The sequence below is a fragment of the Neomonachus schauinslandi genome, chromosome 14 (genome assembly GCF_002201575.2).
Source record: "Neomonachus schauinslandi chromosome 14, ASM220157v2, whole genome shotgun sequence".
Taxonomy (NCBI): Eukaryota; Metazoa; Chordata; class Mammalia; order Carnivora; family Phocidae; genus Neomonachus; species Neomonachus schauinslandi.
The window spans coordinates 47406909-47534231 of NC_058416.1; the positions used below are offsets into that span (position 1 = coordinate 47406909).

General features: G+C 44.5%; 3 protein-coding genes and 1 non-coding gene across 9 annotated transcripts; 1 reads left to right on the top strand and 3 right to left on the bottom strand.

The window, feature by feature from the left end:
* The first annotated feature begins 10120 nt into the window (after window positions 1–10120).
* NPC1 (NPC intracellular cholesterol transporter 1) lies at window positions 10121–58675 on the top strand. 2 transcript variants are annotated; one of them, XM_021686056.2, is made up of 25 exons: window positions 10121–10261; window positions 23761–23883; window positions 24510–24616; window positions 26640–26815; window positions 29861–30028; window positions 30598–30847; window positions 33054–33127; window positions 33669–34039; window positions 35452–35678; window positions 38783–38883; window positions 41400–41502; window positions 45017–45206; window positions 45814–45996; window positions 47106–47220; window positions 49442–49569; window positions 49663–49803; window positions 50999–51088; window positions 51531–51718; window positions 52056–52171; window positions 52819–52948; window positions 54230–54430; window positions 55419–55650; window positions 56382–56495; window positions 57121–57283; window positions 57881–58675. In XM_021686056.2, the coding sequence occupies exons 1-25, from the start codon at window positions 10205–10207 to the stop codon at window positions 57961–57963; spliced, it is 3831 nt and encodes a 1276-aa protein (XP_021541731.1). In that variant the 5' UTR covers window positions 10121–10204; the 3' UTR covers window positions 57964–58675. The 2 variants fall into 2 exon arrangements, with proteins under 2 accessions (XP_021541731.1, XP_021541732.1); XM_021686057.2 differs by lacking the exons at window positions 10121–10261; window positions 23761–23883; window positions 24510–24616; window positions 26640–26815; window positions 29861–30028 and having other exon boundaries at window positions 30602–30847; window positions 33058–33127; window positions 49442–49803.
* On the bottom strand, window positions 44676–44782 carry LOC123326652. The gene has a single exon (XR_006541227.1). It is a non-coding gene; the product is annotated as a U6 spliceosomal RNA (small nuclear RNA).
* RMC1 (regulator of MON1-CCZ1) lies at window positions 58387–79494 on the bottom strand. 3 transcript variants are annotated; one of them, XM_021686058.1, is made up of 20 exons: window positions 79287–79494; window positions 78482–78558; window positions 76106–76190; window positions 74877–74933; window positions 73730–73816; window positions 70849–70989; window positions 70412–70515; window positions 68911–69000; window positions 68717–68822; window positions 67824–67935; window positions 64652–64696; window positions 64333–64386; window positions 63028–63156; window positions 62153–62259; window positions 60462–60578; window positions 60100–60177; window positions 59745–59849; window positions 59581–59649; window positions 59265–59490; window positions 58387–58549 (listed from the first exon to the last, which is right to left on the bottom strand). In XM_021686058.1, the coding sequence occupies exons 1-20, from the start codon at window positions 79386–79388 to the stop codon at window positions 58470–58472; spliced, it is 1971 nt and encodes a 656-aa protein (XP_021541733.1). In that variant the 5' UTR covers window positions 79389–79494; the 3' UTR covers window positions 58387–58469. The 3 variants fall into 3 exon arrangements, with proteins under 3 accessions (XP_021541733.1, XP_044777116.1, XP_044777115.1); XM_044921181.1 differs by lacking the exons at window positions 73730–73816; window positions 74877–74933 and having other exon boundaries at window positions 58413–58549; window positions 59265–59366; XM_044921180.1 differs by lacking the exons at window positions 73730–73816; window positions 74877–74933 and having other exon boundaries at window positions 58413–58549.
* Window positions 79495–93829: 14335 nt separating this feature from the next.
* On the bottom strand, window positions 93830–118751 carry RIOK3 (RIO kinase 3). Of its 3 annotated transcripts, none has more exons than XM_021686053.1 (13): window positions 118461–118751; window positions 111339–111454; window positions 110586–110731; window positions 110385–110492; window positions 110066–110175; window positions 107932–108075; window positions 107243–107370; window positions 101102–101299; window positions 99732–99891; window positions 97969–98049; window positions 97788–97877; window positions 96702–96809; window positions 93830–95441 (listed from the first exon to the last, which is right to left on the bottom strand). In XM_021686053.1, exons 1-13 carry the CDS (start codon window positions 118521–118523, stop codon window positions 95334–95336), a joined length of 1560 nt encoding a protein of 519 aa, XP_021541728.1. In that variant the 5' UTR covers window positions 118524–118751; the 3' UTR covers window positions 93830–95333. The 3 variants fall into 3 exon arrangements, with proteins under 3 accessions (XP_021541728.1, XP_044777212.1, XP_021541729.1); XM_044921277.1 differs by having other exon boundaries at window positions 110586–110683; window positions 118461–118665; XM_021686054.1 differs by having other exon boundaries at window positions 118377–118665.
* Between the last annotated feature and the right edge of the window lie 8572 nt (window positions 118752–127323).

The following is a 127323-nucleotide window of genomic DNA, read 5'->3' on the forward strand; positions in this document are numbered from 1 at the left end:
AAATGTTAAGCAGCATCTGAGCTTTTGCTGGGGTCTTGCCTCCATGTTTCTGGCTGCTGACTGATCAGGGTGGTGGTTGGTTGCTGAAGGTTGGGGTGTCTGTGGTGATTTCTTAAATAAGACAACAGTGAAGTTTGCTGCACCAATTGACTCTTCCTTTCACGAACGATTTCTCTGTAGCATGTGATGCCGTTTTACAGCATTTTACCAATGGAACTTCTTTCAAAATTGGAGTCAATCTTCTCAAACCCTGCTGGTGCTTGTCATCTTTATTTTAATGTTAAGTTCATGTAATATTCTAAATCCTTTGTTGTCATTTCAACAATCATCCCAGCATCTCCACCAGGATTGTAGATTCCATCTCAAGAAAGGACTTTCCTTGCTCATCCATAAGAAGCAACTCCTCATCCGTTCAGGTTTGATCATGAGCTTGCAGCAGTGCAGTCCCATCCTCAGGCTCCACTCCCAATTCTGGTTCTCTTGCTGTTTCCACCACATCTGCAGGGACTTCCTCCACTGAAGCCTGGAACCCCCCCCCCAAAGTCATGCATGAGGCTGGAATCAACTTCTTACATTAACTCCTGTTAATGTTGATATTTTGACCTCTTCCCATGAATCACAAATGTTCTTAATGCCATCTAAAATGGTGAATCCTTTCCAGAAGATTTTCAATATACTTTGCCCAGATCCATCAGAATCACTATCTTGGCAGCTACGGCCTTATGAAATGTATTTCGTCAACAATAAGACTTAAAAGTCAAAATGACTCCTTGATCCACGGGCTGCAGAATGGATGTTGTGTTAGCAGGCATGAAAACCACATTCATCGTGTTACAGAACCAATGTGCGTCCGCTCTTTGGCGAGTTATAGACAGAAACTGCACCCGGTGGGGTTCCCTCACAAAGTCATCTTTATTTGTACAAATGAGGAGATCATGTGGAATGACTCTCCAAACAGGGGTGAGCAGACTCGTTTTATGAGGGTGGGGAGGGGGGTGGGGTGGAATACTCAGAGGAGATTTTAACATTAAAATAAAGATGACAAAGCTGAGGTAACTTAGTAGGGCAGTTTCTGATTCATCTGAGCAGGCATGGTCCTGAGATCTATTCAAGTGTTTCTCTTCCTGTTCCAGCCATTTGTTGGTTAGTTTCTAAAAGATGAAATTGATAGTTAGAAGCTTCTAGGAGTTTCCTGAGTCCAAGGGGGGTTAGGGGTCACACTGGTGACAACCTCAGTCCATCAGAGCTCTTGGCTGACCAGGTGCATTGCCGATGAACAGTAATATTTTTAAAGGTATCTTTTTTAATTTTTCCCCCTGGAGCAGTAGGTCTCAACATCAGGCTTAAAATATACAGTAAACTATGTTTTAAACAAACAGGCTGTCAGGGCGCCTGGGTGGCTCAGTTGGTTAAGCGGCTGCCTTCGGCTCAGGTCATGATCCCAGAGTCCTGGGATCGAGCCCCGCATCGGGCTCCCTGCTCGGCAGAGAGCCTGCTTCTCCCTCTCCCTCTGTCTGCCGCTCTGCCTACTTATGCTCTCTCTCTCTCTCTCTCTCTGTTAAATAAATAAATAAATAAATCTTTAAAAAAAAACAAAACAAAACAGGCTGTCATCCAGGATTTGCTGTTCCATTTCTAGAGCACAGGCAGAGTAGATTTAGCATAATTCTTAAGAGCCCTAGGATTTTCAGAATGGTCAGTGACATTGGCTTCTACTTAAAGTCACCAGCTGCAATAGCCCCTAACAAGACAGTCAGCCTGTCCTTTGAAGCTTTGAAGCCAGGCACTGACTTCTCTCTAACTGGGAAAGTCCTAAGATGGCATCTTCTTCCATAGAAGGCTGTTTCATCTACATTGAAAATCTGTTCTTCAGTTAGCCACCTTCATCCGTTGTTCTAGTTCGATCTTCTGGATCACTGGCTGCAGCTTCTCCATCAGCACTTGCTGCTTCACCTTGCACTTTGATGTCGTGGAGGCAGCTTCTTTCCTTAAACCTCATGATCCACCCTCTGCTAGCTTCAGACTTTTCTCCTGCAGCTTCCTTACCTCTCTCAGCCTTCCCAGAATTGAAGAGAGTCAGGGCCTGGCTCTGGATTCGGCTTTGGCTTAAGGGAATGTTGTAGCTGGTCTGATCTTCTATCCAGACCACTCAAACTTTCTCTGTATCAGCGATAAGGCTGTTTTGGCTTTCTTATCATTCATGTGTTCACGGAAGTAGTACTTTTCATTTCCTTCAAGAACTTTACCTTTGCATTCACAACTTGGCTAACTGGCGCAAGAAGCCTCGCTTTCAGCCTGCCTCAGTTTTCAACATCCCTTCCTCGCTAAGTTTAATCATTTCTAGCTTTTGATTTAGAGTGAGAGACGTGCAACTCTTTCTTTCACGTGAACACTTAGAGGCCATTGTAGGATTACGAATTGGCCTAGTTTCAATATTGTTGTGTCTCAGGGACTAGGGAGGCCCGAGGAGAGGGACTGGGACAGGGAATGGCCAGTCGGTGGAACAATCAGAGTACACATCTATCAGTTAAGTTCATTGCCTCACAGGAGAGCAATTCGTGGTGCCCCCAAGCAATGACAATAGCAGCACCAAGATCACTGATTGCAAATCACCATAACAGATAAAATAACAATGCAAAAGTTTGAACTATTGCAAGCATTTATTATCAAATTGTGACACAGAGACATGAAGTGAGCAAATGTTGGAAAAACCGTGCCAGTAGACTTGCTTGATGCAGGGTTGCCACAGACCTTCATTTTGTAAAAAAAAAGAAAAAAAATGCAGTATCTGCAAAGCACAATAAAGCAAAGCACAATAAAATGAGGTGTTCCTGCACTTGGTGCCACACTATAGAGATTCAAGATCTGTGTGGCGCAGTGTCGATGAGCCTGTGAGTTAATGTTTTATTACCTTCCTGGAAAATGAGAGAAACTACATTTATCTCTGCTGGTCAATTAGTTTAGTGAGTGTTATTTCACTGTGATAAGATGCTAAAACATCAGTGCATAGAACTATGTGGGGGCCCCGGGGTGCCTAGATGGCTCAGTCAGTTAAGCGTCTGCCTTCGGCTCAGGTCGATCCCAGGACCCTGGGATCGAGTGCCGCATCAGCAGGCTCCCTGCTCGGAGGGAAGCCTGCTTCTCCCTCTCCCACTCCCACTGCTTGTGTTCCCTCTCTCGCTGTGTCTCTCTCTGTCAGATAAATAAATAAAATCTTAAAAAAAAGAACTATGTGGGGCCCCACAGTAACAGAGCCAACCATATTGGGATTTCACATGCCTTTGTCCATGTCAGCTCAGGCTCTTGTACTTACCTGTGCTTCAAAATATGGAGAAAAACAGACAAAAAAAACAAGCGATGTGCTCTCTAGAAAAAATTAGAATACTTTATTTCACATTCCACTGGCTGACAGCCCAGCTTGTGTCTTTAGTCTGCTTAACATACCAAACACAGTGAGATAAATAAAGCAAGGCAAGAGAGGTGTTTCTCCAGGCTCTCCAACTAGACTTAGCCCTCAGTTACGTAACTGATGCATTAGTGGGTCTGGAAAGTCTTAAGAATCTTTTCCTGGTGCCCTCACCCTTATTTTTAGTAAAACCTTAAGATGATTTTAAAATCTGAATGAAGTCATGCTTTTATCAATTGAAGGAAGCTAATTAAAGATCTTCGAGTCTTGGATGCCTTGTCAGCTTTGTCTCTGCTAACAGACAGAGTCGTTGTCCCCCGCCCAGCCCCCGTCGTCTGTCCTCCCTTCACTAGGATTTCACCCTTTGATTTTTAACAAGGGAAAGGCTGCTATTGTGCTATTGCTCTCACTTTCCCAGAGTTGAACTTTTTTTTTTTTTAAGATTTTATTTGTTTATTTGAGACAGAGAGCATGAGAGGGAGGAGGGTCAGAGGGAGAAGCAGACTCCCCGCCGAGCAGGGAGCCCGACGCGGGACTCGATCCCGGGACTCCAGGATCATGACCTGAGCCGAAGGCAGTCGCTTAACCGACTGAGCCACCCAGGCGCCCCATCCCCTTTTTTTTTTTTTTAAAGATTTTATTTATTTATTTGAGAGAGAGAATGAGATAGAGCATGAGAGGGGGGAGGGTCAGAGGGAGAAGCAGGCTCCCCGCCGAGCAGGGAGCCCGATGCGGGACTCGATCCCGGGACTCCAGGATCATGACCTTAGCCGAAGGCAGTCGCTTAACCGACTGAGCCACCCAGGCGCCCCCAGAGTTGAACTTTTAAGAATAGCCGTAGAAAGAAAGTCTTCAGGGCACCTGCGGGCTCAGTTGGTTAAGTGACCGCCTTCAGCTCAGGTCATGATCCCGGAGTCCCTGGATGGTGTCCCGCATCAGGCTGAGCCTGCTTCTCCCTCTGACCCTCCCCTCTCTCATGCTCTCTCTCTCTCAAACAAATAAATAAAATCTTAAAAAGAAAGAAAGTCTTCGGTTTACAGGAGTTGGACTCCCTATTGTAGGGAAGATCAGACCCCAAACACCTCAGGCGAAGGAAATTGTGTCGTGTGACCGAATCCTACAGAGAAGGGCATGCCAGTGTGAGACACTGACCGCCAAGTTTCAAGTTATTCCCGCATTGGGTAGCATCCTCTCTGAGCGGAAGTCACACGCAACCCACAGCTGGATCGATCAGCAACTCAAGTGTCCTTACTAAGGAGAATGTCTTACCCTAAGTCTGACCAACGAACCCCCATTTCTGAGTCAGTCCTAACCACTGGCACCGAAGTCATGAGTGATAGCTGTCAGCTATTTTAAATGAGGATGTCTATAAAATTCGGCTTTAGTATGGAGTTTTAAAAGTCTATTGCAGAATCCAAAAGAACTGAGTGCATATTTCAAACAAAAGACATGTTCATAGTAAGTTTATTTATAAAAGCTTAAACTGGGAACAACCCAAATGTTTGCCATGGTATTTTTATACCATGGAATACTACTCAGCAATAAAAAGGGTGAATTAGTGCTCTGAGCAATGTGGATGAGTCTCACACCCACACATCTGACAAGGCTGAGTGAAAGAAACCAGACACAGAGACTATGATTCCATGTACATGAAGTTCAAGAGCTGGCAAAACCAATTTATAGTGAGAGAAGTCAGAATTGTGGCTACCTCTTGGTTGGAGGGGGGGTGATGATGTTGATTGGGAAAAGGCCTAAAGAAGCCTTTGCAGTGCTAAAAATGTTCTATAGCATTCCTCTGCGTAGTGGCTACATGGATCTGTGGCAACTAGCCTCCAAGAAGGCCTCCTATGCTCTCCTCCTCTGGTGTTCTTGTGCTTATGCACTTCTCCTCCTGCCCTGGATCAGGACTCGTCTGTGTGATCAGGGGACAATGGCAAAGCATAGTCCGACAGAAGAAGAGTGTTGTGAGGGGGTTACCTGCTCCTATTATCTGTGTTCAGCTAGGTAACCTCCTACTATCTACAGGGGCTTCTTTTAGGGCCAGCACTTGCTGGCCCTGGACCTCTTTTTTTTTTTTTTTTAGGCAGTCCATCAGCAAAACTTACAATGCCTGTGAATGCTGCAGGGAGTTCTATGATGTTAGCAACGGGCCAGCTTCTCCATCAGGCACAGGAAACACAGTGCCTCGGGCCCCTGATACTGCTAAATTCACACAAAAATGTTTTAGTTTCTGTTTTAAAATTAGAAGAAAAATAAGAATGTAATAATAATGAATATGCAATAATGAAAGCAGCCTGTATTATATTCATTTTTATACCCATGCAGTTTTAAAATGTACTTTTAAGTGGTTGTTTTGGAAGGAGGAAGGGGCACCCCAAAGCAAAGGTGCCTAGGGCCCCAAAAGTCATAATGCAGCCCTGAGCAAAAGGTGGGGTGCTATGGGCTGAATCGTGCACCCCAGATCCATAAGTGTTTAAGCAACCCAGTCTATGGTATTTTGCTCTGGCGGCCTGAGCTACTACAAAGGGAAAAAGTGAAAAAAGTAAGCAAAGAAGGGCTGGGTCCATCAGCACGGACTCAGATATCACCGGGTGAAGTCAGTTGCCTCCTAGTACCCCAAAGGCCCAGCTCTGTCTTCATTTCCTGTTATTGAACTTCAGCCTTCAAATTAGAAACCAGGCAAGTTCGCAACCTGTGCCGAAGTTAGGCATTCTTTTTTCTTTGCCCACTTGTATCACGGCCTGTGTTGAAGTTTCCAAGTCAGCAGGAAAAAAAAAACTTCTGTATTGGAAGGATTCAAAGGCATTTTGTTGTAATAAAATTTTATTAACATGAATATACTGCTCAATGCGCATCCTGAGTCTAGAAGATGAGGTACAGTCAATGTTTAGTCAATGAGGTAACCCATGAGAGGGCTAAAGAACCTGTTTTATGGAGGACAGTGTGATCATCTGGGTTGAATACACTAAGAGGTCAAGTGAGATGACAGGAAAGGGGTTGTCATTAGATTGGGCAACACAAGAACCGATGATAACTTTAACGAGAACAGGTATCCCTGTGATTATCCAGGCTTTGTTAGGAGGAGGGGAGCTGGACCCTTACATCACTCCTTGCAGCAAAATAATTCCAGATCATGATTTCCATGGAATCATTAAAACTCTAGAGAAAATATGGGATATTTTTTTATTACCCTACAAACTATTGTAAATTAGTAAAAGTATCTGCAACATATATGCTAGACAAATGGGTTAATTTTCTTAGAGAACTTTTACAAGTCAATATGAAAAAGAAAATAATAGAAAATAAAAAACACAGAAAAAGAAATAAATCATTTATAAATGTACGAAGATGCTTAATCTCACTTATAATTAATCTCTCTTATAATTAATAAAATACAAATTAAAGCATCACTATTTTCAAAAAATAAGAAATAAAATAAGTAGGGGCACCTGGGTGGCTCATCAGTTAAGCATCTGCCTTTGGCTCAGGTCATGATCCCAGCGTCCTGGGATTGAGCCCCACATCCGGCCCCCTGCTCAGCAGGGTGTCTGCTTCTCCCTCTGCCCCTCCCCCCAGGTCCTGCGCGTGCTCTCTCTCTCTCTCTCCCTCTCTCCATTTCTTTGTCTCAAATAAAATCTTTTTTTAAAAAAGAGAAATAAAATAAGTAAAATCACAGATGCCATTTTTCACCTATCAGAATGGCAAAGAAAAGTGTTGCCAAGGAGGTGGGAATCAGGCACTTCCACATGTTGTTAGCAAAGGAGTAAACTGCAATCTCTTTGGAGGGCAATTTAGCCAGAATGAAAATTAAAACGAACATTTCCTTTGAGCCAATGATAATTTTTTCCAACAGTTCTACTTGTACACAATCGCAAGGATTTAGGCACAAGGATGTTCATTGCATTATTGTTTCCAGTAACCAAAGTGACAAACCAAATGTCCAAAAGGATATTGATTAGGTAATGGATCAAAACTATTAACATGAGTATTTCTAGACTCCCCCTTCTATCTGCAAGGCAAAGAGAATTTTGTTTTGGGCCAACTTTCCCATGTCCCTCCCTACAGTAAATGTTCAATAGCTTTTAGACTTTTGTGATACAATATCATGAGGAAAGCAGAGGACACAGAAAGATGCAAAGCTTTGTGGAATCCAGACAAGCTCAGGAATGTGAGGAAGCATATGGAAGAAAAAAGGTGAATTTTTGCAGTATTACTGGAACCATACAAACCCTTCATATATACCAGAAATGCAATTTGAGACTTGAGTAATTTGGAAGTATTACCGGATGGTGAACTATATTTTACTGACTTAGGTACTGCCCTGACACTGGCCTCCATCACTCCAGCTTCAGGACTGTTATATACACAGAATGAAATCCCATAGAGCTAGCAGAAGTAGGGAGGTGGAAAAAAACATATGGCTTAATGTAAAAAAAAAAAAAAAATAATAAAAAGCAAGCTTCAAACTGTGCTCAGTATGTCCCGCTTATTTTAAAAGTCCATATATTATATTCACATATATGCTTTCAAATGCAGAGTCTTCCAAGGATGTTTCTGCATATTTATAAAGATGTGCATTTAATAATTTCATTTTCCCTCTTATTTTCTCCTTTATTATTATGCAGTCAATGTTCAATGGTGTTTATAATGATAGTGGTATTAAATATTACCTAAACTAACAAAAAGTCTCTCCTAGGATCTCAACCATGTTAAAACCATTTTTATAGAAAGAAAAAATATACCACAGTGTGACTGATTACCCAGGATGGAATTATAAAAGGTTTTTTATTCTGTCCCTAAACTTTTGTGTATTTTCAAAGTTTCTACTATAAGTATGAATTACTTCATCAGAGAAAAAAAAAACAATACACATTTCTCTTAGAAATATGATAGTTTATTTTAAAAATATTTCCTAGGCATTTGGGTATTATTGAAGTTGTACAAAAGAACTAGAAAAAAAATAGCTAAAGGTCTTTTTGTTATCCTTTTGGTGAATAGTGAACATAATAATGTGTGGGGCATCAAAATTTCTGCCCATCCCAGACATTTCTCATATTTCCTTTACTCAAGTTAATTATTTAGTGAAGGCTTTTTTTTCCTTTTTTCCATTAGGACTTTGCTAAAATTGGAAGGGTAACTAATCCACCACGATCCCAGGAATCCATTAGAACAGTTTAGAATTTGAGTGTGCATTGGAACCACCTGGAGGGCTTATTAAAACTCAAAGAGCTGGCTCATCCTGAGTTTCTGATTCAGTGGGTCTCGGGTGGAACATTGAATTTGCAGTTCAAGCAAGTTCCCAGGTGATTGCCGATACTGCTGGTTCAGTGACAACAGTTTGAGTCCCTGCGGAACTAAGGCACACTACTTGATCTCAAATAAATCACCAGGGCGGGAGAACGCACAGTTGCAAGAGGGCCAGGAAGCCTTCACGTAAGATCTAGGACTGAAGGTCTAGAGGAAATCCCTATAGTTTCAACGCCCAGCCGGCCTGGTGGACATCCCAGGGCTGAGGAGGTGGGGAGGCAAGACAGTAACCAAAGCAGACGCTTTGTAAGCGACGCTGGGAATATCACCTGCATCATGGTCCCACCTAGGACTGGGTTTAATCATTGCTACAGACGTATGTTTAGTCTTTTCATTGTAAATTGGCTTCCACGTTGGGAAAAGAGATCCTTACTTACATTTCCTTAACTTCAAAATAATGACTGATGCTTTTGAGCGGTCCCAATAAATGAAATCTGAGGGAAAATGTTACTAGAAATGCATATAATAAAAATAAGTGCAAGAGCAAAAACGATAGTATGTGCAAGGCTCAAAAATGAAGACGCTTCTTTATCTTACCTGACTTCACCTAGAAATTAAAAATGGACTCTGGCCCCACCTCTGGGTAAACCTTGCGAGGGAGGGAGGTTGGGTTGGGGGGAGGGGGTCTTCTCCCGCGGACCGGTCCAAAGTCACGCTACGCGCAGCTCTACCAGCGGGTGGTGTTCTAGAGCTTTTCCAAACGTGGGCCGAGAGGCCGCCAAGCGGAGATTGGCTGGCTCGAGAGCATCGCCCACCACCGCGCTCCGCCCCTCGCGCTCCCGGATCACAACGCGGTCAGGCCACCGCGCGGCACCGCCCCGGGCGTAGCTGAAGCCCGGGCACCGATTCCTTTTTGGTGGCTGAGTCTGGGGCGGAGAATTTGCTCGGAGTGCTAATCGGGGCCGAAATACCTATTCCGCTGAGGAGTGGGATCGGAATTGGGAAAACAGTCTCCAAGCGCTCCCATTTACTAAAACCTTCTCGCCCATCGTCCCCAGCTCAGGAAAGACAAAAAGGGGGAAAAGAGTTAAAACATCAAAACCACACACTTTCGGCATAACTCCAGAAATATCCTCCCCAGCCGGGTTCCAGAAGTTCGGCTGCCCCAGTCTGGGATCCCTACCCTATGCCGCACCCCCACGGCCGCAGGACCGCGAGAGGTAGAGCTGATAACCGCAGAGGAAGCCCAGCCGAAGCCGCGCTGCCCCGTCAGGCCCCGCCCCCGCCCCGGCTGGGGCCCTCCCCGGCCCCGCCCTCCCAGGGTCGGCCCCGCCCCAGAACGGGTCTCGGGCGACCCGGCCGCGGCACCGCCCAGAAAGGGGAGGAGTCGACAACGCCTTCCTCTTTCCTGACCTGCGCTCACCGCCCGCCGCCGGCGTCTGCACCCTCCCTCGGCTGGCACGGGATCCTGAGCCCGCCCAGCGCGCCGAGCCGGGGCGAGCCGAGCCGAGCCGAGTTCTACCGTTGTGCGCAGCCCGGCACCGCGGCAGCATGACCGCGCGCGGCCCAGCCCTCGGCTTCCTCCTGCTGCTGCTCTGTCCCGCGCAGGTAAGCGGACGTCCGCGACCCGGGAGGGCCCTGGGTGGGGGGACGAGGCGAGGCGGTGAGGGCGCCCGGTTCCCCGAGCCGGCGCGCGTCCAGCCGGTCCTGGGGAAGTTGGTTCAGCGTTGGAGCCCCGGGCGTCCCCCGCCCGCTCCGGTTTCTTTCCCTGGCCACGCATTCTTCTCTGTGGTCTGGAAGAGGTGGCAACTGGAAACAGCTCGCTTGACCTCTTTTGAGCACATTTCAGCTGTGGTCACCTAATTTCTGGGTTTAGGATGTGGAATCAGAGGGAAGGACGAAAGTGGGTAGAGAGGGGGCGGGATCTTATTTATTTAACCTGCCTTTAAAAAAAAAAAAATCCGGCCACATGCGCACGAACTCTTTATGAATTTGTTTAGAATATCCTACCACTTTATTTCCCCTTCTCCCGAAGGTGGAGGTGGGAGGGGAGGTGAAGAAAGGAAATAAATTGCCAAGCGCCAAGTTGAAACCGTCCTAAGTCAGTCAGCTTGGTCTTCTCGAGAGTGCAAGTTACTTGTTGTTAACTCTCTTTTACATCTTTAGAAACTGAGACCCAGCAGGGGATCACTGAGTTTCCCCTTGTCACAATATTAGTTAGCTACAGAGTGGGGCCTGGAACTCAGTGGCCTAACTCCCTGGGTCAGCTTTTCTTTGGTTCAGTAGCCTAGGGCATGAATGCTTCACTGCTATTTATTATTGTTATTACATAAGTTTCAGGTGCACAGCTTTATAATTTAAACATCTGTATACACTACAAAATGATAACCACAAGCCTACTTACTATTCATCACTACACAGTTGACCCTTCACCCATTTTGCCCAATCCCCAACCTCCTTCCCCTCTGGTAACTACTAGTCTGTTATCTGTATCTGTCAGTTTGGTTTGGTTTGTTAGATTCCATATATCAGTGAAATCACCCGTATTTGTCTTTCTTCATCTGACTTATTTTACTTAGTTAGCATAATCCCCTCAAAAGTCCATCTGTGTTGTCACAAATAGCAAGATCTCATTCTTTTTTATAGCTGAGTAATATTCCACTGTATAAATATATCACATCTTTATTCATTCATCTATCATTGGACATTTAGGTTGTTTACATACCTTGATTATTGTGAATAAGGCTGTTGTGAATGTAGGGTGCATATGTCTTTTCAAATTAGTGTTTTCATTTTCTTTGTGTAACTATTCAGAGGTAGAATAGCTGGTTCATACGGTATTTCTATTATCAATTTTTTGAGGAATCACAGAGTGTTTTCCACAATGGTTGTACCAATTTACAATGCCACCATCGGTGTACAAGCGTTTTCCTTTCTCCATACCCTCACCAACACTTGTCATTTCTTGTCTCTTTGATAATATTCACTGTAACAGGTTCAAGGTGATCCCTCATGATTTTGATTTGCATTTCCCTAATAGTGATCTTGAGCATCTTTTCATGTAGCTGTTGTATGTCTTGTGTGATGTCTGTATGTCTTTGAGGAAATGTCTGTTCAGATTTTCTGCCCACGGGCACCTGGGTGGCTTAGTTGGTTAAGCGACTGCCTTCGGCTCAGGTCTTGATCCTGGAGTCCAGGAATCGAGTCCCGCATCGGGCTCCCTGCTCAGCAGGGAGTCTGCTTCTCCCTCTGACCCTGCCCCCTCTCATGTGCTCTCTTGCTCTCTCTCATTCTCTCTCTCAAATAAATAAGTAAAATCTTAAAAAAAAAAAAAAAAAGGAATATTTGTTCCTGTTCTGTGAAGTGTGCCATTGGAATTTTGATAGGTATTTCACTGAATCTGTAGATTGCTTTAGGTGGTATGGACATTTTAACAATATTCTTCCAATTCAAGAGCACAGATGATCTTTCCATTTCTTTGTATCTTCTTCAATTTATTTCATCAGTGTCTTATGGTTTTCACCTCCTTGGTTAAATTTGTTCCTAGATATTTTATTCTTTTTGATGTAATTGTAAATGGAATTGTTTTCTTAATTTCTCTTTATGTTGTTTCATTGTTAGTGTGTAGAAACGCCACAGATTTCTGTGTACTGATTTTGTAAACCTGCAAATAGTGACTGTTTTACTTTTTCCTTTCTGATTTGGATGCCTTTTATTTATTTTGCCTAATTGCCATGGCTAGGACTTCCAGTACTATGTTGAACGAAAGTGACAAGAGTAGGCATCCTGTTCTTAGATGAAGAACTTTCAGCTTTTCCCCACTGAGTATGATATTAGCTGTAGGATTGTCATGATGGCCTTTATTACATTGAGGTATGTTCCTTCTATATCCATTTTGTTGAGAGAGGGTATATCCATCATAAGTGGATGTTGAATTTTGTCAGCTGCTTTTTCTGCATTTATTGAGATGATCATATGATTTTTATCTGTCATCTTGTTGATGTGATGTATCACATTGATTGATCTACAGATGTTGAACCATCCTTGAATCCATAAGTAAATCCTGCTTGATCATGGTGTATGATCCTTTTAATGTATTATTGGATTCGGTGTGCTAATATTTTATTGAGGATTTTTGCATCTGTGTTCATCAAGGATATTGGACTAATTTTTTTTTTAATAGCACCCTGGTCTGGTTTTAGTGCAAGGGTAATGCTGGCCTCATAAAATGTTTGGAAGTTTTTCCTCCTCTTCGATTTTTTGGAAGACTTTGAGTGTAGGTATTAAATCTTCCTTTAATGTTTGGTGGAATTTGCCAGTGAATCCATCTGGTTGGTCCCTGAACTTTGTTTGTTGGGAGATTTTTGATTACTGTTTCAATCTCCTTACTAGTAATCGGTCTATTCACATTTCCTATTTCTTCATCATTCAGTCTTGCAAGATTGTGTGTTTCTAGGAATTTATCCATTTCTTCTAGGTTGTCCAGTTTGTTGGTTTGTAATTTTTCATAGTAGTCTCTTATGATCCTTTGTATTTCTGTGGAATTAGTTATAACTTCTCTTTCATTTCTGATTTTGAGCCCTCTCTCTTTTTTCCTAGTCAAAGACTGAAAGTGAAGAGATGGAAAAAAAATATTCCATACAAATGGAAATGGAAAGAATACTGAAGTAACTATACTCATATCAGACAAAGTAGACCCTAAAACAAAGACTGTAATACAAGACAAAGAAGGGCATTCATTACATAATGATAAAGAGGTCTATCCAGCAAGAAGATAAAACATTTTTAAAGATAATATGCACCCAACATTGGAGCATCAAAATCTATAACACAAATATTAACAGACCTAAAGGGAGAAATTGAAAGCAATACAATAGTAGTAGGAGATTTTATTTATTTTTTAAATTTTTTTTTTTTTGTAGTAGGAGATTTTAATAGCCCACTTTCATCAGTGGATGAAAAATCAATAAGGAAACATCAGCCTTAAATGACACAGTAGACCAGGTGGACTTAATGGATATAGACAGAGCACTCCCTCTAAAAGCAGCAGAATACACATTCTTCTCAAGTGTACATGGAACATTCTGTAGGATAAATCACGTGGGGTCACAAAAGAAGTTTCAGTAACTTCAAGAAGGTTGAAATCATACCAAGCATTTTTTCCGATCACTTTAGTATGAAACTAGAAATTAATTACAAGAGGAAAACCAGAAAAATGAGATTAAACAACATGCTGCTGATCAACCAATGGGTCACTGAAGAAAATCAAAGGAGAAATTAAAAAATACCTAGAGACAAATTAAAACAGAAATATGACCTACTGATATCTATGGGATGCAGCAAAAGCAGTTCTTAGAGCAAAGTTCATAGCAATACAGGCCTACTTCAAGGAAGAAGAAAAATCTCAAACAATGTAACTGTAACTTTATACCTAAAGGACCTAGAAAAAGTAAAAACAAAGCCCCAAGTAAGGAAGGGAATAATAAAGATCAGAGCAGAAATAAATGAATTAGAGAAACTAAAAAGACAAGAGAAAGGATCAATGAAATTAAGAGCTGCCTCTTTGAACAGAGAAAATTGACAAACCCTTAGCTGCATTCACTGCTCTTTCTGCGTCTACGGTTTTCTCTTCTAAAACCAGGGGTTGGGGGAGAAAGTCTAAGGTTATAGTGCTGATTAAACTAGATGAGGATGCAGGAGTGGAGCCCTGGGATCCACTCCCTTGGTGAGCCCTTGTGCCCACTCATGTACATGTCAGTAACGAGGAGGTAGTAAATCAGAGGGGAAAGCAGATTCGGGTGCTTCCCTGGATTAGGAAACCTCTCCTTAAATTTCTGGGTAGTTGTTAGAAGCAGGTCGGTTTTGCTGACCCAGGAAGGGTCCAAGAGCCAGGAGAAGAGCTGTGGCTCCCTCCTCTGTGTATGGAAAGGGGTCCCCAGCCGTGTGGGCTTGTGGGAGACCACACCTCTGGTGCCTGGTTGGGAGAGGAGACAGGAGAGCAGGGAGGTGGTTTGGAATGGGGTCAGTGGGTAGATTACAGCTCTTGGTGTGGGCATGTTACTCTGTCAAGCCTCAGGGGCTTTTTTTTTGAAGACCAACAATACCTTGTAGGATTATTGGGGTTATTAGGTAACATGGTATATGGAGAGACCTTACCACTGTAGTAAAAACTCAAGAAACAGGAGTAATTCTGTGCCTTAAAGAAAATACAGCTATTCAGTTTGCCTCGAGTTTTAGGTCAGGATCTGGTAGACAGGCTTCACACTGGTAAGTAGCTTTAACTTACCTCTGAAATCCTCTCACCTCAAGGTAATATCCAAGATTGATGGCCAACAAGTGCCTCTCTTCCCAAGACTTTTGAGATAGGTCACAGGTTCATCATGAGTCTCTTGCAGAATGCTTGGAAAGGTCTGTAAATCTTAACTGGAAATATGCCTTTGTTATTTTACAAAGTAGCTCCCTTGCGTGGGCAGAGGCTTCCAGTACCCCTGAACACACGGGGGAAAGAGAGAGTCTGCTTTTAGAATTCTTTCCAGTGATAGCACCTTGTCTGGGTTCAGCCTGAGCACTCAGGAAGTTCTGTCACAGAATTAACAGACCTAACTGTCCTTTGTAAGGTCTGATAGACATTGGAGGGGGATTTTTGCCTTTCTTAATTTTTAGTTTTTACAGATGATGAAATATCACTAGCCTGCCTGGCTTGTAAACCTTGTGGTCATCCAAATAATGTGTGCGGTTTTGAGAAATCATACGTCTCTCTCCTGTCTGTAATTTTTACAAGCTTTTTCTTGAGGAACTTGGAATATAGTGAGGTCTGGGTAGGAATTAAGCCATTAAAATGGTTTTTTCCTGAAGAGATCAGCAGTAGTTTAATCTTTCGACCTAAGGGCATTGAAGAAAACCCACATTCGCCCCAATTTCAGATGGTTAATATTTCCCAGTCTCTCCTACTCCTTGATTGATGCTGCGCTCAGATATCTTATTAACATAAGTAATCAAGGGAAAATGAGGATTTTATTTTAGCGAGTGGGCAGAAAGAAAACGACTTGCTGAATAGGTCTTTGTATTGCTTCAGTGTTTGTCATGTTACCCAGAACAAAGAATGCCTCTGGTCTGAAGACAGTATGATCTCTTCTTCCTGGGTAACCCTTCCCCACCCTGCACTACTCCCAAAAGGGAGGCTTTTCAGGGTGTTTTAAGGATGACACATTATCTACTGCGGAAGCCAGGGTTAGACCAATCTCTAATCTGATCATGGTTGCCCCTTTCTGCCCTGTCACCCATAGCTCTATGAAGGGCATCAGCTCTCCAGCCAAATAAACTACTAGCTATCGAAACCCTTCCCGTCTTCCAAGGCCCAGTTCAAATACTGCATTATCCATGATATTTGTTATCCTGTTCCCCAACTAGAATGCCTTCTCTCTGAGGCTCTAAATCCGTGTTTATACTGCAATAGCAGCCTTACCCTGGGTGTGGGTCTGGACTCTCCCTCTCACCAAGAGTGATATCAGGTAAGCCAGTGATCCCCTAGAGCCTCTGTCTCTTCCTCTGTAAAATCGGGTTAACATATATGCCTACTTCTCACCGTTCTCATGAAAAGAGAAGTATTGCTTGAATTGAAGTAGTAGATTGTAGGCTTCTTGAGGGCAAGAATTGTATTTTACCATTTCCAATATGGCCAGGACTCTCTTTTCTGAGTCACCAGATCATTGGGCCTTCATGGGTTTAGGTGTGGGGATAAGATGGAAGGATGCAGAGGCTGGTAGAAACCAGAATTGCATTGCTTTCTGGGTGATAATCAATAACCAACTCTGGCCCAACAAGTTTTTCTTTGCTTGGACTATGCCTCTTATTTTCAAATATTTTCAAATATTTTTGGAATATTTGCTTTGGCAAGAAAACTTAGGGTAAAAAAAGAAAAAAAACTGTTTACCGTTTGTTTTATTTTTTACATTGTACCCAAACCTGTTTCTGATGCAAGTGTACTGTTGGGGGATTTGAAAGGGAAGTTTTAAAATTTGTTCTTTGTCTTGTTATTGTCCCTTAGGCCACAGAGGAACTCAAAGTTCCTGTCATTCACTAGTTTCATAAATATAAAGTGGTTGCTATGGGCACAGTGTAGATACAAAAGTAGACCAAAAGAATTACCTGTACAGGGCGCCTGGGTGGCTCAGTTGGTTAAGCGACTGCCTTCGGCTCAGGTCATGATCCTGGAGTCCCGGGATCGGGGCTCCCTGCTCAGCGGGGAGTCTGCTCCTCCCTCTCCCGCTCCCCTCTCTTGTGCTCTCTCTCTCTCTCACTCTCTCTCTCAAATAAATAAATAAAATCTTTGAAAAAAAAAAAAAAAAGAATTACCTGTACAGAAAGCATTCTTTAAACTGTAAATGTTAGTAGTCTCTGCCCTGGCTGGTTCATAGTGACGGGGAGAAGGGGGAATACATAAAATTACCATACAATGCAAAATGTGCTCTAACAAAGGGAAGAACAAAATGTTATGGGGAGTCAGTTTTTGAACTGACCTTTGGAGGGTGAGTTAATGCTTACCAGGTAGACAAGAGGAAAACCGGAGAAAGTAGGGGGGAGTTACCTATTTGTTACGAAAAACCATTCAACTGTATACTTGAAAAGGGAGAATTGTATGGTATGTAGGTTAACTCAAAAGTTTTTTGAAGTGAAGTTCTAGATTACAGGAAACCAAAAAAAGAGTTACCTAATTTGTGTGTAGTACTCCATTGCTAGGGCACATCTGGTCTCGTTTTAACATCACAGGACCCCTCTAAGATACATGGGATGCTGTGTTTCCTGTTTGGCAGGAAATTAAGCATACTAAGGCTCAGGTGTGTCCCAAAGTCACCTAGCTAGTAAATGGCAGACTGGGGGCTTGAACCACGGTCTTCTGACTTGTGCTCTAATTTATTCAAATTCAAAATCTTGCTACCAGATTCTGCATGTTTAGCAAGCGAAATTGAATGAGTGTTCAGCTGTTCCAGATGGCCAGTAGGGCATCTCCTTCAGGGCTTGCTCCTAGCTCCAGTCCATCCCATCCTGCGTTGTCCTGACTGGCCAGGCCAGCCCCTCTGCTCCCTGCAGAGGCCTCTCCCTACCCCCTACCCGACCCGCCTTGCTGGAGCTTGAGCTGGTGTGGCTCCAGGTTCTGCCATGAGCTCTACGCATCCAGGACAGTGGCAGAGGTGAGAGGACCTGGCCCTGCACTCCACGTGCCGTGGGGTGGCCAGTGCAGGCCTGGAGCTGAGGATGGTCAGTGGTCACTAGTGTGATTTGACAGCTGCCTGGAGACATCCATAAGAAGATGTAAATGGTAGCCATTATTTCCACAGGTGAACATGTTTGTGTAGAAAGAGGGACCCTCTGTATCAGACGCTCTGAGGATACATCTGTACAAATGGAGCTGGAGTTTGAGCAGTCCAGCAGCTAGGGAGTGGGGACTGGGGAGAGGATGGAGAATGTTTAATTCACTTGGCCTTCAAAATCTTCATTCTCCGTACTGGTTTTGTCACGTAGGAGCCACGTGACCTCAGAGAGTCTTCCCTGAGCCTTAGTTTCCTTACCTGTAAAATGCCGCCTACCACCCTAGAGGGTATCTGAGAAGTATGCGAGGCAGGAAGGAAGAAATCACTTAACTTCGTGCCCGGCACACAGTTGATGTCCACGAAGCATTTTATGCTGAGTTAGTTGAGATTTACTGCAGGCAGCCTGGAGTGTAGGACTCTGTTGCTGACTTGCAGGGCCTCTTCTCCATATGACTAGACGTGCTTTTATGGAGTTCCCCATTAGGGTCTCTTCCGCAGTTGCTATCGTTGCCAACATATAGCAGAAGGGGCATTTTTTTTTTTTAACTTGCTGAACTATTATTATTGGAAGAAACTTCCCTGTCCAGTCATATACCCTATCATTAAGCTCTGGAGCATGTTGTGAAATAGCCATATGACCTAACCTTTAAAAGCAGACACACTGTAGCGTTGTAACTCCTAAATTCTGGTGGAAAGCCAAAACAAGCAGTAGTTCTCATTTCTAACTTCTTATATAATCCATTTGAACTCCTTCAACACATGGAGAGATTTGATGGTTTCTGAATTGGTGAACACTGGGTCAGGTACTGCAGAGACTTTCAGAGGAAATAGAACAGCTGGGCTCTGCGCTTGATGATTTTGCGGTCTTCCTAGGGAGTTGAGACAATAGCCAAAAACTACCCCTGGCACCTCTTCCCGCATACCCAACTTTGTGATTCTCATAAATTCTGCTTCATCCTAGGGCAGGAGCCCACAGATCACGGCCTGGCCAGAGCCTGTCATTGTGAATAAAGTTTTCTCCCTCACCCCTACACCCATCACGTACCTGTTGTCTGTGGTTGCTTTTGAGCTACAACAGGCTAGTTGAGTATTTTCCACAAAGACCTTATGGCCCATAAGCCTACAGTATTTCATATGTGGCCCTCTACGGAAAAGACCCGGATGAATATAGTGAAGGGCAGTTCAAGTTGAGCCGAAAGCCAGTCTGTGCAGGGTTGTTGAGACTTATTTGTGAAAAAGCTATTTAAAAGTTACTGCACTTGTCTGTCTCTACAGGTTACCTGTTGGGAGGAATTAAAAGCCTAGAAGACCCAGATCTAATACAGTAGCATTGGTTAAATCTGAGAAGGGGGGTGGTTACTTCACATACACCTGTGATGTTTGCAGATTTGTGATGAGTGGGTATGGAGTCCGTAGTGAGAGGACATAAATTCTACAGTCATTTATTTTTTTAACGTTTTAGGAATCGGTAAAATTTTTAAATGCTCCAATAAGATGGTTCTTGTGGTTATAAATAGCTCTGTATGACTGGTCGGGGGTCCACGAGACTTGCTGTGAAAAATGGTTATCCTTTAGATTCGGATCCGGGGGACTGGAGCGCAGCTTTAACGAGACGTGTCCCGTGGCTCGCACACCTGCAGCTTCTGATTCTGGTCGGTCTGAATGTGATGACTGACAACGTGCTCGCTCTCTGCAGTCCTTGCCACTGGGCTTTTCTCTGACATGAAGGGCGTCTGAGCTCATGTCTCATGGTAAAACACAGAGGGTATAAAACTGACAGCTTTTTGGTGTACAGCTCAGTGACCTGAAGGATGGCTGGTTCTGTGCAGCCACCGTCCGTCTCCAGCCCTGAGCTCAGGTTCGGTCAGACCGCAGACATTGCTAGGTTTTATTTCCGCCTGGGTGTTACTGATGTGAAGTCAGCAGCAGGCCTTCTGGTATCCCAGTAAAGGCAGCATCCGGCCACACCTTACATTTTGGAAAGCAGGTGCTTTGCTTAGAAGGAAGCGAGTGCCCTGTGTGCGGCACACCCTTGATCTTGGTGTCAGCTCGTGCTGCCCTGACATCCCAGGGACCCTAAGGTGCACCTGTCATCTTTGTCCAGAAAGTCCTGACCACCCGCTGTGCTGCAGCGGTTTGGAGACCCGCAGGCCAGTCGTTCCAACGCCAGCTAGGTTCTTGGTGGGATACCGAGATGAGCATGGCCCAGCCAGGAGTGACCCTCGGTGTAGCCTGGGGAGTAAGGAGCTCTGGCTTCCAAACCAGCCAGGAAGCAGCCAGGCCTCGGGTGGGGTCTGGCTCTGGCATTTTTAGGTATGGCCTCAGATGAGCCACTCTACCTGTGTAACCGGCATGAGGAATGGTGTTATTCCGGTACCAGCCTCCCAGATCTGAGGATTGAGGGATCCAGTGCCTGGATGCTGGGGGAGGTGGCCGCATACCCTCAGGGGAGCCCTTGGAATGATGGAGCTCAGGGTGGGAAGGGGCTGTGCTTGCCTGGTCCTGCCCCCGGCAGGCCCACGGGGGAGATGGTGGTTGAAGAGTGGCCTTGGCAGGTAGCGGGAGTGTAGGGGAGGGAGGCACGAACAGCAGGGGGGCAGGCAGGTCCCATTCAGCGTGGGACAGAAGGTAAGCAGGGGTGGGAGATGAGCGTGCACATCGGAACCAGGTGAGGCATCTGGAGCTTGCCTCACCGGCAGCGGGAAGGTGGATTGTAGGGTTCTGAGCACCGGAAAGCTTTGGAGCCCCAGCTCAGGCTGGGCTGTGTAGGAGACTTGCCAGGTCTGCAGGAGAGGTGGCTGGGGCCGTCTCTAGGGGAGTAGTGCCCAGGGGAACAAAGGATGGCAGTGGGCTCTGCAGGAAGGGGATGCAGGGAAGGAAGGGGCACCAGAAAGTGCACCTGCACTGGGAGCTTCCCCAGGAGGAGAGATCGGCCGTGGAGGAAGGATTGGTTTCCTTTGGAGCTCTTGGGATTGTGGGGCAGGTAACCGGAAGTGCAGCTGGAGAGAAATTGGGGTCGTTTGACCAAAGGGAGATGAAATTGGAGAGTGTTTATTGGTAGGAGCAGGTGAAGGGATGCACAAAGAGATGAGGTTAAGAAGGTAGAGGAGAGGGGTCGGGTGGTGGAGGTCCCTGCCCGGCCAGCTCCATGGCGTTTTCAGCTAAGGGTGATCAGAGGGAGGTGAGCCGAAAGAAAGCTGAGGTGGAAAAAGAGTGCACACATGCCCATGCTTTGTGCAAGGTGGGGAGGGGGTGTGGTGCTAGAGTGAGGACCTTAGTTATACAGTTGATTATACTTGATTCAAAGTCTGTTTCTGGAACTGGAATGTTCTGGTTTGAATCCTGGCTCTGCCACTCTTGGATAAATTAGCCTCTCTGTGCCTCCCATTTCCTCATCTGTAAAATGGGTATAATAGCACCTTCTTCATCAACTTGTTGTGAGGATTAATTGGATTAATATATGAAGAGCAGTGAAACAGTGCCTAGCACACAAGTTAAATGGCTCGTAAGTGCCTTTGGGCCCCACTGGGTTGGGGCTGCTTCTAGAGGCAGGATGACCTTGGGAAGCAAACCTACAAGCATTGAGTCAAGCACAGTTTTCCTGGGCCCAAAGAAATTTCAGGTATTTTACTTCAGGTCTTTGGGACCTCTTTGCTAAGGTCCCAACAATTGGAAGACAATAATTCTTTGCATTTGATTGCATAGTGCTCCACATAATAGTCCCCTTTCCGATCTTCACAGCAAACCTGTAAGATTGGTGACGGTTATGAGCCGCCATTCACAGAGAGCAGAACTGCTCAGCACAGTTAAGGAACGTGCTCCACGTGCAGTCAGGCTCAGTGTGCACATTGATTGACAGCCTCGCGAGTTCTGAGGATCAGAACCCGGGACTCCTGACCTCCCTGCCACACCCTGCCCCACCTCTGTTCTACCTGACCGTGGAAACTTGGCATTGAAGTAAGAGATGTGGGTTATAAAGGATGAATGGGAACCACACTGCGTTGGGCCTTTACTTTCTATCATAGTGCTGAGGGCTAAGGAAAGGGAACTGAGACTCCAGACCCCGTCCTGTTAGTCATGCTGGAGTTGTGATTTGTTGACTGGGTTTCTGTTACTCCAGTGGGTGACTTGCCAGAGTACCCCAGGCCTGGACCTGCTTGCTCTTTGGGTCTGTTGAGCATTCTGTGAAGTCTAGGGTGGGGTCACTTAAATTTAAATGACATGTATCAGCAGTTATGCCCCCTTCTTAGCAAAAAAGGCAAAAAAGCCTTTTCAAACATCAGTAGATGAATAATTCCTTTCAGTTGGAAAACTGGAGTTTTGGAAAGAGCAGTACTTTCCCTGGAATCGCTAGGTTCATGGCATAATTGCTGCAATTCTTTGTAAATAAAAATGGTGGTGGAATTTTGCAACTTCTTGCCAAAGGTTTGATATGTGGCATTGTTGACTACTTGTCACTTGCTCCTTTGTATAATTTCCCTTCCTTGTGACCTAAACATATGACTTTTAGTGAGTCCAGATAGGGTTAAGTCATAGTTTCTGTTTTAAAATACCTGAAGAATGAGGGGTGGCTCAGTTGGTTAGGCATCTGACTCTTGGTTTCAGCTCGGGTCGTGATCTCAGGGTTGTGGGATGGGGCCCCATGGCAGGCTCCACAGTCAGTGTGGAGTTTGCTTGGGATTCTCTCCCTCTCCCTCTGACCTTCCTGCGCTCGCGCTCTCTCGCTCTCTCTCTCAAATAAATAAATAAATTTTAAAATATCTAAAGAATGAATTCAAAGTAATCCCGACCCCTTCAGTTCCCCGCACATACACAGCCCAGCCTCCTGCGAGCTGTTTTTTTCTTTCATGTTTTTAGCATTTCAGGGGCCTGTAGTGAGATTTGTATCTTGATGCTGGGGACCAGCAGACAGACTGACCTCCTTGTATACGTGCTGGTCATGTGCCACTATGCTGGAGGGAATTCACTCTGTTGCTTCTATCCAGATTTCTTTTTAATGGCTTTTCCATGGGGTGCCTTGGGAGTCATGATTGCTTCTTGATAGCTTTTGTTTCCCTGTGGGACAGATGATTGCAAGCCCCTGCTGGCCCGTGGCCCTGGCCAACGTGGCCGACCTCGCTGATGTGCTGATTCACACTGCACCCTCCTCCCCTTCCAGCCTTGTGACTCTCACGTGGGAAATATGAGTGACTCTTGAGAAACCTCTACTGAAGAGTTGAACATTTTTCTTTTGAGATTGCTGAGGTGGTTTTCCTTAAAGTTAGCACATGCCTTGCTTTCTACTTAAATCTCAAGGACGAGGTGTTTATTCTTGTTCCTTCTTAGGGTTTGTGGGTGTTTTGGGTTTTGCTTTTCATGTTACTAATGATGTGCTGATATTAATAATCTAAATATATATGGAAATGTTCCTTCGTTATTTGGAGCTTATATAGTTTCTTATGCATATGTACAAAAATAGTGCCTTAATAATTGCAGATTCACATATTATCTTGCTTTCTTTCCTCTACACTGATTCTTAGTGATCCCTACAGGGAGCTTCCCTTCATCAGCAAATTAGCAGGAAGTAGAAATCATGTAAATAATTTCTAGGACCTTCCTTCACTGACTGACTTGACAAGGCCATTTTGGGCATCTGGTCTATTTTAATATTTTTTCGAAACGTTAACTACCCAGGGCCTCTTGCTGCCACTTCATTTTGCGGGTAATGTTGGAAGGTCGTGTACTGGTGCTTTCGCTGTTGAAATTTCCTTTAGCCTTTGAGGCCCTGATGGATGACATTTTGTGTCGTCTCTGTAGGTGTTGGCACGGTCCTGCGTGTGGTATGGAGAGTGTGGAATTGCATCTGGAGACAAGAGGTACAACTGCCAGTACTCGGGGCCACCAAAACCCTTGCCGAAGGACGGGTATGACTTAATGCAGGTAAGTTTGTCGTCCCAGGCACTGGGAACACAAAATGCTAATCCAAGATCCTCTGTAATGATCCCGTAAATATCTCAGTGGGGTGGGGCTGAAACTAACAGGCTTAAGTCTTATCCCAAATGCTTATCTGGGGCACACAATGGCACAGAAGATAATATAACTCTGGGGCTGACTTTTTGCCTTTCTCATAGTTTCCTCATAGCAGGTTACTATTTAGGGACTGATCTTGGTACCTCAAATGTTGCTCTTTGCAACTTCTTATTTTTTTTTTTTTTTTAAGATTTTATTTATTATCTGACAGAGACACAGTGAGAGAGGGAACACAAGCAGGGGGAGTGGGAGAGGGAGAAGCAGACTCCCTGCTGAGCAGGGAGCTCGACCCGGGCTCGATCCCAGGACCCTGAGGTCATGACTTGAGCCCAAGACAGACACTTAACTGACTGAGCCACCCAGGGGCCCCAAATTTGAAAACCTTTTAAAAGAATCCTGCAAGAACTTTGCAAACACGTTTCTTACTCTTGCGTACCTAAAAAAGGACTGTGTGAATAAAATTCCCTTATTTCATTGAGAAATGTGTGTCCTTATTTGACTTTCTGCTGTGATAACCATGCTTTCTCACCCAAAAGGAGCTCTGCCCAGGATTCTTCTTTGACAACGTCAGCGTGTGCTGTGACGTGCAGCAGCTGCAGACCCTGAAGGACAGCCTGCAGCTGCCCCTGCAGTTTCTGTCCAGGTAGGCTGGCCGCCTGGCACGCACACAAAAACGGGTTTGGAGCACTTGTTAACCAGGGACATTCTGATTGCCTCCTAAAAGTTAGTTTTCATGTTATTTCAAGAAAGCAATCTTAGGACTTCTCAGAAATCAAGCATAATTTCTCGATAAAGTAATAGTTGGCTGACATCGTTTTCTTCCCAGTGCCATGCAGAGCTGAGGCATGGGCTTCCTCTAGGTCGCCCCCCCCCCCCGCCCCCAAGGGTGTCTGCACTGTGGAGTGGGTCCTTTCACTCTCGAGCCTCTGGGTGCTCTGCAGAGGAGGAGAGGTTGTTCTGGTGGTCCTGCCATGTCTGTGACCTGAGACCCTCCTCCACAAGGTCCTCTGTGTGGCTGTCCTCCCCTCCCCACCCCTGGATGGCACGTGGTTCTCTCCCCCTGCAGTGACATGAGATGCTAGAGTCCCAGTCCTCCTTAGAGCTGGCCTTTGGTAGCTGTTAACAAGATTGTTCTGGCAGAGTTGGCTGGGTTTGTCAAAATTAGTCCACCGTCCAGGCCATTCTCTATGACCAGGGCCGTGAAAAGGGTTGCATGATAGATGTTCTTCTCGAAGCTTACCCAGCAATTCTCAGATGTGCAGAAGAACAAGCTGGTGGGGGTCTGTAGAATAGCACCTCATGGTATCGTTCTAAATTTTTCACTGAAGCATCCTGATAAAGGTGGGTGGGAGGGACATGGGAAGAGGGGAAGCCCTTCTCTGTGCACATATCATGGCGGGTGACAGGACAGTCGGCATCCACTAAGGAAACCCTGCTTCTTCCCAGAAGTTTAAATTGGCAATACAGGGTGGAAACCACCCCTAAACTGTCCTTTTAGGACAGCATGCCATATAGGAGATCAATAAGTTGAGAACCTAATCAGTCTAGCATACCCCCTAGAGGGCTAGTGGATATTGATGGAACCATCATTCAGTCAGAATACATTTATTTAGCACCCACTCTAGATGAGGCATTATGGACATAAGGATAACCAAGATCAGAGGATAACCAAATTTTCCCCATGTCATCAGCTCTATTTTTAATAGCAAATAATGAGAAGCTAAGGAATATTGTGCATCTGTCGAAATCGATGATTGCGGAGATTAAACGTAGTAACATGGCAAGAGTTTGTGATCCATAGCACGTGGTAGAAATCTGCACCCCAGGAGCAGTTTCCATTAGGATGGTGTAATTGTGGTTCCTGTGCTTGTCACGGTAAAGCACGGGACTCCTGAAAGCGGGTCAGTGTGCATGTCTGCTCCCTCACTAGACCAGGGGCATTGAAGGCTGGGACCACCTTCCCTGTTCTGTGTCCCTGGCACCTGCATGGGCTCAGTCAAGAGTGACTACGATTTGGTTGTGCTGCGGGAATGCAGGTCTAATGAAGCAGCAGCTTTTGCAGATAACAGTGAACCCAACAGGGGAGACAGTTCTGCCACCCAATAAGTCAACATTAGGAGCTTCAGCCATGAACCTGAAGGAGAGCAGACAGCTTGTAGTTCTCATGAAAATCCGTGTGCTTCTGCAGTGCATACAGCCAGAGAACACCACCACTGTCCTTTAGCCTCTCAAGCCCTGGGGAAATCCTCTTGTGTTTAGAGAGGGCCAAGGGATTACCTGGGGCTTGAAGAAAGCCCTTCAGTAGGAAGGTGAACATTCTAACGTGTGAATCTCATTTTTCCCTTGTTTTTCTTCTTCGTAAGAATTGTCAGCGTGACGGTCCCTAGTCCCTTTAGCTTCAACACAAAACATGTCCATAAATTACAAAGCACAGAATTCAGAAAAGCATTTTTCTCTTTCTGAAATTATACCTCGACAACATATGTGTAATAATTAGGGCAGTTTTTTAAAGAGATCTCTGATTTTAGGTTTAGAATGGCTGGGTTAAAGATGTCTGTAGGTAATTTGTCACTTTATAATAGATTTTAAATGTTCTTTATCATAAGTCATGTTTTTGCTGGCCCTGTTTGTGAGATCAGACAAAATACAGTTTACTTTTTCTTTAGATGTGCATCCTGTTTTTATAACCTAATGAACCTGTTTTGCGAGCTGACATGTAGCCCCTGGCAAAGTCAGTTTCTGAATGTTACAGAAACTGAAGATTATGTTGATCCCGTTACACACCAGACGAAAACAAACGTAAAAGAATTACAGTACTATGTCGGAGAGAGTTTTGCCAATGGTGAGTAAACTTCTAATTATTTCTTTTTTTGTAGTTGGTATCAGGACAGTGGATTCAGTTGTTCCTTTCAGTTGTCAGCTGTATGAAAATGATAATTTTTAGTTCTGTTGGCCATGAAACACGAGTTGCTGCTTCATGTGTATCTAGGACTTGAGCTACAGCCCATAAAACAATCTCTTTAAAGTATTTGCTTAGCTCCTTCCTAACTGTAAGTTCCCACATAGAAATTTTTAGTGCATGTGTGTTTATTTCTGTACATTTTGGAAGCCATTAGAACTTTGTTTCTAGTGGACGTGAATTGTGTAACTTCACAAGTTTTTGCAAAACCTGAGAAGAGGGTGTGGGAGGGTAAAGTAGAGGAGGGGAGATTTGACTCTGAAGAAACACATTACCATAAGAGAGAAAGAGAAGAGAAGAAACACATTACCAGCAGGAGAAAGAGATCTGTAACACCTAGAAATCATGGGACAATCTGAGAAAGACCATCTAGCGTTTGTTGAAAATGATTGAAATGAAAGAGTTCTGATGTTAAGGATGTTAAGGGCAGTGAGGCTTGTTTTATACTGTAATGGTGGGTACAAGTCATGATGCATTTGCCAAAACTCATAGAATGTACTACACCTAGTGTGAACCCTAAAATAGACTATGGACTTCAGGTGACAGTGATGTGTTATCATAGGTTCTTCAGGTAACAAATGCACCGCTTGGGTGCTGTTGATAGTGGGGAGGTTGTGCTTGTGTTGAGGCAGGAGTTATATGAGAATTCTGCTCGGTTTTACTGTGAATCTAAAACAACTCTTTTAAGAAGTCCATTAAAAAGTAAAGAAATAGGGGCACCTGGGTGGCTCATCAGTTGAGCGTCTGACTTGGGCTCAGGTCATGATCCCAGGGTCCTGGGATTGAGCCCTGCCTCAGGCTCCGCACTCAGAGGGGAGTCTGCTTCTCCCTCTGCCCCTCCCCCAACTCATGCTCGCTCGCTCTCTCAAATAAATAAAATCTTTAAAAAATAAAAAATAAGTAATTGGAGGCACTAAATGCTAACTAAGAGGAGAATGGATAAATACAACGGAGCATAGTCACAGTCTATAATAGAATACTTAAAACTGTTAGGGGCGCCTGGGTGGCTCAGTTGGTTAAGCGACTGCCTTCGGCTCAGGTCATGATCCTGGAGTCCCGGGATCGAGTCCCGCATCGGGCTCCCTGCTCGGCAGGGAGTCTGCTTCTCCCTCTCCCACTCCCCGTTTGTGTTCCCTCTCTCGCTGTGTCTTTCTCTGTCAAATAAATAAATAAAATCTTTAAAAAAAAAAAACAAAAAAAAAAACAAAACTGTTAAAATGTATGAATTATGTCACTCAACTTGAATGACTTAAAAAATTGAAAATAAGTTACAGGTTATATGTAGCATGTTGTTTACATTAAATAGTACTGAATATCTGTGGATACAACATATCATGAAAGTGTACAAACCTGCATAGGAAAGATAAACATCAAATTCAGGTTGTGGTTTACCTTCAGGAAGGGTGATTATTCGTAGGGAAGGGTATTCAGGGGAACTTCAAATAGGTGAATTGTATGGTAGGTGAATTATATTTCAGTAAAGTTGTTAAAAAAATCCATATGTAAATAAGCATGGAAAAACTATAAAACTCCAAGACAAGTATCTTAAAAAGAAGTAGAAAAAAGATAGAAATCGTTTTAAAAGAATGCCATTTGGAGATTTTCTTACCAGCAGTGACAGAGGCCAGAAGGCAGTGGAATCATCATAGTTCTAAGTCACTCTACCCGAACTGCGTTTCAAGAGTGAGGGTAAAACACGATGAATTTATTAAGTATCTCCTTAAAGTTTAGGGAGGAAGGTCCTGGGAAGTTTCTAATAAGTAGGTGTGGTGTCTAAATGGGGTGTCTCTTGATCGGATGGGGGCCCTCAAATGTGGGACAAGGACCAGCTGGAAGCTGGTGGCAGGGGCAGTGAAAAAAAAAATCACCTGAGGCAGAACAAAGGGGAGGGTGGGGGGGTGGGGGAACAGCAGGCTGGGCGGCCGAGGAGAGGCTGACTGCAAAGAGGCAGTGGGTGGGGGCTGTTTTTAGAGGGGGAATATGAGGAGGTATGGCGAGTATGGAATTCTCCCTTTTTTGGTAACTGTGCCTGGTTGTAAGTAGCCCATTGGTCCGTTAGTGTTTATGGATATTTGGAGGTGGGTCACCTGATGGGCCCTTTCTACTTGCCGCTGCTCAAGCCTGTGTGCCTGAAGGCGGCCTCTGCAGTAGGGACTGGTAAATGAATGTTAATACAGGACCCATTACTACTACTTTTTTTTTTTTTTTTAAAGATTTTATTTATTTATTCATGAGAGAGAGAGGCAGAGGCAGAGGGAGAAGCAGGCTCCCCACCTAGCAGGGAGCCCGATGCAGGACTCCATCCCAGGACCCTGAGATCACGACCTGAGCCGAAGGCAGACGCTTAACCATCTGAGCCACCCAGGCGCCCCCATTACTACTGCTTTTTAATGTGCAAAAGGTCATTGACATTGTCCCATGTTTTGTGTATTGTCTTTATGTGTATTAGAAGGAGCCAAAAGAGAGGGTCCATATTAGGTCATTCACATGTGGTCTGTGCCCTAAAACCAGTTTCCTCCGTAAGTTCCAGACTCTTCAGCCATAGGGCTTCCTGCCTCAGATTTCTGGAACCAGCTTCACTGGCTGAAAAGGCACCAGGGTTCGTTCTTCTCCTTTCTCAGCCTTCGTACATTCGTCTCTGCAGTGGTGATAAGACTCCTCTGAGCTACGTGGGATGACGTCAAGCCTTTCCCGTGTCTTTTCTCTGTTTAAGTCACTTGGAATCTAGCCCAGCATATTATGGGCAGGGTGATAAGTCTGTGTCGGGGGTAATCTGCCCCGAGTGTTTACTGTGTCTCGCCCACCAGCCCATGACTTCTGAGCGCGGTGCAGATGGCCGCGCCCGCATTCAAGGAACCTTTTGTAAGTTCTCCCCCAGTGACTAAAGCAATGTGGTGTTTCAGCCCTTTCCCCTCCTTCCTCTGCCAGCCATGTACAACGCCTGCCGGGACGTGGAGGCCCCCTCCAGTAATGACAAAGCCCTGGGGCTCCTGTGTGGGAAGGACGCCAAAGCCTGCAATGCCACCAACTGGATCGAGTACATGTTCAATAAGGACAACGGCCAGGCGCCTTTCACCATCACACCCATTTTCTCAGGTAGACTGCCAGGTTTGGCGCGTTTATGATGTGGCTTTAGAGCCCAGGAACCTTAGTCTGCAACAGGAAGATAAACAAATTCAGATAACTAGTTCCTGGACTTTCTCTCCAGTGAGAGAGGTAACTAGAACATTCTCTCCCCACCCCCTGGTTAATTTAGGGGCTGGCAGTGAGCACGGAGGAGGAGGAATTGCCTTCAGGTGCTGCTACCCAATTGAAAGAATGAGCCTGGGTTTTTGTTTTGTATTTTTTAAAAGCCAGAGCATTAGGGAGGCCTTTTAAGGAGCCCCGCAATCCGGTTAGACTCACTCCTTGATGGAGGTTTACTGTGGAATGTGGGGTACTCCGATCTCAGGGACTTGTGCTCGAAGTTATTGGAAGGAACTCAGACTTTTACAGGACGAGGCAGCAAAACATCGTGTGATCAGATGGAAGCCTCTGATCCTTTTTGCTCTTACGGTGGTGGTCTGTGTGTCACCAGTGCTCCATCACTGGGTTCCAATATCATCGAACGCACACTTTGTCATTTGTTTTACTGAGCTATTCACTCAAGCCCATGCTCCCTGCAGATCTTCCGGCCCATGGGATGGAGCCCATGAACAATGCCACCAAGGGCTGTGATGAGTCTGTGGACGAAGTCACGGGGCCATGCAGCTGCCAGGACTGCTCGGCCGTGTGTGGCCCCAAGCCCCAGCCGCCGCCCGCTCCAGCTCCCTGGAGACTCTTGGGCCTGGACGCCATGTACGTCATCATGTGGACCACCTACATGGCGTTCTTGCTCGTGTTTTTTGGAGCATTTTTTGCCGTGTGGTGCTACAGGTGAGCAGTTTTGTGTGATCCCCAGGGTGAGGAGCATAGGTGATCCAAGTGGCACTCCCAGCTTTCGCCTGGCAGTCCTTGGTTAATTAAACCAAGAAACAAGGATCACGTGAATACACTCCATGACTGCTTATGTCCTATAGTTAATTAGTAAGCAGTCAAAGACCTGGTTAGACATTTGAACATTTGAAGTTGGTTTCATTGATTTATTCAAAACGATGAGTGAGTTTTATTTTTATTTATTTATTTTTTTAAGATTTTATTTATTTATTTGACAGACAGACACAGTGAGAGAAGGAACACAAGTAGAGGGAGTGGGAGAGGGAGAAGCAGATTTCCCACAGAGCAGGGAGCCCAATGTGGGGCTTGATCCCAGGACGCTGAGATCATGACCTGAGCCGAAGGCAGACGCTTAACCGACTGAGCCACCCAGGCGCCCACGATGAGTGATTTTTAAAGCACTGTGCATTACCCACCCATTCTTTAACAGAAAGTCTTAAGAGCTGAATCTGATTCAAATCTAATTAAATGCAGTACTGTCTGCAGTCCTTTTAGATATTCGCATCTTGATTAGGAAGTACGTTTTCTTTATCTTTTTGTTTTGAAATAATGTTAGACTTACCAGGAAGTTGCAAAAATAGTAGAATTTATATATATCCTTTATGCAGCTTCCCCTAATGTTATGACTTATGTCACTCACAGTATGTAATTACCAGAACCACAAAAATGACGTTGGTGTTAGCTAAACCACACACTTTGTTCAAGTATCACCAGGAAAACCTCTGCTGCCCTTGTTCTGTTTAGGACCCACTCCACATTCACCTTCTGTTCATTACTTTCCCCCAGTCTGTGACAGATTTTCTGGAATTTTTTTATGGCCTGGACACTTTTGATGAGTACTGGACAGTTTTGTAAAATGTCCCTCAGGCTTTATCTGATCAGATCTTTATCTGATCTCGCGATCAGATTGAGGTTATGTGTTTGTGACAGGAGTATCAGAGAAGTGATGCGTCTTTCTCAGCATCTCGTTTCGGTGCTACACGATCTCGATAGGTCTCTTCACTGGTGATATTAACTTTCGTCACTGGGTGAAGAGGGTGTCTGCTGGGTTTCTCTCCTGTAGAATTGCGGCTTCTCCCTTTGGAGTTGATCAATATCCTAAGGGAGATAGGTCAAAACTGGGCTGATACCTTGTTTCTCCTAAAACTGTCCACTGATTGTAGCATCCACTGGTGGCTCTTGTCTGCGGCGGTTACTGCTGTGGTGTTTGCCCGATGGTGATTGGTGGTTTGGTTGTATTTCTTCTACCTTTACTAGTTGGACTTACTCTGTACACACAGTTATCCTTCCTGCTCTACTTCATTATTGATTCAATTATATTTATATCATGGACTTTTTTTTTTTTTAGTTTTGTCGGCTCTATCCAACACTGTCCTTTGTTTTGTTGCTCAGATTTTTCCAGTTTTGACCATTGAGAGCGCCTTCTGGTTTGACTCCTGTGTTTTGTTTTGTTTTTAACATGCCCCACCTTTCTCAAGCGTGTACTTAGTTTCTGGAATCACAGATGTTCCAGACTCATCTTGTATTTTCCCTGCCCCAGCCCTGGAATCCACCTCGTCTACAGGGAGCCCTCGTTCCTTGTGTTGTAGACTGATGTTTAGAATGGTGCTCTAGGCACTAGGTATGCGAATTGCCGTTCGCCGCTTTTAAAGGACCTGAAGTTTTAAACCTAAATGAAGGCTACAAGGTGAAACTATCCTTTATTAATCTGTTTTTTAAATACCTTCTTAGGGGCGCCTGGGTGGCGCAGTCGGTTAACATATGACTCTTGATTTCGGCTCAGGTCGTGATCTCAGGGTGGTGAGATTGAGCCCCACATCGGGCTCCGCCCTCAGTGTGGAGTCTGCTAAAGTTTCTCTCTCCCTCTGCCCTTCCCCCTGTCTCTGTGCTCACGCTCTCTCTTGCACTCTCTCTCTCAAATAAATAAATCCCCCCGCCCCCAAAAAATACCTTCTTAAATTTTCTCCTGAGAGTGGTGAGCAGGACTTAGAGCAAGGGAACCTGTGGGGGGGCGGGGGGGCAGCGGTTCAGGAGGAAGAGGACAGAATGAGGAAGTAAGCTTTTAATGGGGTTACGGGACTGTTAGAAAAACAGCCTCATTATGTCAGAGGTCCACTGATACTACTTATGTGCTTTTATTTTTCAGAAAGCACTATTTTGTCTCCGAGTACACGCCCATTGATAGCAACATCGCTTTCTCTGTAAATGCCAGTGACAAAGGTAGGCGCATCTATACTTACACGGTTAGGAGTGCATGGGCTCCAGTGTTGGTTTCCTCCGCAAGCGTCTATGCACCGGTCTGGGCCAGGCAGTGTGCCCATGTCAAGGACACGGCTGTGATCCAGACAGACGGGTCCTGGCCGGGCTGGCAGACGGGAACAAGTCCTGAGTAACCGTAGTAGGACAGTTAGGCACGGGGGCAAGAGCCGGAGGGGCTGGTGGAACAGGCGGAGAGCAGGTGTAGCCACAAAGCTGGCTGGGACCCGCTGTGGACAGAGCGCTCAGAGCACTGTGCCCCTGAGCGAGCATCGCTCCTCGGGCAGGGGGGGACGGCTGTCACAGTGGGCAGGCAAGCAGGGTGGCTTCCTGAGCAGGTAGGTGCTGAGGGTCGGGGTGGGGGGAGCAGCGCAGGACCCCGTGCCACCCCTGGTGCGGGCACAGTGCCCGCCCATGTGGCAGTAGCTAACGCTTTCCCTGTTCCGGCTTTCAGGAATGGCTTGGCTCTTAACCTCCACCCTCCCTTCCTCTCCCACTCTTCCAGGGGAGGCGTCGTGCTGCGACGCGCTCAGTGCGGCATTCGAGGGCAGTCTGAGGCGGCTCTTCTCCCAGTGGGGCTCTTTCTGCGTCCGAAACCCAGGCTGCATCATCTTCTTCTCCCTGGCCTTCATCGCCACCTGTTCGTCAGGCCTGGTGTTTGTGCGGGTCACGACCAACCCAGTGGACCTGTGGTCCGCCCCCGGCAGCCGGGCGCGCCTGGAGAAAGAGTACTTTGACACGCACTTTGGGCCCTTCTTCCGCACGGAGCAGCTCATCATCCAGGCCCCCCACACCAGCGTGCACACTTACCAGCCGTACCCCTCAGGGTCCGACGTGCCCTTCGGGCCCCCGCTCGACGTAGGGATCTTGCACCAGGTAATGTGCTCTTAGCAGAAATCAGTCCCGGGAGTCCAGGGGTGTGCTAACTGGCTTTTCCATGGGGACCAGTTCTGCCTGGTGTCAGAATGAGGCTGAACGTAGTGGGAAAGCTTGAAAATCTCAACAGTGAAAAAAGGAAAGGTGCTTTTCGTTTACTTTTTCAAGAAAGTAAATGGTGGATGTTGAACTTAATGAGAAATGGACTGTAGACTGCTTGTGTATTTACTTCATATAGCAGGGCTGGCTTCTTTCTTGAAATTGAGACGAACATTTCTCCATTGAAGCAGAATGTATAATTTACCTTAGTAAATTTTTCCCTTGGTAATTGAAAAGTAATGTGCCAGGACCCCAAGGAATGAAGCCTCTTATGCTGTGCTGGGGGTCCAGGAAGGAGCTACTGCTGACCCCCCCTGCAGGAATGAATTTATCATTGCCTGAATGTGGGCCCCAGCCTGCCTTTGGTAAGAGGTGCATTTGGAATGAGATCCATCCCGTTCTCTTACAGAGGCCTTGAAGCCTTCCCATTTTCCCTGGTCACACTTGCCCTGGAGAACTCTGTCTATGAATAAATGGCATCCCACGGATTTTTTTTTGATGAGCAGTTGCACAATCACGTGATTTTTCTTTGAAATATGGCTCTTGCCTACAGAAAGTCTTTTATCTTAAGAAACATCAAAATGGTCTCAAGACTTCAGAATTTTTCCTTTTTTTTTTTTTTTTTAAGATTTTATTTGTTTATTTGACAGAGTGAGAGCGTATAAGCAGGGGGAGTGGCAGGGAGAGGGAGAAGCAGACTCTCCGCTGAGGCTGAGCAGGGAGCCCCATATGGGATCACGACCTGAGCCAAAGGCAGACGCTTAGCCGACTGAGCCACCCAGGCGCCCTGTAGCAGAATCTTTTCTCCACCCAATGACTGTTGCTTTTTCCCAACTTGTTCCAAAAGATGCACAATGTAGTCATTTACCTCCCGAAACGTATTCTGTGTTAGGAAATACGGGCATATATGTAAGTTTGACTGTAGCACAGAGCAAGGAGTAGCGGGCGTTTTGTTGGTAAGAGGGTGTGATCGGGAGGTCCGGGCACATCGGCCCTGTGGTTCACCGCTGTGGGGGGGCAGGGAGGGGGGGATGTTTGTGTGTCCTGCACTGAGTTCTGTCCTGGTGACAGTGTCCCCTGCCACCTCTCGGACGCCTCTCAGCAGGGTCTCTCTCCCAGCTAGCTGTCTCTAAGAGGGGGCTCCTGGTGCCGTCAGATACGTTACCACAGCACGTCTTAGTCCTCTTCCTTGTGTGAGGAAGCATTTTCCCCAAATACTTTTTATCTTCTGACCTGTCAGGGCAATAACGATTAGTCACAATCTGAGAGAAATCTGATGTGTTTCTGGATTTGTTTTTAAAATCTTCTTTCAGGTTCTTGACTTACAAACCGCCATTGAAAATATCACCGCGTTTTATAACAATGAGACCGTGACACTTGAAGACATCTGCGTGGCCCCCCTCTCACCCTATAACAAGAACTGCACCATTATGAGCGTGTTAAATTACTTCCAGAACAGCCATTCCATGCTGGACCACAAAATAGGCGATGACTTCTTTGTGTATGCAGATTACCACACGCACTTGCTATACTGTGTACGGTACGTGGCGGGAGATGGTCATTCATTCATCCCACTGACCTGGGAGCACTTGCTGTCGCTACACACGGTTGTTCGTGCCAGAGACCCAGCAGTGAGCACACAGCATGTCCCTGCCCTGCGAAGCACACGTTTGAAAGCAGGGAGACCGGCACTGAATAAATAGATGTATGCTCGTGCCAGGTAGAGATGAGAGCTTTGGAGAAGTTAAGCCCGGCAAGGAGATGAGTGCAGTGGGGGTGTGCCGCTTTAGATGGAGTGGACACCTGCTCGCACGGAAAGGAGAGGAGGGAGCCTGTGAATATCGGAGGGAAAAGTGTTCCAGGTACACAGGCCACAAGTACAAAGGTCCTGGGGTGGGAGTGTTCATAGTGTATAAACTGAGCCTTTAACTCATGCCTGGAATGAAAACACATAGTTGCATCTGCCATACCACCAGTGGTATCGTAGTACAAAAACAGAAGCCTGTAGTGCTTTTTCCTGTCTTAAAAATAGGAATTTATACCATGATATCAAATTGTTTTTAAAATGTTGGGGCACCTGGGTGGCTCAGTCAGTTAAGCTTCCGGGTCTTGGTTTCAGCTCAGGTCATGATCTTGGGGTTGTGAGAAGAAGCCTCATGTCAGGCTCCACATTCAGTGTGGAGTCTGCTGGAGATTCTCTTCCTTTCCCTCCGCCCCTCTCATGCATTCATGTACACACATACACCCTGTCTCTCTCAAAATAAATGAACGAAAATGTGCAGTGTCCCCTTGAGAAGTGAGGGTAGGATTGGTGCGCAGTTCAGACTGGAGGGCGCTGAAGCGGCTTCCCGTTGGAGGCCCATCTAGCTGGGCAGGCTGCAGTTATCATTTGCATTAGTCACAGTGCTTGGTGACTGTGACGTGACGTTTAGGTCTGTGCCCATGGCAGGGAGAGCAGCCTGCACTTGATAGGCCTGCTGTCCCTGAATGCACTCACGTGGCCTGGAGACAGTCGTTCGGCCAAACAGCCACCATGGCTGTTGGGTCACTTTGGGGACAGAGAAATTATTCCTTGTCATTTTTTAAAAAGATTTTTTGTTTATTTTAGAGAGGACGAGAGTGTACATGCGAGTCGGGGGAGGTGCAGAGAGACTCTTTCGAGCAGACCGGCTCGATCCCACAACCCTGAGATCATGACCTGAGCCAAAGCCAGGAGTCAGATGGCCAGCTGACTAAGCCACCCAGTGCCCCTATTCCTTGTCACTTTTGAGTGTGCTGTCAACTAACCACATCTCTGGAGCCAGCCACTCTGACCTCTGGTCTGGTCTGGTGGCCTTAAGCTCTGTTCTGTTTTTGTTACTGGGATGTGATCTTGAGGTGCTTAGGCTGCATTTGCTTTGTTTCCTAAAACAGTAATGGCATGCCCGTATACGCTAAACCAGCGTTCTCCACAGGATAGATGGTACAGGGCGGCCATGGGCAGTTTGAAAATTGAAAAATTGGGCGCCTGGGTGGCTCAGTTGGTTAAGCGACTGCCTTTGGCTCAGGTCATGATCCTGGAGTCCCTGGATCGCATCCCGCATCGGGCTCCCTGCTCGGCAGGGGGTCTGCTTCTCCCTCTGACCCTCCTCCCTCTCATGTGCTTTCTCTCATTCTCTCTCTCTCTCAAATAAATAAATAAAAATCTTAAAAAAAAAATTGAAAAATTAATATTCTTCAATTTTTATATTTAAAGGGAAAAGCTGTTTACTTTCTGTCTTACAAAATGGAAGTCAACAAGATTTTGGCAGAGAGGATGATGCAGGAGACTAGTGTTTTATCCAAGGGGAGATGGGTTCAGGTCGGTGCAGAAACGCTGCTGTGGGCCGCTTCGCTCCCACCCGCGGATCTCTGCACTTCCGTGTCTCCGGCTCTCACCTCCCTCCCCAGCTTTTCGTGGGCTTTTCCCCCAGAGGTCCTGCGGGCCTGGTAAACCCGGCGCACCCAGAACCAAGCACAGATCTCCTTCTTCCCCCGTATCCCCTGTATCGTGTGATGGCACTAACATCTACCAGTTACTCAAACTCAAGGCTGTATCTCTTCGTCCTTCCTCATCCTTACCTCCCTTATGTAATTCTTACGGATTTTAGCCTCTGGATGAGCTCTCAAATCCATGATGTGGTGGCAGGGTCCCATGTGTGGGCTGATGGGACTTGGCCTCTGGCTACATCCCTGCAGCCTGTTTGCCCCACGCGGGTGGCCTGACCTCCAGTCGGAGCCCATTAGCCACGGGCTCTGAAGGGCCGAGCTTCGGCTCATCTGTGAGAACCTTCCTGAGTGCCCAGCAGAGGTCTGGCTCAGGATGTGTTCTGGAATGCTGGTCCCCCCACTGGCTGTCTTCACAGCACCACCCTTGCCTGGACCCTTGCACGAACCTGACTGGTCTGCGGGCTTTTCCTCCCCTTTCCTTCCCACTTCTAGACCTTCTTCCATTTTACCACCTGAGTTATCTGTGTAAAACAGCTCATGACATCCTTTTCCCCCAGGTCTCTAATTGCTCCCCAGTGCCTGAAGGGTAATAATCCAAACCATGCAGCAGGGCACTTAATCCTTTTTTTCATTGTCTGTCCCTCACCCTTTCCAGCCCTGTCCCTTCCCTCAGAAGTCCTCCTCTTTGTAGGCGCCCCATGCTCTAGACAGGACTTGGTGTGGCTCCTCACATGGCCATCTTGTTGCTCTCTTCTCCCACGTCCCTGTTCTCATTCTTTCTTCTCTTCCCATGTTGCGGTTGTAAGAGCACCTTCAAACCACCCCCCAGGTGAATCCCCCCCCAGCCTTAGAGACCTGCTTCCGTACAGCCTCCTCTTTTTGGCGACAGTCTTCTCTGTGTGTTAGCTGCTCCCTTGTCTGCGCCATGCACCGTGTGAGCTCTGTTCCCGTGTGCGCCGTGCGCTGTGCCGTACTGACCGCATCGTGCTGGGTTGGCGTGAGTCTGGCTCCCAGAGGCACATGCTGGACCGCATTACTCACCTAAGGAACCACAGGGCCCACATGGTACTTAGGATATCATCGGCGTCTTTAAGTGTTCGTTGTGTAAATGTTTAGGTCTTTGTGATGTCTTGAGGCTTGTTCTAACTGGGAGGTGTTTTCTAAACCACTTCACAGGGCTCCTGCCTCTCTGAATGATACCAGTTTGCTCCATGATCCTTGCCTGGGTACGTTTGGTGGGCCAGTGTTCCCGTGGCTTGTGTTAGGAGGCTATGACGGTAAGTAAGAGAAGCTTCTGCTTTTCCTGTTAGATAAAGTAGTCTTGGTTTTGTCACTAAGAGTCAAGTGGTAATTATCCCAAGTGTAGGCTTGCTTTGGGCTTTGGCTTTGGGTTTCCTTCTGGGTTTAAAAGAAGGAGATGATGCACACTTTGGGAAGCCGTCAAAAGCCAAGGATTTTTCACCAGAATATTGCATTTGTGCACCTCCACATAACTCATTGTTCAGTTTCAAGGAGTTCAGGGAGCCCTTAGGGAGTCTGTGGACCTCAGGTTAAGAACATCTGTGGGGCTCCTGGGTGGCTCAGTCGGTTAAGGGTCTGCCTTCGGGATTGAGCCCTGTGTCCGGCTCCCTACTCAGCAGAGAGCCTGCTTCTCCCTCTCCCTCTGCCTGCCACTCACCCTGCTTGTGCTTTCACGCTCGCTCTCTCTCTCTCAAACAAAATCTTAAAAAAAAAGTCTGTAATGGGAGTGATACGATATGTGAGATATGGGAAAAAAGAAAGTTGTTCTGTGTTTTCTTCCTAAACCAGTTGGTTAAGAATTGAGACACTTCTGAGGGGGAGGAGCAGTGCGTTTGCTCTTTGCTGGTTGGTTCCTGTAGCACCTGGAACAGACTGTACCAGGTATGGTGGGGTCATGATTCAGGTGACAACTTTGGCATCAGAAGCCCAATTATAGGCAGCTCAACAGGTTTTTCTCCAGCTCAAGGAAGAGGCCAATTAGATGTTGTTCTCCTCACCCAATGGGAAGGGATAAGTCCTACCTATATTTAAATTTTACTCTGCCTCATAAAATGCCACTTCTGATCCGTGGGGAAAAGCTGGTGTCACCAACTGGCAAGCCACAGCCATCAAAATTAAATTTGATCTCTACCTTATTCCTTCCATCCACATAAACTCCAGATGTGTCAAAAACAGATGTGTAAGAAGTGAAGCTATTAAAGATCTAGAAGAAAATACGGGAGGAATTTTCAGAAATAATTTTAAAATGGAGAAGGCATTTTCTAAGCGAGACACAAAAAACCCAGAAGCCACAAAAGGAAACATTGATGAATTTGACTACATAAGAATTTAAAATTCCTATGTGGAAAAGAAGCATCATAAACTTAAAAAAAAGGGGGGGGGCAACTAAACCAGAGGGGGAAGAAAAATAGTACACATAATGGATAGCGTGTCCTTGATATATAAAGGGCTCTTATGAAAAAAAGAAAACGCCGGCAACCCAGAAGAAAAGTGGGCAAAGCCATATGAAAGTTAACAAAAGAACAAATACACAGGGCTGTTCATTATATGGGGGAAATGCCTAACCTCACTCCTAGATAGTGAAATGCACCTCACTTCAGTCTTTGTACCTAACACAGGGGCAAAGACCTAAGAGTTTGATAAACCCTCTGTGGGCGAACATGATAGGGACCCCATTGTTGGCGGGAGTGTAAATGGTTCCTAGAATGTAAACTCCAGGAAGGCAGGGATTTTCCGCTTTTGTTCACTGATACATATCCAGAGTACCTAACATAATTAATGCCTGGCACGAAGCAGGGTCTCAGTAAATGTCTTGCTGAATAAAGAAATGAAAAAGAGGATAGCCTCTTTGAAGGGCAGTTTGGGGGAATTTATCAAAATTACAATTGCACATACCTTTTGATTCAGGGCTTCTACTTATAAGAATTGATTCTCCAAATTTGTACTTCACACATGAAAAGTATTTCCCAGGTTATTCTTTGTAGTATTTTTGTTTATAATTTTAAAAATTGCAAAAATGTCCATCACCTGGAGATTGGTTAAATTATACTAGAAAATAAGATACAGCAGAAAAAAAGCTCTTTATGTCCTGAAATGGAGCCATCTCCAAGATACAAATTAAAAAATGTAATGTGCAGGACAGCGTGTTGCTAGTCAGTTGGGCGTCTGCCTTTGACTCAGGTCATGGTCCCAGGGTCCTAGGATCGAGCCCCGCATCGGGCCCCCTGCTCGGCTGGAAGCCTGCTTCTCCCTCTGCCTATCGCTCCCCCTGCTTGTGTACTTGCGTGCGTGCTCTCTCTCACAAATGAATAAAATCTTTATATATATATTAAACTATATAAATATTTATATTATATTTTTAAAAGAAGGAAAGGGCAAGAGTATATGTGTTTGCTTGAGCATGCATGGAGTGTCTCTGGAAATAGTTCAGATGGTGGGGAGGAGAACTAAGAGCATGGAACGAGGACTGGGGAAGGAGAGTCTACATGGATCACCTTTCTGCTTGAAATTTTTACCACGCACATGCTACATAGTTAAAAAAAGAAGTTACTCATCCTGAATGAAACTGCCCATGTCAGATTCTAGAGCATCCTTTTTATTCATTAACTGAACTGCACAGACACTATGTCAGTGAACTGGTTTTTGTTCTTAGAGCATAGGCTACAGCCCCCGTGAGAAATCAGTCACCTCGTGGTCTCGGGGTTTTCCCTCGTGTTTATCTAATTTTCTGCCTGCTTCTCATCTTCTGGATGTCCCATTTTTCCCATTCTAGATCAAAACTACAATAATGCCACAGCCCTTGTGATTACCTTTCCTGTCAATAATTACTACAACGATACAGAGAAGCTCCAGAGGGCCCAGGCCTGGGAGAAAGAGTGAGTTGCTGTCTTTGTTCTGTGGGAAGCTGGGCGCTAATAGAATGCACTGAAACTTCATTCAGCTAAATTAACCAACAACAGATCTAAGTCATTTTTTTTCCTGCTTGGTACTAATGATGCTAAGAAAAACGTCTATAAGGCAGTTCATCCGTAAACGTTGTGTGAATAGATAACCCTGCACAGGAATGCGAAAGTCTACATTCCGTGCACCCATCTCTCACAGCAAGCCACCGGGAGCAAGCTGGATGCACATTAGTAAGGGACACGCACGGTAGGAAATCCTGGGGTCACTAAAGATAGGTGAATAGATGATTCCAGATGAAGGACATAAAAGCTGCAATCAGCATGCCTAGGGAAATATATGCTGTACATGCTGTCCATCCCTAGAAAAATCTCAAGCACGGGACCCGGGAAATCGTTAGGGCAGAGGAGGACAGGACACTTTGACCCTTTATACCTTTCAGTGGTTTTTGTTTTAACAGCTTTGTTGGAATATAAATCCCATACCGGACATTTCACCCAATTAAAGCGTGATCCAGTAGCTTTTAGTGTATTCATTGATATGCAACTGTCACCACAGTGAATTTGAGAACTTTTGTGTTTTTTAATCTCAAAAAGAAACCCCATCTCCTTTAGCTATCACCCCCCATCCTCATCCTCCCACCTCCCAGCCCTGCGCACCCATTGATCTACTTTCTGTCTCCATATGATAATTGTATTCTGGACGTTTACTTGAATGGAAGCATATACGCGGACTTCTGTGTCTGGCTTCTTTCACGTAGCGTGTTTCTAAGGTTCATCCAAATTACAGCATGTATCAGTACCTCATTCCTTTCTATGGCTGCATAATGGTTCATCCTGTGGATATGCCTCATTTTTATCCATCATCAGTTGATGCACATTTGGGTGGTTCCTACCTTTTGGTCATTATGAATAATGCCTCTGTAGACATTCATATACAAGTTTTTGTGTGAACTTTAATACGTTTCCATTTCTCTCGGATATATACCTAGGAGTAGAATTGCTGGGTCATATGGTAACTCTTGGAAGAATTGCCAGATTGTTTTCCACGGTGGCTGCACCGTTTTACATTCCCACCAGCCTATATGAGGGGTCCTATTTCTCCACATCCTCATGAACACTTGTTATGTGACCTTTTGGTTCTGGCCATCCTAGTGGGTGTGAGGTAGTATCTCAGTGTGGTTTTGATTTGCATTTCCCTGATGGCTACTGATTTCAAGCATCTTTTCTTGTGCTTGCTGGCCATCCGTATAACTATTCCTATTCTTTGCCCATTTTTAACTGAATTATCTGTATTTTTACTGTTAAATTATAAGAATTCTTACATGTTCTGCAAGTCTACTGTCAGCTATATGATTTCCAGATTTACAGGTATTTGCTCCCAGTTTCTTTGTTTTGTTTGTTCTGTTTTCTCACTGGTGCCCACTGAAGCACGAGTTTTTAGTTTTAAAGTCCAATTTTTTAGTTTTTTCTTTTGTTGCTCAAACTTTTGGTGTCCTATCTGAGAAACTATGGCTTGATCCAAGGACATGGCAATTTATGCCTGTGTCTTCGGAGGATTTTAGAGTTCTAGCTCTCAAACGTGAGTTCATTTTTTCATGTAATGTGCTAATCCAGATGATCCTGGGCCATTTGTTGAGATGACTCTTTCTTTCATTGAATAGTCTTGCCACCTTGTCGAAAATTAGGTGACCACAGATACATGGTTTCTTTTGAGACTCTTGGTTGTGTTCCTTTGATCTTCTTGCCTGTCCTTATGCTTGTACTGCACTGTCTTGATTACTGTCATTTTGTAGAAAGTGTGAGATCGAGAAGTGTGTGTCCTCCTCCTTTGTTCTTCTTGAAAAAGAAGGGTTTAGCTCTTCTGGGCCCCTTTCAATTCCAAATGTGAATTTTAGAATTAGCATATCTTTTGTGGTGTGTGTGTGTGTATATATATATATATATATATATATATATATATATATATATATACAATGGAATATTATGCAGCCATCAAAAGGAGTGAGATCTTGCCATTTGCAACGACGTGGATGGAACTGGAGGGTGTTATGCTGAGCGAAATAAGTCAATCAGAGAAAGACATGTATCATATGACCTCACTGATATGAGGAATTCTTAATCTCAGGAAGCAAACTGAGGGTTGCTGGAGTGGGGGGGGTGGGAGGGATGGGGTGGCCTGGTGATAGACATTGGGGAGGGTATGTGCTATGAATTACGTAAGACTGATGAATCACAGACCTGTACCTCTGAAACAAATAATACATTATATGTTAAAAAAAAAAAAAGAAGAAGATAGCAGGAGGGGAAGAATGAAAGGGGGGAATCGGAGGGGGAGACGGACCATGAGAGACGATGGACTCTGAAAAACAAACTGAGGGTTCTAGAGGGGAGGGGTGGGGGGATGGGTTAGCCCAGTGATGGGTATTAAAGAGGGCACGTTCTGCATGGAGCACTGGGTGTTACGCACAAACAATGAATCATGGAACACTACATCAAAAACTAATGATGTGGGCGCCTGGGTGGCTCAGTTGGTTAAGCGACTGCCTTCGGCTCAGGTCATGATCCTGGAGTCCCTGGATCGAGTCCCGCATCGGGCTCCCTGCTCGGCAGGGAGTCTGCTTCTCCCTCTGACCCTCCCCCCTCTCATGTGCTTGCTCTCTCTCATTCTCTCTCTCAAATAAGTAAATCTTTAAAAAAAAAAAAAAAAAACTAATGATGTAATGTGCGGTGATTAATGTAACAATAAAAAATTTTAAAAAAAAGAATTAGCGTATCTTTCTATGAAGAAGTCAGCTGGGATTCTGATAGGGATTGCATTGAATTTGTAATCAACTTTTAAAAGTTTGTTCTATGAGCATATATCTTTATTATAATATGCTTCATTTAGAAATCCTTTTTATTTATTTTTTTAAAAGATTTTATTTTTATTTATTTGACAGAGAGAGACACAGTGAGAGAGGGAACACAAGCAGGGGGAGTGGGAGAGGGAGAAGCAGGCTTCCCGCAGAGAAGGGAGCCCGATGTAGGGCTCGATCCCAGGATGCTGGGATCATGAGCCAAAGGCAGACACTTCACGACTGAGCCACCCAGACGCCCCTAGAAATCCTTTTTAGTAAAAAAGAAATGAGACCATGAACCAACTTTTTTTTATAATGGAATGCTTCACGAATTTGCTTGTCATCTTTACGCAGGACTCATGCTAATCTTCTCTGTATCATTCCAGTTTTAGTATATGTGCTGCCGAAGCCAGCACCACGAGCCAACTTTTAAACTTGTCCTAAACTTGTTTCAAGTGATAGAAACTTCAGCATGTCTGGAACTTTGTAATCTGGGGTTGTCTCACCTTCTGGTCTCCAGTGTCAAAAATCCTAATATAGGGTACAGGTTAAGTAAGCATGGCTTTTGTGTCCTAGAGGTTGGGAAGGCGTTTCTCACTTAGCTGTCACTAAGTTTTAACTAAGAATATAAAATTTGTTCACACTTTTAGGTTTATTAATTTTGTGAAAAACTACGAGAATCCAAATCTGACCATTTCTTTCACTACTGAGCGAAGTATTGAGGATGAACTGAATCGTGAAAGTAACGGTGATGTCTTCACTGTTCTGATCAGCTATGCTGTCATGTTTCTGTACATTTCCATAGCCTTGGGCCACATCAAAAGCTGTAGCAGGTTTCTAGTAAGTGGTGTGTGTGTGTATGTTGGAGAGAAATGACAGTGCACAGCATGATATCATATTTTTGCCTCTACTTTTTTGGGGGGTGGGGTGGGTAGAAGGGCAGAGGGAGAGAGAAAAAGAAAATCCTGAGCAGGCTCCACGCCCAGCTGGAGCCTGACACTCGATCTCATGACCCTGAGATCATGACCTGAGCCGAAATCAAGAGTCAGATGCTTAACCAACTGAGCCACCCAGGCGCCCCTGCCTCTACTTAGTTAATCCTAAATCATTAGGTTCAAAACTAGCTTACATTCCCCTGTTTTCATTGTATGTAATATTTTCTGTTTCCTGCATGTGTTTTCTTCAGTTCCAAATTTTGGGTTTATTTTAAACTTAGAATTTATTCCCCACAATCCAGTTTTTCCTAATTTGGCTACACCATCACCTAAGAATTGAAGCCCGTAAAACTTGTTGCCAGGGAAGACCTAGAACATTTTTCATATCTTTTCTCAAACTCGGAGAGGACTTTGAACTCCAAATCGGCTGTACCCAAAAAGAGGTAAAATGAGGACCTTTTAGTCATAAGAGAGATGACAGTCTGACGATTTGTCTTTGTTGCATGTCTTAGGTGGATTCTAAAATCTCCCTTGGTATCGCCGGGATCCTCATTGTGTTGAGCTCAGTGGCGTGCTCATTGGGCATCTTCAGTTACGTTGGGATCCCCCTCACCCTCATTGTGATCGAAGTCATCCCATTCCTGGTGCTGGCTGTCGGTGTGGACAACATCTTCATTTTGGTCCAGACCTACCAGGTATGTTTCCATAGTCTCACAGAGCTTGCCGTCGGACCAAGTAGTGGGCTCCATTAATGGCAGTTCCGCTCCATGCAGAGTACTTGTGAGTGTGGACAGTGAGACAGCTTTGTTTCCTATTCTCTGTGTTGCTGATTGGTGTCCATAACTTGTTCGGGACATTTTGACACCAAGAAGTTCATCCTTCTCTTTGGGGAAATAGGAATAAAGTGAGAATTGCGTTTTAAAGATTTTTTTTTTTTTTTCAATGAGAGAGAGAGAGAGAGTGCATGGACAGTCAGGCTCCATGCTGAGCACAAAGCCCGACTCGACTCGATCCCAGGACCCTGAGATCATGACCTGAGCTGAAACCAGGAGTCAGACACTTAACTGAGGCACCCAGGTGCCCTGAGAATTCAGTTTTAAGTATGTGTTTAAGAAGGGCTTGCGTGCTTGTGAAAAATATTTTGGATACAACTGTTATTAAAATGAGTCTCCAATAGTGTAGAAGAATCAAAGATTTGTCAGAGATGCCACTAAAAAGATAGGGCAGCATAGGGCCTGCTGATGTAGAAAATGGTCTCAGTCATGATTTTTTCTCTCCTGGTGGCCTTACTTGGAGACTCAGTGGCACAGAAGAGTGTCACTTAATGGTCCAGCCACCTGCAGCCTGCGTTCTGTGTATTTTCCTGATAAGATGATCCAGTCTTCCCTTGAGCTTCTCACCTGTTACCTAGCTCCGGGGTTTAGTGATTACCCTGGATGGATTATCATGACAAGTTTTGGTCCCGCATCAAAGTTTATCTACAATAAGTAGAAGCTCCTAATCATTTTTCATTACCAATGAGTTAACACAAAGCAACAAAGAAGCAAAGAGATGGCATTGTTGTTTAGAAATGTTAATGGCCCGGGGCGCCTGGGTGACTCAGTCATTAAGCATCTGCCTTCCCGCTCAGGTGATGATCCCAGGGTCCTGGTGCTCGGTGGGAAGCCTGCTTCTCCTCCTTCCTCTCCCCCTGCTTGTGTTCCCTCTCTCACTGTGTCTCTCTCTGTCAAATAAATAAATAAAATCTTAAAAAAAAAAAAAAAGAAATGTTAATGGCCCGTGTTTTGTTTTTTGTTTTTTTAAGCGCAATGAACGTCTTCAAGGAGAAACTCTGGATCAACAGCTGGGCAGGGTCCTAGGAGAAGTGGCTCCTAGTATGTTCCTGTCATCCTTTTCAGAGGCTGTAGCGTTTTTCTTAGGTAATTACTCTGAAGTCTACCAATCCCACCGTTTTCTGAGCCTGGGGGTAGAAGGATCTGGGTATCTGAATATGTCCCTTTGTGTTGCTTCCTTGTTTAAGCTTTGATCTGTAATCAGAAAATATCAGAGTGGACCACAAGAAAAATTAGTGGCAGTATCTTGGGTATCATTTTGGAAGTGTCCTTTTTTTTTTAGAGGGGGTAGGGGCAGAGGGAGAGAGAGACTCTTAAGCAGGCTCCACGCCCAGCGCAGAGCCTGATGCGGCACCCCATCTCACGACCCTGAGATCATGACCTGAGCTGAAATCAGGAGTCGGCTGCCCGACTGACTGAGCCACCCAGCGGCCCTCGTCTTTCTCATGTTGTTCATGACAGTGTGGATGTTGGGGTCCGGGCTGACAGATACCCTAGAACTCCTCTGCTGCTTTCCCTCTTTGGCACCCGTGGCAAATGTGGATCTTTGAAAACGGCATTCCCACATCCCCACAGGAGCCTTGCCAACACCCCACTCTGAGTGAAATCCACAGGCATAGACAGTCTTTCTCGGTCCACACAAATCATCGGGGAAGCAGCCTCATTAACGAGCCAAGGTCATTGGACCTCACCTCACTGCAAGGAGCCAGAATAAGCTGGAACAAAAGCCAGCGCTTCCTGTCTGTCTGTCTTCTGGAGAAGTCACCATGCAGCCCCACTAGCAGGGCTGTCTGCCCCCGTCTGCTGTGTGGGAACAGTAGGACGAGAAAACCGAGCGCGTCTCTGAGCAGGAGGCTGGATGAGAAATGCCGTCATTCCGCCTGGGCCACGGGCGGAAACGCCTCCGTGGGCTGCCGGCTCCTGTCACCCGGGGCTGCTCGTCGGGAGGCGGCGGGCTTTCAGAACAGACGCGTGCCAGGGTGCAGGTCCTCCTTTCCACAAAGCAGCGCACTTTCACCTGTGGTCCTTACACTTCCTTTTGATGGATGCAGGCGCAGAAAAAGTTATTTTCTCTTGTTTTCTCATCAGAAAATGTGGTGATAGTAGCAACCAATACTGTGTCTCAAGACCGGAATGACCCTGAATGGGGACAGGAGGAGCAGAGGGCCCAGGTCTACAAAAGGCAGTTACGTGTTGCTGGCCTGGTGCTGCTAGGTTCAGTTTCTTTCTTTTTTTTTTTTTTTAAATTTTTGTTTGTTTTATTTATTTATTCATGAGAGTCAGAGAGATAGAGAGAGGCAGCGGCAGAGGGAGAAGCAGACTCCCCGCCTAGCAGGGAGCCCGATGCGGGACTCGATCCCGGGACCCTGGGATCGTGACCTGAGCCGAAGGCAGACGCTTAACCGTCTGAGCCACCCAGGTGTCCCTCTTTTTTTTTTTTTTTTAAGTGAAGCTGTGAATCTAGATTTTTGTGTCGAGTCTCACTGTTAAGTATTGGCTACTTTTTTTTTTTTTTTAAGACTTTTATTTATTTAAAGAGAGAACGAGTGGTAGGGAGCGGCAGAGGGGGGGAGAGAGAGAGAAGCAGACTCCTTGCTGAGGAGGCAGCCCGACGCAGGGCTTGATCCCGGGACTCCTGGATCATGACCTGAGCCAAAGGCAGCTGCTTAACCAACTGAGCCACCCAGGCGCCCTCATATTGGCTACTTTTTTTAAGAAATGTTTTTTTCATCCTAAATGTGGACCATACAGGATACGTCTGGCCTGTGGGCTGCTAGTTTGCAGTTTCTGGGTGTTAACCCAGTACTTCTGACTAGGAGCACCCTCATCTGATTGTAACAGAAGTGGGAGACTAATATTGTTGATCTAATAGCAGATGGAAAATACTGCTCTCCAGAGCAAAGCGTAGAAGGTGCGAGAAGAAATGACCGATACTGATGGTGCCGAAAGTTCAACGTGCATAGATTTGTCTGGAGAGCCTGTTATATACAGTTGAATTGGGTGTGAATTCCCACTGTTCTGATTAAGTAGGCTAAGGGGAGAGCTCAGGAACCTACGTTTTTACCTCCCCAAGTGGTTCCGATGCTTGATACCATTTTGCAAAACACCGGGCGTATGGGCTCTTTGAGTTCTGGTGTCACACCCCCAGACTTGGGCGGCATGCCTCTGGGGGTGTGGGAAGCCCGGGTCTTCTCGTGGCTTCGGTCCGTCCTGGCTCCTCGCGTTGCTGTGTACACGTGAGTGTAAGACTCGCACAGGGTCCCCTGCTGTAAGTGGAAGTGACCAGGCAGCTTCTCTCCCACTGCAGGAGCCTTGTCAAAGATGCCAGCCGTTCACACTTTCTCCCTGTTTGCCGGGATGGCCGTCCTCATTGACTTCCTGCTTCAGATTACCTGTTTCGTGAGTCTCTTGGGGTTAGACATTAAGCGTCAAGAGGTAAGTTGTTGTCAGGATGACAGTCTGTTTACAGTCTACAATCGAAGTGAGGTAGCAGGAGGGTGTCACCTTTGTTCCTCTTTGTCCTCTCAGAAAAATCGTCTGGACGTCCTTTGCTGTGTCAGAGGCTCTGAAGATGGAACTGGCATCCAGGCCTCAGAAAGCTGCTTGTTTCGGTTCTTCAAAAACTCCTATTCTCCTCTTCTGCTTAAGGATTGGATGCGACCAATTGTGGTATGAGTTTGTGGTTTTCCTCATTTTTCTCCCAAAAACAGATTTGTCACATCCCTTCTAAGAAATCAGCTCGGGTGGGGCGCCTGGGTGGCTCAGTCGGTTCAACTTCCGACTCTTGATGATTTGGGCTCAGGTCATGATCTCTGGGTCGTGGGATTGAGCCCCTTGCCAGGCTCCCTGCTCAGCGTGGATTCTGCATGTCCCTCTCCCTCTGCTCCTCCCCCCTGCTTGCCCACATGCTTCTTTCTAAAATAAATAAATGAAGTCTTAGAAAGTCAGTGTGGGAAGGAGATTCTGACAGCTGTTAAGTATATATATGAAAATGCAAAAGCAAATGTGTACAAGTATATAAAATATTTTTCCAGCTGGCTTTTAGCAGTCAATATAAGCAAGTTTTTATTTTGAAGTAATTATAGATTCATAGAAAGTCGAGAAGATAGTACAGAGAGGACCCAGGTGCCCCTCACCCAGCTTCTTCCTGTGGTCTTACACAATTGTAGTTGAGCGTCAAAACCAGGAATTTGCCGTGGGCACAGCGTGTGTGTCTAGTTCCAAGTCCCTTTATCACGTGTGCAGGCTGCAGGAACCACCACCGCAGGATAACAGACTGTCCTTTCACAGCTCTGGTCACGCTGCCCCTCCGTAGTGCCACGAGCCACACCCCCCCACCGTCCCGAGTCCCCAGCAGCCGTGGAGGAGCTTTTTGTAGTTGACACACTGCATGTAGCCACCAGGGATAACCTGTCACCTCTCTACTAAAAGAACATGGATTAGTCTGCAGTAACGGTGAAGTAATAGTAATACGTAACATCTCATGAGCACTTAATATTGGGTATGGTGCTAAATAGTGGGTACAGTGCTGACTCTGGATTACCCCCAGATTTTCTCATTTAATCCACAAAACTTCTGTTACACATCTTTTATTTTTCCTGTATTACTGATGAGGAAGTAGAAGCTGAGAGAGGTTAAGTGACTTCCCCAGGGTCACTCAAATCCTGGAGCCAGGATTTGAACCCAGGTAGTTTGACTAGATACTATGATCTCAGCCACTGTCCCCTACTCTCTACTTTACCATGGTGCGTAAACTTTTCAGTTGAGAAAAGTCCTGTTTTTTATGTGTGGAAGATCTTATTTATGTTCTTAAGCTCCAGTACACGAAGCAGTCACTGTCTTTACAACTCACTTTTCATTCCAGATAGCGGTATTTGTGGGTGTCCTGTCATTCAGTATCGCGGTCCTGAACAAAGTGGAAATTGGATTGGATCAGTCTCTTTCAATGCCCGATGTAAGCTGCTTTCTCTTTGATCATGTGTAGCCAATGGTGTGAATAAATTTTCCCAACCTTGCATGCAGTTATTCCAGGCTAATGCCTGCTTTTAAATGCACGTGCTACAGGTTCCCCCAGGTTACAGGAACCGCCACAGAGCTCAGCAGTGGGGGCCGTCTTAGCATTTGGGACTCTCAGGGCGAGGGGGGCAGCCGGAGAAATAGAACAGCAAGCCTTCTACCTCGTAGGGTGCCCTCCTGATGGTGCGCCAGCCAGAGAAGCACCTTGGGTGCAGGGAGGGTGAGGAGCAGGGAACCGGCTGGGGAGGGGACTCATATCTGGGCTGGGGCCGTCTCGACCAGCAGCATCCCAGTGCTGTCTTCGTCTTTAGCCAGTGTCCCCTTGCTTTGACATCGGCAGCACATTCCTACCTTGTCCTGTTCTCTGATCATTCTTTCAGGACTCCTACATGCTGGATTACTTCAAGTCCCTCAAATACCTGCATGCAGGTCCACCTGTGTACTTCGTCCTGGAGGAGGGGCACGACTACACCTCTCTGAGAGGGCAGAACATGGTGTGCGGGGGCATGGGCTGCAACAACGACTCCCTGGTGCAGCAGATCTTCACCGCGGCCCAGCTGGACAACTAGTCAGTACCGCCTGGCGTTCTTGTCCTGTGGCGGGAGCTGCCGGAAGGGGCCCTCGGCCACAGTCCGCGTGGGCCTGTTTCTCACTAAAAATAGATTTGCTAGAAAATGTGTTGCTCAAAATCATGCTAACTCTAGCTTTACCTCAGCAAAAGCTTTAAAAGGACTAACTGACCAGCTCCCATCTCGAAGGGTTTTCCATTAAGTGGTGATGAAGTCTGTCCTTTGGGCAGCAGTGTAACATCTAGAAAAAGCAGTTAGGTTTCGAGAAAAAGGACTGAATCTGGAGACATCCCCCTCCGCGGAGCAAGTCAGTAACTTCTCCCTCCTTCTTGCTAGTACCCGAATAGGCTTTGCGCCCTCGTCCTGGATCGATGATTATTTTGATTGGGTCAAGCCTCAGTCTTCTTGCTGTAGAGTCTACAACAGCACAGATCGGTTCTGCAACGCCTCAGGTACTTTTCATCTCCTTTTCCAGATCTTTCCGTTTTCTCTGAAGACTTGCGACATTATAATTTAAAACTGATTTGCATTTCACCTCAGTTTGTGCCGGCGCTGGTCCCGTTTCCTTGGTCACCATCCCTGTCCTCAGCCGTGCTCTCTGAAGGGTGTCGTGGTGTTCTGTCTCCCTCCGCCCCCCACCACAAGGCTGCAGGCCAAACACAGTCCTGGTCGGGGGACTCTGGTTTTCAGAGTCTTCGGGGTTCTCCCAACACCACTAATGGTGTCCCTTGGTTGGGGTCTGGCTGCAGCATCTCACGGGGGTGCTTCCCTTTGTTATCACTATTGCCCTACAGTTTTGTTAGGAGTGTTAAGGTTGTTCTCGAATTTTCTTGATAAAAACATGGAAACCTTGGACTCTGATAATACCAGCTGAGTTCATCCTCCAGGGCAGGCAGCCTGCTTCGGGGAAGAAAGTTGGTACAGCCTGCGTCAGGTGAAGATGGACTCTCAGATGTATTAGACTGTGAAAATCACGTGTGTTGGAAGCTTTGGGGTCAGGGAAAAGATTCAGGGAAATTCCCCTCAGATTTTGAAATGTTTGAAAATAAAATCTGGAGCCTCGTTCTTCTCACCTCGGCCCCTCCTGTGTCTTTGCTAGTGGTTGACCCTGCCTGCGTCCGCTGCAGACCTCTGACCCCAGAGGGCAAACAGAGGCCTCAAGGTGAAGACTTCATGAGATTCCTGCCCATGTTCCTTTCTGATAACCCGAACCCCAAGTGCGGCAAAGGGTAAGTGCCATTGAGCCGTGCGGAGACGCGCCCTGTTGCGGTTATTTTGCGCGGGACGGCTGGCAGAGGGCTGGGGTGGAGGCAGCTGTCTGGGAGAGGTCCCTCTCTTCCCCTCCGCACCCTGCCCCGATCTTCTGTGAGAGCAGAAGAACCTCAGACACCCGTGAGGAGAGCGTCTCCTCGTCTCCCGCTGGTTTCACCCTGGCTCGAGCGTGCGTCCCGCCCTCGGGGCTCCGTGTCCCGGCCCCCCTGCAGGAATGGCTGCGGAGCGCCGTGCCGGCGTCTAGCAGGCCGGGAGGGGAGCAGGGATGCACGGTGTCTCAGAACGCGTTCACGTCCGTCTCGGTGTCAGGGACAGCTCCTCGGCTCGGTCACGTCACCCCGGATTGAGGTTTAGGTTCTCGCAGCCCCGCCGTTCTTGCCAGCCTGTCTGGCTGTGAGCTTATGGGCTGTCTCACGCCCTTACCCCATCGAGCCGGGCAGCCGGTTAGCCGGGGACGCAGGATGTCTGGGCCCAGAAATAGGGAAGATGCCTGGAAGTCTGGGGTGGGATGATTCAGAACCTTCTGTAGGAGGAAGAGTGTCCACACGTATGTTAGGTAAAGCCTGGACTTCCCTGTTTTCCCTAAGAGTATGTAACTCGACCAGAATCCCATCCGTCAGTCATGTATATCATGGCTGTGCTCAGAGACCCACCCTTGGTACCGAGGAAAGTAGATGCCTAAAAATAAAAATGAATCTTGCAGCTTGGTCTGCTTGCCGACTGAACGCTTTGGCCTACATAAAACAAATCCCAAGTACATTCAGCTTTTAGGAAAGCAACAGCCACCACTTACGGGGAGCCTCCTGCGCGCCCACCTCATCGCTCTCACCACACAGCCTGTGAGGAGGCGGCAGAGGACACCGCAGCCCAGATGCAGTCCCTTTGCCCGGGGTGCTGTGGCCAGTACGTGGCAGGGCCGAGACCAGTCTCACGGCCATGGACTTGGGCCCTTGTCCTTTCCTTCCTGTTACACAACACTGCTGAGCAGACGCCGTAGGAAAACACAGATGCGGAAACGAGCACCTCTGCACCCAAACAACCCAAAGCAGTAAAGAAAAGCCAGCGTGAGAGAGGATAAGCCAAAACCTCCACCTTTCCCTCTCGGCGGCCTTCCCTGTCCCTGAAATCTGCAGCTGGGGTGCCTCTGAGCCCGGGATCGGGTGACTCCACTTGGCCTTGCGTGCTCAGGTTCTGCGGGGACTTCCTGGGGCCTCTGACACCACCGAGTCTTCCCGTAGGGGACATGCTGCTTACAGTTCAGCCGTTAACATCCTCGGCAACGACACAGGTGTCGGAGCCTCGTACTTCATGACCTACCACACCGTGCTTCAGACCTCTGCTGACTTCACTGACGCCATGAGCAAAGCTGTCCTCATTGCCAGGAACATCACCACAACCATGGGCCTCGAAAGAAGTGGTTACCGTGTGTTCCCGTACAGGTAGTGTGAATTTTGTACGCGAGGTGTCCTGGGTTAGGGCCCACAGCCTGGGGGCTCTCCTGGTGGGATGCTGACCCTTGGCTTTCGTTCTGACACTGTCTCCATCATGAGCACAAGCAAAGAATATTAAGGGAAGTAGCATCTGGGCGAAGGAAGGCCAGGGTCTGGAGCACCCACCAAGGTCTGAGTGCCGGACCCACAAAATCTGGTCTCTGGGCTGGAGCTCACAATCTGAAGAAGACCCACTCCGAAACAGCACCGGGGGGGAGGTCGCAGTACTGGGGGACCGGGCTTCACTGAGAGGGAGGAGCGGACATTCCCGCCCGGTAGCCACCGGCTGCCCCTGACTGCCCCTGACTGCCGATTAGCTGGGACCAGTGCCTTTATGGAGGTTTTTCAGTTTTGTTTGTTGGGGTTTTCTCCTATAAAGTATTTTAAGAGATACCGAATTTGGAAACTATTAAAAAGTACAAGAAACAGGTGGTTTTTTCCCCCACCCCTGTGATCTTGCTTAAAGGGGTTCTGACCCATTCCTGACAGGAGGACAGCCTGTTTTTCTGTGGAAGAAGTTCTCAGAATGGGTGTCCTAATTCCAGAGAAGAGCTGACTGACTTTGCCAAAAAAGCATTTTCTCCTCAGGCCCCACACACAGCCCATTTGGTCTGAGGTAATTCTCATGATAGATCAGGACTTGTGTTTTCAACGTACCATGACATACTCTGTAAATGCCTATGAAGTGAAAAGGTTGGGCTTATGAACAAAAACTTTATCTAAAATACACATTTTGGATCAATAGGCCCTTCTTTGGGCGTCAGTGGTCAGAGGTTCATTTGAATTCCTGTGGAGGAGTCTTGCAGACAGAACAGGCAGTTTTTATGCAAGGGATGTCTGAGTAGTTCCAGTTTTGCAGTAGCGGCAGGATGAAAAATAAGTAGAGCTTCCAGAAGCAAGCACGAGCTGTAACAGAACCTTCTCCTCTCTTCTCCAGTGTGTTCTATGTCTTCTACGAACAGTACCTGACCATTATCGATGACACGATCTTTAACCTCAGCGTGTCCCTGGGAGCCATCTTCTTGGTGACCTTGGTTCTCCTGGGCTGTGAACTGTGGTCTGCAGTGATCATGTGTGTCACCATCGCCATGATCTTGGTCAACATGTTTGGCGTCATGTGGCTCTGGGGCATCAGTCTGAACGCAGTTTCCTTGGTCAACTTGGTTATGGTGAGTCCTGGCCCAGTTTGTCCCTACCTTCTGTGTCACTTCCATGAACTGTTTCTTGGGGGAAGAGACTGGGGCCAGGTCTTGCTCTTGGACAGGTGGGATGAGTGCTGATGGAGTGGGGACGTGGGTGGTGCGTAGAACAATGGAAATGTGACTGCGTGGTGTCATGGGGGTATTTTGCCTGGAACTTCTCTCCTGAAGGGTTTGCAAAAACACGTAGCCTAATGACAAGACGTTTACTTTTTATTTAGAAAAAATGCTCCTTCCCAGTGGAATTCTCTACCAGCACCTTTTGCTTCCCATGCAATTGCCAGGTGCTTTCTGATAGTCTTGAAGATACGAGCTGAGAGAATATTAAAATAGCAGCGTGTCTGTACTTAGGATTCGAGCACTGCAGGGGGAGTGGCAGGGAGGCCCAGCTAAAGCAGATCTGAGGGGTGCTGGCTCTTGAGGGGTGGGGGTAACCCTACGAGGGTTCCACAGGTGCCCCTACAACAGGCAGGTCTGTAGAGAAGCAGAGCTCTGGGTGCTGTGCCACCAGGGTCCCACGAGTCGCCGGGTACACCTTCAGTTGGTGTGGTGGGGGCTGGGTGTTACAAGGTAAAGAGGATGCGTAGGGCTCCTGGGCCTCTGGGGCGCCCTGCACGCCAGATCCTGGGAGAGGAGTACCTGCCTGCTTATTAGCATTTTCAGCCGCAAGAGGGCAGTCTGACGGGAGCACTCTTTTTCAGAGCTGTGGCATCTCCGTGGAGTTCTGCAGCCACCTCACGAGAGCGTTCACGGTGAGCGCGAAGGGCGGCCGCGTGCAACGGGCCGAGGAGGCGCTCTCTCACATGGGCAGTTCTGTAAGTAGCCTGGCCGGAGAGTTCCACACACAGTGCCCAGCCCATCAGCAGTGCTTCTCGGGAACCGGGAGAGTCAGTAGGGAAAACAGGACTTGAATTACTTAGCCACTCCCAAGGATGACACGTCTTCGGGCATTTCACGGAACAGCTATATCCTGATGTTCTTTAGAACTGTTCCCTTTGGTGAATCCTTTATAGACCATGGAGCGGAAGAGAACAGAGAGGTTTGATTTGAGCACACGTGTTGACAGCAAGGGAGCTGTGGCCCTCAGAGCCGGAGAATCTTCTTAGTTTAACTCCATAGCCTGCTTCCGCCTTTCAGCCAGTTACTTTGCTGCTCTAGAAAATACTTAATAGTTCTCATCTAAAAATACAAGGAAGTCTGTTTAAAGACAGAGTCCAGTGTCTATGCAGAATACACAGCTTTTACCCTTACACCTTTTTTTTTCAGGTCTATAAGCAGCAAATCAAACACTTTTAGGTAGAGTAGTACTGCTTGTCAGTAACTGAAAGCTGGGTTCGCCCCATTGCTTTGGGCCTTGCCCATCAGGAAATCACCGTGAGGAAGTGAGTGTTGAGTTAGAGTAGGTTGGTAAGTGCTTTCCAACCGTGTCTCTTCTTTCAGGTGTTCAGTGGAATCACACTAACAAAATTTGCAGGGATTGTGGTGTTGGCGTTTGCCAAATCGCAGATCTTCCAGATATTTTACTTCAGGATGTATCTGGCTATGGTCTTACTGGGAGCCACCCATGGCTTGATATTCCTCCCGGTCTTACTCAGCTACATAGGTAAGCATTCTTGTTCCTAATCAGGTGGATGGAGGAAGGAAAAGAGATCTAGAAGCATTCTTAAATGGTACTTAAAAAAATGGTGAGTGGAAAACAATCCAGTCTAGAGGTTTCGTGGTGGTCCAAACGGCTTCCTTAGTGAACTAATGCTTTTCCTGGAGGCTGCGCTTGGCTGCCGCGCGGGGCCCCGAAGTCAGCGCTGAAGGGGGAAGGCGCTTGTGTGGCAGCCCCGCGCCCCGAGAGGAGAGGCCGGAGTGGCTCAGGCGCCCGGCCAGCCCAGTGGGGCTGCAGAGCGTGCTCATGCCCCGACTCACCGCCCACCCCGAGAGCCGCCTCTGCTTCTCTCGTTTCAAGACTGTCCTTAAGATCTTTTTACTTCCGTGGCCGCTTCAGCTTCCATAAATGACGTGTGGTTGGAAGGAGAGGACAGGACCAACTTGCTTTAGAGCTTTATAAGAAGCTGGGGGGAGGGGGCGCGGGGGGGTTATTAATCTCGGGGGGGATAGAAAGTTTGTACTGTAATAGAACTACCCTATCGCCTCTTCTCCTGAAGAAATGATCCAGAAGTTGTATTTTTTTTTTTTTAATCCCTCACAGGCCCATCGATAAATAAAGCCAAAAGTTTGGCCACTCAAGAGCAATACAGAGGTACAGAGCGAGAACAGCTCCTTAATTTCTAGCCCCTTGCGAGGTTTGGGGACTTTGAACTGTGTGTGTGGGTCGGTCGGTTTACTGGACAGTCGCTGTGTCGTCCGGGCGGAGCTGGACGCTGGACGGTAGCGACACCAGGCTCGAACAGCGGCAGCCTCGGCCCTAGTGCTTTTGGATTCAGGACCGCCAATCTGACGTGTGAAGCAGTATTACCTAATCGGAAGGCAGCCCCAGGACGCCCAGGGGCCTTCCACGTTCCCCGGGAACGAGACCTAACTCGGGCAGGCGGAAGGGGACACAGGCAAAGCTGGGTGGGATCTGCTCCCTGACACCTTCTAAAGGCCAATCAATGCAATGTTTTTCCTTTGTTTTTGGAGTAAGCCATCACACAAGTTCTATACCATATTTTTAGTAACACTTGAGAATGTTGTAGATACACTTTACTGTAACATTTTGTAGTTTAAAGAGCTTTATTAATGCAATAAATTAACTTTGTACACATTTTTATATATATAAAAAAAACTAGCAGGTGATTTCAGAATGTTGTAGGCCTCATTAGAGCTTGGTCTCCAAAAACCTGTTTGAAAAAAGCAACATGTTCTTCACAGTGTTCTCCTATAAAGGAAATACAGATTTCATCAGATGTGGCACAAAAAGAGGAAAACGAGAATGAACACTTTACAGCTCATAGATGTGTACGGTGGGGTTTTAACTTATTTTCCTTCATAAAATACTTTGTTTTCCTAAGCTTTTGAGTTGTCCTTTTTATTGATACAGCTCCTGCCAGGGCTGTTGGGCACCTTCATGGTTCACAACCCCAGCAAACCGCGTTGAGACGGGGCTAGAGCAGCTCGCCTGTCTCGGCCACGCCATCCTGCACGAGTTCCTAAGCTACATAAAGTCAGGGGGCCTGAAGCAGAGCATCACACGCTCCTTCCCCACCCTGAAGAAGCCGGATGCCTTAGGTTTCATAACTTGGGAGACAAGAGCTAAGATCAGCCTAGGTTTCCTAAGACCCCGGGTCATCTGACACGCTTTAGTCACCGTTTCCGGTTACCGTTTCTGGTCTTGTCCCTGATTCCTCAGAAAGCATTCCCAGATCAGCGGCAGGCCTGAGCTGGGCCCACACTGCCGCCCTGGCCAGAGGTGCATTCGCTGCAAGTTCCAGAGCGGAATTCCCCCCGAGCACCATCACAGAATTTTGTTTCTAACCCAGGAGTTCTTAGGAGAGCTCCCAAAAAGGCTTCTCGCCCCCAGCCTGCGTGCCTGCGTTCTCTTGCTACTGTGAGTCTGTTCACCCCCGCTCTCTCCACTGCCGCCACATCCTCACCTGGTGTGAAGTTAGGGTTCCCTCGCAAACGCTGGTTTCGCTGTTCAAAAAACCGAAATATAGTATAGAACAGCATGTTGTCTTCAGTCTGCTTCGCGGCATCTAAAAATTTTCGTGCAGAAATGTTGTCATGGCCGCCAATGCCCCGGATGAACCGTAAGGCCGCCAACACTTGGTGTTTGGAAAGAAGCACTTCCACGATCTCATCGTTCGCGGTCGAGAGTCGCTGGAAGGGAGGGAGGGAGGAAAGTCCGGTAAGTGCCAGCCATAGGAACAGACCGGAACGCAGTTTGAACGCTGCTGCAGCACAAGTTACCTTCAGCATATCCAGAGACAGCTGGTGGGCAGGAGGGTAAAAACTTTCTAGGGATAAGAGCAAACAAGCCTGAAAGACACATTTTCAAACTGGCTTCAGCATACGATGTTAGAAGGGTAAAGGTGAAGTCTCGAATCCCACAAGCACAGACCTGGGCCACATACCAAAGGCTTGGAGTCGCTGAGGACGTGGTACTGCAAGAACTGATGGAGCATGTAGAAGAGGTTGTGCTGGACTAGCGTCTTGATGACGAGCTCGTGTAAGTAGTGCTGAGGACAGAGACGGAAGGACAGCCCGTTCCCCAATCACCCCCTACACCAGAGGAGAGGCCAGGGGGTCCAGGGCCGGAGCTGTTCTAAGGGATGGGTACGTGTTTCCACGATGACAGGGAGAGGTTCACTTGATGCCACACCCCTCATCCCACCGCAGGACAAGACGGTAGTGTCGGAAAGTCCCTCGGATTCTGAGTGCGGCCCCTGCTTCTCTAACTTGGGACAACACATGCTGGCTGGAAGGTACCTGTACTGCGATCTGAAACTGGTTGAGAGAGCGAATATACTCCATCAGAACGGCGATCACGAACTTATGAGGCACGTCCTACGGAGGAAAAGAAAAAAGGTCTTCATATTAAAGACCCGTGAGGAGGCCGCCTGCGGCTCGTTTCCCCACCCCTTGTTTCCACATGAATCTGGCCCAGTGTTGTATTTCGCCGCTTTTGCACAGATCCCTCCAGAAGCTCCCGTGTCCACGGTCACGTTGTGGCCGAGTATCACAAGTCAAACTATTAGCACTAGCTCTTCACCAAGACAGAATGTGATTAGTCTGACTGGAGCGGAGTTCTACCCCGCAAACAGGATGCGTGTGGACGACCCGTCACCCACCTTCTCCGTGAACACCGACAGCACGTGCGTGTACATGTCGGACTGATCGATCACCGCCTGGGTCCGCACCGGCCTCTTGAGAAGCGGACTGCTCCGGCTCTGCCCGGCTTCCAGGGCCTGACAACACATCGCAAATGGGACCTCACCCATCTTCTCGAGAAGCCCAGAAGGCTCGATTCCTAGACCCTGTGAGCCTCAGACAGGAGCAGAGGGTGGGCACTCCTACTCGGACAGAACGATTTCTCCCGTGCAGGCCAGGGCAAGCTTTAGGAAGCCAGAGTTGGTCATCTTGAAAACAGGCTAACGTTCACGAATGGGAACTAAAAGGCGTAAATCCGTTTCCTCTTGAGACACATTTTCTTAATCTTAAAATCCCTATTTTTTTTTTTTTTTAAAGATTTTATTTATTTATCTGACAGAGACCAGCGAGAGAGGGAACACAAGCAGGGGGAGGGGGAGAGGGAGAAGCAGGCTTCCCCACGGAGCAGGGAGCCCAATGTGGGACTTGATCCCAGGACCCTGAGACCATGACCTGAGCAGAAGGCAGACACTTAACGACTGAGCCACTCAGGCGCCCCTTAAAATCCCTAATTTACTTAATCACGGACTTTCTGGTGTTTGTTACCTATTAAAAACAGAATGGCGTCCTGCATCTTTGTTTTATGAAGCCCTGATCCTACAGTAAGTAAATACCACGTGTAAGACTCTCTGTCCAGATGTCCAAGTGGTAAATAAGCCCCCAGAAGCCCGGTGAGAAGACGGACCCCTTCAGCTGTAAGGCAGTCTGCCGCAGCGCACACCGTGCAGGAGCTGTGGCGGGGGCCTGAGAGGCTCTAACGAGCAAGGGCGACAGCTCAGGAAGCCTCGGAGCCAGAGCAGGGATGCACAGAAGCCCACGGGGGTCAGCCTCCTGCTTCCCACAGCCTCGTACACCAGCCGCAAGGCCGGGAAGGCTCTGGAAGAGCTCAGCCCTCCTCTGCCCCCTTCGCGTCTAACAGGACAGGGACAGGCGCGCTCCAAGGTCACTCGGCCTTCAGCAGCCGGCGTCAGTCCTGTTACCCCGAGGAGCTGAAAGGGAGGGCAACTCTGGGTTTCGCACTGCTTAAAACCACTTCCACTCTAAGCCTTAGGACTCATCAGATCCTGGAAGTGAACTCCTTCGTCCCACTCATGCTAACGGCACAGCAGAACCTGGTTCCGAGCCGTGTTAATGTTTCCAGGCCTGCAGACAGACACCTGAGCCTGCCATGTGAAAGCCCCGCGCTAAGACAGTCGCCATCCTGACAGGATGCTGACTGAGTGCCGACATGAGCCTTTCCTTCTGGGCTGTAAGAGCGACAGAAGCAAGAGGATGGGGCAAAATGATCATCGTTCTCATTCATTAGGTCTAGGCTCTGACTTAGCAGGAGGAGGTATAAAATAACAAAGCTGAAACCAATTTTCTTATCCTTAAAACAGGTTAAGACCAAGGATCTACGACCCCGTGTGAGACCCGACACAGACGAGAAAGGGCAGAGCGTGCAGGCAGCGTCGGGCTGGTGGGCCACACGCACTGAAGCTGCTGCTCCCGCCTCCGGCCACCGGGCCCCCGGCATGCGAGCCTCGGTGGCATCATGCCTCCAGAACCCCGCATCCTAATTAGGAAACACGGGGCGGGGGCGGGGGGGTGGAGTGGAGCCCACACAGCTTACCGTTGTGTAGCTCTGCTCCGCGTCCAGGTATTTCTTATACTCGTGATTGAGTTTGTCAAAAACCGTGGCGATCACAGGTAAAGCTGCTCTGTCCGACTCACTCAGCACTGGAAAGAACGTGCACACAGGTCAACCGAGTTTGCATCCGTTCAGAACACAAACACGCTGCTAGGATAGAAAGAACTAACCCCAAAGGGCTCCCAGGGCAAACCTACCTCCAACGGGCATCCCAGAGAAATGGAATCGTTTGGAAACCTGGAGCCTAGAATTCACTCCCCAGCCCTTCGTGAGGACTAGAAAAAGTAGCTACGGAGGGTTTCAGCAGAAAGTGCTCAAAGCAGAGATCTATGTAGTGAGTGACTTGGATTCTGGAAAATGTCTGTTTTCAGGCTGGGGATGCCCTACCCTCAGATGCACCAGCTGTGTCTAGGTTGCTCTCACCTGGAACCATCCTATTTAGCTTTTTTCCCCAAGTCACTACAAGTCATTTTGATAGTTCATTACCTTTCCAGAGGGTTAAATAATCCACCCTTCAAGTGAAGGATGAGGCTACAGGCTGTGCACAAAGCAGAAAAATATGGCCCAGCTCCCAAGAAAGGGCTTGGGCAGAGCGCCCAGTCGTTAAGCGTTAAGTGGCTCAGTCGTTAAGCGTCTGCCTTCGGCTCAGGTCATGATCCCAGGGTCCTGGGATCGAGCCCCACATCAGGTTCCCTGCTCAGCGGAGAGCCTGCTTCTCCCTCTCCCACTCCCCCTGCTTGTGTTCCCTCCCTCGCTGTGTCACTCTGTCAAATAAGTAAATAAAATCTTAAAAAGGGTGTGGGCAGCACAGGCCCAACCCTGGAATCAGACTGAGCGGGGAGGACTGGTCCACTTACTCTGCGAACAGACAGACAGAATGACCATCTTGCACTCCTTTCTCTGGAGGAGAAAGTCCATCAGTCTTCCTTTATCTGGCAAGAGGTTTACAATGGGCTGAAGCTTCACTTGGAGGTTCCAGAGGTAGCCTAGATGGAGGCGGCAGCAAATTTCATACAGGATGCAAATCAGAACAAAAGCCCAAAAGGTGGTTCCCTGGAACATTCATGGGGGGGGGGGGGGCAATCCTGCAAAGCACTGATACGATCCTGACCTTATGAAGCCAAGCGCAGCCTAGGACATGCAGGCCGTGCCTGACGATGGTAGGACCGACAGCACCGTACAACTGCGTGCTCGCTGGCTCCTTACAAGGTGACCCTCTCCGATCACAGGGGCATCGGCAGTGGAGCTCCCGAAACGAAAGGGGTCGGGGTGACTCAGAGCAGTTCCATCCCTATACCTAGCCCCCTTTTTACCCTTGAAGGTTGAACAAGATGCTAATGTGTGGTATGAACTTGGGTCCTATACTCTGATTTCTCCCGCAATGGCTCTTCAGTCAAAAGGTAACTCTGGAGGCTCCCAAGGGAATTTCATAGTGCATCCATTCATCAATCCATGACTTTCCTGAACACCTACACTGCCAGGGAGTGCCTCTCTCAATTGGGGTTCCACAAGAGAATTCAACACTGCATTAAACATGATCTGAGTGATCCCCTTCTCGATTCTCCCACAGCTGGTCCAGAGCTAGTGCCGTTCTAGATGGAGACGAGAGAACTCCACATGCAGTGGATCCCACGGGCACCACGGCTGATTCTCCCCGAGAATCCCAGGGGCCGAGGCGGAGAACGCACGGATGACTGAAGACAGATGTAGGAAGTCCTCTAACGGAAAGATACAGGGGCTAGGGGGTTACCAGGAAAACAACTAGCATCCCCAGGGAGCTTCCCCAGCACCGTGGGAAGCAAAAGCGCGCTTCCCTGCACAGATGGAACAGAAAAGGGCTCGGGCACACGCGGGTGTGGCCCTGGGGTAAGGACAGCACAGGGCCTGGCGCACCGTGCTATGGGGTCTGGCTTTTTAGAACGGACAGAGTTGAATGGGCCAAAAGCAGGGGAATGGCCATTCTTAGTTAATTTTAAAAATAACATAGGCTCAGGATAAAACACGGAATAATAGTGAATGGAGTATAAAGTGAAAAATTTCCCATTCTGGGGTTGAAGGGAGTCATCATCTCTGATTCACCTTGGAAACGGCACTGGCTACCCCTGCCATCCCAAGGCAACAAGTACTATCGTCTAACTTGACGATCGTCCCCTCTGACCCACCTTGGCTTGCACTGATAATGATATCAGGCTGAAAGACAATCCAGGATGAGGAATCTGCGTGTTATAGGAAGTGGTAAACCAGGAAGAGATGAAAACAAAAGACAAACCCAGCTCCGACTGGCACTGCCCGCCCCGCCCCCTACTTGCAGAGGCTCCTCGGCTCTGGGCGGTGAGGAAAGTTCCCCCGCGGACTCCCCGAGACCTTCAGATCATTTGCAGCTGGCAAGGCCAAGGCCACAGGACCCCTCTCAGACACCAGTATAAAAGGGGGCAACAGCCCCCCTTCAGTGCACAGCGGCAAGGCCTTTGTAAAGGATACAGAGTTTGCACGGGACAGGAGACTGGCTGGTCACAGGAGCGGGACCTGCAAATGCAAAAAACACAAGCGTGCAAGGACAGTGCCATCAGAAAACGCTGCCAACACCAACGCTTAGGATACGAAATGCAGTACTTTTTAAAGCCTTTGGTAAATGTTTATTCAACTGTAGTTAAATGAGAAAGGAGTCAATGGTCTTGTTCCACTGATAACACATATAAAGAGGAAGGGGGAAGTCGAGAACAATCCTTGAAAATGTCCTCCCAAGAAAGGGAGAAGTATCAAGAATTCATTCAGAGTTAATTCTCCTATAATAACCAAAGATGACCTGTCATCATCAAAGAACTGAGAAACGTCCCTGGATGATTCAAAATTAAATCCCCAGGTAAGTAGCTGATATTATTTCAAACTACAGAAATGATCCCTGAAAGTATAGTCTTCGCTGATAATATTTCAAATAAAAGTGTTTTGTGGCTTGTCTAAATAATTAGCTCAATTCTCCACTGCACAGAGGAGGTCCAGGCGCCAAGCTCTCATCTAGCAAAGAGACCCCAAAAAACCTCACATGACAAGGACTCATAATGACCAGTTACACTGCCCGTACGGTCAGGCGGGCAGCCCTCAGTGAACCTGAGACACACAGCCCTGCAAACTAAACGTCATTCCCTGTTCTGTTCCCATCACCCAGGGACAATCAGAAGATAGGTGTTAATCAGCGGGTTGGAAAAGACCACCCAAAAGAGGAAAGGGCCCACGGGTCAGACAAGCTACAGCAAAGAACGCTTGCAGTTAGCCCCTGAGGGTGAAGGTCTTGCACATGGGCCTCAACTCTGGCTGCCAATCACGTGGACTTAACTGCTCTCGGTCAGAGCCAGATGCCCTTGGTTTTTAAAGCCCCCCAGGTGATGCTAATGTGTAGTCAGCTCCAGAAGCACTGATTGAACAGACCAAAAACAGAAGGGGAAATGAGAGCAGCTGCCTCATCCCAAATTTGCCGGCGTCATCTTGCAAAACAGCCTAACAAGCTCTTCCTGACGGCACGCCCTGCAACCGCACAGGGCGGGCAAGATGCAAAGATGCTACAAGCCTGCAAGGGGCTTACAATCTAGCAGGAAAAACAAGACAAACTTGTAGTCATTAACTGTAAACAATGCTTTACCAACCCACACTCTGGAGGCCAGAGATTCAGTGGACCTCTGAATCATTAACCTTTATTTAGACTATTATTTTGATCACACCTGTCACTTGATTTATTATAACTAACCAATTAGAACCTGACTGCCTTCTGACTAGTCCCAAACCACCGGAACAGAGCAGAAGGTTTTTAATGTCTAGAGTTGCTTTTCCCTCCAATTTGCCAGCAGTTACCTTCATACCAAGTAAGCAGCAGCGTTGGTGGTATAGTGGTGAGCATAGCTGCTTTCCAAGTAAGCAGCAGATACAAGATAAACACTTGACACTTTTTTTTTTTTTGAGAGCGCACGCGCATGGGGGTGGGTGGGGGATGATCTTAAGCAGGCTTCATGCCCAGCGCAGAGCCCGAAGCAGGATGGATCTCATGACCCTGAGAGCATGACCTGAACCAAAATCAAGAGTGGGAGAGAGGCGCCTGGGTGGCTCAGTCGTTGAGCGCCTGCCTTCGGCTCAGCTCATGATCCCAGGGTCCTGGGATCGAGCCCCGCATCAGGCTCCCTGCTCCACGGGAAGCCTGCTTCTCCCTCTCCCACTCCCCCTGCTTGTGTTCCCTCTCTCGCGGTGTCTGTCAAATAAATAAATAAAATCTTTAAAAAAAAAAAAAAAGTGGGACACTTAACCAACTAAGCCACCCAGGTGCCCAGACATGACCTATTCTTTTAATGCTAACGTTATTAACCCAAGCAAAGGAAGATGCTGGAAGGAACACAGGAAGCCAAAAGACTTAAACTAAGAACTAGCTCCTTCCTCCCCCAATGCTGCCAGAGTCATTAAGCTTCTGGCTGATTCCACAACTCGAGGTAGGCAGACTGGAGGCGGTGCTCTTGCTAAACTCTCAGCCGCAGCCTGCCTGGAATCTTCCCTGATAGGTGCAAGCACCTCCTGACTGCAGGGGGGGCCCAAGCCCGCAATACCATCTGACAGGGATCCCTTTTAAGAAGAAAACATTACTACCGAAGCTCCAAACGTGTGCCCTTCTGACTAGCTATACGCACTGAAATTTCAACTAGCTTACTCTAGACTCCGATCTCCTTTAAGAGAGAGCTGAATGTTATTCCCGTGAGCTCTAGCTTGAAATCAACTACACTGGGAAGAGGCAAAAACAAAAGCCCAATGGTTTCTTTCTCCTTCCCTGAAATCCTGACCTCCTCTCTTCTCTGACTTCCTCCTCCCACCTCGTGTAGGGCAGATTTCGAATAACCAAAGCAGCACAGCCTTAAGCTCTTACGGTGGCCACCAGTGAGAAGAAAATGCAGTATTTAAGCTATGACACAGAGTGTCTGAGAAAGACAAGGAAAAGTGATCCCAGGTTCAAATAACAGCCAGAAGCAGCCACGTTTAATCTCAAGGTTATAGAGCATGGGCAAACAGAAAAGGGAGGGCATATTCAATAATTAAACTAAAAAATCTCTCAGCTTCAATGGGTAATCCCGACTGTTTTATTTACTTATTTTTATTATTTTTTAAGTAGGCTCTACGCCCAACGTGGGGCTCAAACTCATGACCCCAAAGAGTCACATGCTCTACCAACTAAGCCAGCCAGGCACCCCTCCAAACTTTCCACTTTTTTTTTTTTAAGATTTTTAAAATTTATTTGACAGAGAAAGACACAGCGAGAGGGAACACAAGCAGGGGGAGTGGGAGAGGGAGAAGCAGGCTTCCCGCTGAGCAGGGAGCCCGATGCGGGGCTCGATCCCAGGACCCTGGGATCATGACCTGAGCCGAAGGCAGACGCTTAACGACTGAGCCACCCAGGCGCCCCCAAACTTTCCATTTTAAAGCTCAGAGAAATCGTTCCATTTTCTTCAAAAGAAGATTCATGTATCTTATAAAATGCTTTTCACAACAGCACAATTTTACTAATATGATCAGAACTTTCATTAAAAAAAGTAAAAAAACAATCCCCCCTCCCCAGAGCACCTGAACCCAGTAACCCCTGTGTGCCCTCGTCATTCCAACCGCCAGGCGGGGGTCCCCTTACCTGCCATGGGGATCTGGTAGGGCTGAATGGAGCGCGCTGGGAGCACCGGGTGATGGAAGGTGACAGTGCCGTCAAACTCTCCCCTTAACTTGATGTCAAATATCACCGATGTCTAAAGCGGAGAAAAGTAAAACTCGGATGCCAAAACAGGCCATGCTGGACTCGGCTAGGCCCGCCCCTTCCATTCTCTCACATCCTGCCATTCCGGTCAGCTTACAGTCTGCGCACACCGCACCCCCACAGGCTGGTTCTAAGTGGGGTGGAGTGTGCTGGGGTACCACAACTCTGTGACACGGTTCCCCACGCTCACGCGGACACGCACACTCCTGGCACTGATGTCGGGCAGACCCTGAAGAGCTCGAAGTGATTCCAGCAGACCTTTTTCACTTTAACTCTCACCACCTTCACCAGTTAAGATAAGGGTGTCACCACCCTGAAGGAGGTGTGGGACAGAAGAGCCTGTCTCTGACCAGATACCCAGCTTACCACGTAGAAAACAGGACCCACTCTAGTCTTTCTCTCGGGCCGCAGAGCCTCAAAATCATTATCACTCAGCATTATCCTCTATCCTCACAAAGGAAGCACCAAGCTCACGTGCTCATGTAAGACTGTGGTTCTGCAGTAAATTCCCAGCTTAGTTGATTCAACCAAATAATTGGGACAGACTCAAATATCCTCATGTGCTACTTTCTGGAATAGTCTTTAATTCACTGTAATCAACAGGGAATCACTCTTTTTTTTCCTAAACCATCTAGAATACCAAACCTATTTGCATCCAGAAGACCAAAGCTTTAGCACCAAAAGCACTTTCTAGTCTTTGTTCTGAATGTTTTGTCAATTTTCACATCTCTTCAGCAACCCCGACAGACCAGACATGCACACACAACTCTTACCTCTGTATCCTGATGATGAACGACCACCAGGTTATCCACCACATTGAGGGCAAACTTCCCCGTCCGATTTAACTTTAATATGTGCATCTTTTTACAGGCACCTTCTCTGTAGGATAACACAAAGGTCAAAAAATAGATCGACAAGCTTTAGTTCGTATTTTAAAATTGGAGAAAGAGGACAGCATTAAATATACCGTGGTAGATGATATAGGACTACCTCCGCTCCTGTACTATTGGAGGTCCGAGAATGATGCCTCAAGAAGAGAACGTAAAGCTGTCCGTATCTAGAGAACAAAGAGACAGACGTCACAGCGGGCCACTTGAAACTCCTCCATTCTAAATGCCGTATGAGGTCATCAGAGTTATTTATGACATATTCACCAACAGAGTATTTCACAGCCAACAAAAATATTTACGAAGTGCAGTTAAAAAAAAAAAAAAAGCCGATTATAAAGTGAAAAGGGGGATGCAAAACTAAATATACCTCAATCACAACACTTTAAAAGGAAAACACAAACACACTGTCCAAAACTACTAGAAAGAAATATGTGTTAATAGCTATTATAGAGTAACATTCATTTTCTCTAACTTTGTGTCTTCCAAGTTTTATGTAATCAGTATATTCCTCGATACGAGGGAAATCTAATCATCTTCATCGTAAGCCTCGGGAACCACGAGCGCTGCTACGAGTGGTTCCCGCGTGCGCACTGCTCTGCGGCGGCCGAGATGAAGGGGGGGATTGGGTCCCTGCTGCCAGCGGCTAGGACTGTTCCCATCGTACCTATCCTCTAAGCCAGGAGGACACAGAAGACTGCCTTTAAGAAAAAAAAAAAAAAAGGCATTCTAACTGCTAAAAAATGTTACACTTCAAAACCACTCTTTTAGGCCAAAGAAGAATCAGAAATAATCTAGGAACAAAATTTTGACATTTTTGAATAGGGTTAGGGGTACACAGGGTATTCTTTGTATCAGTTTCTATTACTGTGTGTTTAAAACTTCCATAACGAAGTATAAAAATTGAGATAATCTGCGTTTACAAATAAAGATATACCTTTCTACATAAGTAATTCAGTTCCATGTTTGTTAGTTAAAAATCTATGTTCTTGGGGCGCCTGGGTGGCTCAGTTGGTTAGGCAACTGCCTTCGGCTCAGGTCATGATCCTGGAGTCCCGGGATCGAGTCCCACATCGGGCTCCCTGCTCGGCGGGGAGTCTGCTTCTCCCTCTGACCCTCCCCCCTCTCATGTACTCTCTCTCTCATTCTCGCTCCCTCACATAAATAAATAAATCTTTAAAAAAAAAAAAAAAAAATCTATGTTCTTTAGGGCAAGTAGGATATATTTTAGCTAAAAGAAAGTCCTTGATAAGCTTCAACTACTCACAGAAAAAAAAAAATTCTAGAACTATGACACCTAAAAAATAGACTAGTCCAATGTTTTCATTTTATTAGGCGAGAATGGTAAAAAAAAACAAAACAAAAACGAAACTTCCCTAAGGTCACAAAGCTAGTAAAATCAGCAAAGAATGCCAGGCCTACGGCAGGTTTCCTGTATTCATAAAATCTAGGCATTGAAAGGGCAAGGGGGCATCTTGATCATGTGCCAAAGGGCAGCCCTGCAGTGCTTATGATGCAATTCTACTACTTCTAACACCAAAAGCAATTTCAAGCAGGAATTCTCTCAAAAGACAGACATACATGGTCGCCATCGCGATGTCTCTCTCGGAAAGGTTCAGCTTAGTTGACTTGGGCACAGCTGGTAATTCAATCTCAAACTTGGGCAGCTTCGACATAGTGCCAGCCTGTTTGGGTGATACAAGTATTAGGAAAAGCCGATTAAGCCCCTCAGATACTTCAGCATTCCCTACATAAAACCACTGCGGATATGCACACACTGTGTGTTTCCATCCTTTCCAAACTCCCAACCACTACGGCCTGTACTCCCTGGGATCTGTCCCCACACAAGGAGTCGCTCTTGGGGGGTGACGGGAGGGTAGAGTGTGCCCTCTAGTGGTCAGAAGTGGTGAGCTCATTGGTTGGAGGAACTTGCCCCTTTGAAGTACTTGACACCTCAGGAGGTTAGAGGAAGGGGCCAGCGGGAGAGGGACTTTTCCTAAAGAGAGGCTCACTCTTACCCGAAAATAGAAGGGCTGCAGCACATTGCCGAGGACTGTGGTAGACAGCAGAATCACGGCACCCTCGGGGCAGTACATGTACCAATTCACATTGATATTCTGGCTCTTCAGGAGTTTCAGATTTCGTTTCTCTGGTAACACCTGAAGCAGAGTTCAAGAGACGGAATCTTTATTTTAAAACAGTAAAATGGAAGGGGCGCCTAGGTGGCTCAGTCGTTAAGCGTCTGCCTTCGGCTCAGGTCATGATCCCAAGGGTCCTGGGATCGAGCCCCGCATCGGGCTCCCTGCTCGGCGGGAAGCCCGCTTCTCCCTCTCCCACTCTCCCTGCTTGTGTTCCTGCTCTCGCTCGCCCTCTGTCAAATAAATAAATAAAATCTTAGAAAAATAAATAAAACAAAACAGTAAAATGGAAGACAACAGACAGGAAATTAAGAAAACAATAAAAAACAGGAGCGCCTGGGTGGCTCAGTCAGTTGAGCATTCAACTCTTGGTTTCCGCTCAGGTGGTGATCTCAGGGTCTTGAGATCCAGCCCCAAGTGGTAGAGCTCCACACTCTGTGGGGAGTCTGCTTCTCCTCCCCCTCTGCCCCTCCCCCCACACAAGCACACACTCTAAAATAAATAAATCTTTAAAAGAAAAAAAATAAAAAGGAGGGCGCCTGGGTGGCTCAGTTGGTTAAGCGACTGCCTTCGGCTCAGGTCATGATCCTGGAGTCCCGGGATCGAGTCCCGCATTGGGCTCCCTGCTCGGCGGGGAGTCTGCTTCTCTCTCTGACCCTCCCCCCTCTCATGCTCTCTAGCTCATTCTCTCTCTCAAATAAATAAATAAAATCTTTAAAAAAAGAAAAAGGAGAAAATCCACTAAATAAAACTGAAAATTTTTTGTTTGTTACAGCTACTGATCCCGGTGCTCAGTGCTTTACAAATCCTGGCTCATTTACTCACACCACGACCCTGAGACGTGGGCACCACGGACTCCTGACCAAGGAGAAAACAAGGCTCAGACACCAGTTAATGCAGTTACAGCCCAGGCAGGCCAGGTCACCGCAAGGCCCGGTCCGAGCCTCCACACTCTCGGGCACCATCCACCATTCCATGCAGAGCCCCACGCATGGAATCCGCCACCGCCCGGCCTAGAGCACGGGCCTTCCTCCTGGCCTCCATCTCGACTCCCCTTAGCACTGAGCCCAGAAGCAGCTCCCTTTTGCTAACAATCGTGTGCGTGAGATGCTGCATGCAAACCTAGTATTTTATAGTCAAGGCATGTATTAAATATACTGTAAATATTCTGATACATTAAAGAACACAGTGCAGAGCCCAAGACATTAATGCTCATTGAACACTATGCTTAAGAACGGACATGGAAGTCAGGGTCCGGAGGCGCAGGTATCTGGACAATTTGGGTATAATAAAATAAAGATGTGCTAGCGTCCTCTTTCTTTTTAACTTATTTCTTGAAGAGCTGAGGACCATCCAGATGACGTGAATATACACTTTTCCACTACAGAGAACAGAAAGCTATATGACTGCCACTGAAGGAACCCTTCAGTAAAGCAAGTGATCCTCTCCACGCTACCAAATAAACAAAACTCCATGTGTACGAGATTTGTGCAGTTTCTTTCTGGTGGTCATTACAAAGGTTTTGATGACAGCCCACAGCAAAGCACTGTGGCATTAACATCTCACATTTTGCTTACACGGGTGTATTTTCTCCATCCCTACATTCTAAATTTTCTTGCTTTCATTAGGTCAACAAAATTAAACCCTGAGAGAATCCTAACACCCTCTAGATTAGCTCCACTGAAAGCTCTCAGATGCATTTCTCAAGGTCAGGCAGTCGGAACATATTCTAAGTTGATGAGGCAGGTGCAAAGTCAAGTCAACAGAGTGAAAAGGAATGGGAAATATTTGCAAACCATCTATCCGATAAAGGGTTAATACCCAGAATATATGTCTATGGACTGATAATATGAAGTTCTGGCAAAAATGCGGAAAATGGAGATTCCTACATTGAAAGTGAAAGTGTGGGGGTACCCGGCTGGCTCAGATGAGCAAGTGACTCTTGATCTCGGGGTCATGAGTTCAAGCCCCACGGTGGGTGTGGGGCCCACTTAAAGACTAAAAAAAATTTTTTTAATAAAAAAAAAGAAATTTAGCAATATCTGTTCAGCTTTTTGGATGTTCATGCCTATGCAGTAATTCCAAGAACTGCCTCACCCAAGAACATAAAGAAATGTTTGCAAGCATATTCACTACAGAATTGTTTATAATCACAAAAACATGAAAACAAGCCAGAGGTTCATCAACAGGGAATAAGTTAAACTGTATGACACCCACACAATACTGTTCAGTCAGAATAAAATATGGACAGGGGCGCCTGGCTGGCTCAGTGTGGGGAGTGTGTGACTCCTGATCTCAAGATCATGAGTTCAAGTCCCATGCTGGGTGTAGAGATTATGTAAATAAAATTTTAAAAATTAAAAAACATTTTTTTAATTTTAAAAATTAAAAAAAAGAAAATATGGATACATGTCCAAGACATACTGCTATGCAAAAAAAGCCAGCCACAATAGTTTATATGCAACATTCCTGTTTGTTTTAAAAAAGTTTGTATGTATGTATGAAAATAAATATGTACTAAACTTTTCATACTAGTTACTTCTAGGGATTATGGGGGGGACTTTTACCTTCCATATATCCTGGTAATGTTTAATTGTTTTATTAAAAAAACATTTCTTGTAATCAGAAAAAAAGAATAAAAACCTAAGCAAGAGACTAAAACTCTAGAATCTCAAAATATCTATTTAGAACTGAATTCAAAAGGCTGCCAAACTGCCCTCAGAGACCTTTCTCCCGCGAACATAAGTGATTAACATAATACCTGGTAAAATTCAATTCCTTGATCTGTTATGAAGACAATTTCAGTAGAACTGGTCCAACAGAATCCTAGTATGTTGGCGTTCTTGGTCTGAAAAGAATTAAAAAATTTTTCTTAATAAAAAAATGTTTGTATAACCTTCTTCAAAAGCTTAAAATACTCTATCACTCTTTACTAAAAGTTACCCGGATTTGATTACTTATTAACAAATCAAACTTTCTTTTAAATACAACGTTCCCAGATTTCCACCTGAAACACCTCACTGAAGCCCCTGACTCTAGATTCCTTCTGCTCAAGAACAGAGGGAAAAGCCTAAATTTCGGAGAACAGTAACTGATGGGTGCTCGCAAATACCAGCTTCTACCTTAAGGAATCAAAGGACAGCCGGCTTTCTCTTAGGCAGCCGTAACAGGCACTATGAGAGAATAAAGGCCTAAAGGTTCTCAGTGAGTGCTGAGCAACCCGGGGTCGGGCCGTGAGCGTACACCTCCGCCTCGCCCGGTGCCCCACAGCACCCCAAGCCCGAGGGCACTCCGGGCTAGGACAGGGGTTCTGTCACACACACAGGATCAGGAGGTCTGCGAGGGGCTCAGATCCTGGGCCCGCGGGCCTTTCCTTGTCGCAGAGCCCACCCTGAACTCCATTTAGCAAAACGATGACAAAGCTGCTAAAAGCCACACCCAGCTACTAGCACCTTCTGCCAGTTCCCACAGTGCCACCCTGAGGCTTTTCGCTGAGCCCCCCTCACCTCGTTCATTAGACCCAGCAAATCTAATTAAGACAGATTAGAATCTACACTTCGGGAACAAAAGCGGAAGGACACAACAGGGACAACAAATCAAGGAAAGGAAACATCATCAGGAGAGGAGGAAAAAACCCCTCTTCCTAAAACCTCCAAAGAGGCGGCTCCGAAAGGAACCCAGGGTCCTAGCCAGAGGCGCAGCCCGCAGGGGGAGAAGGGCGGGCGCCACACCCAGGCACCCACTGAATCCTCCCAACTCCAGCTCGTAGAAGAAGAAACAGGCTTTTAGCCCTTTTAAAACCGTCCACAGTCCCAGAGCTCACACGCAGCAGGCCTCAGCGCAAGGCTCAGCGTGGAGCCTGCCACACAGGGAAATGGCCAGCAGCTGGGAAAGGACCCGGGCCCTACCTTGCACTCTTGAGTGTATTCCAGCTGAGAACTATCTGGGATAAAATTAGAAAAATCCTGAAAAGGAAAAAAAGAAAGAAAACAAAAGGAGAAAATTTAGATCAAGCAGCATACTGCCAACCTATATTGGTAGACAAGACAAAAGACAAATTTATTTTTATTTTTTCAAAAGACAAATTTAAAAAGTGATCAGAAAAGGGGCGCTTGGGGAGCTCAGTCAGTTAAGTATCTTCCTTCTGCTCCGGTCGTGATCCTGGGAGTCCTGGAATCAGCCCCGCATTGGGTTCCCTCCGGGGGGGGGGGGGGGGGGGGGGCACTTGCTCTCCCTCTCCCTCTGCTGCTCCCCCTGCTTGTTCTCTCTCGTTCTCTCTCGCTCTGTCACGTAAATAAATAAAATCTTCAAAAAAAAAAAAAATGTGATCAGAAAAAAACTGACAAGAAAACTAAAAGGACCAATGTGGACAATCCATCTCCTTACAACTCAATTAAAAAAAAGTTAATCCAAATATTCAGTTAGAGTTTAGAAACTGATACTGAAAATCAACTGATTTCAGAGAAAGTGTTGCTGCACCTTGTAAGGGGCTTTCCAAAACTTTTAGTAACGAATACCGACAGAAGGAAATCAGATTCTGCCTCTTCCCAACAGCTTTCACTCTACCAATGACGATGGTGAATACTTATAAAGGCAAAAAGGCCAAACGGTGCTCCAACTTTGAACATCTGTTCCTAGGAGGTCAAGCATTCAAAGATGCAAGAAGTGAGTAAATGGAGCTATTCCAGGTAAAGCTAATTCACCAAGTTGCCAAGAATGCACCTCACATAATCTATGCTGCTATCAATCAATACAAAAATGCCTCAGGATCCAAATACTTAAAAAAAAATTTTTTTTAAGTCAAAAATGACAAACTAAGGTCACGAGTATTTATCCCTTGAAATGTCTTTCTCCAAGAATTCCAAAGGCTTCAAATACAACAGAACCATAACTTTCATGGCATTAAAATAATAAAGGCTTCCTTTAACGCTGTTTTTTGCAATTCATTCTCTTCTAAATATACTTCTAATGTCCTTTTCTTTATGCTATCTTTAAAGATAGGTCCTGGGGCACCTTGCTGGTTCATTTGAAAGAGCATGTGACTCTAGATGGGGGGGTCATGGCTTCGAGCCCCACGTTGTGTGTAGAGAGATTGCTTAAATAAATAAAACTTGACATAAATAAAGGTATGTCTTACCACAGTCTTTGAGGTCCTCTGGACAGCCAATATCTTATTTTCTAAGGAAAATTTAATGCACTTCACTTCTCCTTTGTCTTCCATTCTTTAAGGGAAAAAAAGTATATTATGAGTTAAAGTTAATAACCGAATACTAGCATCTAGCATTTTGTGAGAAAAGTTATATACTCAGGAAGCAGCAAATCTTAGTTGAAAATTATGTTTCTGAAACTATCAGGACTTCTTTTCAAACAACAAAATCCAACTGGCAACGAGTTGCTGATGAAATTTACAGTTTTGTGGTTAACAAGTGACTGACGAATTAAGAACACGTGCATTTTCCCTTGAGAATCATCTTAAACATAAATAAGTAATACCCACACAGCAACCTTCTCCAGAAACTACCCTCTTCCCTCCCCATCGCTCTCACAGCAGTGTGTGAAGGAATGTAAGCTTTCCTGTTTACTTCCCAATCTACAGGACCTCCAACAGACGTTACAAACGGAAGTCAAGGGATGGATTACAGGGCAGCACCAGCAAACTTTTGATTGTGGTACGGTTAACACATGTCAAAACTCATCAACTGTATATGTTAAATATATGCCGTTAATTCTACCACAATAAAACTTAAAAATACACAAAATTGCTAAAATTTTTACCAATAAAATTAAAATTTAAAAGAGGGTAAATCCAGTATCTTCCTCCTCAAACCCTACTAAGCCCCCAAATCTGGATCATCACGGGCTCACTCTCATTTTCCACGCCCAAATGACCACCAAAACTTACCCAAGACCTTCCTAGGCACCTCCTGAGTGTCTGTGGGATAGCAGTCTACTCCGCCTGCGGGCTGCTCTTTAGTACGCCTGGCTCAGACTATCGCAATCACCGCTCAGTGGTATCCCTGACGTTGATATGCTCCCAACTAACGCAGCTTCAGTGTGGTGAAGAGCATGATCTTTCCAAGCACTGATAAGACCATGCCATGCCCCATCTTACCAATTTTCAATAAGAAGATAAAGCCCTAATTCCATCGTAGAATACATACGGTTCAAGCTGACTCCTGCCTGTAGCCAGACCACCACCACCTCCCCTTCCCCGCAAGGACACCTGATGTCAGTTACACAGACCGGGAATTCCCCCAAACACCATGCTTGCTCGCCTTTACACTCGGTGTTCTCTCCATCTGAAAGGCCTGCTCTATTCCCCATGTAGAATCATCCCATTCAAGCTTTAAAGTTTTGCTCAAAGGCTCCCTCCTCTCGCAGGCCTTCCCCATCCTGGGCAGGGGTGTTTCCTGGCCTCCCCCAGGATAAATGTCTCAGCTCTTTTGTCTGCCCAAACTCTGAAGAGAATGTTATTACAGCACTTTTCACAATCAACAGAATGTGTCCACACACTTGTCTCCCACACTAAATTTATGAGTTCTGCAAAAGGGTGCCCGGCTGATTCATAACCTTCCCATGCCTGGTGCCTAGCACAGGGGCTACAATCAGAGTTTGTCCAACCAATGAGTGACTTGTTTTCTACTTCAAAAACTGTTTTCGGGGCGCCCGGGTGGCTCAGATGGTTAAGCGTCTGCCTTCGGCTCAGGTCATGATCCCAGGGTCCTGGGATCGAGTCCGGCATCGGGCTCCCGGCTCAGCGGGGAGCCTGCTTCTCCCTCTGACCCTCTCCCCTCTCATGCTGTTTCTCTCTCGCTCGCTAAAAAATAAATAAATAAAATCTTTAAAAAAAAAAAAACTGTTTTCTATTAGCACAGGCCACCTGCAAAAAAACTTAAGTCACCACTGAACTGAGGGCCCACACTGTACTTTCCCCTCTGTAATCACAGGAGTTAAAAACCAGATAATTTATCAACCAAACTGAGATACTTCTGAAAGTGAAAGGAAGGGCTATTCATAATTATACTGGTTCAACTTGCATAAACTGGGATATCCAGTCACCTTTAGTGGAAGCTGGGATTTTCTTAAAATACATTATTATATAGGAAACACTAACCAGAAATCTCCTTCACCTACCACACAGCCTGAAAAAACCAGGGCCAGATGAGGAAATGAAGGCCCTCCTCAGTCAAGATGCCAAAAATGGGCACATCAGTAAACTGACTCGCTAATTTCAAGTGCCAGGAAGTGGGTTCCCTGTATCTGAGCATTTGATTCCCAAATCGAGAGAGAACCACTCTACACATTTCACTGACACTTAGTACTGATCTGTGCCACAACACCGCGCAGCAGGTGTCCCCTTCCCTCTCCCTACACACAGGGATTGGCAAGTGAGTATACACTTCAGGCCTCTTACAGCCAAAGGACAAACCTTTAAAACCACCTTCTGAATGAGAAACAGAAACACATCATTTTGTTTACATGTGACAATTATTCTGTGAACGTCAACAGTTACCGAAATGAGATGGGATTCCTATCATCTGGGCCTTTAACTACCACCCCGGTAGCTCCACCTGAGCGAACTGCAAAAACCTGGGACGGAAAAGAAGCAACGTTAATGGTCTGAACTTTGAAAGACTTTAGACACATAGACCAGCCTACAAGCGACTATTTCTACTACACCCCACTCCTGGTTCAGCTGAACTAACGTGGCATTTATCAATCTGCAGATGTTTGGTGTGCACATCAATTTTAAGGGACAAAAGCGTAGAGACCAAAAAGGCTTGCCATTCCGGGTGCAGCCCACTGGGCAAGACCCGGCCGGGGTCCCCGAGGCTACACATTTTAATCCGGTACGGCAAAGGCGCCCCTGATGCACTTGAGCACACCCTGCTACTCCTCACACTGCTTTTCCCCCCTTTCCAAAATCCCGAGAGTAAGGGCAGTCTCAACGTCTAATTCCTCGACTGCAAGGGTAACTAATGACAAAGACAACAAAGGCGCCGGGAAAGAGCTAGCGAGCTAACAGCTGACCACACCGGCCAAAGGGCGCTGCTGGGTGGGCGGTGCAGGCTCGGGGTCCACCTAGCTGTCACTTTGGAGAAGAAAGCCCCCGCCAAGGTGGCTCCCGGTCCCTCGGCCCACCCAAGAGCCCGGAGCTGCCGCCACTCCGGCGCCGGGACCGGAGGGGAGGCCCCAGGCCTGTCCCCCCCCCGGCCGGCACCCGACCTGGGTGCGCGCGGGACGCCCCTGGGGCGCCGGGGACGGCGGGCGTGGCGCGTCCGGCCGCGCGGGGGAGGAGGGCGCGGACGGGCCCGGACCTGCTTGTTGGCCTCATCGAAGAAGACGCAGTTGACCGGGTTCGCCTTCTCGAAGTGCACCGGCCGGTCGCAGAGCTCCAGGTAGTAGTCCTCCTCGCCCATAGCGGGCGCCGCCACTGCGGCGGGGAGTCTGGGGGCGGCCGCCAGCGTGGAGCGGGGCGAGCGGCGCCCGGCACAGGGACGCGACGAGTCGGGCCGGGCGGTAGCGACGGCGATCCGACCGGGCGCGGAGGCCGCTTCCTGGTGCCACGCCCCCACCCCGTCCGGCACGTGACCCGCCGGCCTCCGCGCTTAAAACGGCGACGGCCGACCGGCCGCGGTGGGGCCTAGCGACCGCGACCGCACCCTGGTTGGCGCGAGAGGCTCCGCCCCTTTCTTGGAGGGCGGAGTCCCAGCACAGCTCGCGGGGCGAGGGCGTGCCCCGGAAGCCGCGCGGAGCCGAGGGCGGGTGTTGGCACGGCCACTCCTGCCTGCGCCTTCCCGGGCAAGTGCAGGTCCTGGCTCCCAGTCCATCCCGGGAGGTTTACGCCCGGCGCGCGCCTGCCTGGGGCAGGGCTGCCCCCGGTCTAGGAAAGGCTTACGCTGTCTCTCCCGCGGGTTTATTGAGCCTGTCTCTGGGAACTTAGTAAGTAAGGGAGGGGAGAGCTGTGGCCAGCGCCTGGATGCTGTGAGCATGTAACAGGGAAACCCAGTTTAGATTGCAATCAGAAAGCCTGTTTTGAATGGCTTTGACATTTGAGGGAGGGTGGGGAAACTCCTCATTCAACGGAGATGGAAGGGAGGAAGGAAGGGATCACGGATGACCCCGAGTTGAGCACCGTTCTCTAAGATAAAGAGGCTTGAGAAGTTTGGCAGGGAAGTGGTGAAGATCAAGAGTTGCGTTTTGGACATGTGAATCCGAGGAGAAATGACATCTACATAGATGGATATGTGGGGCTGAAGCTCACCAAGAGTGACAAGGCTGGAGATAGTAATCAGTATCGGAATACTGATGGTATTTGAAGCCGTGGAATTGGATGGCATTGCCTCCCATAGAGCCATAAAGTGAAAAAACCAACCTGCAGAGGCTGAGAAGAGGAATCAGTAAAGGACAACAAGCAGAGCCGGCCAGAGAAGTACTCAGAAACCTAGGGGTGGGGGAGGCCTCTGGGGCTGAGTGAAGAACTGTTTCAGGAGATGGGGTGAGTCCACTTTGACAACAAAGGCTGCTGAGAAGTCAGAGAGAGTGCTGAAAAGTGTCCCCCACTTTTACCCCAAGGAAGACACTGATACTTGCATGGGGGGACCATCACTGCAGGGACTGGGAGGCAGAGCCACAGGGCAGGCAGCGGGTTGGAAGTGAGAATGGGAAGTGAGGAAGAGGTGATAGGCAGCAGATTCCTAGTAACCGATCTGGAGAAGCTTGTCCCTGAGAGGAGTGGAGGAATGGACATGGAGGTGGCCCAGGGTGGGAGGAAGTAGGAATGAGTTAGGTTTTTCAAATGAAAGCAGCAGCAAGGCCGTGCATACTGTACTGAGCATAAGAACATTCCAAGTCTCTTGTGGAGCCCAGGAATCTGTAGAGGCCAGGGACCTCTGAGACAGAGTTGGAGGATTATATTTATGAACAGCGGACTGCGGCATCTTTGTGTGAGTGAGAATGGTTTAGCAGAGAGACAACGGTGGAATATAGAGAGAAGACGAAATATCCAAGTGAGGTGAGATGGGGCAGGACCTAGAGTGCATATGGAGCAGTTGGTCGTTTCTGTAAGCACAGGATAGAAGGAGGCTGGGAGATTTATGGGTAGGAAAATGAAGGCCTTCCTCTCCTTTCTCTGGTAAAAAGAAAGAAAGAATGTGGAGGGAGGAAGGAAGGAAGGAAGGGAGATGAAAACGAAAAAAACCTATTCCTGTAAGGCTCCTACCATTGACCATACCTGTCCTTATCTCTGTCATCTACTAACCAGGATCACAGAATCCTTCCACCCACATCCTGCCATCACCTATCAGCATACCTGCGGAAGACCCATCCCACCCCGTGCTGTCCCCCCAGCTGCTCCCCTGCGACCATTCTTCACCACCTCCAGGAGCCTCCTTTGTCCTACCTTTTCTGCCCAGTCTATTGGCCCCTCCTTCCCTTCCCTCCTCATCCAGCTGCAGTTCCGTGTTCCTCCATGCCAGTACTGGTTTTGCTGTTACCCTCAACATCCTTGCTCCTCGGTCCTTGTCACACTCGCCTGACAGAGCCTGAGCCCAGATGCACTCCACCTGCGCTCTCTGCACCTGCCCCTGCAGGAGGAGCGGCACAGCCGGGCAGCAGCAGCGGTAGGAACGCCAACGGCCCTCAGTCCTGCCTGGCTCTCCTCCATTCCCTGCAAAGATACGGCCAAGCCTTCTCCGCTCTCCTCAGCCTGCCTGCAGCCCTTCCCAGACACCTACCTGGCCTCTGCTTATGGGGAAAAGCGAAGTCATCAGACGGTAACGCATGGTCCAGCCCACCATTGCTGCCCCTCCGCCCTTCCTAGCCTCCATGGAGCCAGAAAAATGCCTGTCCTGCCCAAGAAAGTCTTCAGATCCCATTTCGCACTTTCTCGGAAAACTTAAGGTGTTGATTATCACACCTCTCCTCACAGCCTGGCTCCTAGAAATGGCCTTTCACTTTGCTGCTCTCTTTCTTCTTAAAAACACAACAACTGAGCTGAAGACAAACACAAAAAAACTTTCCTGAAACCCTTATGTGTCTCCAGCTATGACCCCCTTTCTCTCCTTCACAGCACACTTCTCCGAAGAGTTGTGATGCTCTGCCCCCATTTCCCCAACCTTACCCCACTCCAGTTTGCCTTCAGCCCCATCACTGGAAACAAAAGAGCGCTCATGAAGGTCCCCAGGGAGCTCCATGTCACTATGTTCATGACAACTTTTCATTTTATGGACTCCATACCTTTTAATCACTCCTTCATTCTCATGAAACTTTGTTGATATTTATGTTGGTCCTTACTTGAGTAAATCTGTTCCTGTTGTACACGAGATCCACGAGGGGAGGGCTGTGTGTCTGTACTGCGGTCTGTCCCTCGGCCCTTACATCCAGTTGCCTACTTCTCACCTCCACTAGGGTGCCTCAGAGCACTTGGAAACCAGCATCTCTAAACCAACCCTCCTGACCTTCTCCACCAGCGTCCTCTCTCAGGGTCCCATATCCCGGTCAGTGGCACCTCCGCCCACGCAAGTGCACAAATCAAGAAGCTGGAGTCATCCTGGACACTTCTCACCCTCTTACCATCCCCCATGCCCAAAGGCCAATAGACCATTGATAAGGAAAGTCTGGAGATTGAGGAACCCCCATGGTTCACTACTCCAACCTTCCCTACAGAAGAGCATATTTGGAACAAGAGCCCCACAAGAATGTTGGCCAAGAGCAGGGAGGAAGTAGTGCAGTTGGGGGCGGGGAGGGGACGAGGTGCTCAGAAAAGACTTGCCTTCCTTCGATGCTGGGCATCTTATCCCTCTTCCCAGAGAGTTAGATTCAGTCAGCTATGGCAGAGTTTTGTTCCCAACAGAGCCAGGCTTAATTTTTGTGCACCTCACCTTGGGTCTGCAAGCAGCACTGAGAACTGCCTGGTGATGGGTGAGAGGTCCCCGAACACAGTGGTCTTGACAGTGGCTGTGGCCCAGGAAATGCAGAGCATCTGGGAAGCCACTGCAGGCCACGCAGAATCCAGAGGATCTGGAACTACCTTGGCAAACCAAATCTTTGCCTCTCCATGGTCCATTTCTTTCAGTCACAAACGTATTTGTTTCTGTATAGTTGAGCATTAAAGACATTGATTGTTTGCCTCATGCCCATATAGAATTCCCTATTCTTCCCAGATTTAAAAAATTATCTTTTCCTTGGTAAACATTAAGACTCTGAAACTAGCCCATAAAAGTAGATCAACAGTCATTTCTAGAATTTTGAGTTTGCAGATATTACCAGGACTCAAATTCGTAAGTGCCTGATACCAGCTTGGGAATCACCATAAATGACAGACCAGAATTAGAATTAGGTGAGAATATTCTTTCCATTGTATCCCCATCCAGTCTGATAATTCCTTCATTTATCAGAAGGTTCTTTCTGTGGGTTTCCTTTGTTACTTAGGCAGATGTTTCCTTCCTCGTTTCAGTTATTTCCGTTCATAGTTCCTATTTCTGCTCCTTCTTTAAACATTAAATTGACAAAAGGTTGCAAAGCTATATCTCTGTTTTAGTGTCTTTTTATTGCTGCCACACTTTTTGTCAGCTCTAGATCTGATTTTCAGAGACAAAAATTTATATGCAAACCAGAGTAATGCAAATGTTGTATATTCAAAATTCACTTTTATTGGGAATAAAAAGTTTCATTTTTTAAGTGGTTCATTAAACAATCTCAAAACATTGTTCTTTTAACTGAATTTCATTGTTTTGGAAGATAATTTGAGCAAAATTTTTCTAAAAGCCTGTTTTTACATTGAAACCCGTGGAAAGACCAGTAGGCAACTTGCCCATCCCTTCTCATGACTACATTGGAGTAAAAGTTCACAGGGGTGTTTGAACTCAGACATTTCCCAAGATTCAATGGCTCCACAAACCAGTTGGTTGTCAGAATCAAAAGGTTTTTTTTTTTTTTAAAGATTTTATTTATTTGACAGAGACACAGCGAGAGAGGGAACACAAGCAGGGGGAATGGGAGAGGGAGAAGCAGGCTTCCCGGTGAGCAGGGATCCTGATGTGGGGAGAAGCAGACTCCCTGACGTGGGACTCGATCCCAGGACCCCGGGATCATGACCTGAGCCGAAGGCAGACGCTCAACGACTGAGCCACCCAGGCGCCCCAGAATCAAAGGGTTTTTTTGTTTTTTTTGTTTTTTTGTTTTTTAAGATTTTATTTATTTGACAGAGACATAGCAAGAGAGGGAACACAAGCAGAGGGACTGGTAGAGGGAGAAGCAGGCTTCCCACGGAGCAGGAGCCCGATGCGGGGCTCGATCCCAGGACCGTGGGATCATGACCTGAACCAAAGGCAGATGCTTAACGACTGAGCCACCCATGCGCCCCTCAAAAGGTTTTAAAAATAAGAACATGCTATATTGTAATTATGAAAACAATGCACACATGGAAATCAATATAATTTCAATAGTACAGGAAGATACCAAGTGCAAAAAAGCTCTCTTCTCCCTCCTCCCCCAAAATGCTCAAGGCCATAACCCAGAGAAAGCCACTGTTACCAAGTTCTATTTTAGGCTTTGACGATAACACTATAACTCATATACTTACCTCATTTTATGAGCTTCAGGTAGTACATGTTATTCTGCTATGAAAAGATAAGGAATTTAGCACACTGATCTGCCTCTCACCTCTTGCCCAATACTTCTCAATTTTTGTTGCTTTTATTATTTTTAGTTCTTCTAGTATTTACTCACATAACTTCATATGATACACCCAGACCTCCATTTTTGATCCATCAATGTTAAGAAGTTTCCAGGGACTCTACACTATATAAGATGGGGAGGGGCACCTGGGTGGCTCAGTAGTCAAGTGTCTTGGGGATCGACTCAGGTCATGATCCTGGGGTCCTGGGATTGGGCCCCACATGTGGCTCCCTGCTCAGCGGGGAACCTGCTTCTCCCTCTCCCACTCCCCCTGCTTGTGTTCCCTCTCTCGCTGTGTCTGTCAGATAAATAAAATCTTAAAAGAAAAAAAAAAAAAAGATGGGGAGATGAGGGCACTTATACCAACCCCTCTCCTCTGCTTCCCCCTCCCTAGTCCAAACTTATATTGTCAAGGTTTGGGGCATTAACATTCTATAAATATAAATTCAGTTCCTTGTCTATGGATTATATCTAAATGTTGAAAAGTAATAGTATTAAAATACTACCATTATTTCTTAAAATATTATGATATTCACCATAGAACCATGTGGAATTATTGGGTGTATAGAAAAGTAAATGTTATTGTTGGTCCCTACACTTGACCACTTAAAAAGAATGTCCCGGGGGCGCCTGGGTGGCTCAGTCGGTTAAACATCTGCCTTCGGCTCAAGTCATGATCCCGGGGTCCTGGGATCGAGCTCCACATCAGGGAGTCTGCTTCTCCCTCTGACCTCCCCCACGCTCGTGCTCTCTCTCTAATGAATAAATAAAAAATCTTTAAAAAAAAAAATAATGTCCCAAATATCAAGGTCAAAATTCTCCACCATTTGCTCAAAAAATCATGGCATGTTTTTGTTTACTTCAACAAAAGTTGACTTTATGTTTTTTCTGGAGCTTTTACTTGCTTTTCTTTTTGTTGTTGACAGAGGCGAGTGTGTTCATTGTATCTTTTAGCTCTCCCTGGCTTTTGTTCATTATCCGGTTTGTGTGATGGACTCCACGTTGTTCTTTCACAGGTCCTACATGGAGCCCTCTCATTTCTTATTCTGTTGTAATTCTATAACTATTGTATCAGTTGGAATTGCATTTGCCCAAGTAACAGAAAACCCAACTTATAGTAGCTTACCCAAATAGGACTTGAATTTTTCTTAAGGAATAAGAAATCTGGAAGTAAGCCATTCAGGCCTGGTACTAGGGTTCCATGATGGTTCAGAGAGCCACATTCCTTCTTTTTCTCATGTAGCCATTCATCCTCAGTGTGTGGCTTTCATCCTCATGCTCATCACCTGATAGCTGCAGGATGGATGCTTACTTCTAACACGGGGTCTACAGTTCCCAGGCAGGAAGAAGGAGAAAGGCAGAAGGCAAAGAGCTGGTGCTGGCTGAGTTTGATCAACTTTTAAGAGTTTTCCCAGAGGTGGGGTGCCTGGGTGGCTCAGTCAGTTGGGCATCCAACTCTTGATTTCGGCTAGGGTGGTGATCTCAGGGTCGTGAGATTGGGCCCCGAGTCAGGTTCTGTGCTCATTGTGGAGTCTGCTTGGGATTCTCTCTCTCTCCCTCTCCCTCTGCCCCTCCCCTCCCCCGCTTGTACTCTCTCTCTCTCAAATAAATTAATAAAATCTTTAAAAAAAAAAGTTTTCCCAGAGGATCACACCCAGCGACCTCTACTTATAGCCTATCGGTCAAAGATGTCTGATAGCCACTCTAGCTGCAAGTCTGGGAAATGTAGTTTGTAGCTGGGTATATTATGCCCTGTAGGAAACAAGTTTTTAGGGGTGCCTGGGTGGATCAGTCATTAAATGTCTGCCTTCAACTCAGGTCATGATCCCAGGGTCCTGGGATTGAGCCCCGCATCGGGCTCCCTGCTCCACAGGAAGCCTGCTTCTCCCTCTCCCACTCCCCCTGCTTGTGTTCCCTCTCTTCTGTGTCTCTGTCAAATAAATAAATACAATCTTAGAAAAAGAAAATACGTTTTTAGTAAGGGAGATGTAAATAGATACTGGATTAGCAACTAGCAATGAGCTTTTTTCATTGCATTTCAAAGTTAGTTGTGCAGTTTCTTAAAATTTGGATTCCCAGGTCCTATCATTCCCCGCCCCCCCCATCCCCTTCCTTGGGAATGTTACTCTGCTCTTAGTAAACTCCTCAAATGAACATGTGCATGCAGATTTTCACCTGTTCACAAACATGTGGGGACCACTGTTTAGTTGTGAAGGTCAAAGCTGTATATGAACTCTTTTTTCCCTGTAGGGATTATTTAATCATCACATATTTCTAAAGCTCCCACTTTGTATCAGCATTTCCTTAAGCTCTTTGGAGAACATGAACATGTCAAGTATTTATTACCCTGGCTCCAAAAAGTGCATTATAATGCCACATACGTGATACACAAAAATCTAAGGAATATAATATTGTAATAGAGCTAAGAAGGGCTACAGGGGCTTATCGGCCTCGCCGTGCTTTGAAGACTGGTGTGGTCAAACACGGGAGGGGGCCAGCTGGAGGATGCAGAGGCAGGTGAAGAAGGCAGGAAGAACATGTGACAACAGGTACACCATAACACTAGGGGCAGAAGAAACAGGCTACCCGATACAACAGTTTAGAGTAACACCATACGATTTAGGGGTAATGGGAAAGGACTGCTACGTTATTACCATGTCATAACTTTTTGTGACTTAAAAGCTTTGCATAAAGTAGTATCTGATCTCTTCAGAGCTAACATTTGAGTCAAAATTTTCTTATATTAAAACTGCTATGGGTGTCCAATAGCATTTTAAAAATAAAATACTGGGGGGCATCTGGGTGGCTCAGTCGGTTAAGGGTCTGCCTTTGGCTCAGGTCATGATGCTCAGGTCATAATCCTGGGGGCCTGCTCAACGGAGTGTCTGCCTCTCCCGCTGCCCCTCCCCCACTCATGCTCTCTCAAATAAATAAAATCTAAATAAACTAAAATAAAATAGTGGGAGCAAGTTGTGCCCTAGAATTCACTCGGTTTTAAAGTGTTTAGGTAAAATAACGCTTGCGTGCTTGTTGTTTTTATTAATGTGACATATTGGGTGATGGCTGGGCCTAGCAGCTCTCTCAGTGTGTGTAAGATTTGTATAAGAGCAAACTTAGAAAACTGCAGATCCCGGGTGGACAGGAATCCTCCTTGGCTATTTTCTGCATGTCATAGATAAAAGAGCTACTGCACAGTCAGGCTGTTTTCACAATGTGTGTGCCACTTCTAGAATGTCCCACAGCTGAGTCATGTGTGCTCTTAGGAGGCAGATGACAATGAGTGTGTCAGTTGGTCATGCTGTGTAGACGCGGTGGCAGAGCCTGCCACATGGCCCCCTGGGTTAACACAGGAAGATCAAGTCATGCATGGTATTGCTGTCTGAATATGAACTCTTAACAAATTGTTAAAATAAAGATTTTCTTACGGTTCCTCAACAATTTTTGGTTCATCTAGAAACTGGAAACACTAAAAATTGGAACAACAATTAGCAAAAAAAAAAAAAAGATCTTTGTTTTCATTACTTTGTGAAAGTAGTTTTTATACCTTTCATTAAAGTGCTGGCAAGCTACCAAGGCAGCTGGAACTGGAGAAGCCACGATCCTCAAGAGCAGGGATGGCCCAGAGAACAGTCTGACATTCGCTGTCACTTTGTTCCACAATGAATTTGCTGCTTTGAAAGCAATGGCTGAGGAGATGAGGCACTGAGCCGAAAAGGGAAAGCTCAGAGACGCTGAAAAGCTGAGCAAAATATCTGTTTAGATACACTCAGGGCTGCTGTGGGAGAGCAGTCCTGGTAACCACCAGGCCATCAGGGGTTCCTTAAGGGCAACCCTACCGGGAGTAGGTAAACTAAAAAAGGAAGTGAGGCCTCCAGCCAGTCAGCCCTGACTGCCCCTGGCTGTTAGGGAGTCAGTAGTAAGTTCATTAATTGGTTTGTCTTCTTCTTTCTTGTTTGATTATGGACCTGTATTTTCCAGAGCCACCAAAGCTCAGGGTAACTCCTGGTGTTTTAGATAAGCAACTTCACGGGCGTGTTTTCCTCCTACAGTGGCTGAAAAAGTGTTTCTGGCAGTTTCTAAAACCTAAGCACAACACACAGGCTTTTCTGGTTTTCTGTGTGTGTGTGTGTTTTAATTCTTTTTCAGACTTTATAACATGTCTGGAAGGGCAGGTACCAACATTTTTTTTAGTGGCTCTCACTGGTTGGCAGGTTTTCATGTGACTTTCACTTTCTTCTTTGAACTTTTAAAATTCCTTTTGGTTTTTAAAATGGATCAATACTCCTCTCCTTTTAGAAGTCAGCCATTTGGTCCTAAATCTTTTCTAGGCCAAGCAAGCACCTTCAAATTCTTTGGCTAATCCACATACAACACGATTTCGAGTCCAATTCTAATTGCTTTCCTTTAAATACATTCTCGTGCCTATATGCGGTAGAGCAGTAGTTCTCTAAGTTTTGGGCCTCAGGACACCTTTTCACTATCAAAAATTATTGAGGACTTCAATGAGCTTCTGTTTATGGGTTTTATTGGTATTTACCATATTAAAAATTAAAACAGAAAAAATTTTGGTCACTTACAAATAACAAAACCCATTACAAGTTAATATAAAGAACATTTGTAAGTGAAAAATAACTATTTTCCAAAACCTCAGTGAGAAAAATGGCATTTTTATATTTTTGCAAATCTCTTTATAATGTCTGACTTAAGACAGCTGAATTCTCGTATCTGCTTCTGTATTCTCTGTGTTGGGATATCTTGTTTTAGTTGAAGTATATGGGGGAGGCTGGCCTCATATAGGTAGGTAATTGGAGAAGGGAAGAGTGTATGAATCGCCTTTGCAGATAATGTAGATTATTTTTTTATTAGATATTCTTTATTTTTTTAAATTTTATTGTTATGTTAGTCACCATACAATACATCATTGGTTTTTACTAGATATTCTTTAATACTACACTAGTACTCGACAAGTGGTAGTTTCTTTTTTTTTTTTTTTTTTTAAGATTTTATTTATTTGCCGGAGAAAGAGAGTGTGAGTGAGCACAAGCAGGGGGAGCGGCAGGCAGAGGGAGAGGGAGAAGCAGGCTCCATCCCAGCAGGACCTAAGCTGAAAGCAGACGCTTAACTGACTTATGCACCCAGGCGCCCCCAAGTAGTAGTTTCTTAAAGGTTAGTTGCAATGTGGCGTCTGAAACTATCAATAAATTTTTTGTACCCTGTTACAGTAAAATCCATTAGTCTTTCTCGAGCTTTGAATGGATCTCTTATTTGTTATCTATTGCTCTAATACAAATTACCCCCCCCCACAACTTAATGGCTTAAAATCACAAACATTTCTTTTTTAACAGTTTCTGTGCATCAGAATGTGAGCATCACTTCCCTGGGTAGTTTTGATTCGGGGTCTCTCATGAGCTGCTGTTATGATGTTGGCCAGCGCTGCCATTCTCTGAAGGTTTGAAGACAGAGGATCTGCCTCTAACCTCATTCATATGGCTGTTGTCAGGCCTTCATTCCCCATATGAACGAGTCTCTCCATAGGCTTCTTGAGTGTCCTCAACACATGGCAGCTGGCTTCCCCCAGAGCCAGGGATCCCAGAGAGAACAAGGCAGAGCCACAATGTCTTTTATGAACTAAACAGAAGTCACACACCACCACTTCTGCTACATTCTATTCATTAGATTCACTGAATAGAGTCCACATTCAAGGGCGAAGGGAATTAGCTTCCATCTTTTGAAAGAGAAGTATCAAAAAATTTGTGGACATATTTTAAAACCAGAATACTCATGATTGTGTAACATCATGCATTGGTCATTGGGAAAATACTTGTTCACTAAATTATAAGGATCTTTTAAATGTTGATAATTTCATTGTTTTTTTTCAAAAAAACCATGTCAATATTACTACTGATCTCATTAGGTATCACTACACACCTATTAGAATGGCTAAAATTAAAAGAAAAACAGTGATTATACAAAATGCTGGAGAGAATGTGGAGAAACTCATACATTGAATGTGGGAGGGTAAAATGATATGACCACTCTAGAAAACAGTTTGAGTTTCTTATAACTCTAAACATGCATTTAGCATACAACCCAGCAATTGCACTATTTTCTTCATGCAAAACCATGTAAACAGATGTTCATGGCAGCTTTATTCATAACAACCTGATACTAGAAACCACCACCCAAATGTCTTTCAATGGGTGAATGGTTGAACAAACTCTGGTGTAGTTCACTAACAGATTCCTGTCATTTCACAAATCTGATAACTGGATCCTTTATATCATCAATGAAGTCATTGTCAAAAACATTGAAAAAAGTAGGGTTGATAGGAACATCTTGAGTCTCCTGAATCTGCTTCGACAATGATTGGCTACTAGGTTGCTCAACAGCTAATCTTAACGAAAGTTACCCCAATTGTCTACATTCTTCTCGTTTATTGGGTGGGGGTTGCATGTATCCAAAATCCTACCTCTTATATTTCCCTATTAATAAGCCTGCTTAATAGGTTTTTAGAAATTCATGCATGCTCAAGCGATAGTAACATTTTAATAATTAATTCTATATGTGCAACTCACTATATCTTCTTCCTTTCAAAGGGGTCCTGGAGTGGCTCCTGCAGATTTCCAGTAGCTTCCCATTCTCCATCATTCATCCTCGATCATGGGCAATGTTCCCACAATCTCACCTGCAATTTTCCTAAATTGGGAATATTTATTGTCCAAGCAAAATTCTTACATCAGTTGAAGAAGTAGGATGCCCACCAAAAAAATCTTTGTACCTTAGGTTTGTATCAGCCTATTTGCACTATCATAACAAAATACTGTCACAGACTGGATGATTTCAAAAACAGAAATGAATTTTCTCACAGTTCTGGAGGATGGAAATCCAAGACCAAAGTGCCAGCACAGGGGGTGTCTGATGAGGCTTCTCTCCTTGGGGTGCAGACAGCTGCCTTCTCAGTGTCCTCACATGGCTTTTCTTCTGTTCTTGTATAGGGAGAAATCTCTGGTGCCTCTCCCTTCTTCTAAGGAGACCAGTCCTATAGGATTAAAGCCCCACCCTGATGACTTCACTTAACTGTTATTAAAAGCCTCCTTAAACCTCCTCACTTAATCTCCTGAAAAGCGCTATTTCTAAATACAGTTGTCACATTAGGGGTTAAGGAGGCAACATATGAACTGGGGGGTAGGGAAGGCTTCAATTCCTCTGTCCAATGCTTGTTTTACCGTTTTCCAAATATGATACAATTTAAAAAAAATGAAATTGATGAGTAGTTGTTTTTGTTACTTAGTAACAATATACTAATACTACGACCAATGGACTTGTTTCTTCTTCAAATTCAACTTTCAAACCCTTTTTGATGTTTTCCAGATTTTTCATAAATTTTTACTCATTTGACGCTTTACCCAGATACTGTTCTTGATTTTGTCAAGTATTCTATTTGATTATGTGTTCTTTCTGTCCCAGAGGCATTAGAAAGATAAAGTTCAGAGCTATAAGTAGTAGCTCATTCTTTATTCTGTGATGAATATCCCACCTTCCCCTCCATCTGCTACTTTCTTATCTTTCTACTGTATTTGATCTTAACTCCCAAAAAGCTACCTATGTTTGGGGAAAAGTTGTAAAGCCTAGGACAGCAAAAGTAATGCTGTTCTCAATGTACCCTTTTAATATTTCTGCATTGAGAAATAGGAAATCAAAAAATAAAAACAAGGGATGCCTGGGTGGTTTGGTTGGTAAAGCATCTGCCTTCGGCTCAGGTCATGATCCCGGGGTCCTGGGATAGAGTCCCACATCGGGCTCCTTGCTCAGTGGGGAACCTGCTTCTCCCTCTCCCCCTCTCCCCTGCTTGTGCACTCTCTCTCTGGCAAATAAAATATTTTTTAAAAAATTAAAAATAAAAAATAAAAACAAGAGGCTTTCAAATGAATAAACTGAGGTTTCCAAGCATAAAATACTTTGAAAACTTAAATCATTCTTTAATTTTTATGTAATCCATACAAAGCTCTAATAGAGAAATAGCTATCCTCAAAATATAAGTATTGAGGTGAAAATACAATTAGATGAGGTTTCACCCCCAATTTTTTAAAGTTTATTTAAGCAATCTATTTGTTAAAGAACTCACAACCCGGAGATTAAGGGCTGCATGCTCTACCAACTGAGCCAGCCAGGTGCTCCTCACCCCTAATTTCTAAAGTGCTGGAAAACTGCTCAGAATCTCAGAAGGTACAGATACCAATCTCTTCTGATGCCCGTAGCCTAAATGAGCAGCAAAAAATATCCTGCCTCTAACGTATCTTAGGGACTGCACGTCCTTCATCTTCCTTAGAGGTCTACCATGACCAACATTTCACCAAAAGCTGCCTCACTGCATCCTGCTTTCTGTTTAGAAATTTTAAAATAATAACATACACTGAAGGAGAAAAAATTGGCAGGGATGCATGCCACACTATAAACAATGGTTTCTGGAATACCAAGGGACTTTTACTTTAGCATTTCTGAATTCCTGTAATATTTAAATTCAAATGAGCATGCATGTCTTTTTTTTTTAAGCAACTTTAAAAAGTTGATTTTTTATAAGGAAATGCAAAGACTTATTTTGTTGATATAAAAATCCTCTACAGGGGCACCTGGGTGGCTCAGTCGTTAAGCGTCTGCCTTCAGCTCAGGTCATGATCCCAGGGTCCTGGGATCAAGCCCCACATCAGGTTCCCTGCTCAGCGGGAAGCCTGCTTCTCCCTCTCCCACTCCCCCTGCTTGTGATCCCTCTCTCGCTATGTCTCTCTCTGTCAAATAAATAAATAAAATCTTTAAAAAAAAAAATCCTCTACAATCATCCTTATTTCTGTAACTTAAGAGATATTCATGTATCTACTTCCAGTAAAGTGAAACAAAATATCCTTGTTTCCAAATTGTGGTTTTGTGTCATTCCTATTTGAGTCTTTACTTAGCAAACCAACACCTCCCACTTCCTTTTTCCCCTAAGTGAAATATTTACTCTCTGATACACAAGAGAAAAACCTATTTGTAATGTGAAGTAGGTCATTTATTGAAATATAAATATGAGAAGTTGAATGGCGAAAAAAATTGCTTAAGGTAGCACTACTTAATTTTATAGAGAAGGGGTAACTTGGTGCCAGGACATAAGTTAACATAAAGAACAGTAAGAAACCACACAAAGAATGCTCTCTTCATATTTAATATTTTAAAAAGCATGTTCACAGCACACTCCAAAAATGCCACACAGCAATGGTTTGCTGCTCTTTGTCAAACAGAGTATGTCAGAAAACAATTTTTAAATGGCTCATGGTTTTTAAAATTAGTTCTCTGAAATTTCTGTAAAGCCAATAATCACCAGTCATCTAAATCCTTGTTTCATAGTAAACATTTCAGAAATGTAACGAGTAGCTATCCAAAATCACATTTCTCTGAAATGCAGTTAAAAGCTATTGTTGTAACAGAAACAAAAATAAATATTTTTCTAGAAAGAACGTATTTGGCATTTTAAAATAATGTTAAAGAAGCTTTCAAGTGTAAATGATGTTTAGATTGTTACTTTCCAGTAAGGAGGAATGATTACATTGTCGTTAATGAACTTCAACCCTAAGAAAGCCAATGTACTTTTCCACTATAGTGCTTGCTTTATTTAAGAACTGACATCCAGCCAGTACTAAAAATTATGGAAGGAGGCCAGTAGTTCAAATTACTTGGTTAATTTGGTACCCAGGTTGTTTTATATATACTTTTCATGATGTGATTATTTAATATTTCTAATTAGCTTGCTCTATTTCTCTCAAAATCAATTATGTATATAGTTTGAATGAAATGTAAACTGAACTTTGTTTCACCGACTTCATTAAAATATGTCAAACATGGTTAATTATTATATTCCACCCTTCCAGGTAATTTACATTTTCATTATAAATGCAAAGCAGCTGCACCATGAGTTCTATCCTAACCACTTCATCTAAATGTAGAAAAACTGAAAGTTAAATTTAAAGGCTTTGAATAGTTAAGAAGTTCTTATACATTTTTCTCTTTCAGAGATCTGTGATGCCCTGTCTTGGATATGAGTATGGAAAAGCAAAATTCAGTTCATATTCATGATGTACCAATAACCTTCTATTTCTATCAGTCATTTTAAAACCAAATTTCCATTTATGTCACCTACTAAAGAGAAGAGATTTTCCTTTAGAATCATGGTCACAATCTGAAAAAAAACTAAAAAGGGCTAATTTTAGGCCAATAAAATATTTGAGGAAAGATGTAACACAAAACAGGGAGGTGAAAAAAAGCAAGTATATTGTAATAAAAGCCTTCCTTGTAAACACACCTGTCCTTTCCTCCCATGTTTGGAAATGTTACCTAAGTTTTAAAAATTCTCATCAAAACATTTTATACCACGAATCCTGTAAAATCAGGTTGATTTCAGCTAGATAACCTATAGCTGTTAAAGAATTATATTATCCTGTTCATAAGATGAGAGGTAGTGACATTTTATTCTCCCAATGCTGAGCTACAAATTCCACACATCTGGCATATGGGTTACAAGGGGGAAAAAAAGCACAGAAGCACCATTTTACACTCCTTATGTTTTGGTATTTCAAGCCACCCATAACTCCATTTGCCATTGGCAGCTGACAATCACCACCTTGTGTTAACAACGAAAGCAGTGGGTGTTGGTGCTATTCATCATATAGGACTGGCGGACCTCCATCATCTTTCAAAAATGAAGCAGCTTTCCTTCCATTCTTCTGAACATGATCTTCATTCATTTTCTCCAAAGCTTCTATCTACAAAATTAATACATTGAATCCATTTGTCAAAATCTTACTTCACAAAAACCACACTTTAGATTGAACCAGCATTTTTACTCTCTTAAAACTAGGTCATTCCTAAGGACACTGGCCTTGAATTAGAATTACAGTGTGTGACACACATTACAGTGTCTCACAGACCTGCATTACAGGGTGACACATCGTGTATGTTTTTTACTTGACTGTATTATCAAGGTCAACATTTAGTGTCTTTATCAATCTACCAACTAGGATCACATGTCTTACTGTGTACTCCATAAAGCTTTCAGGAAACAAGAAAAAGGAGATTCTAATGTTGGTTCAACAACAGTAGTAACACCTACTTACTGAGCAACTGTACTGTGCTAGAGGTCAGATTTACCATCTTCCTGTGACTTCTCCTCTGCCCTTAGGTTCCAGCACAGCCTGGCCAAATTCAAATCATACTGAGGAGTTCTGGAACAGACTCTATACATTCTCTCCTTTGGTATACTGTTGGAATAATTAGCTGCTATTTCACTTTTTGGTTTTTGTTCAATTTTAAGAGAACTTTTCTGTTGGAAGATTTTTTTTTTTTATGGTTCTGCAGATCCATATTGTAATGACTAGGCATTTCTAAGGATGACCACGGCCAACTTTCTCTAGTCAGTTAAAGGCAGGGACCACGTGTGACTGCTCTCTGTATCACCCAGAGTGTGCACCAGCCCACTCCCTCATTCATAAATAGAGGCAAAAGGAGTACACTGGTAGTGGTGTTATTTGTCCATCTTAGCCAAACTGTGAATTCCTTGAAGAAGTGTTTTGCTGTAAGTCTATTCCTAGGTTTTAAGTCTGGAAAGGACCAAAAACATCTCAAGGAAAGAAAAATCTCTACTTTTGCTTTTGAGGGGATAAAAGGATAAAATGAGGGGTGCCTGGGTGGCTCAGTTGGTTAAGCATCCAACTCTGGGTTTTAGCTCAGGTCATGATCTCAGAGTCATGGGATTGAGCCCCGCATCAGGCTCTGCACTGGGTGTGGAGTCTGCTAGAGATTCTCTCTCTCCCTCTCCCTCTGCCTCACCTCACCACTTGCACTTTCTCTCTAAAAAAAATAAATATGTCCATCCATCCATCCATCAATAAACAAACAAACAAACAAACAAATAAATAAATAAAACAAAACCTTAAAAGAAGACGAAGAAAATGAGCTCTGGGTTTCTGCTATCTACTCCATCCAGCTCTCTATTAGCAGGGTGAAAAACAGGCACACAGAATTACCTCAGCTAAGAAATCAGCCTCATTATCTGCTGAAATGTTTAAGCCTGAAACAGCATTAAAGAGTTCTCGTTCACCAAGGGCTTCTTTTACTCCTCCTTTCTGGAAAAACTAGTAAAGAAATATAAGTCAGTAGAAAATATTATAGCAAGGTTCTCTTGAAAACAAAAAACAGAGAATAGTATATAAGATACCCTATATCTTGTAATATAGTATATATTATATATATGTATATGTATAATAGTATATAAGATATACTGTATCTTATGAGATACACCATATCTTATAAGATACCAGTGAATTCCTTCCATAATTTTTAAACCACAGATTTTCTCATTTCAAATTTAACTATGCTGCTCAGGTTCTACTTGCTATTTGTCCTCTTGGACACATCCGTGCTGCCTTCTGGATTTGTCACAATGCACCTTCTATAGCTATAAATGAGTGGCATATATAAAATTGGGTGGTACTGCTTTGAATGTGTAGACAAAATATTCACTAAATCCCGTGAATTACAATCTTTAAGTAGGTTCAGAAATTATTTCCAATACGAAGTTATTCGATCATTTAGAAAGACCATTCTTACCTGAATCTATTGCTAACAATTAATTTCCTTTAGAAATAGCAAATAAATGTGACCCAACTCTGTGATTATTGAGTTTTACCTTCCCTAATCTGTTTACTCTACCTCACAGAAATCAGTGATCAGACACAGTACCACTAAGAAGACTATTCTCCTTTTAATGGTAATAACGATGGCAGTAAGCACGTAGGCTTGCTAATACCAGCTTCACTCGAAGCACTGTGCATGTTAAATGTCTACCTGGCTGCTTAAGTATCTGCAGTCAAAATAAAAACTCACTCCCTTGCAAATTAAATTCAATAGCCCAAATGTGAGGCATGCAATCAAGTTATTGTTGAAAATGAAATCTGACAAATTGATCTCTGTATCTTTATCTCAAAAGCAGTTGATAACCTAACCCTTCCTTCAATTTCTAAGAATATGATCATCTTATTTTTCTTAGGGATGAGAAAAATATTTGAATCTGTTATATCCTATAAAAAAGATGTATTAGCTTACATGCCCACCTGTGAGACATTCCTACAGTCACGGAATAAGAACTCCAGGCCATGAGGATGGGTTGGTTCTACAGACTGACTGACGTCAATCAACCAGACCTATTTAAAGGCAGAGCATACGTTCAGTATACATTCGGTAATTTACATCAAGTCATTTTGTGTGAACATTAACAAAAAATGTGCTCCTCACCTTCCCGGCATGCCACAGCATGTTATACTCACTGAGGTCAGCATGGACAAGTGTACATTCATTATATAACTGCTGCATCAACTGTGAGGAGGCAAGGCAGACATTTAGGACATGAGCAACAATTCTAATTTACCTATGCAACTAAAATGTCTATGCCAACCAATACTTTCCAGAAAAAGCAAAACTAGGTTAAAGAACTTATTTCCTCTTTACTTTGTACAGTCTAACACTGAGCTTTTTTTGTCTTTTTGTTTTTAGGTAGGGCAGGGGAACACTGAGACAATGAAGGGAATGAGTATGACACTTTATTTCCTTGTCTATGTGATAGCAATGAGGTCAGGAGACCAAATGGCAGACCTGGTTCCCCACAGAGTAAGAAAGCAGCCATATTATGATCACTAACCAGAAGATCTAAAAGCCACTTCCCTTCAATAAAAGTGGGTGAAAGATTTTTTTCACCTTTTTATATAAGGTAAAAAGTACTTCCTGCCAGACATAGTGGGGAAGAGGTAGTCTTACAAATTAAGTGGCATTATATATTCATTATTGATTTCTTATGGCAAAAATCAGCATTAATGTTTTATGTCTCAGCCTTAACAGAATCAGGTAGGAAAAGCCTATCACTACTTCATCTCTTTCCCAGTTACCCCACCACCCAATGAAGCCAGAAAAATGAACTTGATTTTCCTCTCAATGTTTTTTGGAAGCAGAGAAAGTTGGATTATCTCCCTAGCTCTGTCTTAAAAAATTATTTGGCTAACACTTCCATATTCACATACACTGCTGCAGGACATGAACGCTTTATGCAGAGACCACGTAAAAAGCACAGAGGCTTCTCTACTATTCAATCAAAACAACTACAGAGGCAGGGCGCCTGGCCAGCTCGCTTGGTAGAACGTGTGACCCTTGATCTTGGGCTCATGAGTTCAAGCCCCGTGTTGGGGGTACAGTTTACTTAACAAACAGAACAAAACAAAAACAAAACTAGAGAAGAATGACAGTTTTAGTAACATTTTCTTAAGCTGGAAGGATCTCAGATGGAATTCAGCTGCTGTCCCAAAGCATAAATGGCTTCAAGATTCCTGACGTGCTCTAAGACCACTCCCTCCCATCTTCCCCTTTTATCATCACTCTTATAACGAGACTACATCTGCTCCCTGCCAACTTCCCAACGACAGGCATTTTCTTAGCTGTTAAGAGCTAGGACATTCAAGAAGGCATACAAACTAATGAGGCATGACATCTGTCTGCGAAATGTAGAAATGTCAACTTTTATTTAATAGATTGTTTTGTGAATAAGAGCTTTATGCTTCCATGTCACTAATGCTAACCAATGAGGCTTCATGAGCTCCTTAGCTCTGATTTTTCTTCAGTGACTCAAGACAGCAGCACATTGATTTAAAGACAATTCTTCAATGTTAATATTCCATCACAAACTTCAGTTTGTCCTTGTTACATGAACATAAAATAGTATTATTTTAGGAAATTTTTTAAGGTTTAGACAAAATATTTTTTAAGTTGGTATGTGAACACTTTAAAAAGCACAACTTAGGGGCACCTGGGTGGCTCAGTCAGTTAAGCGTCTGCCTTCGGCTCAGGTCATGGTCTCAGGGTCCTGGGATCGAGCCCCGCATCGGGCTCCCTGCTTGGCGGGAAGCCTGCTTCTCCCTCTCCCACTCCCCCTGCTTGTGTTCCCTCTCTCGCTGTATCTCTGTCAAATAAATAAAATCTTTAAAAATAAAAAAATGAAAAGCACAACTTACATGAACAGTTTGGTAGTAGGCTTCTTTCATTTCTTCACTACTGAGCTTTACTTCTTTTAATTTAGGGGCTGGAACTTGATCATGGCCAATAAAAGACATAACTAAAATGTGTTTCTTGAGTAGTACAACTGTTGGACAAGGAATTCCAGCTCTCTGCATTCTACACAGAAAGAAATAATTAAGAATGTAAAAATCAGAAGGAGAGAATATTTCACTTATTCAACAAATATCTAACAAGGGCCTGCAATGAGCTGGCACTATGTTCTGCCCAGGGGCTGGGGGAGGCAGAGACGGTAAAATCCAGCCTCTGCCCTTACAGAGCCATGGGCTGCTGGCAGGCACAGATAGATGAGGAGACAAGGATGGTGTCGTGTGGCACACGGTGTGGGTAGGAGCTACGGGAGCACGCAGCATCAAGGAAGCCTTAGTATAAGAAGTGGGTGAACAGGAATTAGCCAAATTAAGACAGTGTGGGGAATGCTGGTCTAGGGCTGGAAGCAGCTTGTGGAAATGCACAGAGGCATTCAACAGTGTCCATTTGGGGAATGTGTGTCAATCAACATAGCTGCATCTTGAGTCGGAAGAAGGGCAATGTGGGTTGAGGTTACAGAGACAGGTGGGCTCCACACCAGAGAAGGCCTTTGAACTTTACACTAAAGACTACAGAAACTGCTGGAGAATTTTAAGAAAGGCAGGGATGAGATCTCAAAGGTATAGAAGAGATTGAAGGGCAGCAAGACCTTTTAGAAAATTATTCTACTTACAAGTCTATTTAGAAGAATTTTGCAACTAATAAATATGGATAATTACATTTGAAAGCAAACATCTTCAGAACAAATAAAAATTAAGCATTTAATAGATTAAGATATGGAAGATTTATTGAGAAAGATTATTACTATATTACTTGGTTGATAAATTCCTTGATAAATTCTGCTTAGAGAATTGAGAACCAAGTCTAATAAAGCAAAATACAATTTGACTGGTCAGACTGCCTCCACCAAATTAACATTAGATGTAATAAACATTTTCTGAAACAAAATCATTATTTATAATAAGTCTAATTGAAAGCTGAACAATGACAGCATGTAGACATATACAAAATGTCTTAGGCAGAAAATGACTTTGCTTCCCTCAAACTTTACTGAGGAAAGAAAAAAGAAAATGACTTACTCATCCCAAAAGTATGAATTCAGGTTATACCCAGGAAATATTTTCTTACAGAAAGCCTCATTAAACACTAGAATTTCGAGGCCTTCCATAATTTCCACAAATGAATTTAAAAGAAAGCATGGATTTTTTTGCCTGGCTAGTAGGCCTAATACAAAAAAGTAATTACCCTAGATAACTTCTAGCACAATGGTTTTCTTTACCTTGTCAGATTGTGCATTTCTTTTTCTGCCCACATGCGGATGATCTTACGTGGATTTAGTTTACTGAAGCGATCTTTAAACCTGAAATCATCTTTAATATATTTGTCACGATTCTTAAACTCATTAAGGGTTGTTTTAAATACCTTGATGGCACATTCTGTAGGTATAACTTTACTATCTTCCTTTTCATCCTCCATGCTAAGTGGAAGGAAAAAAATTCAGTGTAAGTTGCCAGCTCATAAGTAAAACAATTTCAAAATAAAAATTCTATGATACAAAAGTAGATCTATCTTCTCTAAGAATGTCAAGCTTGGGTGGTTTTTTAAGCTTTTAAGTTTTGGGTCTTAATAAAACCTTAGGACTTGGTTTTTTATTTATTTATTTTTTAGGATTTGGCTTTTTAAATAAAACACTTTCAAATAAATTGTCAACCAGTTTTCAACAATCCATAATATAATCTTCACTTAATGACTATCAAATCAAACTTGAGGAACAATGAAGACATACAGGCTACAATTTACCTGGGATGGTTTATGGGCAAAATTCAGTAAAAGCAACAAAATAGAATAGCTTTTTAAAATGTCTCTTTCACTTCTAACAGATCAAAAGGTGAGTAAAGGGGTCCTTGCCCTATGGATATGCAAGGAGGGGCAGGAGAGAATAGAAGTACACGAACAGGACAGGTCCCTTTGGATTGGGAAGGCCGGACAAGCCTTCATGATATAGGTGGCAACTGAACCAGAACCATGGGTAGGCTATGAACAAGTACAGGCTTGGTATTAACAAAAGTAGAGTTGGAAACTACAGGACACATCTGAGGAATAAGAAACACTATAGTTGAGGCTTGGCTAGAAAGGGGAAATGAAAGAAATCAGAGCTGAGGGACAGGATGGAGGCAGATGGGGATGTATTCCTAAAGGTGGTAGGAATCATCAAGGGCTTGACAGACTTCACGAAGATCAAGTCAACGATATCATCAGGATAGAAGGGGGCAGAAGAGTCCAGAGGTGTGGAGCCTACTTAGGATGCTAATGTAATGTTCCCTCAATAGTGAGCCACTGAAAGGCCTGAAACATGGTGGTGGCAGTGTGAACAAGTATTTACCTTTACATATGTGAAGGGATGTTAGTCTGGAAAAGAAAGGAACTCTATTTCCAGAAGATAGAATAGGACTCAAACTCCCAACCCCTTCCTTCTGTACCATATTTTCCCAGCTAATTCCTTTTCTGCCAGTTCATCTCAAGTTAGAGTAATCCAACCTATTCTCTTTCTGTCTTCTCTACCTGGGAAATTTCATTTAGCTCCAAGGCTTTATTTATTTACTTTTTTTAAAGAATTTATTTGAGAGAGAGAGAGAGCAAGAAAGAGCACGAGAAGGTGGGGAGAGGGAGAAACAGGCTCCCTGCTGAGCAAGGAGCCCAAAGTGGGGCTTGATCCCAGGGTTCTGGGATCGAGCCCTGCATTGGGCTCCCTCCTCAAGTGGGGAGACTGCTTCTCCCTCTCCCTCTGCTGCTCCCCCCACCCCCGACTTGTGCTCTCTCCAATAAATAAAATCTTAAAAAAAAAAAATCATCTATATACAGATAACACCTACATTTCTACCCTCAGTCTCAATTCTCTAGAACTTCAGGCCCATTTACCTAATCCCTACTTGACATCACTTGGATGTCCAGCAGGCATCTCAAACTTAACATGTCCAAAACAAAATTCTTATTAATTGCACCCTAAACCTGCCTTTCTTCACACTCTCATCTCAGTAAATGGCACCACCCAGCTGCTCTAGCCAAGAATGCATCCTCTTACACCCATCCAATCCAACAGCACACACTGTTGATTCTCACCTTTAAAGAGCATCCCTATGGTCTCTTCTATTCTTCATTTTCACTACACCTCTTTAGTCCAAGCCACTATTCTCTCTTATTTAAACTACTACAATAACTTTTTAACTGACCTTACTGCTTCTTCTCTTACCCCTCCTATAATTCATTTTTCACACAGTAGTCTTTGTAATCTTTCAAAACAAAAATCAAATCACAGCTTTGGTTCCCACTACAGTTAGAGCAGGCTCGTTACCCTGAAGGGCTAACAGAGTCCTACCTGGTCTAAGCTCTGCTTACTTCTCCAGCTCCTCTCTCCCCTTCACAACTGTGCTCCCAGTGTACTGGCTTTCTTATAGGCTCTCAGGGATACCAAGTTTGTGCCTGTCTTAAAGCATTAACACTAGCTGTTCTCTAGTCTAGAATGTTCTTCCACCTGATCTTTACACAGTACCCTGTACTGTGTCATTCAAATCTTAGTTTAAATGTCACTTTCTCAGAGAAGTTTTCCTGACCTACTAATAAAAAGTAGTGAACCAGTTGTTATGACATCACCATATTTTAACTACCATAACACATATCTGATGTTTTTTGCTTATTTATTACTGTCTTGGAAGGGGGTTGGGGTGGGGAGGAAGTACATTCTATGAGCTCAGGGATAAAGCACAAGTTACTATTCCAATAATGGTTGATTACTTGGCCAACCTGAAAGTGATAGAAACCAGACAGCTTTATGGTGGGCAGAGTCCCAAGATGGCCCCTAAGATCCCATCCCTGGTGTACACACTCTGTACAGTTCCCTCCCCTCGAGTTCAGGGGGAGCAGACACTCTCGATTAGCTGACACTGTACAGCAAAGGTGATGGTATAGTCATTTCCAGGACTACGCTCCAATGTCTAAGACTCAGTCTTAGCAGACTGGAGGGAGAGATTCTCCCGCCAGCTTTGAAGAAGTGACCTGTTGTGTGAAAGGGCAGCATGACCAGCACCTGCAGGGCCCTCTAGAAGTTGAGAGCGGCGCCCCACCAACAGCCAACAAGAAAGTAGAGACAGTCCTACAGTGGCAGTGAACTGAACCACAGGGAAGAGGACCCCAAGCTCCATAAGGAACGCAACCAAGCCGACACCCAGATGACAGCCATGTGACCATGAGCCGAGAGCCAAGCTAAACCATGCCCGTTACAACTTCCGATCAACAGAAACTATGAAATAATAAGTGAGTGTTATTTTAAGCTGCTAAGTCTGTGGTAATTTGCTACATAGCATAGAAAACTAGCAAACTTTTAAAAGCATTTACTTTTAGAAAGCTTGTAGAAAACCTAATGCTCTCTAGTTTTGCTAAATTACAAATGCCCAAGTACAGATTACAATACCAATTCCACCAGAAAGAAAGAGAGATCATTCATTATATCAAAGTATCATTAAGCATAATGGGAAACAGACAAAGGATAAACAAAGCAGTTGACAAGACAAAGGAATACAAATGGCCAATAAAGCACTTGGAAAAAATGTACAACCTTAATCACAAATAAATACACACCAAAATATCAAAATGGTACTTTTCATCTTTTACACTGACAAAAATATTAAGTTTGATAATACTAATAAGCATTAATGAGGATGAGGGAAACAGGTTCATACTGTTGCATAAATTAGTTAACCTTCTCACAGGGCAATATGTCAGTATCTACTAACATTTATAGAATGTACAACCAACTGTAGATCTGACTAGCTCCTAGGGAAATTGCATTTGCCCTACTATTAAAATTAAAAGATAAACACAAATTAAAGATTTCTGACCTTTGGTGTGACATGTAAGAATTTTTTGAAATTTTTAATAAATAAAAGCAAGACATGCTGCTTGCTACAAAAGCCAGCTGGTACTCTCCATTCATTGAGGCCTTCCACTATTCAACAAAAAGGAAAAAGAGTGCATACAGTCTGTGCCCCAGTAATTTCAAAGCTAGAATTCAGTTTAAGGATATATTTGCAAAAGCACACCAAAGTAGATGTACAAGAATATTCCTACAGATGTACAAGGATATTCCTATCTGTGTACTCTACTATGTAATTATCTTTTATCAACCATAACAGTTATTGCTATAATGTTCTCCTCCTGGCTATGCCATAAGCCCATTAACATAATGGAATGTGGGCGCCTGGGTGGCTCAGTTGGTTAAGTGACTGCCTTCGGCTCAGGTCATGATCCTGGAGTCCCGGGATCGAGTCCCGCATCGGGCTCCCTGCTCGGCAGGGAGTCTGCTTCTCCCTCTGACCCTCCTCCCTCTCGTGCTCTCTGTATCTCATTCTCTCTGTCTCAAATAAATAAATAAAAAAAATCTTTAAAAAAAAAAAAAAAAAAAAAAAAAAAAAAAAAAAAAAAAAAAAAAAATAAAAAAAAAAAAAAAAAAAAAAAAAAAAAAAAAAAAAAAAAAAAAAAACATAATGGAATGTGCTACTATAAAAATGGGATGCTATAAGCTTGGAAAGATCTATTAACTGAAAAACTAAGATCCCGAAAAGAGAGTATAATCTCCTTCGTATAAACAAATTTAGGGGTATGTGCATAAAAATTCCTGGGAGACTAAACTAAAAACTGTTAACAGTGGTTATTTTTTTTTTTTTTAAAGATTTTATTTATTTATTTGAGAGAGAGAGCATGAGAGGGGGGAGGGTCAGAGAGAGAAGCAGACTCCCTGCTGAGCAGGGAGCCCGATGTGGGACTCGATCCCGGGACTCCAGGATCATGACCTGAGCCGAAGGCAGTCGCTTAACCAACTGAGCCACCCAGGCACCCAACAGTGGTTATCTTTGAAGAAAGATCTATGAGATGAGAGCTGATAAGATGATGGCTACTTTCCATTTTAATCCTTTCTATAGAGTTTTAATTTCTACCATGAGTAATCTCTCATTTTAATTTGTGCCATTGAGTTATATCTGCCTGGTCTCAGGGAACCCTTAAAGGAAATTTAGGAAGAGGGCAACAAAGCTTAAAGTAAGGAAAAAATAAATATTTATTAAGATTTCCTTATATCAGTCATTATCAAATATGATCTCATTTATCAACCACAAAATCCTATGAGGTAATAAGGGTCAGTTTTTAAAAAAGGTTTAGTAAATTGCTCCAGATCAAATAGCTTGAAAAATGTTGAGCTATTTTATCCTAACATTCATTTTTATCCTTTTCATTTTGAAACTTAACAGTATAATTTGATATATGATTACACACGTATGTCTCATAGAGAAAGGGAGACTAGTGGGGTGCCTGGGTGGCTCAGTCGTTAAGTGTCTGCCTTCGGCATGATCCCAGGGTCCTGGGATTGAGCCCCGCATTGGGTTCCCTGCTCTGCAGGAGGCCTGCTTCTCCCTCTCCCACTCCCCCTGCTTGTGTCCCTCTCTCACTGTGTCTGTCAAATAAATAAAATCTTTAAAAAAAAAAAAAAAAGGAAAGAAAGAAAGAAAAGAAAGGGAGACTAGTTAAATAGTCGAGAAAACCAAAGGCAAAAAAAAAAAAAAAAAGAAAAAGAAAACCAAAGGCAAGGACTAACTAATAATTGTTTGAATCCCCTAAGTACACAGTAAATATCTTCTGAACCTAAAAAGAGCTAGAATAATTCTGGAATCTATTTGAACATTTTTGTCTGTAAACATTACTGAGGCAAAGGAATCTCTGAGGTAGTAACCAACCTTGCTGGTTGACCTCAATAGTAAGTGACCAGATGATTTCACATTCCTGGCTTAAGCACGTTCTCTAAACAGGCTCCACTTTAAAAAATGTCTCCCTTCCTCATGCCATTCTTTACTCATCTAAGCCCTTTTAACAAAAGTGAAGCAGGTAAGATCTAAATAGCGTAAGATCTTTACAAGATGTTTCCTTATGATGCAAGCATTATTTAGTTGGTATTTCTTAAAGAATCAGAGTTATAAGGGCAAGAATCAGTAACTGATCTAAGCATATCCCCCTCAACCTGGTGCTGAAGGACCCCATAGTTTAAAGACCATGGGTTTTGAGACAAACCCAACTGCAAATTTTGCTCTGTCACTTACAGCAGCCTGTATGATACAGTATTACAATAATGTAGAAAATAATATATGCATAGAAAAAAAGACTGAAGGAGTCTACACAAATTGATTAATGGTTATCTCCAGATGGCGGGATTAGGATGATTGTTTTTCTTTGTATGTCCTTATATTGTCTAGACTTTCTAGACACTTTTTAAATTACTCTGCTTGCCAGGTAGCACTGATTTTGCATAAATTCATTTATATAGGGAGAAGGGGTTAAGATTTTATTGACACAATGGTACTGCATTTTGCTCATTTACCTCCCGCCATATGCATGAAAGACAACAGATTCCTTTCCTGTACTAATACAGCCAGTGATTGTCTCCAGCATTCCAGAGTTGATCATTTTATACATAAGTAAACGTGTCTTAGGATCAACTGCTTTTTCCTGAAAAAGATAAAGCACTATAAATGAAAATGACTGATTAATAACAAAACATTTTTTGAGCCATTTCTAGTATCTAGTATATTCAAAATATATGCTTCTTTTTACCTTTATGACTTAATTTACCTAGATGTATATATAACAGGCTCTTAAAAAAGAGTGCTGTCAAAATACATTTCATTTCCATAACTCCAATGCCTATGAAAGTGAATAGCTAAAAGACCTATTAAAAATCAGACTCTCGCTTAGTCAAAATCTTATCTTCAAAGTTTAAATAGCTCTGCTAGTGTAGTTACTATTCATTTTTTTCTAAAGTTTTAAAAATTACTTTATTCTCAAGATATTAGATACTATCTTCACTAACGTAAGACATTAGAAATTAAATTATAAATGTCACAGTGTAACAAGAAACGATTTTTTAAAATCTCAAAAACATTCATATTCTAATTAATTATGACCACTAAAATGTCAGTTTTGACATGAAGTTTAGTTTTGTTTCTTCCCCAAATATGAAGTTTTCTAATATGAACTTTCCATCAAAGAAAAAAATGTAAGAATACTAACTGCAGTAGAATGCTCCTTTTTCTCATGGAGGCGGGCACTTCGACGTTCTTCTGAGTAGGCATGTTGTTTTAAAGCATTGAAAACATGGTTTGATAGTTTTAAATCCATTCCAATTCCATCTCCTACCTGAAACTCAGGTGCAAACTGCCAAAAAGAAGAAAACAATTAACATCTGAGTACTTTAAAATGGGGATGGTAATAACAAAAAAACAAGATCAGTCTTTACTTGGAACAGGTTTCTTACTCAGTCGATGATTAGGCTACAAAAGCAGAACCCATAGGTATTACAGAGAAAAAAATAAAATAACTCACTAAAAACCCAACAGAAAAAGAGGAAGGCTATTCAAGGAAAGCACAGACAATACTGAATCACATCTAAAAACTAAGGTATTTCAGCATATGCTCTGCACCTTGCTTTTACATTAGACAAAGGACACACTATATTTTTAAGGCTACCCCAAATCTTACCAAAGAAATACAAACTTATAACTAATTATTTTCAAGGAGTGGGTTAATATAGCAAGCTATGCCCACACCATGACAATTATGTTCTAGAGATTACTGCCCAACATGGTAGCCACTAGCCACATGTAGGTATTTAAAGTTAAATAAATTAAAATTAAATTAAAAATTCAGCTCCTTGGTTGCATCACTCAAATTTCAAGTGCTCAATTGCCAAATATGGTTACTATTAGTTAATACGGATATAGAACATTTCTTTTTTTTTAAAGATTTTATTTATTTGACAGAGAGAGACACAGCAAGAGAGGGAACACAAGCAGGGGGAGTGGGAGAGGGAGAAGCAGGCTTCCCGCGGAGCCGGGAGCCCGATGCGGGGCTCGATCCCAGGACCCTGGGACCATGACCTGAGCCGAAGGCAGGCGCTTAACGTCTGAGCCACCCAGGCGCCCCCGGATATGGAACATTTCTATTATCACACAAAGCTCTACTGGAGAGGGTTGTTCTAGAGTCAGATCTGGACTATTTCTAGAATTTAATAATAAGTTTACGGGGCACCCAGCTGGCTCAGTCAGTGGAGCACGTGACTCTTGATTGCAGGGTCATTGAGTTCGAGCCCCACACTGGGTGCAGAGATTACTTTCAAAAATAAAGCATTGGGACGCCTGGGGGGCTCAGTCGGTTAAGAGACTGCCTTCAGCTCAGGTCATGATCCCAGAGTCCTGGGGTCGAGTCCTGCATCAGGCTCCTTGTTCAGTGGGGAGCCTGCTTCTCCCTCTGCCTTCTGATCCCCCTGCTTGTGCTCTCTCTCTCTCTGACAAATAAATAAAATCTAAAATAAATAAATAAAGCATTAAAAAATTATAAATAAGTTTACTTAAGTATTTGTGTTCTAAAGTCTAAATGTTTTCTATTAACCACAAGATTCATAAAGGAGGAAGAATGCTAATTTTTCTTTTTTAATTTTTTTTTTTTTTTTAAAGATTTTATTTATTTATTTGAGAGAGAGAGAATGAGAGACAGAGAGCATGAGAGGGAGGAGGGTCAGAGGGAGAAGCAGACTACCCGCCGAGCAGGGAGCCCGATGCGGGACTCGATCCCAGGACTCCAGGATCATGACCTGAGCCGAAGGCAGTCGCCTAACCAACTGAGCCACCCAGGCGCCCTAAATTTTTTTTAATTACATTTTATTTCTGATTTTGCAGGGGTAGTTGAGGCATAAGATTAAAAAATTCAACAAATATAAAAGGGTATTTCTCTCTCCCATCCCTATCCCCCAATCATCACTGGTCTCTGTTTCTTGGGTAGGGGTGCTATTGGAAAATAATATGCTGAAAAATAAATATGCTACTTTCATAAGAACTATTTCTTAATTTTAGAATCCATGCAAATCAAACCAGTTTTCTTAATATTGTTATAGAATTTTATTCTGAGGTACATTCTCATTAGTGGCTCAGTTTTCATGGTATTGCTATATTATCATCTACAACATCTTTAGATCTGTCCTTATGAAGTATATTTTTAGAAATTTAAGATACCGTATTTTTTTAATTAGTTGATTAATTAAAAAAATTTTTTATAGAAGTACAGTTGAAAACATATTGTATTTAGAATCCCATGTTTTTAACATACCAATAAAACTCTTGATTCAGCAATAATACTTCCTGTAACTTACATTTTCCATTCTGGCTGTATTCTTTCTCCCACATACTACTTCATCATGTTTGGTGGTGATGTCTTTTCCTTTTCCAATAAAACCCTTTTTGGGAGTAGGAACTGGTTTTGCTAAAGGCGATTAAGACAAGCCAAGTTTATGTAAAAGTAGCAAAGACTAAATTGTTGCATTCAATATTGTCTGAAAAGATATTTGAATCTGACAATAACTTACCAAATGAGATTCAAAGATAAATATAAAATACAAGGATCCATTGGAAAACTTAGTCTTCCTCTGTCCCTGTCCTACCCCAACCCCCAGAAAATAAAAGTATTGATACCTGGTATGTAGGGATCATCACGAGTGTCTTGCCAGTCAACCTCATCCTCAGAGCTATCACTGTCTTCATAAGGATGCAATTTTCGATAATTTTCAAAGGAAATGGAAACTTAAAAGGCAAAAATAGGTGAAGATTTACTTAGGAGCACGTTACAAGCATTTTCTGCCACCCAATGGAGGTGTCATAATAAGGTCACAGTACCTTTGCTATCTCCATTGAATTTTTTTTCTTCACGCCTAAGTTGTGCATCATATTCTCTGTCAAATTCCATCTGTAGCATCTGAGCCAGCATTAGGTCGCTGGAAGTGTCAATGTTTTCTCCAGTAATAAATGGTCCTTCAGTGACACTATTCAAAATAAGGCAACATAAACTAAAATAATGTGCTTGCATAAACAGATGCTACCTATCATGATAGAAGAGTGCCTTTTCACTGTTACAAATTGTACTGAAGAAGCAATGGGAAAAACTGGATCACATCATTTACCTTCTGTCCAGCTGCCCTCTGACCAATGTTAGGTACTTGTGAGAGCACCAACTAGGATTAAGAGAGCTGCAAGAGAAAGCTAAAGGGGCTACAATAAAATCTAAGCCGAGACTCAAACCTCATTTGTTCTGTGTTCTGGAGAAAGAACATGGATGAAAAGATAAAATATAAGCATTTGATCAAAACTGTCCTACTTCACTATTTGCTAATTTGGAGATCATGTGGCTCAACTGCTGTAACAATTAAAGCCCAGAGAAACAGAGTGGTTTGCCCAAGATAGTATTGACAACTAATCACAGAATCAGGATCAAAACTCAAATATTGGTGAACTCCCAGTATGGTACTCTTTCTACCACAATGCTTTTCAAAATGTGTTTCTTAATCATTGGCCAGGACAATCACTAATCAAATCCTAAAACTTTAATAAAAAGCTGCTAGACAATATAGATTCTTTACGAATTTTACTTACGCAACTTCAGGAAAAGCGGCAGCTTCTTCTTCTAACTGCAATTCTTTAGCCAGCTGTTCACTCATTACGTCAGCCAAGGAACAAGATATTGTATTTTGAGTGGTAGCCCATGGACACTATTTAAAGAAAAGGGAGGGGTTAATTCATAATCATGAAATTAAAGTACCTTCCAAACGTGAAAATAGGATTATCTTTTGAGAACTAAAAAAAATCAACCCAAAATAAATAATTACCTACTTAGAGAAATCATCTAAAAAGTAAAAATAATGGGGCGCCTGGGTAGCTCAGTCAGTTAAGCATCTGACTCTGGATTTTGGCTCGAATTGTGATCTCAGGGTCGTGGGATTGAGCATCATCAGGCTCTACGCTGAGCAGGGGAGTCTGCTTGAGATTTCTCTCCCTTTCCCTCTGCCCACCTCCCCCCGCCCCGGTTCACAGGGGTGCTCTTGTGCTCTCTCTCTCAAATAAATAAAATAAATCTCTAAAAAAGTAAAAATATCTCCCAGCTCAAATCTAGTCAATGATAAATGTAAACTAGATCTGTCAAAAGCACTTTCTAACCTGTTTGGTAGGTGTGTCCTTTTAGTTGAGGAGGAACATCAGGCTCCTGCATATATAGCATCACCCCACATACAGCATCACCCCACTACCTGATGAGTTCATGCAACTACCCTGTTCTGATGCCATGCTCACAAAATAATCTGCTTTTAATCTGGCTTCCCATGTAGACTGTCTGTCTCCCTCTTTTTTTTTTCCAAATATTTTAAGTAATCTCTATACCCAAGATGGCACTGGAACTCACAACCCTGAGACCAAGAGTTGCATGCTCTACCAACTGAGCCAGCAAATGCCCCTGTAGATTCTCTTTTAGGACAGACTACACCAACTAGCACAATTCAAAACCCACTTAGAAGTTAGACCTCATTCTAATTTAAGGAGTAAATCTTCTACATGTGTAAAGTGTATGTCAGCCTCTCTCAAGACATCTGGGATATGTTAAAACAAAAATAACAATGACAAACAATAAAAACTACATTTCTGAACTTTAGAAGCTGAGAAACAGTCTTGAAACAATGCCACTACAACAAAGCAATATTCTGTGAGATTCTTCTTGGATGATCAGCCAGTTAGCCTTCCTCAATGACCACTATCTCAGCCCTTTTGAAATACAAACCATTAAGTTTATTTCACAATTCCTAATTTTTGAGGGGGCAAGCTTTACTTAGCAGCAGCAAATGATTACATTTGATAGTCTAGTGATTAAGACCACTAATATTGAATAATATGTCTAAATCTCTCTTGAACTGACCCAGCTTTCTCTATCTCCCTTCTGAGATTCTACTCCAAGGTATCACCCTCCCATCACCAGGCTACTCTAATAAGAGAGTCCTAACTAATCTTTCTGTTTCCAGTCCTGCTTGGTTCCATTTTTCACACCATAGCACAACGGCTTTTCTAAAATGCAGATTTGATTAGTTCGGTTTCCTTACTTACAGCTCTTGATTGTTTTAAGGTTTTCCACTGCCTTTAGGATAAAGTCCAAACTCATTCCTTAACTACTGCTGAGTGTCTAATTTAGAATTTAGAATATAGCATACGATGATATGTTTTAGCCAAAAACTTTTAAGTCAAGTTTAGGTCCTCTAGCTGGCCTACCACCCTTGCTCAGGTTCCATAGCACTGAGGCTCAGGAATTTACTCGGTTCAGGTTGTTAGGATGAAGCTCTTAAGGGTGATAAATGATAACTATATTTATGCCTAAGTGAATCAGAATCAAGTTTTATCTAGTCTCATCCTGAGATTAATGAGATGCACCCAGCACATACCTATACTAGCCTACTGCACAATTATTCCAGCCTCACATAAACCCAGATGTGGAGAAAACAAGGAAGGTTTTCTCAAGGTCTGGTGTGACTTTCATTCACTCAGATCTTCAAGTGCAATTGAGTACTCTCCTGGTGAGGCTTTCGAGGTCTAGAATCTTGAAGTTCTCTGTAATCTGGAGAATACAGCTATCTCTTGGCCAATGACTCCTGCTGACTTCCGTCTGAATCCTCTAGGTAGAATACATAATGCTGCCCCCTCACCTAGAAATGTCTGGTCTGATCAGTTTCAAAGTCCAGGCTCCAAAAGGCAAATGGCTGTATTCTCTAACTCAGATCTGTCAACCACATTTTGCAATGACAATAGAATAACCGACAACACTAGAATATTCACTATATTTGAATCACTTGCCTAATATACATAATTTGCATAATTATTTGAGACCCACAACCACTGCGTGGTTACCATATCATCCCCACTTTATAGACTAGAAACTGAAACACAGAAAGGTTTTTTAACTCAAGATAACACTGTAGATTTGAACCAAGACAGTAGAACTTAAGGGGCTGCCCTCAGCATTTTGCTATACTGCATCCCTAATCACCTTGTCCTGGAACATGAGAAGCAAACCTCTATACCGCCTGCACTATGAAATCCAAATTCCTCAACAATGAATGCCTTTCACAATTTGACCTACTTTATCTTTCCAGTCTCAGCCCTTATGTACCCTATGCTCTAATAACAAAAATTATATGCTAATAGTGGCATACTTTCACCCCCGCATGCCTTCACACATGCTCTTCTCTCAGTGGATTTTCTTCCTCCTCTATTTCCTCCAATTAAGTAAGCATCACCAACTCCATAAGGCTCTCTCAATTTCATCAGATGAAATCAGATCCTTGCCTTTGTGCTCCCATACCACTGTGCAAATACATTTAAGTGCAGGACCAGTGATTGTATTAGAGTTAATGTATCAGCCACAATACAACATAAGCCCCTTGAAGGGCAGGGTCTTCTCATTCTCAGAGCCCAGCATAGAACTTCAGATGTAAAGAGGCACTCAAGTATTCACTGAATAACATGTGCCAAAAAGAAACACTGGAAATATTTCACGGAACTGCCAGGCTGTCCCCAAGCTGCAGAGATCTGATGCCTTTCTACACCCCTACTATTCGAACATCCCCTTCTCCATCTTGAAGTTGGCCCCTTTGGCCAGCCACTTCTGGTGCTTCTAGTTGTTTGCCAGCAGTCAATTAATTTTACTAAGATGTTAAATAAAGTATTAGCTGACAATTTCTCAGAAGAGGCAAAATTGACAAGCAGGGACTATTATTTTGAGGCAGAGACTGACCTAAATCCCAGATAGACTGAACCAGAAAGGGAAACACATAGAGACCGCCAGAGAGCACTAAGATATCCGAATCACCCGCTCCTACTGATCTTGCTCCTTGGAGCCTTGTACTCTAGAGCTGTACTTCCCCTCCTTTTACCTCTGCTGACCAGCTCAGCTGGGCAGACTCACACCGGGACAACTTGCACGGGTAAAGGTAAATAAGGTAACAAAGGCTGCCAACTTCCACACTCTTAAGTCAAATACAAATTCCTCAAACCAGCAGTCAAAAACCCTCCATAAAAATTTTTAGGCTGTATGAGAGACAGCTGCCAGACAGGGAGCAATCTGCCATGGGCACGAGGGGTTCACCATTTCAAGGGGGCCTCAGAAAATTTATTGGGCGCTCCTCCTATGAATGGGCACCAGAGGATATATAGAGGAATCATCTGTCATCATCTTGTAACTCCTCAATAAATCAAAAACACTCTTTGTGAATAGAGAAACTTTATTAAATGTTAAAAATAATAATAAATTTAAGGAGATAGAGAAAAAAAGCCCTCCATAATCTTGCTCTGCCCTCACTATCTAATGTCACTTCCCACTATTCCCTTCATCAGCATAAACTCCCCACAGCATCAAGATCTGATGGGAAACCCCACACAATCATTCCCAGTTAGTTATTCTGCTTTAAATGACATCTATCAAGCCCATAACCAGCTCCCTGGTTGTTTCATTCCTGTTTGCTTAAGACCTCTGAGACCTGACCTGTTTTCCTCTCCTCTGGAAAACCCACCACTGAACTCTGGTCCTTGGAGTTCTTTACTACTACCACATTCTTCAACACCAGGGTGGCTGCAGATTAGAGGGAAATTATCTCCCTTTCCTTACATCTCCTAAAGATGCACACCTAGCTACTCATCCTGCAGACAACTGTGGGGAAGAATCAAGTAAATAAAAAACAGTAAATATGAAGGAGGCACATAATAACAAAAATTCAGTCCTCAACTTGAAGCAAGTCAAGAGAATCATAACCCACAGGAAGGTCTCTTTTCTGCCCATGCAACTAAAAGATATAATTTGGATAGAATATTTAAGTGGGTAATTTTACTTCTGAAGACAAGGGTCTCTGGAAAACATCACTTGGGTCTATACAATACTAATTTTTTTTTTTTTTTAACTTTTAATGTTAGAGTAGTTTTAGAATTATAGAAAAATTGCAAAGATAGCAGAGTTCCCAAATATCCCATACTCAGTTTCCCCTGTGGTGGTATTGTACATTTGCCATTAATTAATGAACCAATATTTGTATATTATTATTAACTAAAGTCCATACTTTATTCAGATTTCCTCAGTTTTTCTGTAATGTCCTTTGCCTACTTCTGGATTGTATCTATCCAGCATACCATATAACATTTAGTCATCATGCCACTTTAGGCCCCTTTTGGCTGTGAGTTTCTCAGACTTTGTTTTTGATGACCCTGACAGTTCTGAGGAGTACCATGAATTCATTTTTTACAGTTCTCTTTCCAACAGAGCTACACAGTTCCTCACTTCTGCCTACAGTTTGCCAATCCTCCATTCTTGGAATAGCCACTAAAATTCTTTGTCCATAATAGCAGTTTGGCATTTTATAACTGGCACCCCATGACCCTGGGGGAGGGGTCCCCAAAACCCTTTCAGGGTGTGAGATCAAAATTATTTTGTACTAAGACATTCTCTGTCTTTTCCAGTCTTATTCTCTCAAGACTGCACAGTGGAGTTTTCCAGTCTACAGCAGATCTGATAACAGCACTCTGATGGCTTGTGAAATACGTACTTGAATATTCTCGCATTTTCCAAAAATTCCTAAGGTAGTAAGTTTAGGATATAAATGTGCATTTTTAGACATTAGTTCAGTTTGTTCTCAGTACATCTACTATGCTTTTATTAGCCATCTTTGATTATATCAGCTATAATCTATGCATCTATGAGGATGGATTTTCTTCATATATTTCAAATAAAACATCCCACAACAGACTAAAAAAGGTCTTCTATTAAATCAGACATTAGTGGCACCTGGGTGGCTCAGTCGGTTAAGCGTTTGCCTTTGGCTCAGGTCATGATCCTGGGGTCCTGGGATGGAGCCCTGAGCCTGCTTCTCCCTCCCTCTCTGTCCCTCCCCAGCTCATGCTCACTATCGTTCTCTCTCTAGTGTCTCTAAAGAAAATAAATAAAATCTTTTTTAAAAATCAGACATTAAAGAGATTTGCAAAAATACAAAACAATACTACACCACTAATTTTTTTTGATTTGGAAAATGGGGGGGTTACGTATAAAAATGTTATTTATATTAACACATGACTTTTAAATCACTTAATAAAAATTTTTCAATATCTCAGTTTTAATTTCCAATACGATAATTATCAACAGATGTAACCAATATAAACAATTTGGGGTCCTCAATGATTTTTTTAGAGTATAAATTAGCCCTGACCAAAAAGTTTTGAGAATCGCTTGTCTTTGACATTCTTTACATTTTTCAAGACGTTCCTCAAATCTCCACCTCATCCACGAAGCCTTTGATAATTAGGTCTTCCAAGAGGTTAGAGGAGGAAAGGATTAAGAGATACTTGTAGCATCTAACTGTTTGGGCTGTGAAAATGCTGTCTTCCTAGCAGAATATTAATAAACCCCAGTATTATTTTTTTGTTGAATGATGAAAATGAAATTTTATATTTCTGATGATGCATACTTAAATGAAAATATGACTGATAACAAATATTTTATTACTGAATTAGCTTTGTAAGTGAAATTTGTTCTGACATTAGGTATCCTGACCAATGTTTGTCTCATTTGACATTTTTATCAGCCTTTGGGTGCTTAACTGAAGGAATTTAACATGTAAAGCATACATTTATTAGTATCTGGCTACTGATTTTGTCTTTTTATGTCTACTGATATTGGCCTTGTAAACAAGGCTTAATAGATGAAATAACACAAAATAACATGTAGATGTAACCACATTTGCCAAAGGATTATCTTAAATTCTCCCTACAGTTGTATGAGAACGTTCATAAAATTGACTTTAATTAAACTTTCATAAATTCCTTTTAATAGCCAATTATTTCTCTTTTCTCTGTTAAGGCCTAGCCTAAAGATCTAATAAAATGAGGGCCCCTTTAAACGGAACCGATATTCCGTGACAGCATGTGAAAAACAATTAGGAAGCTATAAAAGTTGGATTCTTTCCAACCTTAATTTGAGGAACACAACATCCCAATTGAAGCACTCCTGCTTTCAAGCAAACCCTCAATACAGCGGCAGAGGAGTCTTTTCATCCTTCTGATGAAAGTATCATGCAAAGGAGCAGTCTGAAAACCAGAAACCAAATGTGAAATAAACCTAACAGTTGGTCATTAACAGGAAAAAGCTTAAACATTAAAGCCCAAGCAGATGAGAATTCATAACCGTTTTTTACAGTGTGTAGTGTACACCCGAGTATTAGCCTGGGGGAGGGAGGTGCGTCTGGACTTACCTTTTACTCCTTCAAAAACAAGAAACGGTCTCAGTCGGATAACCGCATGTGTCAAGTTAAGGAAACAGCTGCCAAAATGACCTTTCCGTCGGCTTTTTGTTATTCGGCTGACTCACTTGGCCCGTGAAAAACAAGATCGTGCTTGATATTCCTCAAACGTCAGAGTCTCTAAGCCAGCCCTGCCCAAATATCTGCCACGGAGGTTCAGAAATCAAGGCGCAGAATAGCCAGAGAGCCCAAAACGCCGACAGTGGCCACTGGCAGCCGCGGCCGCCCTCCCCACCTCTCCCATCCCACCCCGGCAGCCCCGCCACCCGTCCCCACCTCCCGAGGTTGCCAGAGTCCCGCTCAGAACTTCCCGAGTCACCTGCGGAGCCGCCTCGGTGCCTGCCACCTTCTCCGGGCCTCCCGGGTGATCAAGGCAGGTGCGTCAGCTCCGACCGCCACTCACCTTGCTGGGTCCCCAGGGTGCTGCGGACCCGGGCTCAGGCGCTGCCACTCCGACCAGATCCATGCTGGAAAAGAAGCCAGCGACGAGAACAAGGCAGACAGGTGGCGGGACCGGGAAGCAGCCTCCGCCGAGAAAATAGGCGGAGGTCCTGGGGCGACAGGCTGCTGGTGCCGGAGCTGAGGTGACAGATGGCGGCGCGGCCGCGTCCGGAACTACATCTCTTCTCTTCCGCCCGCTCCGCTGGGACCGTCGCTTCTGATAGGCCGCCCGCCGGGGCCTCCGGGTTTTGCCTCCTTTCCCCGCCCCCGGCGGCCCGCACTTCCGGCCGCTGCCCGGGGATGGGGCTGCCCGCGCTGCTGGCTCTGACTAGTGGTCGTGGTCGCCCGTGCGGGACGGAGCAGGCGTCGGGTGTGGCTTCCTCTGGCCAGGCTGTACCCTGTTGCCGCACCGCCTTCCCCTTCCTTCCCCACCTGGGGACCCGAGACACCATCTGGATCTAGTTAAACTGAATTAAGCTGCGTGTTAATCAGTTCATAACACCAAACAAACGAGGCTGCTTCTGTTCGCTATTTTCTGGGTTAATTCTGAACTGGGATGGTGTGGGGGACAGAAAATAGCTGATGTGGAGAGGTCAGATTTTGTTGTTACTGCAGTTTGTCGTTAGGAAGCGGGGCATAAAAAGTGAAAATTTATAAAATGTGTTATAAAACACTGAGCAAAAATAGGACTGCTAATAAAAGTTTTGATTAGATGTTTTGTAGATTCTCTAAAGTGACCAGGTAAAAATAGCCAAGCATTATATTTCACTTACTATATTCATGCATTGTCCAAAGTACTGTATTAACTCTCAGTCCTCAAAATAATCATGAGAGGTGCATTCTATTTCTAGCATGATCTCGATTTTACTGATAATGGAATGTAGGCACAACAGAGCTGAAGTAACATGCTGGAGGTCATAGAGCTAATGAGTGTCAAGGCTAAGGGGTGGTGAACCCAGGCATCCTGGCTAGGGGACTGGCTCTACATGTGTACATGTTGACTTTTCAGACATTCTAGAAATAAACACTGAATAACGATGTTCTCCTTAAATTGCAGTTCTGAGCCAGGATCCCTGACTGTCTATGCTTGAGATCCCTAGGATACCCACCTTGATGGTTTCCCTTAGCACACAATTTTTGTTATTCCAGGTCAGAACATGTTCTGAATCTTCCAAAAACCCCAAATTAAAATAAGGCAAAATTATAACTATATGTTAGGATACAGACCTATGCTTGGCAAATGTTGCACATTTATGTGAATGTGTGTGGAAATCACATTCCCTCTTAAGGTTCAAAGGATTATAATTGGGGTATAGATAGTTGAGGGAAAATGGATGTAACCAGAAATTAAATGGATCTCTCAATTCAGGATAAGAAAGAAACAGGAGAGAGAATCAACCAAGAGAAGTTATTGGAGTTCCTATTAAATTAGCCAAGAATTTCTAGGGGTGCCTGGGTGGCTCAGTCAGTCAATCGACTGCCTTCGGCTCAGCTCATGGTCTCAGGGTCCTGGGATCGAGCCCGGCATCAGGCTCCCTGCTCGGCCGGAAGCCTGCTTCTCCCTTTCCCACTCCCCCTGCTTGTGTTCCCTCTCTTGCTGTCTCTCTCTGTCAAATAAATAAATAGAAAATCTTTAAAAAAAAAATTAGCCAAGAATTTCTAAAGAAAAAGATGAAAGGGAAAAGAGCATATCAGAAAGAAAGGCTGAGGCACAGTGCATGACAAAAATGTGCCAGTGAGGGGTGCCTGGGTGGCTCAGTCGTTAAGCGTCTGCCTTCGGGTCAGGTCTTGATCCCAGGGTCCTGGGGTGGAGCCCCGCATCGGGCTCCCTGCTCACCAGGAAGCCTGCTTCTCCCTCTCCCACTCCCCCTGCTTGTGCTCCCTCTCTCGCTGTGTCTCTCTCTGTCAAATAAATAAAAATCTTTATAAAAAAAAAATGTGCCAGTGAGGGGCCTATTGGGGGACGTATAAGAAAAGGACAGGAAGTCAAAAGTAGAACTAAGAATCTGGATATTTGTTTTAGATCATTTTATTCAACACATTTTTATTGAGTGCTCTCTTTAGTACCCAACATTGATGTGACAAAAATGAATAAAAATAGGTGCGCATCCTTATGGACCTTGAAGTCATAAACACAGTACAATTAAGTTAAAGATGCTATGATAAAAGTATACACAGGGATGACGTAAAGGAAAGAGGTCAGATATACTTAGATGTTCAGGAATGATTTCTTAGAGTTGATGACACTGAACTCAGTCTTGAAAGATAAGCAGGCATCACTAAGATAGCCTGTAGGGCAAGTGGCGGCTTCCACAGAAGGGAAGGAGGAACTGTATACAACAAGCATTGGAAAAGGGCAAGTGGTTTGACATAGCCTGAACCCAGAGTTCAAAAGGGACAAAGTAAAAGATTGGGTTGGAGAATGCAGGGAAGGACCAGGTGTAAGAGATTTTAATGCTAAGAACTTCAGAGTTTAGACAATAGTCATTAAAAGATTTTAAATGGGAAGAATAATGTTTTTAGATTTGCTTACTAGGAAGATAATTCTGACTGCTGTCTGATGGGTGTACTGGGGAGAGGTGAGGCTGGAGACTGGAAAGCCTGCCAGGCAATTAATGATGAGGGTTGCCTGGACTTCCACTGACACATTCTTTAAATGTGTTTATATTTTGAGACTAATTTCAAGTCTCAGAAATTTCTTTTATTTCTATGAGACAACTTTGATATCCCAACTCTTATCTCATTTCTCTTATTTCCAAGATTTTATTTTTGGGTTTTGGTGCCTGATGTTTGTAGTTACCGAGTAGGGGTAGTAGTGGAATGGGAGGTAAGGCATCTCAATGAAGTTCAAAGAGCTGAAATAACTTCCGATTTTTCAACTGGTTAATTGGGTAGATGGTGGTATCTGAAGATCTGGTTTGGAGGGAAGATAATGTTAATTTTGGGTATGTTAAACTTAAGTTGCCTATGAAAACAGCAGCTATCAAAATGTATAAATACACATTTATTTGCCTATTTTTACTCTCTGAGAGCAGGGACCGTGTTCATTCTGTTCACTGTTGAAATCAATGCCTAGTATGGTGCCTCAATAAATATCTGTGAATGGGGTGCCTGGGTGGCTCAGACGGTTAAACATCTGCCTTCGGCTCGGGTCATGATCCTGGGGTCCTAGGATCGAACCCCACATCGGCTTCCCTGCTCAGCGGGGAGCCTGCTTCCCCTTCTCCCTCTGCTGCTCCCCCTGCTTGTACTTTCTGTCTAATAAAAAAATTTTAAAAATCTTTAAAAAAAAAATCTGTGAATGAATGAACTGAATGGATGCAGTTGAAAATGACCAATGGCAGCCTGGAGTTTATGAGAAAAAGTAAGGGCTAAAATTAGAAATCTGATAGTCACTATCATAGCTACCATTTAGTGAATCCTTTCTATGTGTTGAACTAAACACTTCAAGCAGATTAGCTCATTTGGTTCTTTTTTTAAAGATTTTATTTATTTGCGAGAGAGAGAATGAGAGACAGAGGGCATGAGAGGGAGGAGGGTCAGAGGGAGAAGCAGACTCCCTGCCGAGCAGGGAGCCCGATGCGGGACTCGATCCCTGGACTCCAGGATCATGACCTGAGCCGAAGGCAGTCGCTTAACCAACTGAGCCACCCAGGCGCCCGGTTCTTTTTTTAATATATACTTATTTACTTGTTAGAGAGAGAGAGGGGGGGCACAGGTGGGGGAGGGGCAGAGGGAGAGAGGGAGAGAGAGAGAGAGAATCTCCAGCAGACTCTCCCTGCTGAGCATGGAGACCAACGCAGGCCTTGATCTCACCACCTGAACTGAAATCAAGAGTCAGACGCTTAACCGATGAGCCACCCAGGCACCCCATAGCTCATTTGGTTGTTCAGACAATTCTGAGGGATATTGTTATCCCCATTTTATAGATTGGAAAACTGACATTTGGAGAGTCAGTGTCACACATAATGAATTATGTTATTTATATTAGCTATGGAAAGAAATGAAAAAGGAGATAGCTTTTAGGGGGATGTAAGGAGTTAAGGGACAAGAGATTTTGATGAAGTTGAGTGAAGAAATTCAGTGGGAGAAAAGCCCTAACGGAGCTGAAGAGTGAAGAGGTAGTGAGCTCAATAGCAAAGAGTTGGTGAAGATGTGGAGAACCCTCCTACATGGCTGGTGGGAATGTAAAATGGTGCTGTTGCTGTGGAAAACAATTTGGCAGTTCCTCAAAAAGTTAAACATAGAATTATATGACCCAGCAATTCCACTGCTAGGTATGTACCCAGGAGAATCGAAAACAGGTACTAAACAAATACTTGTACCTGAATGTTCATGAAACCATTATTCACAATAGCCAAAAGGTGGAAACAACCCAAATGTCCATCAGTGGATGAATGGATAAACAAAATATGGTATATACATTCAATAGAATATTATTCAGCCATGAAAAGCAACTTTTATGGATTGAATCATGTCCCCCAAAATTCATATATTGAAGTCTCAACCCCCAGTATCTCAGAATGTAAGAATATGCAGAGATAAGTTCTCACAGAGGTGACTAAGTTAAAATAATGATCCTAAGGTGGGGCCCTAATCTGGTATGACTGGTGTTCTTATAAGAAAAGAAAGAGACATCTAGGGCACCTGCTCACAGAGGGACATCCATGTGAAGGGGCAACAAGAGGGCAGCCATCTATAAGCCAAGAAGAGCAGCCTTTAAAGGAAACCAACTGGGTGCCTGGGTGCTTCACTTGGTTAGGCGTCTGCCTTTGGCTCAGGTCATGATCCCGGAGAGATTCTCTCCCTCTGGCCCCCCGCCCCCATGCACTTGCTCTCTCTCTCTCTCTTTCTCTCTCTCTTCAAAATAAATAAGTGAATCTTAAAAAAATGAAATGGTTAATTTTATGTTATGTGAATTTCATCTCAGGGAAGGAGACAGAGAGCACAAGTGAGAGAGAGTGCTATTTTGAGTTTTAGAGGTAGAGCAAAGGCAGGTTTTTCCCAAGTCAGAGGAAGTCATGGAGAAGCAATGGTGAGGATGAGGTTCGGAAGCTTAAGGGAACAGGATAAAAAGTCAGGATGTTGGATCCACATGGACCTTAAAATCATCCAGCAGGATGGCAGGGCTTGGGGTGGAATGCAATGACTATGAGCTGGTGCCAGAGTCTTTCGAATATGTGCAGATTGTACCCCAGAGGTTTGTAGAGGATGCTGGTAAGGAAGCTTAGACAGAGTGAGAGAGGGATGGTCAGAGATGCCAGAGGAGAGCCATTTTCCTGAGGGGTTGGATGCAGGTTTAATGTTTTGGGAGTTGATCTGGAGATAGCAAAGAATGCTGACCCTTATTCCTTGCCCTGGACACCAGCGGGAGATGAACAGTCTCAGAGGCTGCTCAAGTTTTAGAGAAGGCAGGCTGTGGGAATAAGGGAAGTTCTTTCACCATAGGATGGAATTCCAGGTTAGAATAGAGCTTGTGGGTTAACAATTTTAATGATTTTAATGATTTAAGGTATATCCCTGATGCCACCAACCACATAATTCTTAAAAAGAAAGAATGAAATTTACAATATTGAAAAAGTTTACAGTTCACATTTATAAATATTATTAATATAAAAAGTGTGGTTTACGAACAATGGCATATAGTCCTATGTAATTTAAGAGTGAGTCCTTGAATGATGTAACGGCCATGTCTCTGTGAAATGGAATAAGCACAATGTTTAAAGGATTTAGCTTCAGATTTACTCCCTATCACCTCTTGATAAACTCACTGGTGCTCAGCAGAGACAAAGCTATTCTAGAATTAGCACTGCCTAAACACATGGAATCAGCAGATTCTTGGTATCTAAAGAGAACAGGGGCATCTGTGGCTGGCTCAGTTGGTAGAGCATGTGACTCTCAAGGTCATGAGTTCAAGCCCCACATTGGGCATGGAGCCTACTTAAAAAAAATAATTAAAAAAAATAAAGAGAATAGATATAAAACTCTTTAGTCTTTAATACTGACACTGATTGAGTCTATTTCGCAAGTAGTTGTTTCAGGCAATCAACAAATATTTATTAACTGCCTAGGATACTCCTGAAGCCCTGTGGGAGAAACAAAGAACTATCAGATATAGTTGGAGAGATAATATATTCACACATTACATAATAACACACTTCTATCTCAAAAGAGTGCATGATTATTTGCCAAAAAACATCTATAGAGAGTGGATGTTTCAGGATTCACTGCGGGTTATTGAGATGTGGAAAGGCTACATGGAGGAGGGAGGTGCCACCAAACTACGCCATGAAGGTTGGAAAGAAGCTATAAAGCTAGTTTCAGGGGGAAAGAATGCTGTAAGACAAGGCATAGGGGCAGGAAAGTCTGTGGTGTATTTAGCAACAACTCAGCATTTTCATAAGGTTACTTGGGGCACCTGACTGGCTCAGTCAGTAGAGCATAAGACTCTTGATCTAGGAGTTGTGAGTTTGAGCTCCACGTCAAGTATAGAGATTACTTAAAAATAGAATCTTAAAAAAAAATGTTGCTAGAGTGCAATGTTATGGATATGGTTCAGTTGGGTTCAATTGGGACTTAATGGTTCTGAACCCTATGCAACCCACTGCCATTTTTTAATAACAGGTATTTTGTTTTGCTTCCTTTACTGCACAATATATAAAAAATTGATATAATAATCTGGCTATAAAGGATAAATGAAAGGAGAATAATATTTAATAAAAAATATGTATTTGATTCTACTTAGAAGAGGTATCTAAGGTAGTCAAACTTTTAGACCCAGAAAGTAGAATGGTGGTTGTTGGGGGATAGGGGTAAACAGGGAAAGAGGAGTCATTCAATAGACCTAGAGTTTCAGGTTTAACTTGCTAAACCCCACTTTAGCAAGATGCGAAGTTCTAGAGATATATGCACAACAATGTGTATATACTTTACTGTAGTATGCATTTAAAAATGGTTAAGATAGTGGGGTGTCTGGGTGGCACAGCTGGTTAAGCATCTGACTCTTGGTTTCCGCTCAGGAGCCCCCCGAGTCCGGCTCCACACTCAGTGAGGAGTCTGCTTGAGATTATTTCTCCCTCTGCCTCTGTCCCTCCCACTTGTGCTCTCTCTCTCTCTCAAATAAATAAGTAAATCTTAAAAAAAAAAAAAGTTAAGATAGTGAATTACGTTGTGTTTTTTTACTATAATCAAAATATGAATTTAAATATGAAAATATGGCTAAGTGGATTTCTTTTCATGTAGTTTGCTCGGGATTCGTTGTCTAAACTATATCTGAAGGGGCACCTGGGTGGCTCAGTCAGTTAGGCGTCTGCCTTCGGCTTGGGTCATGGTCCCAGGGTCCTGGGATCGAGCCCCTCATCAGGCTTCCTGCTCAGCAGGAGCCTGCCTATCCCTCTCCCTGCTGCTCCCCCTGCTTGTGCTCTCTCCCTCTCTAATAAATAAATAAAATCTTTATAAATAAACAAACAAACACACAAACTGTATCTGAAGATTCACTCTTTATATTAGTTCTGGAAAAAATGCCTCTTTCACATTTTCTGTATTCTTTTTTTTTAAAGATTTATTTATTTATTTATTTGACAGAGAGAGACACAGTGAGAGAGGGAACACAAGCAGGGGGAGCAGAAGAGGGAGAAGCAGACTCCCCGCCAAGCAGGGAGCCCTATGCGGGGCTTGATCCCAAGGTCCTGGAATCATGACCTGAGCTGAAGGCAGACGCTTAATGACTGAGCCACCCAGGTGCCCTTGTATTCTTTTTTGACAGAACTCATATTAAATGTATATTAGACCATATCATCCTCAATCACTCTTTTTAAGATTTTATTTTATTTTATTTTTAAGATTTTATTTATTTATTTGAGAGAGAGAATGAGAGAGAGAGAGCACATGAGAGGGGGGAGGGTCAGAGGGAGAAGCAGACTCCCCGCCGAGCAGGGAGCCCAATGCGGGACTCGATCCCGGGACTCCAGGATCATGACCTGAGCTGAAGGCAGTCGCTCAACCAACTGAGCCACCCAGGCGCCCTAAGATTTTATTTTTAAGTAATTTCTACACGCAACATAGGGCTCAAACTTAACAACCTCGAGATCGAGAGTAGCATGCCCCACCAACTGAGCCAGCCAGGTGTCCCAGGGGTTTTTATATTCAAAATCTTGTTATCTATAGTAGAGATAGTTCTTTGTTTCTTTGTGTGTGTGTTTTTTAAGATTTATTTATTTGAGAGAGAGTGTGCCTGGGGGTCAAAGGCAGAGGGAGAGGGAGAGACAGTCTTAAGCAGGCTCCCTGCTGCTTGCGGAGCCCTACTTGGGGCTGATCTCAAGACCCTGAGATCATGACCTGAGCCAAAACCAAGAGTTGGATGCTTAATCAACTGAGCCACCCAGGCCCCTCCGTTTCTTTGGGTTTTTGTTTGTTCATTTTTGCAATAGATCTCTCCTTTTATTTTATTTTCTTGCCTTATTGTCTTGGCTAGAACTTCCAATATTATGTAAAATAGAAGTGGCAAGAATGGTCATCCTTGTCTTGTTCCTGATTTTAGGGAGGAAAGCATTGTCTTTCACCATTAAGTATAATGCTAGCTGTGGGGTTTTCACAGATGCTTTCTATCATATTGAGGAAATTCCCTTCTATTCCTCATTTTGTTAAATGTTTTTAATCATAAAGAGGTGTTGAATTTTTTCAAATGCCTTATCTGTTTCTATTGAGATGATCATGTGGTTTTTGTTCTTTATTTTATTGATATGGTGTATTACATGAATTGATTTTTGCATGTTAAACCCATCTTGCATTCCTGGGAAAAATCACACCTGGTCTTGGTGTGAATT

Bases quoted from the DNA above. Each gene is read 5' to 3' on its own strand.
- NPC1 (XM_021686056.2), top strand. From the start codon at position 10,205: ATGACCGCGCGCGGCCCAGCCCTCGGCTTCCTCCTGCTGCTGCTCTGT. The intron at 33,128-33,668 runs GTAGGCGCATCT...CCACTCTTCCAG, and splicing joins TGTAAATGCCAGTGACAAAG to GGGAGGCGTCGTGCTGCGAC. The intron at 52,949-54,229 runs GTAAGTGCCATT...GTCTTCCCGTAG, and splicing joins AACCCCAAGTGCGGCAAAGG to GGGACATGCTGCTTACAGTT.
- RMC1 (XM_021686058.1), bottom strand. From the start codon at position 79,388: ATGGGCGAGGAGGACTACTACCTGGAGCTCTGCGACCGGCCGGTGCAC. The intron at 74,934-76,105 runs GTAAGACATACC...TTTCCTTTTCAG, and splicing joins AGAGGACCTCAAAGACTGTG to GATTTTTCTAATTTTATCCC. The intron at 70,516-70,848 runs GTAAGAGTGAGC...TCACCCAAACAG, and splicing joins TGCAGCCCTTCTATTTTCGG to GCTGGCACTATGTCGAAGCT.
- RIOK3 (XM_021686053.1), bottom strand. From the start codon at position 118,523: ATGGATCTGGTCGGAGTGGCAGCGCCTGAGCCCGGGTCCGCAGCACCC. The intron at 98,050-99,731 runs GTAAGTTGTGCT...GCCTCCTCACAG, and splicing joins CCTACTACCAAACTGTTCAT to TTGATGCAGCAGTTATATAA. The intron at 96,810-97,787 runs GTGGGCATGTAA...TTTCTTTACTAG, and splicing joins ACTGTAGGAATGTCTCACAG to TTTTTCCAGAAAGGAGGAGT.